Source organism: Salarias fasciatus, chromosome 1, assembly GCF_902148845.1.
Source record: "Salarias fasciatus chromosome 1, fSalaFa1.1, whole genome shotgun sequence".
Classification (NCBI taxonomy): domain Eukaryota; kingdom Metazoa; phylum Chordata; class Actinopteri; order Blenniiformes; family Blenniidae; genus Salarias; species Salarias fasciatus.
Window position 1 is genome coordinate 38,475,902 of NC_043745.1, and position 144,179 is coordinate 38,620,080.

Genomic DNA, 144,179 nt, shown 5'->3' on the forward strand with positions numbered 1-144,179 from the left:
AGGCACCCTTTAAAACCCACACAGACACACACACACGCACACAGGCGCTCATTTTATCTCCCATCGTGAACAGGCGAGACGCGGCGGCGGTCGGGTGGACGGGCTGACGCGGCTGACAGAGGTAAGAAGGTGTTGAACAATCACTTGATCGCCCGCCTCGTCCTCGCAGATGGCGGCGACAGAACAACCGTCGGCGGCAGGTTTGGGAGGGCGGAGCGCCGCAGCTGTCTCTCCGCCGCCGGGTAAACACTTACTTGTGAGGTCTAATTTGTTAGCCGCCGCCACAAAAGGAGAGGTTGTAACTCCACCGGCGGTTGACCCGGTGTGCAGCGCGAGTGAGTGCCCCATTGAGCCAGAGGCATGCCGGGCTCTTCAGCTCCCGCAGTGCTGCTCCTCTTTCCCCGTTTTCTCTCCCGTCTTCACAGATCCAGTTTCTTTCAGCCGCCCATCAGAGGCCATGTAAAGGTGAGGCTGCCTTCAAAGTGCCGCAGAAAAGACGGGAAACTGCCATTTCTGCTCGATTTGGCGGGGAACACTGAGCTAAATCCGTTTTTCCTTTCCTTATTCTGAACATGACTGCGAGGAGGCGACTCCACACACAAGGTTGTATATTCATTCAACCATCATCTACAAGGCCATGTGCTTCTGTTAACTATAACTGGAGATGTGTGTATTGAGGCTCCAATGTCGATTGAGTTTGTACAATAATGTTGAATACTGCGATCGCGAAATGATTCCATTTAAGTAAATAATGGAAATGTGTTTGTGCCTTGAGATTTATTCTTCCACAGTCCTCTTTCTCAGTCAATTGATTTGTTTTTCTGTTTTTTTTTTTGTTTTTTTTTTAGTGAAAGCAATCAAGATAAATCTTTCTTAATTAAAATTCTGTCATTTGGAGTTTGTGGAGCCTGAATTGCACAGCTCACCAAACATCATTTATTGCAGTTCAGTCAGTCTTCTGCCATATGTATATCTAGCTTGTTGATCTAGTGGTAAATTTGTAATATATTGTCACACATAAAGCCCAACATTGGAGGCACAGCAGCGTATATGCGAGCTGATCAGCATTAAGCAGTAACATCGTACTTCTTTAAAGATCTTTAAAGAGCACCAAATCTGACCTCAGAATCAGCACTGGGCTGAAGCTGGACCATCTGGGGGAAACTTTTCTCACGCTGTATAACAGCTGCTGCACATCAGCCATGAAGAGCTGTTCTCCTGCACATGCTCAGTAGACGGACAACAACAACGATACTAACAACATTGATTGTAGTGTTGCAGCTGTTGCCGTGTACACAGACACCGTTTTCAGAATGCTACCATGTAAATTTATTGAACTTTTCAGCCAAAAGTCTAAAAATGATGTTTTCACTTGATAGGTTGTCATGAAAATTGGGTACATTATTGAAACCAAGCATCACAAAACTGGAAATATCTAATGGAAATAAGTAGTTATGGATGCATCAGTGGAAAACACAAAAGAAAAAAAAAAAGAAAAAAAAAACTGGGAAAAAAAATCATCTCAGGCAACCTCAGACTGACTGACAGATAAAATATGACACAGAGGGCTGCCATGGACAGACAGAACAAAAACAACTAAATACACATGATTTTGTGAGAATAAACACATGGATGGATGTATTGATCCCTAAACTAAAAAAAGCTAATGTGTATTGTCAGCCATAGATAAAGACACTACGAACCAAGTTAACACACATTAAATAGACTTAAACTAATCATTACCATAGATAACAATATACCCACAAATTATGTGCTCAACTAAAAACAGAAGTATGGCTGTGCTGATGCCATAAACGTTGGGTAATTACGATGTGAATCAGTGGAAAAACCGCTCCGAGCATAAGGAATAATACACCTTTAAATTAAGCATGTGCAGACGTGAAACTTTCAGCCCTGGAACTGTCTGAGAATAATTACGATAGTTACTTCAGGACAAGAAAAATCAATGCATTCATGTCACCTGCTTTGCTTTCAGTCACAATAAACATTTACGATCGCTCCTCTGGGCCCAGCTTTTGTTTGCTGTGGTTCTTGATACGGTTACGACTGTAAAAAAGAGGAAGAAGAAGCTGACGCTAAGCTGTGATGTTTTCATTTTGTTTCACTGAGGCACAGATTCAGTCGTTACTGCTTCATCTCCTTTCCCATTAAAAACACCAAAAGATGCTTTTCCAAATCCTCTCTCAGGAACCGGGAGCAGCGGCAACAAACACACGACTGAAACTATAAACTTGAGAGCGACAGCAGGCAGATGGTCTGTTACACCTCTGTCCATCTCACACCCTTTAAAATGGAAATGTGCAGGTTTATTGATACGGACCGGGCAAAGTAAGCAGCTCGAGACCGCGGGATCCCGTAACATGTGTTTAAAGTGACTGCCTTTTAAATGACTACACGCCAGTTGGTTATTCTTTCATTAAGAATGTTAGTTTGAGTTCTAACCGAGCCCTGAAAGCTCTGCAGATGTGTTGGTGTCCCGGGGAAAAGCATTTCCCAAACAAGATGAACCTTATTGGGTTTCTGCTCTTGTGAAGCAGCACAAAGACTCCAGCGAATATTAAAAAACATGAAAAAAATGCAAAACGCCTTGAGCCTTATATAACAGCCCATAATCAGCTGCATGACAATAAGATGCATGATAACAAGATCTGGATGTACTTGCCCAAATAAAACACTTAGCGGCGAGTGTATCTGGGAAGGTTTCTGAATACTGATCATCCAGACGTAAAGTGGAAAAGCAAAACCCACGAGAGAAAACAATCTGGAATTGTTTGTGCAAAGTCTTGCAGAGGGCATCTTTTTCTTTACCCCTCCCTCACTCTGCAGGCCATCTAAAGGCAGAGCCCCCATCCACAGTAACCTCCATGTAATTGGATTGTGTGCTTGAGCTGATTACCGAAACAGAAAGGCACCCAGCCAATCCAGGTGATGGGAATCAGGAGTCTGAGGGTCAGAACGCATCTTCATCAGGAAATATGTCAGCGACACAAACTCAAGACAGCTTCCAGCAACAAACGAGAGAGTACAATCATCTTATCCCAACCAGAACCAGCCTATGAATGGCAACAATCCAGAGAGCCTGATGTTCATATAGACAGATGATTTAGATGGTATTAGAGAAGAATCTGAGCTATAAAACTACCAATATAGACTGTAAAAACTAGAATATGGACTTCGAGTCATGACACTTTGGAGGCTCCCTCCGTTATTTTCCACCTACTTGTGAGCGTTTCGAAAAAGTTTCCGTTTCCACCTGTTGACACGTTGAGAGCCGTTTTCACATCGCGTATTCAACGTCTCTGAGCACCACTGTCGTGCAAACGGACAAAACGCAACCAAGGTTTTGCGCTGTCACTTGGAATCACTGTGTGTTTCATAACCACCGGTGGTGGCAGCAATGGGCTGAAACGGCGGTCGGCCACAAAGAGCCCTCCTCCAATGGTCGGTTCTCCTCCTGCAAGTCATTACTCCCCTTTAACATAACCTTGATTTGCCTCGTGCCTGAATGGTTCTCGCCGTATAAATAAACTTGTTTTGCCTTCAAAAGCGACGACTTGGTCCTGGAAAGGAAGGTCGACCAAACCGTAAAGAAGCAGTTTGTCGCCTCTACAGTCCTCTGCTGCTTCGGTTCTGTCTCTGTTTACCTATTTTTGGCACAGTTCTGAACTGTCGTGACCTACACTAGTAGAGATAAAACAGAACCATAAAACACAACCTTTACGCTGCTGATCCAGTAAAACTCACTGCTTTATGCTGAAACTGTCATCAAAAAAAAAAAAAATTAAAATAAAGCAATCCCTTTCCATCGCCATGCTTTTGCTTTTATTGGGTGGTACATTTAGCCTCAGAACGGACTGTCTGCTGGTTCTGAATTAAAATGACTTTACTCGTTTTTCAGATGGTCTTCCAAGTCTTGATAACCTGACAGCTGATACTGATACTTCTAATCCCATTAACAATGAATTAAAATCTTTAAAAATGGAAAATTTCAACCACCGAGTTCTACAAACAGCATTATATCCCAATAAGGGCAAAACAGGTCCAATTAGTACCTCTTCAAACTTAGAAATATCTAGAAAAAAACACAAAGACAAAAGACAAATTGCTTGTTTTCAGCCAATTCTGACACAAATTTCAACTCCCAGAGGAGCATCATTGACAATTAGATTTGGATGCTGTTATTCTGTGTTGTAATTTATTTAAACCAGCCTTAACGATAGTGGAACAAATGTAAAGAAAGGAGGAAACGACCAAACACTTGTCAGTATTTCATTAAGGCTCCTCCTGAAGCCGACGTGACTGCAGCGGGCTTCGCTTTGTCTTCGCCTGGCAGCAGCACGACTCAAAGCAACAGTTTCCAGAGGAGTGTGAAATATGCAGATTGCTCTCCAGCTGATTAGGCCCGAACGCTCAGGCTCTAATGTGATGCAGCAAAAGACAAAGCTCTCAGTCAAACGGCATCATTATGCACGCAGGCTTTCCAGGAATGACAGAGAGTCGGGAGCCATGTTTGTACCGACGCCGTCATCGCGTCAACGCCGGAGCCAGACGAGTCGGAAAATCCAGTTTACAGGTCAGCGGAATTCATGTCTGGGTTGTAAGACGTATTGATCACGGTACAGACATCGACTCACTGCCATCCCCATTTAATACAAAAAAATAACCACATGAGCCATTTTCAGAGCAGTTTATCATGGCAGCTGAATAAACTGGGTATTCTCCAGTGCGACTGCCCATCCTCGATTTCTCTCTTGGCTCTTTCGTCACACAGTGAGAGGGGTTGACAGATATCTGCTAGCTACGCCTCAGTGAGGCTGCCGCTACGCGCCACAGCTGCTAACAACCAATAGAAACGCAGCAGGAAACGACGATCAGAACGCCACTGGCGTTAAGACCGAGTCAAACATCTCCATGGCTCGCCCCATTCAGATAATCTCACACCATGAAGCAGTTCAGCAGCGCTGAGCACTCAGATTTACTGTCATATCTAAGTTTATGAAATCCTTGTGGCACAGTGGCAACTTGTAAACATACCGGTGTGTCAGTTTTACCACAAAATCTTTTTGCATCCTTCATAAACCTTGCAATATTTACTTTTTCTTCACATCCACCAAATCCAATCTTTTTTCTGAACACGTTCACATGTTTTATAACCCCAGCCCCCAACACACACACAACACAGCTGACTCCATGTTCATTCGTCCATCTACTCGGCTTCACCCAATCCCAGCTGACTGATGAAAGACAAGTGAGCAGTCCATCTCAGGACAAACATTCACAACACAGTCAGTATCGATTTCCTCTTTTTGGACGGCTGAATGAAAACAGAAATGGGGAAAAAGCACTCAAACTCATCACAGCTGGACTTGAATCAAATCACTTGTAGTACCAGGAAGATACTGCACAAAAGCAAACATCCAAACGGCAACACCTAAAACTCGCCGGCATATTCCTGTTTGTGCAAGATGTTTCTGTCTGTGCGCAAACTGAAGGTGCCTTCTGTCTCTGTGAGCCTGTAATTTAGCTCTGTGTTTGGGATCTTGGTAAATCGGGCACTCGGTTATCAAACTGCAGTAATTACCGTGCTGCTGCAACGTACTGAATGAATGAGCTCTTATTATGCGATCGCACTCTCGCCGCGTTCGGAGAGTTCGTTCACAGCAAAGGTTGGAGGCAGCCTGAGATCGTCTCCTTCTTCATTTTACTTCCCCTCAGCGTCGACAGTAACCGTGTCTGAGCAGGTATATTACATCGTTTACAAGCTCCAAGACCTGCACTTCCACATTTATGACCAATATAGAGAGAGTGGGAGTCTGAGAAAGCTCGTGTTCTGGAGAGAAAACCAAAAGATCATTACAGACTAACAAAAGATCAGTTTTCAACCTTCGTGGACATTTAAAATCTCCGGTGAACTGAAGCCTGATCCTTGTCTCGTGTTTTCTATTCAATCATTAAACCAAAAATTAAAAGTACAGTCTTGAAAATGTTTCACAGCAGATGTGACCTCTATTTTAATCTTTTTTCTTCCCTATGAGCTCGGTTATGTAGGCGTTCTTTACCACGAGCGCTGGCTCAATGAACATTATGGAATTCACTGAATAATTAGGTAGAATGTACACGCTTACATGCTGCCAGTCTACTTGACATGTTTTCATTAAAGCATTTAATCTAATGCTGAAGGTAGAAACGTCAGGGAAAAGCTGGTCTCGCCAACATGTGGTGGATCTGATTAAACCTTCTCTCTGCAAACACATTTGCCGTCTGCGGTGCTTCACGCTAACGGCACAGCTGCTAATTTACGCAGTGAAGGTGTGTTGAAACGTAGAGTGAAGCTCACAGCGTCAGCAGCTAAACCTACGTACAAGCGATAACTTATGAAATAAACACTGCACAAGTCTTATCTTTATTATCTTTAGTTGTTTTAGCAATTTTCAGACAAGCGCTGTCATTTTTCTATCCAATGCCTCCAAATAGCACGAACAAAACAAGGATCCAGATACAATATTAAAAGCTTATCCTAATCTGGAACATAGTTGTAAAACAGCCCATGAAACTTGGTAATTCATCTTCAGATTGTTTTTTAAGTGTGTAAGTGCCATTTGATCTGCGTTACTGTGATTTACAATAACATGACACATATTTGAAATGTTTTTCATCATATTTTTGTAATATGGGAGTGTTTACCTTGTTTACTGCCACCAATTTTCTTGTGAGCATTAAAACTCCCTTTGCATCAAATTAAATGAGTGAAAATGAGCAAAATGAAAACATAAGACATGTGAAGTATTTACTTCCTCTTCTTAACAGAATGAGAAGGACAAATAAGCCACCAGTATTTGTGCAATCACGCCGTACACTTCAACAACAAAATCCTGAGAGGATCCCTGAGTGACACAAAAGCTTTAAACATTAAAAAACTCCAGTTTATTTGGTCAAACTGTGTTAAGTTTGTGCGAGAGAATATTTTTCTCACCAATTGCCTGCTTTGATGGGGATATCAGCAGATTAAGGAGGAAGAATAAAGACCTGCTGTGGAAGCTTAAGCAGCTGACAGATGAAGCAGCTCTGTGTGAATTGTAATCAAACTGAGATGAACTGATGAGTCGAAGCATCAGAAGAAAACAAACATCTGCTTCACACGACTCAAAGCGAACATCCAGAGCATTCACAGCAGCAAGTGACATTTTTTTCAGCCTGTCAAACACTTTGAGCAGTAACGTCGGTCCTCGGATCGCTCCACCATTATGCGTCGGAAAGAAGAGAAACCCAAATAAAAACGGCACTTCATCACCGTCGATCGAAAATAGATGTCTGAGATGGTAATTAGATGCACCCCAGAGTGCAAAGAAATGATCAAATTGTGGCTTGTCTGTGGGAACAGCTGATGCAGAGGATGAAATGCAAGCCTGGATCTTAAAACACTGACAAGGTGCCAGATTGATTTCTCTCCTCCAGCAGAAACCCAGAGCGGCTCCATTAACGTGCTGAGCCAACGCGCTCTGCCACGACTCCGGCGCCACGGAAGCCAACCGCTAAGATTCAGAAAACACTCCTAATTATCTCAGCTCTCTTCGTCTGGTGATCCAGGCACTGGCGCTTCGCTGGGAGGCGAACCGACTCAGTCCCAAAGGCAGCTCCTGCCCAGAAATGCCGTTACCTCCCTTGAGGAGAGTCCTCTTCATACACTTTCCCATCTGTTTCTAGTACGCGGTAAGCAGGCACATTAGGGTCCTCTGGGGAGCTGATGGGGGTCAAGGGTCATGGTAGTGATCTGTCAGCTGTGGGATTCGAACCTGTGAGCTCTCCTCCAGAGACACGACAGCCCCTAAACCAATAGGGGGCTCAGTGTCTTGGCTCAATTCGACATGTGGAGAGGGGAACTGTGAGACGACCACTCGTCCAACCAAGCCACAGGCACCGTAATGTAACTGTGTACATTCAGGTCCTGTTTACACATCAATAAAAAGGAGTTAAAACTCGGGCTGTCATTTTAATGCATTAATTAGATTAATTAATTACACCGCAAATTAACGCATTAAAAAATAATCTAAGATTAATTATAGCACACTTGACTGGCAATTCAATGTGAATGGAATTGTTGCCTCATTTAGAGGCACGTTATACTTGTAGTATTCATTTTGAATTGCTGTATTGATTTAGCTTTAGTATTCAGTTTGAATTTGGTTTGCTTCAGTGGCTGTTTGAGACTCAGCCTTATTTTAGTTCAGAATTTTTTCTATCAATATTTGTACTGCATTTTTGAATAGTGCACCAGGCCGAATTGGTTTGCTGAGATGTACTTAAACTTTTTCTTCTTTTGAATTTCATTATTAAAACACACTGAAAGTGTTTTTTGAGTTGCCTGATGGGGCTTAGAATTTATTTTGGAGAAGACGTCCTGACTTAGCTTTCATTCTTCATCTAAAATGTGGATTTCAAATCTTCTCTTGGTGTATTCATTTGATGAGTCCTGCACTACAATTCTGTAACGTCCTAGAATTCAAATTCTTCACTTGGGGACCTAAAGCAGATATGAGATTAAAATGTCATTAATTACATTAATTAATCACAAATCCTGTAATTTTTTGGATCGCATGACAGCACTAGTTAAAACAGTGTACTTCAATGTGTTGTGGCTTTATGTGGAAACAAAAAGACAGTCACAGAAAATGACTAGAAAAAAGCACAAAATTGGGAAAAAGCTCTGTCTTTGCATTTGCATGTCAACGCTGAGAGAGGAGGGTTAAAATCTCAGCATGCAACAGAAGCGTCACAGGCACTGTGAAACCCTGGCTAGCTGCTGCAGCTATTCAACCAGCTAAAGCAGGGGTCTCAAACTCAGATCCTGGAGTTTTATGCATTTTCCACGTCTCGCTGCTTCAACACACATGAACCTCATGAAGACTCCATCACTGTTCAGCAGAACGCCTGAGAAGCAGCCACTCATTACAATCAGCTGTTGAACGTCCTGAATCTCTCTGGGATCTGAGTTCGAGAGCCCTGACCTAAAGCTGCCAGCGTGAGCGGCTCTTTGAGTCATGGTCAGGGTGATCAACACGCTAACTTAATGACTACAAAAGACAACTTCAGCTGAACCAAATACAACAACAAGGAAACAAACACAAAACAAAATCTCTCAATAGTCATTAAAATGGAGGTAAATGGATTTCAGATTGGCTCCAGAATACTAAATAACAAGAAAAAGAAATAGAGTGCGCAGAAGTGCAATTTACAAATAATGATGAAATATGACACCAGAAATGTTTCCATAGTCACTTCTGCAGAATAATACAGATTACAATACATGAAAGGGTATTTGTTTTTTTGTTTTTTTGTTTTTCATCAAGTTAGTATTTTAACTTGTCTTGTTCTCTCACTTTTATATGTTTACTGGCAGTTTGTCTATCAGGCCTTTTAACTTTTTTTCAAATTTTACATTTTTATTTGTTTTTTCATCTTATTTCAATATAACAAAAAACACTGTAAATTTGAATAACTTCGACAAAAAGTCCTTTGCTAGTATGTCAGGCACTAATTCAGCTGTTTGACCCCCTAACACTAATTAATATTCCTCAATTAAAAAAATGTTCCAAGATCAGAAATTCAATGTTACAACGTTCCGAAAGTATCACCCAGTTTTTCCTCAACCCATGGATTCAAATGGAAGAAAAACAGACAACCCCAACACCTAGGAGAAGATGTATACTTTCTTAAAACATTGTGTGAAACAAGCAAAATACCAGCAGGAAGGAATATATCGAATGAGTTAAAACAATCTGTGGAAAAAGTCCATCAGCTTTTCAGACAGCTGGGTTTGTGTCTGTCCCTCTTTATCCAACCGAGAGCAGCCTTGCTAACCTGTCCTCTAAGAACAAGGACATACGGAAGCTTCTAACATCTTTACATTCAAGAACATGCCGTCTTGTCTGATATCATTTCTCCAGTATCAATGATCAGATTACAGCATCTGAGATTCATTTGTATTCAGCTACACCCGATTCAGAGACCCGTCTGTATAAGCTGCTGTCATCTGCATAATAATGAAACAATCCATTGACATCCGAGGCCTCCGTGAGACATGGCGGAGGAAAATCCACCGACACCGGCACAGGATGGTCTGCTCTCCATAAGAGGTTCAAGATAATCCAGCGATGAGCACGGTATTCCCGTCCCCACAGCTCCGGTGCTTCTTATCAAGATGAAACTAATGTGGTTGCAGACAGACTGCTGGCAAGCAGCAAGCAGGAAGAATGAAAGACCGAGAGAGGATAGAGCACAAAAAACCTGCTCTGCCATGTTAATAATGGAAGAAAACGCTACATTAAATGTGCAAGCTGTGCAAACTGCAGTGCAATCCATAAAACAGGCTCCAAGGAAGTCCTATTTACTCATTTATGGGGACAGAGCTCATAAATCAACAGAACAAATGAAATCATAAAGAGGACTGAATTTGCTTCAACGTGCAAGTTCGTTTTTTTCAGGTTTCTCTGTACAGGCGCTTAAAAAATGCAACCGACAAACAAAATCTATTCAGATTCAGGCAGTTCGGACAGAAAGCTCATTGGTGAAAACAGATTGATCAAACTGGGCTGAAATGAAGTGTAATGCTCGAGAACGCAGCACGGGAATCCTCCCCGTTAGCCATGAGCGTAAATTATTCAAAGAACCAGTGGAGATGAGGGAGCTCTCCAAGGGCTTTGTGTGGACCTGAGCTTTGACAAGTACGGCCCTCTGCAGCCAGATATTCAGTGCTAGCTTCAATAAAAGCTCAGGAAGGTTGACCGGGACGCACTGCTGTGCTGAATTTAACATCCCCACTCTTTACTGAGGTGAAACGGGATTCGCACATCACGTCTAGAGGTTCTTGCTCTAAAAAAAAAAGCTGGAATAAATATACTCCAGTCATTTAACCAACACGCTGAAGTCGGTGCAAAATCTTAAAGACGAGCGATTTTCCAATTCTATTCACACATGCTCTGATCGAGGCTTTTTCCCTTCTTTCCTGTCTTTTATTTCTATAAAACAGCTCATTCGTAGCTGTCAGAGAGAGGTGAGGTCTCTCTTTAAAGAGACGGTATTTTCAGGAGGTGGTGAATGGCATAGCAGGAAGCTTATTAGTCAGAATTAACTTTACACTCCAGGAGCTCGGTGCAGACACGCATGAATTATGTTGAATACACCACGGTGAAAATATTACAGGAATCTCTCTGCAGGGCTGGTGGGCCAAAAGATAAAAATTCCCCACGGGAAAGAAAAAAAAAAAAAAGCTAAAGCTTGAATACTGTAATTATCAGTCGGTGTACCTCCCTCCAACATTTTCACCAAATAAAAACGTGCTTAAGCCCCAGAACCAAGTTCACACAGCTCATAAATGTCCCCACATAGTTTCAGTTAAATACCACTACCGCAGGTTAGACTACATTTATGGAGCTAAATAAGTACATCAAGAACTGTTGATATTTTATTAGTTTTGGAGGCGTTGCAAAGAATGGAAACGATAGAGCAACGGATGTATAATGATGAGTTAAGAAAAGTTATTAAAATATGTGAAGCAACATTCAGAATATTCTCAAGACGTTTTTAACCTAAAAAGGGTGTCCCACCAAAAAAATAAAAATAAGTTATTTTTTTAGGGTTTGATCTTTATGACTGTAGAAAAGCTGTGAACCCCTTTCAGAAAAGTCCTGTTGCAGACAGAGAAACTGGCTTTAAGGTTGTGAAATTATACGAAACCAACAAGCCACAGCTTTCCGAAACTGTCCAAAATTATTTTCAAAAATGAATTGTGTTTCATTTTGTGCACACTGTGGCGGACGGGCTGGTTAAGGGCTCATATGTGAACAGATAGAGACCGACATGCGGTCAGAAATGTGTGAGATTCCTGTGTAGTCATTCCGAATCATCCCAGATGGTACGCAGTCGTCGGAAAATGAATAATCACAGATGATTACGTGCAACCATCCACCTGGACTTCTATACTGTCGTACTCATGTACACACGGACGGTCATCAGATAAACCCTTTTTTGTAAGATCAGTCTTCCTGCTGTCTGCGACGCTGCAAGATGTAAACAAGATCAGACCAAATCGTATCTATGCAATGATGGACATTGCTCCACCAACTCTGCGCAACTGTGCGACATCGGTTTCCGTGGTTTCATGTCACCATAAGACTCCACACACGTAGTCAGTCCGCCAGCACTGTGAGAACACTCCGCCAGCATCCACCAGTGATGAGACACCAATGAACAAACACAAGCTCTTTTTTCTTTTTTGATGAGTAACTGCAGAAAAATGGCGATCCACGGTGATGCTCAGACCTCGGCGGACTCAGTATGCCAGTATTCGAGGGGAATTCCGAGGACTCTTTATATCCAGCTTGGCCACTGAGTGTCACTCAAATGGTTTAGCTAAAATACCTAAAAACAAATTTTCTTGTTTCTGTCACTGCGTACCAGAAAAAAAAAAAAAAAAAAAAAAAAAAACACCTTTTTTTTTCCTTCACAACTCTTGAAAAGCTGTGATCACTGTCAGTTTTCTGTCGGAAGCCTCTAACTACGCAAATGTACACAGACACGTCTGGGAGGAGGTTCTCTTTTCACCTCTTCACATCTCCAGAAGGCCTGTGATCACCTGGATGAACTGCTCCGTGGGCAAGAAAACAATAGGAGGTCAGAGCCTAAGGTCGTAGTTCACACAACAACACTTGAAGTGAAGACAGGTCGTTGTTAATTTACCGTTTAAAAAAAAGTTTGTGTTTGTGCAACAACGGACGTTCAAAACACAACAAAATATTTATGTTTTTACTTAAAGCTGTCCTGTAAACTGGGCCGGAAGATGGATGTCTTTCCTGTGCCCAAGCCTCTGAAAATGAGACCAACTGTTCTATTAAAAAAAAAAAAACAAAACATACTTTTTTTTTTTTTGTTGCTTGTTTCACACCAACACAGTTGTCATATTTTTGTCCAGCACTCATATCTATGTTGTGAAAGCATGAATGTTGAATGAGAGCCACACTTGTCTGGTGAACCTGTCATTACCTCCCATGTTGCTTTCAAACTGAAAATGACAGGTTGCGCTCGTTTCACTTCACAGCTGATATTTTTCTGTCGGAGCACCAAGACACTTCACCGGACTGCTGGTTGTTTTTCTCGTCTCGTCTTGCAGTTTTCTTTTAAAACATTACTTTGCAACTCCTTGAGTCGGTTCTGAATTAAATGTGATGCCTGAAAACATTTAGTTAAAAAAAAAAAGGCACGTTAATAAAAAACAGGTCAAAAATCAGCGTGTAAGTCAGGTCACGAACATGTGGGATGAATTCCCTTTTTTTCTGGGAGTGGATGTAACATCTGCATGTGGTTCTCCAGCTGTAAACTGCAGATCTGATCCGTCTCTCCCATTTTCACTTGTGCTCAGTCCTTCCGACATGATGAGATACGATCATTCCTCCCTGATGGCCATTTCCTCTTCGCCACCTCATTGGCTCTTTCCTGGGATGGGTTTCAAACTCCAGCCAGTGAGCTGCTTAAAATAAACAAGACCGACTTCGAGTCGGTTTACAAGGATGTTCTGATTTTATCAGACCGGGGGATCAGCGGGGGGGTTCGGGTCTGGCGGTGTTCAGTAGACTCGACGGGCTCGAGCTCTTCCTTATTAGAGAATTAGCGGCGTGACGGCCACGCCTGACTGCCTCCACCAGTTAGCATGACTGAAGCCAGGCTTCAAACGCAGCCTGTGAAAGCTACGGCGACCGGGACTGTTCCTGTCTTTCACTCTTCCAATTCAGCAAAACGGTTCAAAGTGCTGGGAAACTTTGAAAAGGTAAGATATATTTTTTTCATTATTAAAAACTGATAAAATGCTTATTAGCTTGTGGGAGTTTGAGTTCCTTAAAACACAGAAATGAGGAAAAACAGCTCACATTTTCAACTCTGAAGGCACAGTATAACACTTTCCTGTACTTTATCTCTGAAGTGATCCAAACATGCTAAATGATAAGTCCACTGAAATACGATTCTGGGAATCGATCACAGAAGCTCCTGAATGATGCTAACATGCTACTTAGCAGGCAGGATTTAGGTTCTTGAGACTCTACAGCCCCATTCGTTTATAGCGAAAAATTTTGAAAACGAGGTCTGTTTAAATGCAAATGGAAAAAACACTGAAAACCTTTCAATACGTTTGCAGTTTTCCTCTATTTAGATGTAGACGGAGCCAGAGCATTTTCAAAAAGTTCCACCTTGGGCGTCATTTGCAGTGGCTCCGAGCAGCGCTGTCGCGTAAATGGACACCAATTGCAAAACGAAAGTTTTCTGTTTTCTCCTGGAAATGTTGCCGTGTGAACATGGCCGAAGTGCAGAGCTGAGAAGACAAAGAGCAGTCCGCTAATGCCAGACTGAACAGTGTTTAAAAACACTCGGGTAAGTGTGACGCAGAAGTTTTGAAAAGGAATTAAGCTATTTATGTTTTGATTCTTGAGACCATCAAACAAGATGAATTGTGGAAAAAAGATGTGATATTTTTCCAAAACAAACCAGTACAGTACCAGAAATTCTAACAGATCAGAGTCTTATTTTGAGTATGGAGAAACAGTCTCCTGTTCAGTACAGCTTGCTTCAACGCTAACATGCTGAACAGCTTGCAGGGCCTTCAGCGACTTCAAACCAGATGATGATGATGAGAGAATTAGAAAAACACCTTCCACACATGTGACACGTTGATGCAACACGCAAGTAAAATACTTGGAAGTACAATGTTGTACTTGGAAGCTCCGTGCGAAAACGCTCGCTCCACACAATTTACACATGAAAGCCAGAAACGCATTTGAAGCACAGTCGCTTATTACAATATGCTGCTGAAGGATTTGCTTTGTAGTCGGAGCATTTTCAAAGGGGAACCGTGTGTGTGCGAGCAAGAATGCAAATCCTGAAAGAAGCAAAGGCTTAACGTTACATTTTCCCTGATACCGTTGTAGACTTGTACAATAACACACAAGCAGAGGAAACTGCTAAAAGCCACGCCGACGGTGGACTGTTATCTTTCTAAATGGCCGCTGTTGAGTATTTTCAATAATACATGGTGGGGTTTTTTTTTTTCTCCTTAATCCAGAATGTAAACAGAGGAGGACTTAAATAAATGTGTTGGTGAAAACAAGTGTGTTATATTAGCTTCGACACTGACTGACAAACGAGGGGGAAGGAAGAGTTGTGACAGGACAAGGCCCGAGGCAAGAGAGCACACAGTGTCTCCACCAGCACGGCTGTGTGTGTGTGTGTGTGTGTGTTCGTATGCATAACAGAATACGATAAAGACACTGTTTTTTTTTCCCCCTGCAGTCTTTTGTGGGCTGTTTATTGCATGCATTCCTGCACGGGCAGCTCGCCAGGCCGGATTCCAATGAATTCCTCATGAAAACTCAAACAGCCATCTGTGCACGGAGCGTTCAGTCAAGCTAATGGCATCCGCACGGACATGCTCCGGACATTTCAGACTGTTGATTTAACTTCATAGCTGCAGAATTCCTCCATTAATCTACAGCTGATCTGCAGGAATCTGCAACAAAAGCCCGGCGGAAAAACGCCTCCGCTGCAGAGAGTCGGCGGTTTAACTACCAGAAGACAGCAGGTCACGGCTGACCGGCTAATATACTGCACTACTGTTTGCGCCGCGGACAGTTGTCGTGTTGCCGTGTGAATGTCTAACTAGAGGGAGGGCAGGGACAACCATTAACCTCGAATAACTGCCTCCCTCTCTCCTCCAGCAGCTGCACGGCGGCGGCGGCCGAGTCAACGAGCGGGGCTTCAAACGGCTGTGTCACTCTGACACGGCGGCTCTCCAGAATCAATGCGGCAGTGATATGCTGATCTCCTGAGAGGCTCCAGTCACATTCAGAACAGCTGACAAGTGACGGCCAGGAGGAACAGCTGAAAGCCCGTCGGCCGGAGGCGGCAAGGTGGTTTCTGACGACGCAAATCGGCCCGTCGGTCTTTATGTGGCACCGTCACCAAAACACTACAAGTCCAATAATATATAAACATACGCGTATATATGTTTAAGACATTTCAAGAGAAAACACACCGTTTTTGCGTTTTAGTTAGTTTTGCGTTTGCACTGCAGCATTTTGAGAACAATGTCCGTTTATAAGGAAACAGCAGAAAGCAGTGTAGTTAGCATGCCAGGCCACAAACTGGCACTGGTGGTCGTTTCTGTAATGAAATCACACACACGAGCATGCAGAGAACAAAACGATAGTAATATCGAAAACGGGTGTGCGAGGACATCCGTATGGTCAGACAAATGGATGGACTTCGAGGTTCAGCAGGGAATAAAACATAATGGAGTGTTCAGTGATTAAGAAAGGCTGACCGCAGTACAAGGAGTCCACAAACGCCAACTCACTGCAGGTTTATTGCTCAACCTTGGAACGCTCTACTTTAACATCATTTCAACCTTTTTACCTTCTCCTCAACGCCTCCAGCTGTAAGGGACCACAGCTGGCCAAGGTCAGGTTTCTTTCTGCTGTATTTATGGGGCAGTTTTGGCTTCGCCGGGGTGTTTTCCAATCCCGAGGTCACGGCTCCGTCCTCCAGCTTGGCCCGAACTCGCACGTTTACGTGTCCTTGGGGGAAACGCTGGAACCCAAGTTGCTCCCGATGTGGTGCGCGAGCTGCTTGTTTGGCAGTCGAGGCCACCGGCGTGTGAGCGAGTCAATGGTGGTGAGAATGAGTGAGTGTGACTGATCATGCAAAGCAAGTTCAAACTACTGGAAGAAGGAATTTACAAAAAAAAAAACCTGTTATATAACTGATCTTACCATCTCAAAAAGAAGTGGTGCTGAGAGAACTTGACGTTCTTTCATTTGGACTTTTGACACTGATGTTTGCATATCTGCTTCCACCGTGACCCTCGGTCATCCATTGAAGGAGCTCCACCTTTTCAAACAGGTAATCTGTGTACAAGATCAACTGCAGTTTCATCCAGCGAGCAGAAATCAGACGCGTTCTCTCATTTCACCCATCGGGACGCTCAATGCCAGAGGCCGCAGAGGTCGGGTCGTCTCATACAGCTAGTCTAATATTCAGCTCAGAAACGGGAGGAACACGCTGACCGAGTCGATCAAATGTCAAGTCCAGGGGCGGGCGGGGTGAGAAGTCAGCTACAGGTGCTGGACACTGTTGTTAACAAGCTGTTCGGGGGTTCTGAAATGTCGCCGTGGAGATGGCGAGCAGCTGCCAACGCTCAGGGTCCCAGTTCAAAACCTCTCATTTCAAATGTGAGCTCTGGAAAAGGAGCATATAGAATACCCATAAATTAACAGAAAGCGTCCACAATAAGCTACAGAGCTGTAAAAGCTCAATAGATGCACCTGGCACCGCCTCCACCCGCCTCAGCCTCTGATCCGGTGATCCTCCCGTCACTGCAGGGGGTGTTTATTCAATAACATCAACCAGAGACAGTTGCTTTCAAATGCTGAGGAAAATATCCTGAAGAATGCTTAATAATTCATTTCTGTGATGGGAAAAAAAAAACAGGTTTACCTGGAGTTACTATGTGGTGTAAATATAGATTTGTTATGTGAAGAAACGGATACCTTTGGTACCAGAAGGATTGATGTGCTTGTATTGATCGGCACCATGATGAATGCAAACTTTCGTCCTTCGGTTCTGTATCCATCCTCCTCCTCTGCACGTCCATCTGCTTCACTACCCTCCAGCTTAGTCAATCTTCTTTTACAGTCCCGGCCAAATTAAAATGCAAAGCAATCAGGTAGGTTGTCAAACAGCATATTCCCTCTTTTCTGTCAACAATTCATTTCTGTTCTTTTCAGGGAAATGACGGCGTGGGTCGAGGAGAACCTAAAACGACCTATCCCTATACTTAAAGGATATCACACACATGGGAAAATCTCTATATTTCACTCTAAATCTAATAACGGTCAAGCTTAATTTACGCTCCTCCTGCAGGTTGTTTTTTCTGCTCTGGCTGTAGTTGCCCACAGAGCATGAACTGATTTATAGTCCAGCAATGGATTCAACCCCGTAACTCTCAACACACAGCCACATCACTGGAAGGGTGGCGTCAATATTTTCAGGCCTGGTCACATTTTATTTATTTATTTTTTTTTAATATGACTGAAAGCATCTTAGAGCACAAGGAGCAACATGAAATGTAAACAAATTCTAACCCGTAACTGTACCAAAAAAGGTATTAATTTGTTCAAAAACTGTAACAACATTAAAAATGTAAAAACAAATAAGGTTTAGAATGAGGTGACAAACATGGATTACAGTGGATTATAGCTGCCAGGCAAGTTGCTTCACTTTGATTTTGAGCAATTTGTGGTTGACAAAACAAAAGTTCAGAGTAAACTTGTAACAAAACTTAATCACAACGCAGGCCTTCAATCAGCTGCATACTAAGGCAACAAGCACGAATCCTGAATCCTACCCGCTTCTGGGACCAGGGCCTGAATCCCGACCCCCTACCCAGACTGGGGTCTGAATCACTACTCCCTCCGTACCCCCTACCCAGACCAGGGCCTGAATTCCTCCCCAGACCAGGGCCTGAATCCCTGACCCCCTACCTAAACCAGTTCTCTGCGTCTGTCCCTTCACCTAAAAGGGAAAAAAGACAGCCAGCTTGGAGTCTGGCTCTGCAGGTTTCTTCCTGCTAAAAGGGAGTTCTTCCTTCCCACTGATGCTCTTGCTTCCTCATATATAGAACTGTAGTTTTTTGTTTTTTCGTCTTTGCAAAAGTGCCTTGACATGACTGTTGTATTTGGTGCAATAAAAACAAAACTGAATTTAAACATTTTGAAAATCCATTTCCTGAAACGTGTTTTGAATTTCTTGCTGCGATTTTTCCATCAATCAGCAGCCAATTTGGGCGCAGCAGGGACAAACCCACAAGTCACGATGTGACAGCGCAGGGAAACCTGCATGCGAAAGCTGAAACAAACATCACACACCACCATGAGCATGTCAACGGCACAGGCCGCAACAATGACCGCGCTAATTGAATTTACCGTCATTTGTTCTCCACGTTAAGGACCGATTGGATTGTGGTTCTGATAAAGATGACTGTGCAAGATCACAAACTACACACTTGGCCTCGTTGTCTTCACTCTCAAGATAAATACTGCCAACAATAGAAAGATTGCAGCAGAAAACACAATGCAGACCGAGCGGTTGAATTACTACTCTTGTTGTCTGAATGCGGGCCATAAAGCCCCCGTTGCCCCGCGCGGAGATACCACAACATCTCCACACAAAGGCATAAATCTGCCCGAAGCTGCTGAGCGAACGCTACACACCCAAACCAGTCCGGGCAGTCCAAGCCACTCAAGTTAAAGCCGCAAGATTGCTTTTCTGGCTGTTTAGATAAATGCTCTCGCTGCAAACCGTTTTCTTTTCTTTTTTTTTTTGGTTGTGTCACGGCACTGGCAGTGAAGCCACAGGACAACAACACGCAGTGCCTGCAGCGGCGCCGCAGCCTGACCTGTCCACTCTCATTACCCACTTCCAGCTGCAAGCGCCGCTGCACTTGCTCGCCGCTGATCAACGCCATTCGTAGATTTGTATTGGAGCCCCAACTAAACGAGCTAATCCAGCCTTTTTAGTGTGTGTTTGTTTTATCCACTGATTGTTACTGATCAGTTGTGAGATTACATAAAACTGTTTATCGGGCCAAGGCACGAATTTTCCTTCCAAACACAAGGAATATGGCCCATCACTGGATTAATGGGAAAATGAGGCGGGACAGCCGATAATGACTCGCTGCGGCCTGATTAAATCTAGAGTTTGTCATTTGTGTCGGATTTGATCAGTGAGACCTGCAAATTAGCTTGGCCCGGAAAAAAATATGAACATGGCGTTGAACCGGATTGTTTACATGGGTGTTTCAATTATTTGTAAACATCTGCGGCTGCTTCACAGATTTTTCCGACCACGTTAAAATGATGCCGAGACAATTGAAACCGTGTCTGAGTAACATTTAAGTTAAACATACAAATAAGCAGCTTTCTAACTTCTTCATCTTTTACTGTAGCCCATCAGTTCACAGCCTTCCTGTCAAAATGGAATCATGTGCAGCACTGTTTCTACCATGGCCTTGTGAAAGCGGTATCTAAGTGTATTTTTTCTTATTCTTGATTGTAAATTGATGATTCTTATATGTGTATTCATTTCATCAGGTTCACGTTACTTCAGTCATGTAAATATGTGTGTTTGGCCTCCATTCATTTCCAGTGACGATCTCTATCAACAGGAGGTCTGTAATCACAGGTCTGATTGTGATTTCTGTATATTTACCTTCATTTACCTCCTTTCTGGTTCAAAAAGATTCAAAGTAGAGTGGGTTTGTTCCAGATTTCGACGACATTGTTGAATGTTTCAGGACCCACAGCCACTTGAAGCTGTTATCTTAAGACGCGGAACGAGGAAGCGGCCTCAAGCGCACCATGATTCAGACGTATGACACAGGAAGACAAAATGAGGAAATCCGATGTGAATGACTGAAATATTTGGCACCAATCAAGACAAAAGAAGAACAAGCTCATAAAGAAAAGACAAAAACTGGAGGAGAACGCCATCTTCTTTTCATTTCATGAGGTTTTTAATGGTACTGCGCTCATACTGGAACCAAATTATGATTATTTTTACTACCGGCAGTTTGTTGACCATTTAAATGCTAATGAGTACGGATGGAGGGGGTAACCTGGTCGACAGGCGATGGACGCGTTCTTGGGTAACACACTGACTTCGATTTTCCTCCATTAATGGATTAAATCCATTTACAAGATAATCCAGACGTGATGAAACTTGGGGAAAACCAGCAACAAACACGGCTGAAAGCAGCACGGTGATGCGCACAGTCGGCATGTGTTGAGTATTTGATGCGACTCGGTCCAATCAACAAACACATGTGGCTCAACTCAGCTCCAACACGCAGTCAGGGAAAAAATATGTCGTTGACGAAATGAAGAGATCCTTTTGTAGATTGAGAGGAAAAGTCATCAGCACGGAGAAATGTGGCATTCATACGTTTCATTTTCCATCACAGCTCGACTCGTGACAGGGATTATTTTGACTTTTCCCACATAGCTTCTGTCTGCCTGTTGGGGAAAAAAAAAAACAAAAACAAAACAAAACAAAAAAAAAACTGCAGAAAAACATCAAGCTTAAAAAGCTGGAAAGAAACCACTTTTTATCAAACACTTTCACTTCCCTACTTTTCTTCGTGTCATATCTGTCTGCTGTCAGCAACAGTCCAGTTTGGACTCTTGCTGGTTTTAGCGATAATTTAAAGACATTTTACGATTTCCAAGACAACAGATGAACTGTAGTTCCTCCTGCAGAGGTGTGGGAAGGAGGAATCGATGTGCTGGTTACCAAACACAGCAGCCAGACATCACAAAATGGTTGAAAGTGATCCAAATGTGGCCTCTGAGGGCAACCGGCCAATCATTACTACCAGACCCCCCCGGGGACCCGGGTAGCATTTCCTGCAAGCACGTGCCAAAACTGAGCCAGATTGGTGAATCTAATGGGAATTCATCGTAATTCTATACAAGGAAGAATCCCATTTCAAGTCAGTAAGGCTTTAAAAAAAATAAAAAGGGGACGGCACTCACACAGCTGAAATACATAATTCCTGGGAAACAAGCCCTCTGACATGCACAGTGCTGCAGAATCAAACAATTACAGCCTTTAATCCCAGTTAATTCTTTATCCATGCGCGGCTAAAGAGGAGCTGGACACAACCAGCGCCAGCCGGAGGCAGCAACCCTTCGGTGGTCTTCATGCTGGAGCTGCTTTGATGGGAACGCGTTTCAAACTGAAACGATGGAAAACTCCGTCCATCCGTCTGTTTCTGTGCGCGGCCGGGCGGCGAGACGAAACGGGAGCGGCGGGCTGCGTCTCCGCCGGACGGAACGAGAGAAACGCGTTTGAAAGTCGCCGCGGCGCCGACTGATCACCCGGCTGTGGACGGTCGTCAATATCGTCGGCGAGGAGCGGAGTCACGCGAGCGGCGGCGGTTGGTCTTTGATGCGACGGCGGATCCGGCGGCACCATCAGGTCAACGGGGAGGGCGCCTCCCGCTCGCAGAGAGCCCCACACGTTGCTTCAAACAGGCCTCGAAAACACGTCTTCGTAGGCGGGAGCCTGACATTCCTGCAGCGTCGGGGGAGGGGGAGGGAGAAGCCCCCGACGAAAAGCGCTTTCTGTCAGCAAATTGACGAGATGGATTTCACGCAGAAACACAAGAAGAAAAACAACAGAACTAATGACGCTTTCTCCACACTGGCGCATCCAACCACCATCTGCAGATGGAAAATTACCATTTTGTAGACGGGGTGGCGGTGGAAAGATCGCTGGTGTCGAGGACGAGCGAGATTAACGAGGCCCTGCTGCTTATGAGAGGATGAATGAAGACAGTCCTGTAAGCAATAGGGTGTTAAGCACGCTAATGCAAATCGACAGCGCTTCGTAATGACCGCTGCGACACACGCCAAAGGAAAAAAAAAGAAGAAGAAGAAGAAGAAATCACTTGAATTGACCCATAATTGCTTCGGCTTTCCTTTCCAAGAAACGCAGCGAGGACGATACTTCAAACCAAAGCGAACGAGCCAGCGTTTCTGCAGCACTCAAGATTGTGCTGCTGCGCCTACAAAAGCTGACAATATCTTTATAGCTGTGTGTGTGTGTGTGTGTGTGTGCGTGTGTGTGTGTGTGTGTGTGTGTGTGAGAGTGTGTGAGAGAGAGAGGGGGTCGAGTGTAACCTGGGCTCTCATCCCAGGAAAAGATGGATCACCGGTTTCTGGCGAAGCAGCAACCACAAAGTGTGCTTTTCTTCTTCTTCTTTTTTTTCTGCTGTAACTGGCAATTTAAAAACGAGAATCTGTGCTGTAAAAACTAGCAAAAGCCCAACGCGCAGAGGTGGAAGGAGTACTTAAAATACTCAAGTACTGCTGCTGTCACGGTGCTTAAACTGTCCTCGCTGTGAGCGCCGCAGCCTGTCGACTCCCAGACTGGGTGTGAAATCACGGCATTATATTCAGAGGTGGAGAAAGTACTGAAAATCTGCACTTCAGTACAAGAGATATTAGTAACCACCTCATCAGCTGCTCCAAATTCCTTTTTTTTTTTTCTTCTTTTACATGAGTTACAACACAAATGTACTACAACTTGCACTGCAGGCTTGGGTAGTTTTTAAAATGAATACACTTCCTTCTTCAACCGGGACTCAAACGAGTTCTCCACAATCCAGATTAAGACTACAAACATCAGTCAAATTTGCCTGAATTGGAATCAATTAGAAGTAAAAGTACTGGCACACACAAAAAATTAAACATCCCAAAAGATACTCAAAGTATTCTGTCATTTTCTAACCTTTCTACCATATTTAATTACAAGAAATCTGCCAGATTTACCTGTATGGATGATCATTTTACTATAAGGTTCTGTTTACAGAGGCAAAATGATGCTTTTCAAGTGAAAAAAGCATCACTTTGGCATTTTTGTTTCATAAAAGCTTCGCATTTACACTGCAACATTTCGAGAAGGAAGTCAGTTTACACAGAAACAAAACAAAAAAGATGTAGTCACACATTCTGTAAGTGTGTGGTTTCCATGGAGATGAAGTGTTTTCAAAAAGTTCTACCTCGGGAGCGGTTTTCAAAAACTTCCCTGTTCAGTGACTCCGAGCACCACGATGCCAACCAAAACACAAGTTTTGCTTTTTCACACGGAAAACGCTGTCAGGTAAACAGGGCTTGAATGCAGAGATAAATCACACAACTGTCAACAAATAAAAGGTGTTAAGCATTTTTTCAGTTCTGTATAAATGTATTAGCTCGATTAGATCAAAAAGGCTGAATATTAGCTAAACTACTAACCTGCTTGATGACTGTATTCGTATATTATATATCGAGTGAATTGAAAGGTTTTAGAAATGAAAGTAAGTTCTTCACCAATGTTGCAGCTTCCGTGTTAAATGTAAGAAATGTATTGTGGGAACAAACCCCAGGAGCATTTTGTAAACTAAATATTTTGAAGAATCATCACCATGAGATCGGCTGCGTTGACTTAAAAGCTTTGGTCAAACAATTAACGTTCAGATAGACGAACGTTTGCTCGGCCTATCAGTCTGAGATGATCTTGTGTAAACGAATGACAGCGTCTACATTTTAATGGTTGCTCTCCCGAAATCTCAACCGCCAAGAGCTAAAATAAACACTGAAAGGTTCAAATCGATACCACACTGGAAGAACGGCAGTGTTCAGATTTCAGTTGAAGTTAAATATTGGTCGATAAAATCAACCAATATACCTAATTTTCCTTTGTTGACATTGCTGTAGATACAGACAACTTCTCAGATAGCTCTGCTATTCTTGCGTATTGACGTACGTCAATGGGGTCATCGAATGTGGAGCCATGGTAAGTTCAGAAAATCCACCCCAATTAGCAGCTGGTAAACCTCTAAGACTGATTAAAAAAAAGGCAGTTTACAGAGGTCTCAATATTTCCAGGAGTCTGGAAACAGAAATCGTCCTCAGTCAATCTGATTTATTCCTTTCGGACAGCTCTTGTGTTAAATAGCTGTTCACAGACAACCTCCAAACAACTGCAGTTCGAACACAGAGGAACGCACTCGGTTTGCGGACTAATTAGAATAAACAAGATGAAAAGGGGGTCAGTAGTGTGGAGAACCGAGGAGAGGCATCTGGTTCTCATGTGCACAACGAGCAGCGCTTTTAGCTGCAAACGACATCTGAACCTCATCATTTTGGTTCATGTTGAAAAGACGATGACTGCAGTCCACGATAGCTCCAAGTTTTTACCACAACAGCCCCATAAACTGCTTCTCCCCCCTTTTACAGAACACTTATTACAGCAATGTGACGGTTATCAAAAGCAGACGTGCTCAGCTGTTGAAACATACGCGGCATATACCTGAAATGTTCAGCGTTGGGGATCCAGCAGCAGAACGGAGAGCTGAAAACCTGAACGACGCCGAGGCCGATCAGCCACTAATGAGCTTTAACGCAATCAATAATTACCTGGAAATCTCATTTGGTCGGTTAACGACAGAGTCATGAGTGTGTGCTGAAACCAAGACAAGAGGCGAAGACATTTCTACGACGACTAAAAACTACCAAATATTTTTCTCTTTGATCAAGTGATGGACCAAAAAGAGCCGACCAGGTTAAATCAATGCAATCAAGCATCATTTCTTAAATCCAGACATTCTGCCGAACGCATGTGGACAGCCTCCCATATCGGAGTCGGGTCATGTGTTGTTTTTCCGCCGGAGCGCTGGGTGATGGGCGCTCCCACCAGCACTCCAAGCCGCCCATCCCCCACCGCTCAGGACCAATCGCTTCTAATAAATCTCAACCTGTATGACGCTTCAAATTACAGAGAGGCTGCATCTCGTCTCAGCCTGTTTAACGACACCATGAGGCTTCGTGAGAACACAGCGCAGCCAGCGCTCCATTCGGTTTGGTCTGTTCTTCCCAGAACAAACAAAAAACACAGTAACACATTTCAATATGAGGACATAATAGCTAAAACTTGAACAGTCTCTCCGGCTGCCACATTCGAGTCCATCGGCTGGATCTCGTCCGTTTGCCACCAGCTGGTGTGGGGCCACGAGACGGCGACGGCCTTTCAAAGCCAGCGTAATCCCGTTGTCCTGGGCTAATCTGATGCTTTGCACCTCTAAACAAACACACTTCATTCGCTTCATCCGCAGTGTTTCTTTCACACCCACTCAGACAAAGAACCGGTCCCAACATCCTCACAATAAGGTTTATTTTAATCTTAGACCGTACGATTGCTGAAAAACGTGCAGTTAATGAATGTTGCTTTTTTTTTTTTTTTTTTTAGATAGATTATCTGACATTTTGTCAATCTTACTGTGTGTGACGGTTCAGAGAGTTCCTGAGTCCTGAGTCTTACCAGTCACTGACAGTTGTACAGTTGAAGTCCTGTGGGGAAACTGCAATGATCACTGTATGGATATAAAGTTTGATTTGTTTGCTTTCTGGAAGTGTTTGAATATTCACAAACGGTTTTGGAATTAAGCAAGTTCATCCATTAACAGCAGGAATATGAGGGTGAAAAGATGGGAAAAACAGAACGAAACTCAACAGAAAACCAAATGTTGGCTGTTTTTGGTTGGTTAGTGCTCAACTGGTCTACTTAAACTCACATGACTGTTGACTACAGCATGACTTCCAAGAGACTTCACAGGCAAGAAGGTGGCTTTTTCCCAGCATGGGACTTGTTCTTCCAAATAGCAGTGATATTCCTCTATTTCGTTTTCCTTCAGATCCCATAACTATTCACTGAGTGGGAGCAAGAAGGAAGAATGCACGGTGTATGAAAGAATAATTTACTGCAATTCGGTCTTTTGCACATGCATATTGCACATCCTGGCATTCAATAATGTTAAGTGTGTGATATACTGCAGCTCTGAGAACATTTTGAAATAAGTGTGGAACAAAGTAGAACATACAAACAGAAACTAGCACACTGTGTGAGGCAAATGGTGCACAGGACAGAGTTGTCCACGGTTTGAAAACCCCTGCAGTAACTCCGCTATGACACAGATCTTCATTTGACTGAGGATCCGTTTCCACGGCGAAGAAGCGAAAACGCCACACTTGTGTTTTTGGGGTCTGTTTACGCGACAATTATGCTCAGAGCCACTCAAACGGCTCCAGAGGATTTCAGCATTTCTGCTGTTGCCATGGAAACGGATGTCAATTTTAGATTGTTGCTGTATGAACATGAGATTTTCCTGAAACAAAAAAATGCAAAAACAATGTGCTTACACTTCAAATGTCGTGTAAACGAGGCCTGAGAATCTGTGATCGTCTATACATCTTGAAAAATTTGAACTTGAAAAGCTTCGAAAGTGAAGAAACTGTCCTTCAGATGTTCATCGAACCGCGATGTGGTTCAAGAGCAGTTTTTTTTTTTTTTTTTTTTTTTACAAGCATCTGCAGGAAGCCACGTCGACTTTATTTGCCTGGGAGAAAAGCTGACGCTCCGGCGGCTCAGTTATCACACCGGCATCAAACTGCTGTCGAATAAGGAAGTGGGAATTTCCTCAAGTGACATTAGTCTTGTTCAGCGTGGAGTGTAGCATTTCACTTGACGTGCGACGGCGCCGTCAGGTTGTTTAAGACGTGTCAGCTAGGCTACAACAAGACTCCCAACACCCCGACAATGATTAGAACTGATTATGACTATAAAAAAAAGGGAATCGGCTTCAGAGGTGCTGGCACTGAAAAGGTATGCAGCTGGAAAAGGAAGCGGTTTGAACGGCTGGAAGAAGAAAAAAAAAATGAAGATGCTTGCTTTCAAGAAGCAGTGCTGTTATTACCAGAAACACCTGAGCTGGTATGAATTCAATTCTGCCGCAAATCCTCGGGGCTCGACACTGTTCTATTACAATCTGTGGGATTGATTTCAGTGCAGCTGAGAAGAATGAGGAATAAGACTCGGGATCAAACGCTCTCAAAATGCACAGAATCAATTCAAAGGGAGCCATGTAATAATTCTGCACTAATCAAACAACCATTACAGCCAAAGTCAAAGGCTTGAATTATTCAGAAGAGGTTTTCCAGCCTGGGGTCCCAGCAGGGGCTCCAGGCGCAGTCTGTCAAAATATGAATTCCACATGTCAAAGAAAGCCAGAATAACTCATTTCTACTTCAGATTTAAGTAAATATCATTCTCTCTCACAGAGTGTGTGTTTTTATTCTGTGATATTGACAGTCACTGAAACACCGCAGCTTTATTCAGTTATTTAGCTTCTTTTTTACCATTTAATAGCTTTTGTTAATATTGATTTTTCAGTTTAACGGACAGACATAAAGGTTGTTTTGATTTAAAATGTTATGTCTGCACACCATTCCTCAGCCGGAAGATTTCTACAAACACACCAACATCATCACAACAGTTGATAATATCAGCAGCAGATCATCGGCAAACAGTGTGATGTTACAGATTAAGCTGGACGTGAAGGAAAGTATTGCTTTTTCCTGCTATCATTAGCCGCTTTTAAAAAGTGACAATGAACAACTGATGATGTTCAGATCTTTACTGCATTTCCAGTTTTTAGGGGGGAGATTTAGCTTAGCTAACAGTGAATACTCCAGTGACGTGGTACTGCAGCTAAAACCTACACGAACCTTTCAAATTGTAGTTTGTTTTTAAGACTTAAATCAGGAAAACAGCAATAATTTAATGGTTATTTTTACTTCTCTGGCCTCATTTAGATCCCCTCAACTAAAGTTACACTGATTCAGAGTTTTCTGTCTATAAATAGGACGGATCTGTGGAAGGAAACAAGCCCAGGATGCATAGTATTGAGACTTTTAAGCGCAAACAATAAATAGAAACTCGTGTCTTTATTACACAAGCTGCGGTGCAGCCGCGGCTTACACACATACGCGACATATTTGCGATAAGCTAATATTGACAGATGACAGACTGGCCGGGCCAATTTTACGGGTCTGCGTCGAACAGACTCGCAGCTAAATTGAATCTGGTGTCCTCTCGCAATCTCCCAAATATCAGGCGGGCAGATAATGAAGAAAGCTCCGTGCCCTGGCGTTCAGGACCTTGAGAGCTGCGCCGTAAGCACTCCGGCGGCTCCACTTGTAAAAACAGAAACATGCAACACATGACAAATGAGATCAGCCGGTCACATCTGATTAACTGCCAGCGCGCTGTGCAAACCCCGAGCGTGCTCATGTCACGACAGCTCGGGCCAAATCATTCCAAAGTACACACCCTCGTATTTATATACGCTGTGCGTACACACAACGTCACTTTTATATATGGCCGCCGCTTCATTTCAGAGGCAGGAAACAGATTCTTCATGTTCTGTATCAACAGCAGAGGACAAACCCGTAAACCGTGGCGTGGCGAGGCGAGCGGGCCTTTCAGTGAAATGCAGACCTCGACTTTTCTGGACATGCTGAATACTTTAACCTCCAGCTGCGTCCCGAGGTGCAGACGTCCCGGCCGGGCTTTAATGTGGTGCTGACACACTCCGCGGAGCAGCACGGAGCGCCGTGTTAGCCCAGAGTGGTCTTGTAAAGAGAAAATGTTGGGCTTTAATTGAATGACTCACTTCACTGAGGTGGGACAGCCAACAACACGGGCCAACAGACACGGAGCGGACCTTCATTTTCTGTCACATTGGAGGGAATTAACCCTCTTATCCTGTCAGCACTCCCGGGGTTTCACTCCAACGCCGTTTATCGTCATCAAAACACACCAGAAAGCACAAAATTAAAGCTTCACCACTAAATTAGATATTTTCATCCACCTCTTCATCTGGTGCCACAAACCCAAAAAAATTCAGATCACACAACCCAACCTTCAACGTATAGTTTGGTTATATTTACAGGTTTTACTCCTTTAGAGCCATTTTAACACCCAATCACACCGAAACGAAAACATGACAGGATTTTAATCGGATTGCTTTTGGTACATGAACCCACTGCTGCTGATCATTGGTGGCTCCAAATCAAACATAACATTACCGTATTCAAGGTTCTATCATGATATCCACACACGGAGGGCAATGTTGAAGTGCACCAGTTAAAGGATTTACACGTTTCATTTTTCAGTGCTGGATTTGCTGGATGGAAATATGTAACAGAAAATGACAACAGTGTTGGTCATTTCGTTTCCTTTAAGCGCATCACGCTGCAGTGAAAAATCACAAAAAACATTCATATTTCTGTCAACAAAAACTTAAAACTATCATTTACACGTGGTAATCTTCCAATATGGCTGCAGCCCTGGTGTCCACAGGACTCTCGGACAAGTGAAACACACTTAACATCTGAAGACAGAGTCCCTGAAGCTCCAGTATGATGGATACATCTCCAGCTATCATGTGGTCAACCTGGTAAAAAACATTTTTCACTGCCAATGCATTCGTTTTTTTTTCCATCAATCGAGCAATTTTTTGGTGATTTTGACCCATTTTACCAGTTTACTTTTCCATATCGTAATTTTGGATTTGCAGGGTATTACTGACTCAATGCACGGAAGTAAAACTTTTTGCGTGCTTTTCCATTATGCATAGCACACGTTTTTAAAACAATATCTCAGACAGCTAGCTGAACCGATTCCCCATGTAATTTCTGAAAAGACAACTTTAAGAAAGCAGCTTTTATGGTGGAGCTTTTTGAAATGTTCCGTTGCCATGGAAACGTCATTAGTGTTCATAGCAACCAACTCTGCCCTGGCATGCTAACTACATTGGTTATAGAGTTCCTGCCCTTAGTATGGAAACCGACATCGCTATTAATGTGTTGCCATGTAAAGGCGAATTTTTTCTGAAATGAAAATATAAAAATGATGCATTTCCTTTGGATAAGCCATGTAAACAGGGCCTGACATCTCATTCATAGTTCACATGTGACACGAAGAGGCAATCCAGGTGCAGTTTGATCAGTCATACGATCCGGGTGACGGTGTACTGAAGGTCCACTTTACTGGAGAAGCTGATAAATCCAAGAGCGAGCAGCACACGATGCCAAGCGGAGGGGCCAAACATTCCAGTCTACAACGCTTTGCACACCTCCGATAATCTGCAGGGAGCTAGCCTTTAGCTCGCCACCACAGTCTGAAGCTACAACTGGCAGTGGCACTGCCCGTGTCTGTGCAAATCGCTCACTATGGCCGTGAACACCAAAACGTAAAGACGTGGTTTCACCACCAATCGAAGACCGTCCAGGAATGATGGGACTCAGCAGATGCTCTGCACTGCCCAGTGAGTCCTGTGCAGGCAGAAAAACACTGGGTCCTGAAAGATGACCCTCACGGACCCCTAAGGGGTCCGCGGGGCCCAGGTTGAGAAACCACCTGCAGGTTCGAGATGTTTACACTAAACAGCGGGTTTTGACATTCGGAGGGGGGCAGAGCCGGTGTGTGGCTCCAGGAGGGGGCTGTCAGTCCGCTTAACTGCCCCCAGTTAGCCGTTAGCCATTAGCACCGCGGCAGTCCGCCGTGTTTCCCCGTTAAGTTTGAGGCTAGTCGAGGCTAACGGGGGACTAGCCGAGCCGAACCGAGCCGAGCCGAGCCGGGCCAGCCGCGGCGGTGTGCGGGCTGACAGGCAGCAACAATGAGCGTGCGGTGTGGAGCTAGCCCGTCTGCACGCACGGCTAACGAGTCAACAATACCAGGAGAAAACAAGAGAGACAGAGCAAAACGCTCCAACTTACCGACTTAACTACACACTCCTATTCCAAACGGTAGTCCGTCCATGGCGGTGTGCGTCCCGGGGAAACAACAAATCACAGCAGCGGGCTTGAATGAGACGAAAAGCGCTTTAAAAAAAAGAAAAAAAGAAAAAACCTGAAGCGGCAGAAAGCAGAGGCAGCCCCAAGACATCCAGCACAGGAGAGGAGGAGGGAGGCCAGCGATCACTGGACTGCCATCACACCGGGAGACACCGTCCGCGTCCCGAGCGCATTCCGCCGCCACTCCGCTCCTCGGCCGCCGCTACCGTCCGCCAGTTAATCCCACCGCGGAGAGCTCTCCATCCAGGGTAATTCCTCCGTGTTCACCGTGTGAGGATGAGCGCCGCCGCCGCTGCTGCTTCGTGTGGGAACTGATACAATGTAGCTGAGCAGCGGCAGCGGGAGCGGCGTGGAAAGCCCGGACTGGAGTCCTGCTGCCGGATCGAACTGCCGCTCCGCACCGGCGCTCTGAGCGCAAAAACCCGGAGCTGGATTAGGGATCCGGAGCTGGGTACTGCATAAAGAAACATGTTTGTAGAATACATGAAGATAAACTCAAGCTTGTCCATTTATTTTGTACAAATCAGTAAATATTTTTGAGTTATTTTATCATGGTAGTGGCAGTTCATCCTTCAAGTAGTTTTTGATTCATGACTTTCAGGAGTATTTTTGAGCATTCAAACTTTGGCTTATATTCAATTTACATATCATTAAATGTTGTATTATCTTGTGTGCCTCTATCCTATTTCAACTACTTGTGCAATATGGAGCTGCTGTGATGTGTGGAATAAATAAAGTCTGATCTTATTTTATCTTGTCTTTTCTCTTTACCTTTTTTAAATTGCATCCAAGTCTGAACTGTCTGAAACTCTCCAACTCCATCTCCATGGAAACAGGGGAAACACTACTTTTTGAAAACGTTCCAATTTTGTCTGTCTTAAAGCTTGAGTTTTGAAAGAGAGAGGTTTTTTTAATCCAACATCTTACGGTTCCCCCTCCCTCTGCTTTCATGAGCAACCAAGCCACGCCCCTTTAATTGTGCACGGGAGTTATCTGTCGGGTGAAAATGAGAGCCTCTGAGTCCTACAGCATCCTCCATGTTTAGCTGTTTACGGTGGATGTTCAGCAGACAGTGGATATATCCGAGGTAAGCGGGCCGGCTGCTGCGGAGCTAACTCTCCTCTGCCTGGGCGAGTGCGCGTGCACACTTTGATTGACAGCGCAACAAGGCAGAAGCTCGAAATCTATTGGCTGAAGCTGACCGGCACTTCGGATAACATGGCGGTCTATGAGACGAAGGCGGAGCTCATAAATACATTTTTATATTGCTTTATGCTAATATTATAGTAAAGTACTGAACCAGCCTGACACATTTAAGCTCTGTTAAAAAATGATACATACATTGGAAACAAACGGAAACTCCGGACACGAGCTTTAAAGAATATCTTTATTATTTTATAAATATACAGTATATTGTATTGTATTGTACTGTATTGTATTATGTATTATTGTAGAAATATTATATATATTACATATATCATATATAATATTTATATATATATATATATATATATATATATATATATATATATATATATATTATATATTAAGGCTGTGACTTTAACGCGTTAGTTACGATTAATTAATAACAGAAATTTTAACGCGATAAAACAGAAATTTTAACGCGATAAAAAAATTATCGCAAATTGTCGCGGAACGTTTGTCACAGGAGGAGTTTCACCCGGACATATTTCGCTGTGACACAATAACGAAACAGCTCCCGACTTGGTGACTTTCTCGTTAAATCTGGCGACTTTCCAAAGCCTCCTGGCGACTTTTTTTGGTCAAAAGCGACTAGCAACAAATTTAGCGACTTTTTCTGGTGCTCTGGAGACGTGACAGGACGTCTCGCTCTGCAGCTGCTGTCCTCAATGAGCTGCGGGTGCTGCGTGAGCCCCTCCCCCGTCCCAAAGCACTCACAGGCGGCCAGTCTCAGCAGCGCCCCCTGCTGCAGTCAGAGCAGAGAGGAGACCCACACCACTCCTCCACACTTCAAATGGATCGCGTGTGCGCAAATACGCCACTGCTCACTTGCTGACAAACCAAGAATAAACAGAAGAAAATTCATTTGCAGTTCTAAACATATTTAGGGTGTTTTTTTAACTCACATTTTGCTCCTCCCATGACGTTATTCCTCTCTCCTACAGCGTCCATTACAATTACATGCAAATTGCAAATTAGGTAACGACCTCATCTAGCGACTTCTGGCGACTTTTAGGACAGCCAATAGTGACTTTCCTTACTGGGGAGTTGGCAACACTGCTCCCGACGACAGCACACTACTTGGTCTCGTGCAAAGAAAATTTAGATTTAAAAAGCCAGCAGATGGCAGCGTGGATAAAACCAAAGCTGTATGCACATTGTGCAGCAAAGAATTTGTATACCATCGCAGCACATCGAGCCTGCTATATCATCTGAATGCTAAGCATGTCGCAGCAGCGGCCAACACGCAAGCCTGGCATACAGCTACAGTTGAAGAGGACGTCACTCCGACTACTTCAAGGACCCTCGCCCAGCCCAACAAAAGTTGCACTAATCAGTGTGTATTGGTTTATTTGTCTTGGTTAAATTCCTCCTTCCTTGCTGAAAAAATGAACAGTGTTTTGTTGCTTAAGCTTATGTATCACTATATTGATTCACTATACCAAAATCCATTAGAAAAAGAAAGGTTCTCGCTGATCTCGGGTCAAATATCGATATGCGATTAATTGAGATTAATTAATTACAAAGGCCCTAATTAATTAGATTAATTTTTTTAATCGAGTCCCACCCCTAATATATATATATATATATATATATATATATATATATATATATATATATATATATATATATATATATATATGTATGTATATATATATATATATATATATATATATATATATATATATATATATATATGTATGTATATATATATGTATGTATGTGTATATATATATATATATATATATATATATATATATATATATATATATATATATATATATATATATATATGGGGCATAACGCCACCTACTGTACAGGAGTGTGTAGTATCGTATCTCTCAGTTTCCCAAACTACGGCGCGAGACGAGGGCCTTAATAGGAATCTGAATTAACTCATTATTATCGTGCTAATGTTGACAGCCCAAGTAAACAGACATCATTTTCAAAACATTGCTGCTTAAAAATCCAAACATTTCTGACACAAAAACATAAAAACGATGTGTTTTCTCTTGAAAACGTTGTCTAAACACAGCCTTAATTTATGACAAACAGATCTGTTACAAGATTTACTGTCTGTTTATGTCAATCATGAGAATGGTTATGAGGTCACGGCATTATTGCTCTTGAATAAGTTTCTGGGGCTGCAGACACAAACGCAGATCATTTATTTTCCTCTGCTCAGTTTGGATGCATTTTTCATGATTTGGAGCGCTCCACCTGATGAACTAAAGAGCTTATCTGAGGCGATAAAGCAAGTGTCAGGCTGGAGGAGGGTAAACACCAGTTAAAGGGATTTGTCACAACCTGGCAACGTAACTGCTGTTGATATCAGCAGCTTGTAAAGCATCAAAAAAAGCCTCAAGTAGACGATTTATTCCGCATTAATGGAGCTTCTCCAAGTGGGAACACTGGATGTTTAAATCTCCATCATGTGTTCAGACACATCTGCTTTAACAGGACATAAATATCAGGGGCGGAGCTATGATGGGGGCTATGGGGGGGCCACTTCCCTCACGATGTGCCCCCCCTTGATTCCACTAAATTCAACCAACCAATTTCAGTTCCTTTCGTGCAGGGTCTCAAAATTATGGTCAACTTGCCAAAATATAGTTCAGATTTGTTACTTTGTTGAGTTTTTTCCCCCCCGATTAAAACAATGACTTATTTTGCAATTGATAAAATTATTAAAACAAAATCCAACTCTGATGAATTAACGATGCAGCAACAGATGAAAATCTCCACTAGCTTTCATAAAGTGTTTTTTTTTTTTTTTTAATGAAAATATTTGGTTACCGGTAATTTAATTATTCATGAAAATATTTCATTTAAACTGCACCTGCTGTTTCACATCTGGTACACTGATGCCATATTTACAAATGAAAAGTTGAATTTTCAGAATTATACGTACAGTTTTTGTATCGTATGATAAAATTGCATTCCAGCTCATCAAGTTGATGAGCACCATAGAAGAAACAGTTGTGATGATCCACAGAAGCAGTGCTGGTGTTCCATTTGTAGAATGTGTTTAAACAACAACAAACTCTTTAATATTTGCATTTGAAAAAAGCTGAAAAAGGTGTTATTTGGGTGAATTGTGAAAACGCTGCTGCTGCACATGAGCACCGTGACCGCAGCCAACGGTTCTTCTGCACATGCTGATGGACAACAAGAACTCTGCTTCTCTCCAGGTGCTGTCTTTAATGATCCCCATCGACCCTTTATCCCTTCGGTTTCCCAGATCCGCCGCTGCCAAATCAATATGTATTCATATTAACTCCACCCAAAATAAAGTCAGCGTTGAGGTGGAGAGTGAATCTGAAAGGGAAGTGTGCACGTTACCTCTGCACCTCGTTTTAGTGGAGTAGAATTACTAACAAATAACCGGAGGGAAATCTCTCAGGAAGAAAAAAAAAAAAGCGCGGCGCCTGATTCCTCCGATGAGAGGCTTTGAGATCTTCCAGCTCGGATAACCTTTCATGTTTACCAGCTTCAAACGCCACCCAGGCTTTAAGTCGCTGTCTCGCTCGGCGCTGGTTTCCCCGGCAACAGGAATATGATAATGTTGCCTTTGACATGACAGAAGGAATCATCTCGCTAACAAACAGAGACAACAGGCATGGGGAGGGCTCTGGCAGGGGGAGGGGGAGGGGGGTGGGGGTGGGGGGGTGAATTAATGGACTCATTTTCACACAGAGGGAAACACAGCAGCAGCAGCAGCAGCTCCTCGCCATCCTCCATCTTCCTCTCATTGCCTCTGATGCATTCCTCACTCTGCACCCCCCCGGGGAGCAGCCCGCCTCCGCCACACAGATAAACAACAGTCGGTGGCCGGTTTATCGGGTGGGGGGGGGGGGGGGGGGGGGGACTGGAGGGTGCAGATCTGTCAAAAAAACCCAGCATCCCGAACGCCACAGACCTGAAATGAAAGAAGCGGCGCGGACGCCATGTGCTGGGAGAAGGGGCTGATGGGGCGGCCATGTGGAACCACAGAGGGGCTGGCGCCACGCACGCCAGCATCGCTCCACCACGCCATTAAAGACACTGCAAAAAGCCTCGGCGCCCGTTTAGAGGAGCAATGTTATCAAGCGCCCGTGTGTCAGATGGCAGCCCAGAGCAGATCTGTACATGACGGAGGGATGGACCGAGGAGGACGGAGTGCTTGTAAACAACATAATTACTGATAACATTGATCGTCATTGTCGGTAATGATAAGACACACAGTCTGCCCACTGCTCCCACCGCGCCACATCCTCCCCGCCGCTTGGTTCCAAACGGAGAAACTTCAGCTTTATTTCCATTGACGGAACAATGTTCTGCTGGGGAACAAGTTTTTGCAGCAGCTTTAGAGTGCACGAAGAAATGTGTCAAATCATGTAAAAAACGCAAGAAGCACAGATTCACACACCTCAGAACTCATGGAATTGTGCTTTAATCTGTGCTCTCAACAACCGACGGCGGTAGCTGGTAGCCATTCATGCTAACGAGATTGTTTTCAGCGTTTCTACTGTTGCCGTGGAAACAAAGATCATTTTCAAAATGTTGCTGTGGCAATGGAAAACTTTTCTGAAACAGAAATGTGAAACGTAAATTTTCACTTGAAACGTCGCCTTGTGAACGAGGCTGAAAACACAAGGCTCTGGTCGGTCCTGAAGCGGCGTTCGTGGCCGAGCAGAGGAGAAACACTTGTTCCCAGACAGTGAAGCAGAAGGCAGAGTTATGTAGCCTGAAGGAAACGTTCAGCTCTCCATCCATCTCAGAAAACCAATAATATATCAGCTTAAAAATGAATTACATCCAAGGAACCGAGTCAGTTTTTCTTTTTCCCACCAGGCAAAAACTTTGAATTGTTGTGGGAAAAATCTAAAACATTTTTTGTACTTCCATACCAGAAAAAAAAAAGTTAAAACAGCAAACTATTTCAATGTATTTTACAATGAACAGAATTTAATTAGTTAAAGTTAGCTAGGGTTGGCGATCTTGGAAAACTAGCATGTAGCAGGAATGTAGCATCTCCCCAAGGCTCCGCCCAGCTCCCACCCCATTGGAGGAGCTCCGTTGGGAGCGGAGACACGGAGATGTTTGCGGCGCGCACGGCGCTTCCGCATCCAGTGCGTCCCTGGCGTAACCTGTCCTCAACGCTTTGTTTCTTCGTTTTTCTTTATTTGCACTACACCAAGTTATGGCGCACTCAACGGTAAGTAAACCCCAAATCACTCTTCTCCGCCATTCTGCAACGACGCTCCGTCCTTCTACGCGCGCACTGAACCAGGGTCAGTGCACGCCATTGACATGTACGCGCAGGGGGCAGGTCGAACGGCGAAGGGATTCGATTGGTTTAAAAAACGGTGTCCCGGCAAGACTATTGGTTGCTGTTTTCCCCGTTTTACTCCTGCTGTAGATAGCGGGTATTTTCCGCTCTACTTTAAAAACACACTATGAATTGCTTCCCATCGGGTCATAAAGATCATTTTAACCAGTATTTAAAAAAAGTGTATCCCATTCAGATCGCCAACCCTTGCTTTAAATCAACATGAAAATAAACTGCATGGTGTTTGAAAATGTTCTAACAATTCATTATCCCAGATTAAAAAAAAAACAAAACAGAAGCCCTGATAATCACAATTAAAAGTGAATTAAAAACCTGAAACTGTTTGTGTATATGAAAAGAAATATCTGAAAAACCCAAACATTTTTAGTAATAATATTATAGGCTATCCCTTTTAGTCTAAATGGAATATAACAATGCATTAATAAATTCCAAATTACACACAAACATTTCACCCTCAACATTGGGGAACTCCAATTGTAATTAATTGTTTGAGAAACTAATTTATTGTTATCGTCAATGGACCCCCTGAAAGAGCCTTGGCCACCCCAAGAACAAAAGTCTAGCTGCTGCTTTAGATGCGCCTGGATGCCTCACAGTGGTTTGCATTGTGTCCTCACTGCAGGAGGGTTCCTGGTTCGAGCCCGCTGGCAGGATGAAGGTCAGATGGATTCTGTCTGCCTTGGTGTGTCGGTCCTGTCTCGATCTCCTGCTTTGCACCCCGTTGGTTCCACCCCGACCCTCTGACCCCCCCTGGGCTGGAGTGAAGAGCGTAGAGACGACGGATTGATGGATGTTTTGTCTCATCGGAGCTTCTTTCTCTTTCATGTCGTCCACTTGGTGCAGTGTTTTGTCTTGTGGACAAACAGCCCCGTTATCTGCTGACCAGACAGTCATAACAATCACCACCATGTCCGCGGCCAGAGACACTTCTGAGAGTCTCTCATGCAGGTTCCACCTTAGAACCGGGCCATGGTGGCTGAGTAGAGTCCGAGTGTTTAATGCCTGATGACTTCATCTGAAACTCAACTCCGCTTACGATCTTATTTCAGGCTAATTTTCTTTTTATAACTTGTACTTGTGTGCCTATTAAACACTAAAAGACTCATAAAATTACTTTTATGAGTTTCGCTGTGAATGAAATTGAGCAAAATCTATCAAAGACCAAAGTTTCCTGGATTTGTAGATCTACTGGAAAAAGGTCTGACCCAAAGGTGGAGCCAGTCATGTTACCTGTGTAAGATGGATTAGCTGAAAGCCTTATTATCCCTCCATCTTCTGCACCGTATGATCAAATACAGGTTCAGAGAGTTGGAGCTCCTATAGCTGACTCTGGGTGAGGAACACAGGTTCTCCTCGGTACCCTTTGACAGGGAAATGTGTATTGAGCAGGGGTCTGAGATCCCTCAGGGTCTTCCCGGGTTCTTGTATACTCTGGGTTTACAGAATCAGATTAAAGGAATCCAGACACTCTGGAGTTGCACACACCTTTAGTATCACAATGTATCGTATCGCTGCTCCATGAATTGCCATACATGTCATAATACCAAATTCTTGCCGATACTCACCCCTAATGTTAGCTTCCTTTGACTCACTTTCCTCAAGTAGGTACGATTCGTTCAGTTCAGTCCTTCCTGTTCTGTGGCAAACATCAATCCACCAACTTCCTCCAACGCTGTCGGGGCACGGCAACTCGATGACATCTCTGCCAGGTGGTGCTGGTGGAATTCAGGTTGGCCTGAAATGTCCTTCACCAAGTCATGCGCAGTCGTCCACTCTGGACCGTCACCGTCCGGGCTGGACGGGGTTCTGGGAGGAGCAGAAAGTGCCAGACCTCGATCTCTGTAGAATCTGACCTTTCGGACTTTTTGCAGGCACCTTTCATGGAAATCATTGCGCTGCTTATCCGTCTTGGCGGTACATTTGCATGTCTGTGAGGCGTGGATGGCTGTGGGGAGCACGGTGCTCAGGTATGAGCACGGCTTGATATCTGTGCTGACAGCAGAGTTTGACCAAAGTGGACCGAGCCGCTCGATAACCAATCCTGCTGCTTCACTGCTGCTTGATGCAACTTCAACATCAAGTAGTTTTGCGTAGAATTCCTTTGAGGACTATTCTGGCTCCATGAAGGCGTGAAAGGTTTCTTTGTTGACTCTGGGTTTGGTGGAAAGACACATGAAGGTCATCCACCATTGGTGCTCAATGGACGAGCAGACGACAGCATCAATGACATCTGTTTACCGGAACGTGACGCCGACCGAGAGCCAGGAATTAACGGAGAACCTGATGGAGCTCAGCCAGTGAGCTAATATCTGAGGCTACTTCACGGCCTGCTCATTAAACAGATCTGCTCCCTCCCTTCAAATATGGCACGAAGAGGCCGAAACCCAAGAAAGAAAACAAAGACAGAGAGAAAGAAACGGGGGATTTACACATCGTAAAAGCTGTTTGTCCTTGAACACATGATCCGTCGTGCCCGGCTCCGCACGCCCTGCCAACAACCGACACCAAGTATGAGAGGAATGGCTTCTTTTACTGCGCCTTCTAATTCTGCATCCAGCGTTTTGTTGGGGACAAACTTGTGCCTTCATGCCGCAGTCGTGAAATGTCGTGAGACATGTGGAACAAAGGCTTTCCTGTTGGCTTGGCCGGCTCGGTTCTTGCTTTCGTCTGCTGGCGAGAGTGGGCGTGTTCACCACTGCCAGGCTTCACTGTCATGTCTGGGGGAATTAAGAGGGAAGAAAAAGTTGTTGGAACCAATCAGGCGCTTCATTTTTTTTTTTTTTTTTTTTTTTTTTTTTTTTGTAAGGATGTCAACCACAGCATGAAACCACTTCCTGTTCTTCATTTGTCATTTCATTTTCCTGAAAGGCCACATTAACATGAGGAGCCTTGTTGGCTTGACTTCAGTTCCTCTTGATATTAACATTTATCTTAACAGGAATGATTTTAATCATATCAGTCAAACTCTGCATTCATTCTGAATTTTCTTTTGTGAACTGGGTTTAAATCCTACAACATGTTTTCCATCACGAAAACGTGGATGGAGTTGATAAAAAGTTCCACAGTACAACTTTGAGCTTTGCAGCAAGCTGAAAAAAGCAGATGGCAAAAGGAAAACAGCCATATTGTCTCAATCGTGTAATCTAATCTTTATTTTTTTTAATTATTCTTGTTGGTGGTACACAATAAAGTGAAATCAGTGAATGCCATGTCCTCCAAAATTTATGTTGGAACTAGTCTCAAAATCTCAAAAATAGTAATTCTAAGGTTTATTTGGTAAATACACAGATATACTCTTTGAATCTGCTTGTCTGTTGGTGTTAATGTTGGTGAAATTGTGGTCTAATTTAGATGCATGACTTCTGGAGTCCTTCATCTCAGTTCAGACTCACATCATGTCTTTGATGCTAACCCCGCTTCGCTTGTAATGTAGTTTCGTTGCTGCACCACAGAACCTTCCAGTCGCAGGATTTAGTGTTTTGTTATGTATACAACTCTCAGTAAACTATGCTGCCCCCTGTGGACAAATTAGATACAACAGTTACCTGGATTAAAAAATGAAAAAAAATTACAGGCTTGATTGGACCCTTTATGTAGCGGAAATAATCTTTTCTGTAGAAACAAGCAATAAAAAAATAAAAACCCACTCGTGACAGAATCCAGCTGGTTTTGTATTTCTCTAAAGCGACTGACAGTAGCAGCCTCGTCACACATCCACCAGAATGAGAGCAGCTTCGTATTAAAGCCTGTGGCGAAAAACGGGTTTTATTGTCTATCATATAGCAATATGCTAATAGTTAATCCAGGGTAATCATGTTATGTATCTGTTACAGTGCCTGCTCCAGAGAAAACAGCACGCCTGCGAGCGCCTGCTTTACATATCCAAGAGACTGCAGCTTGACAAAACCGCGTGTTTGGAGGCTCGGCCCCGCTGACAGGAGAGGCCTGGAAGACATGGCTGTCTGCGGCGCGGCGGCGCGTGAGTTAAAAAGCTCAGAGACGCTGTAAAGACCTCCTGGTGGGGCCTTTCTTCCCCCTCCGTCAAAAGGCACTCTGCTCCGAATGCGAACACCCAGGAGCCTCTTCAGATTGGCGCTTCAGTCGTTCCACCAAGTGTGTCTTTGTCGTCGTCGTATTCACTTTGGAGAATTGATGCGGCCATAATTTTAAATGCCTCCCTCCCGCACTTGTGTTGTTACAGAAGCCGTTCCATTGAACAAGGTCAGGAGGTCACGAACCGGATTGATCCCTGATCAGTGGATCTTTAAAAATGGAGGCTCACAAAAGCCATTTGTGATGGAAAATCCATTTTGAATTGAATTTATGCATCTGCTGCTTGGGATCCTGAACGTCAGCAGTCCTTCCCGGAGGCGGCTTCTCCTTCTCCCCTCTGCAGTCACACTCATCTGTGGAAATAGATCAACTGCAGCGGAGTAGTGGTTTGCACTCCTGCTGCACTGGTGGGAATCCCCTGATCGAATCAGGCCTTGGACGCCTTTTGTGTGCAGAGTTTGCATGTTCTCCATGAACATGTGCTGGTTTTCTCGGGGCACTTGGCGCGACTGTGGCTCAGCTGGTTTGAGCAAGGCCTTGAACCTCGAGTATTTGGCATGGCAGCCAATGAGCTCCACTTTTAGCCTGGAAGGAAAAATAGTTCTGACTGCCGAAAAAAGGCGGTCACGGCGCACAGCGTGTGCAAGTTGAAGCTCGAGCACAGACCTGTTGAATCACAAGCTTGAGTCTCAGACGCTCTTCCTCCAAGCGGTAAAGTGGCGCTCCAGTCATTCCGGTCCGGGTGAAGTACCTCAGGTTCTGGGTGGAACCTGCCTTCGTCCAATCATCCGGGCTCGGCTCCAGCTGCCCCGGGTGACCCTGAGCTGGATGAAGCAGCGGAGAAGCTGGATGGATGGATGGATGGATTATTTATAGCCCTGTTGCCCCGTCCCTCGAGGGCAAACAGGTTGTAGCTCTGCATGAACCCCGAACACATACAGGCATCCTCAGCTCAGATCTCTCCCTGTGCTTTACTCACTTGGCCTTGAGGGGATATAGGCTTTCAAGAGTTCATGTGTTTCCCCTCCTCTGATGGGGCCCACCCCGGACCTCTGGACTAATAAAAGTCGACTCACACAGCGGACATTTCTGCAGGAATTCTGCTCGGTTCAGCCCGTTTCCAGTTCAGACCAACAGCAGCAGCAGGAAACGGATGATATGAGCAACAACCCAGAACTCAACGGCTCAGAGGAAACTGATGGACTTCATCTATTAACTGCTTTTTTTTTTTTTTTGTTTTTTAATGCTGAAGCAGTCCCAATGTGTTTGACATGATCACACACACACGCACACATACACACACACAGATGCTCGACCTCCACCGGGAGCAGCTCAGTGTTTGCCGTCTTGCCCAAGGACACTTCAGCTCCAGAACAGATGGAGCATCCAACCGTCAGCCTTGGTGTGTGAAGACGTCCGGTAGAAGGACGGGGCGCCGCTTTACGAGGCTCTCTGATGCTGTTCAAGGTCACGCCTGCCATCTTTCTCCTCGACTCTGACTTCCACACGGAGTCCATCTTTCTCTTTGAATATGAAAGCTGCTGACCGGTCCGTCCAGCCGTCTCTTCTAAGCTATCCACGTTTCTCAGATCTTCCGGTATTTAAATAAACATCTTTGTTTTCCCTCTTCCAGAATGAGGAGATCAGCGTTTTCTTGTCTGTGCAGTGAACATGAGCCTCCAGCTGAAGAGCTCAGCCGAGCTGGAAGCCGAAACGCCGACGCCGTCCAACTATAACACCAAGTGCCTATAGCACCGACCGGAAACTCGCGTTAACATGTGTCTCTGTTTATGGGAAGTCCGCAGAGCCAGGCGAGAGCCGCTAAGCTAGGCTAACACGCTCGGGCTCCAGCTTCAAGGCCTGAATGTTTACCGTTGAGCTTCTCCACTGGAAACCCATCGGGTCAAATATGGACTCCGGTTTGAGTCCCGGGCAGCCGGCGTACAAACCACAGTGCCATAAACACGACTGCAGAGGATTCAGCAGCTGCTGAGCAGCACCGCTCTGATGGATTACACTTTCTGAAAACAGCTCCCAAGATGGGACTTTCCTGAAGCGCTCCGTCTCCATGGAAACGGGGGAAAACGTCTGTGAAACGTTGCTTCTGCACATGCACAAAACAGCTGTAGTGATTATCTGCTCTGCACATGCTCAGTAGACGCCAATAAGAACAATGGCGGCTTCCAGCGTGTCATGACTCCCGGTCCAGTGTTGCTCTCCGTTCCAACGCGGCCGGTTTCACGACAAAAACAAGCAACAGCGCTAACTGATGGCAAACGACATTCTGTTTGATGTTTCCGTGGAAACAGAGTGAAATTGAAGTAGCTTTTAACCTCAAAATAGCCTTTTGGCGAGCACCCGTCAACAAAAGTCAATTATTACTGACAAGGCATTTTACTTTAAATTACAGGCAACTGAAAAATTAAACCAAAATGATACACACACACACACACACACATATGTCTATATATATATATATATATATATATATATATATATATATATATATATATATATATATACACATGTCACAATGAAATGTGGGGTTTCAGACCAGAGGCTGCGTTACTCTACTCATGTAGATCTGGGTAGTAGTAGGTTTCTACCTTGATTATGCGGGTCTGCGCCGTCCATCAGGTGACAAACATTTGTGCTCAGGTGCATCTAGATTCCAGATTTTATTCTGGAGGAGCATACAGCAGCGCTCCACAACATGTTCTGCACCACAGACCTTTTCTGAAAAAAACATAATTTGTCTGGAAGGTGTATAAAAAGCCCTGTGTGGTGAAGGGGACCCTCCATCCTCAGATCAATCAGCCTCTCAGCGAAAGCACAAACGTCCTGCTGCTTCTGACCGCTGGAAGCTCGGCCCGGCGGCGATGCGATCTTGCCGCCGGACCCGACTCCATCACGTTTCTATTCAATCAGACAAATTCATCCGGGCGTCTTTCCGAGCCCAAATAAACACATCACCCCTCTTCAGTCTGATTTAATTCCAAACCTGAGCTAACCGGATGAAGCCTGGATGGCGGCGGGGATTTCGCTGCTGCCGCGCTAACAGGTGGCGCTTGGAAATTGGATGGCGCCATGCTTGTTCTATTGCTTCATCTGGGCTGATTAGTTCCTCTCCCCTGTTCTCCGGCGTCATTAGCAGCAGGGCGGCGGCGGGGAGGGCGGCAACAGCTCGCCAAGCCTGTGGCTCAGTGATCAGGCAAGACAAACACAAGTAGGAGGAATTTAAAGGAAAGTCTGTCTTTTTTCAAGGCTTCGCTCAGTGACTTTCTTCTTAACTTTGATGAGATGATCAGTATAGGAAATGATACGTATTGTTGATCAGCAGCTTATTTAATCCGCAACAAACTAAAATGTACAGCAAAGTATCGGGTCCAAAAAGGACAAAACCTCCATTTAACTACAAAAGAACATTTTTTTTTTACAGAGATCTGTTAGAATTCAACACTTACTGGTCGGATGAGATAAAATGATGTGAAGTAATTCCTCCAGATGAAAACTAGTTGTTTCAGCAAGACGCTATTATGTGGCATGAACGAATTGTGTCAAAATCATTCATTGGTGTTACTGTCATTAAATTACAATTTATAAAGGTTAATTCGGTAATTTACCACTTGTGAGGGCTAATAAAAGGTTTAAATAATTTAACAGATTGACCCTGGAATCATCTGACTGAAGCCACGTTTACATGACGTTTTTAAAATTGTTCTGTCAGAGTTTTATTGGAAGTTCAGATGTAAACTTTGGAGAAAAAATTAATACAAAAATAATTGTAATGCTTGGTTTCCAGTTTCCAGTTTCAGGTGAAAATGTAAACTTTTGTGTTTTGGACGTCTGTTTACGCGGCAACACTGCTCAAAGCCACTGAAAACAAAACTTTTTGAAATGGCTCCCAAAGCAGGACTTTTTGGAATTTGCTCCGTCTCCATGCTAACAGGGAAAAACGAAACTTTACCAAACGTATTCAGCGTTTCTGCCGTTTCCGTGTAAACTGAAACCGTTTTCAAAACGTTGCCGTGTGGACGGAGCTGAACAGTCGAGTGTTCCCTCCTCCCTCTACAACACGCCGCGGCGTCTTTTGTTCACGGAAAAACCAACAGCACATGATCTGATGATGTTTATCTAAAGAGGCTGAGAGGAAGCTGCGTGTGCTTGATTGTGGAGGGTTATGTGGACTGTTTATGTGGACTTGACGTCTGTTCTCGTCCCGATCTGGGAGACAGAGGACGAGGCCACCCACGGGGCAGGGAGCTGTCATCGTCCATTCACCGGAGGCCGAACCCAGGCGATTCTTCAGCGAGCTGTCTGAAAAGGTGGAGAAAAAAACCTCCATCTATTGAGGAGCTTCACAAAAGGAGAACTCTCATGTTCTCTGGGCGGGAGATTACCGGGGCAATTATGCGTTCTCATGCTGAATGGAGTGGAGCGGAGTTGTAGCTAATCTGCAAATCAAACAAGAGTAAATCTAAGCTAATCAACAGCGAATCACAAAGACGGGAAAAAAAACAAAAACATGACAACTCAGGGATGTGTTTGTGTGTGTGTGTGTGTGTGTGTGTGTGTGTGTGCTGAAAATACGCCCTGAGGCCAGAGAGCTCTGTCAAAGAGCCATTCAGCACAGTTTGAAAAAGGAAACAAACAAGCGCAAGGGGGAAACACCGAATCATGAAATTGCATGGCGCATGCTAAATATCAATCAGTCTGTCACAACAGAACTTAATAATAAAGACATCGGGGAGCCTGTGAGAACACGAATGTGAGCGCACGAGTGGAGGAAGGAACCGCGGGGGCGGAGTCTGCGGAAGTGGAACGTTTGGAAAGTGAGAACGGATCCGCAGAGGAGGAACCGCGGCGGCAGGTTCCATGGCGGATCCCCTCCAAAGAGCCTCAGCAGGGTCGGGGGGGGAGGTTCTTCACTTCTTAAAATGAAATTAAAAAAATCAAGTGCAGGGTGAAAAGAATTGAGCTTCTCTTCATTGGTTTTATTGAAAGAAATTTTCATTTTCAGCTCTGAGCATGTTTATACAGTCGATGTCAAAGATTGAATTTGAGTATTTTTGTGTGTTTATTCTTATAAGTTAATAATTTTGTCATTTTAATTTGTTGCTTTTAATAAGAAAAACCCAAAGTGGAGCAGTTACAACAGTTACCAGCCTAAATATAAAGACTTTACACAGAGTTAAAAAGATTTAACTAGCAGGAGGAGGGTCAAAAGCTTCTCCGTTACAGAACAAACGGTGGAATCTTTGGCAGCGTGAGGGTTGAAGGCCTTTCAGTTGAGCAGCTACATACAGCCTGATTCCATCTTGACTGGGCTGGACTGGTAAAATAATGAACTTTAGATTTTAATTTGCACATTTTTCTTTGTTGCGGTGCAGAATATGTGAAGAAATAGTCTGTTTTTACAAAAAACAACCCCCCCAAGCTGTTGCATTATGGGTGTTTTTGCAGACAGCGCGGCTTCGAGGCTTATCCTGGATTCTCTGGGTTTGAACTGTGGTTTAGAAATAAACCTGAAACACTGACATCAGGTCATTAACCAAAGCCGGATTCTGTGGGTGCTGATCAATACCACGTCACTGCTCCAGTTCAGGCTAACTCGGGCGGAGCCGTGCGAGCCGGGAGGTGGGAGCGAAGTGGGCGGAGCCGAGCTTCTATCCGGCGGCTTGGAGACGCTCGGCAGTGTGAAACATCTTCAGTAATCCTGCAGGATTTCTCCTTTCAACACATTCAAATTGAATCACCGGCAATTACACCTTTCAAAACAAGTGAGCTTTATTTAGAATGAAATGTGCTCCAGCACGTCTGGACATTTTGTGATGACGGGCAACCATCAGCCATTACATTATGACCACCTGTCGCGTACTGTGGACTGAAGGCGTGCGGCGGTTTGGAGGACGGACGCCTCGGTGGGATTTTTTTTAGGCGATCCCTCCCAGTGAGTGTCAAACAGGTTCAGATCCTCACACTTTCTCTTTTCTCCCCCAGTGTTCGCTTTCTGCCTCAAGGACCAAAGCCACTCCTGGCTGATGGGTCCAATAAAACGCAGCTGCAGTCAAAGTGTGTCAATAGAGGTTGAAGCACTGACAGAGTTGTGAAATCAACCAGCCCGGAGTTGGAAACTTGTTTGGAGTTTTGTGGCGAGCGCATGCCAGATAACCCACGCTGTTTAGACTGGAAATATCCCCGCGCCCGAGGGTTTTCCCTCAGAGAGGGCATGTCGCTGCAGGTAGAGCCGAGCGGGTGAAAATACCAAACCCAGAAGTCCCAGTTCGCCCACAGGACACCGAACTTCACGAGTCTGAAGAGAAAAGAGATCAGCTTCCACTGGAATGACTGAAGTAAACAAAACAATTAGCAGGATTTCCAGATTTTAACACTATGAGGGTGAGCCGACGCTCAGATCTGATCCAACCCCCCCACCCCCACAACGTTCTGATGAAACCGTCTCATTGGAAATAATGAGACGCTTGTATTTCCTCTTAACGCAATGCTATTGTCAAGCCAAATGCAGCCTCGGGTGTGTATGTGTGTGTGTGTGTGTGTGTGTGTGTGTGTGTGTGTGTGGGGGGGGGGGGGGGGGGGGGTGTAATTACAGGCGGGAGTAACATTCGTGCGGTTATTGAGATGCGGTTATTGAGATTTCTTTCCTTCTGCCGCCTCATAAAGCGTGAAAGGTTAATTAAAACCAACCCTGCTCTGGTGTGAGCGTCTCCCAAACATTTCTCAAAGACGGCATCCTCATTTTGGATTTGCGTTTTTTTTTCGACAAATCAGATTTTAATTGCAGTAAGAGACACAGGAGCAGCAGAGACAGAGACAGACTGAGGAACTTCTGTCAAAGCGGTGAGGCAACTTCTCGCTGTGTGCTTCAGTTCTGGATTGCGAGCGATTCCAGACAGGAAGACGGCGGACTGGGCGTCCTGCTGCCAGGTTCCGGTCACCCGGTGGACTGTGCAGTCAGGTGGTGCTTTTGGCCGCGTTCCCGTGTGATCACACCGTTTTCCCTGCCGGACTCGTCCTCCGTCGTCACTCGGCAGCGGACGGGACCAGCCCCTTCTTGGCTCCCTGGTGGTAATGGCTCTCCAGCTTCCCTGAGAAAAAGAGAGGGGTGGGGGAGTGAAGAGGAAAGGATGAATCAAAACACCATCAAAGGGGCGGCGTGACCTTTGCGAGAGCTGGAGGCCAGCTGATTACAGGCGGCCTCGGGCGGAGCGTGAAGTGGACGACCAAAGGGAGCTCTGCTCGCAGTACGGCTCCCGCCGGGTCTTTTAATTCAGCGATTCACTGCTGACGCTCACTCGCTACAATCCACAAGACACAAAGGACGAGGAGCCGGCCGAAAGACCACAACACGACACACAGATGAAAAAAAACGCACCGTCTTATTTTCAATACTGTCATCCACAAATGAAACATGCGAGATTACAAGAGAACAATCCAGTCGACAAAGTCATTAAAACCATCGCGCTGAATGGTCCTTTGGTGAACAGCGTCTTTTATTTCAAGGGCAGCAGCAGAAGCAGCAGCAGCAGCACATAATTTCACTTTAATATCGTGTAGATATGAAAATGACTTGTACAATGATGATAACTCAAAGCTTCTGGGAGTAGTGAAACAAATCAATTGAAATCGGTTGTTTTCACAATGAGAATCTTCCAGATTCATGCCCAGACTTGCTTATTCTTTCTGTGCAAGTTGTTTTTCCCCCACTGTCTGATAAAATGCACTTAATGACGATTGGGGACTGTAGCATCATCATGGACGAATGCATTTTCCTGTTATTACACTAAATGTGGCGATGATTTCCATTGATCATATGGATTTTAGAGGGAACATCAAAACAGTGTGCTAGAGGGCATAAATTTAATTTATCAGAAGTTTCAAGCAAATGATGAGGATCTCCTTGATGTATTCTTTGTGAGTGACGCCTAGTTTTGTGTAGGAATCAATGACATGCAGGGCAGTGTCATCAGCATAAAGCTGCTTCACCTCCACGTGACATATAAAAGTAAAGTGATATATAGATTTGACATCTTTTGGAGTGAGGAAATATCAACGTGATCTTGAGAACAGTAAAAGCAAACAGGAATCTGAAAAAAGTTGGATTTCGGGGAGGAGTTAATGATATAAAAGACTGCATCATTGGCATAAACATGGATATGCTAGCATCCAGACACAATGCAGGAATCAAAACTAAGTCGTCGATGAGTTCTGAAGTTAGTTAAACAAAACGATAATCTAAAAAGGCTCAATGTGAAAAATTTCAACAGAAGATTCTATCATCAGCATGCTAGCATCCAAACACACTGCATAATATCCTGTCAAAGATAAAAACTGAAATATTCATGATTTTTTCTTAGTGTAACTTAATCAGTCTAAATATGTAAAAATAGTGTGAAAAAACTTGATGAAATAAATGATGGTATCATCAGCGTAAAGACAGACAAGCTAGTATACATGAAAAAATAAATTTTAATAATGAGTAAGCGAGCACATGAGTCTTATCTCTTCTTTAATAGATCACTTGGAAATGCCTGACTGTGTGGAAGAGTTAATAGAAATAGAGTATCATTCGCATACAGAGACATGGTGTGATCAGGCTTTACTTGAGATGCGAATTCCTGTAATTTTGTGCTAAAATCACCAAAAATATGGTTAAATAACAATAAATGAATGAATAATGGAAATGACAGTGCCTCCAGTTGTAACAAATAAACAGCATGTTTACGAAAAAACAAGTGAAATTGATCCCATCATCAAAACCAACTTGACTTAATTCCATCTGCAGCTGCAGTGGGACTCAAACAACAAAGTGACTTGTGTAAATGGAGAAGCACCAGAGAACAGCGGGGAACATGAAAGAACAGTCAGTAGTAACTAATAAACACCGCTCTGTTCCCGTATCCAAGGTAAATATGGAAATGTCAGCCTGTTAATCTGCGGGGAATGCCACATCCAAGGATTTTATTATTAATCCTTTTGGATTGTGGGACTGAAGCACCTGCAGAAACTTGTTGAGGAGCTATTTTCACGCAGTAGCTCCCTTTGTAGAGACAATTTCCACGGTTATAATTGGTTGCACACACATTACAAACAGCTGGGAATCCGAAAGAGGCTTCTTTCCTTTTTTTTTTGATGAAGCTGCTATTTATATAAATGCTTGTAGCCATGGCGTGTAAACAAACCCCCTGCAGGCGCTGACCGGAGCTGACCTCCGGATCCAACGCCACTTTCCCCTCTGCCAGAAAAGCCCTTTCCAGTATTGATCACAGTTCAAATTCCTCTACCAGAGCTCATTCTCACAAACTACGGTAGGCCGCTCCGTCCCCGATAACCCGTGTTGACCCCATCCGTAACTGCAGAGCAAACAATGACCGTGTGTGTGTTTGTGTGTGTGTGTGTGTGTGTGTGTGTGTGTGTGAGCATCCCATTTGTCCAAGCTTTCCCTGCATTAGCCGGCTGGTTTCTCCTCGGTTGGGGCCGAGCCGCGAGTGTGACAGACATGAGGCCGGGTGTCACTTGTGCTTTCCTTTCATGTTGTGGCGTCACGGTTGAACTCGGTGTGGAGCAGCAGCATAAACAAGGTGTTTAGGAGGAGCGCCGTTCGCTTCCCGTTCCCGAGCCTGTCGGCGTGTGTCGGCGCTGCCGCTCCAGGCGTGGAAACACCTCTGGAATCTGTGCGATCGCTGCCAAAAGGTTGTTGTAGATTACTCTCGTGAGATGCGTATAGTGAACTGAAAATACTTTTCTTTTTTTAAATAAACATTAGATGATAAGAGCTCTATAACTTATATGATAAAATCCTGAGATGGCAGCGGTGCTCAGGAGAGCTGGAGTCAGAGTTGTGCAGTTCCAGCAGGAAAAGCGAGACGTTTTCTGCTTCTGAAGCGAGTCAACGCTCCGACTCCTACGACCCGTTCAGCCCCGCATCGGCTCCTCGCTTCCTTTTGGGTGTTGTGCGACTGAGAGCTGGAGTCAATATTGTGGAAAATTGACTCTGGCAATTTTCCTCGCCGTGACACAGTGACATTTTGTGAAATGTTGTGTATCAGCATATAAGAAAACAAACTGATTATACCAGTGAAAACAAGCACTCGAGGAGAGAGGGTTTTCACAGCTGTGCTGCCGACTAAACCGCTGAAACCTTCAACTTGAAGCACCGAAGTTAAAGCCCTGCTTAACACGGGGAAAAAAAGGGAATGTTGAAACATTTTTGCTCTACAGAAGTCATCAATGTTACGGTAAAACTGAAAATGTGGTCGTTTTATTACCAGACCACGAGTTATAGTTAATATAGAGATAGAGTTACAGTTAATAGTGTGGCCACATTTATTCCGATCAAATCTTTCACATCCCAGCCAAGTCTCCTCTCTCCTCGGCGTCCCTCAGGGCTCTGTCCTCGGTCCCCTCATCTTCATCGTTTGTCTCCTCCACCATGACCAGATTATTCTGTATACATTCAGCTTTATTGCTATGCAGATGACACTCTGCTTTATGTTTTAACCAAACCGCTCGGCTCTCCCACCTCAACTAAACACCACATTAAAACGTATCTTTCCAAACAAGATTATTCATGCTAAACAATGCTTCTAATATAATTACTAACAACCCTTGATGTCCTGAATCGTGTTTATAAAAAAAAAAAAAAAAAAAAAAAAAAAAGTATAATTTTTCATGTAAAAGAGTGAGCAGCACTAACAGCACTCTGGTCTCCACCGCTCTTGTTTTTTTTTGTTCACTTTACTTCTGTATTTGCAGGAATCCTCCAGACTGCGGCTGCAGTGCATTAACTGTGCACCTCAGAGAACTGCTGCAGGCTTGTGTCAGTCATCCTGAGTTTTATATTTGAATTGTAGCTTTGGAATCAGTTATCTGAAGGTGACCCTTTACGACATGAGGAAATGTCCACTTTGTCCGATCACTGCAGTTTGACAAAATTAGAAGGTCGTGCAGAATTCACAGAGATTGTTGGAATTGAATTTGCATAACGGTGACAGTTATGAGAAGCTTGTCTGGAAACCCTTTTGGCTTAATTCCAAAAACAACTAACAGCGTCAACTCATGGCGCCAACTTTCAGCTCACAGGCTGAGTGAATTCAGTTAAAGGGTTCTGTTTCAATCAAAGCTGTTTTGATCATTTCAGATGAGTCACAGTAATTCTTCACCTGACTTAAACCATATTTTATTACACTTCTGACTCCAGGTTGCTCTTTTAAACGGGAGCAATCAATGGCTTCGCTCACTTTTTCCTGCAGTACTGTGAATAAATATTAAACTGTCTGCTTGGTGACCTTTACTAACTAATTATCCACCAGTAAAATGTCTCATAAACCCCGTGCACTGCCTTAGGTGTTTGTTTTCTGATAACTTTTTTTTTTTTCATCCTCCTTTCGTCTCAGTGTTTCCTCATCACAAAGTCTCTTTGTCTCCTGTCTTTTCTTACAGTCTGTCGAAGCCCGAAGCGGCTGATAAACTCCGTTTAGACTCTGCAAGACCGACGGCTGACTAGTATCTTCAGGGAAAGAGTGGAGGGTGTATCTGACTGGCCTGGAGACAAGGTGGCGACTCGAGTCTCAGCCGGAAGCCGGGACGAGTCGTTTCTTTGGATTCTCTCGTCTCCGGAACGACCGATCAGTCGCGGTGACGCCTCCACCAGTGAGATCTGTTCTTTAAAGATCATGTGAAGCAGCTGAGAGGTGAACGGCCGGCGTCCAGGCAGTCGGCCCGGGGGAGTGCCTTCACGGAGGTGCACTCCGGCCCGCCCCGGGTCGGGTCGAACAGCTTCGGGACCCACCAAGTGGAACAGCCTGCAGCAGACACTGTAAAGCAGTCGCCTGTCGACTGGTGGGTCATGACACAAAAGCGGGTCAGTGCTCCATTTTCAGGGGGTTCTGGGACTTTGTCTGGGGAAATCCAGGTAGCGCCATGGACTGACGCTCCTGAAGATGGTAAGCTTTATCTCCGTCGACATGGTGACAGAGGATTACAAAAGATGATATTGGTGACACTGACCGCCATGCTGGTTTCAGGGTCTCAAACGGCTGCATTGCTTTTCAAACCCGCCGGAACCTCCATGAAAACTATGGGTTTTAGCTCTATCGGTGACTAAAACTGCCCTGCAGGTGTTATTGGGACTGTTTTTCAGATGGATTACTGACATGACGAGGTCGAAGCTCGCCGTCGCCCACGGTCAGCAGCTACAAACCCCCCGCTCCCTCAGTCTGGCTGAAGTGGTGCATGACATGGATGCAAGAAACAACCCGGTGTTTTTACTTCACTTGAACCTTTTTCTTTCCCTGAGTGCTTGTGTGTGAGCACAGCCCACAGAGTATTTAAAGGTCTAACTGCTGGAAACCACTTAGTATAGCTTGTAATGAAGGGTAACAGTTTGAGAAGTGTCCTTTAGGAAACGCTCTGAATGTATTAAAAATGCATCCTGGAGCGAAACCTGGAATAATAATAAGGGTTTTGTGCAAGCAGCCAGTGACAACCAAGGACGACAACAGAAAGTGGAGGAAGAGGGGGCTTTACAAGCAGTCAGGCTCATTATATTCGGCAGGGAAGTGGGTCCGGCAGCGTTACATATTCCATGTGTGAAAGCGACTTTTGTTAATGGCTCTGGAGCTGCTGAGCCGTCGCATTTCAAAATAGGTGCTGCAGACTGGAGGGAGCTGGAGGGAAGGCAAGAAAAAAGAGGGGGGAGGGAGTGAAGGAGTGGGTGGAAAAAACAGGGAGACAGCAAAAAATGAGACAGAAGGGATGAGGGGAGAGGAGGAGGGGGAGGGAGGGGGGCAGCAGGAGAGGGAGAATCAGAAAGGCCGCCCATCGATTGGCTGAGATAATTTCCCATTGATTGCTGCACTGTTTGGAGATTGCTGGAGAAAGGTTTATTGCCCACACGCTGCAGCTGGGGAGGAGGCCATAAAATAAGCACAGGTTGTCTGCAGAGAGTCGGCTCCATCACCGAGACCATAAAACACACTCCCAAACACTCGCTCATACAGACACACACCCAGATACTCTCCGATAGGTTAACCCTTCAGCATCTCCATTCGAAGATCCACCGACTGAGTCAACGTTCTGTTCGGCCACGTTCACACTGCCGGGGTCGCCCGAAACGATTCAGATTTTTATGTGTCACAGATCGGATCTGCGTTTAAACAGTGTAAACGGGAAAAAGACACATTCAGATATTTAAAGTTCTGGATACTGGCCTCATTCTTATGTGGAAATAAATCAGGTCTGTGCTGGATCTGTGCCAATGTGTCACATAAATAGTGAAAACAGGCAGTAAATAAAAGAGAAGCATGGAGGCGAACCGACAGGAGGAAGATCCAACACAGCGGTCGGTTGAAGAGGTCACATGACTTCTCAGCAAATAGTTGCATAATTGAAGAAGACAAAATGATTCTGGTAAAATCTGGTGCAATTCTCACACCGTGACATTACCATCAAAAATGCCATCATGCATGAGTTTCTGTTTTTTAGGCTTTACAGTTCAGGAGACGCCTGATGTTTGTCCTGCCACAGGTCCACACGCGCAATGCTTCCCACACTGCCGGCAAGTGAAACCCCAACAATCGGACCTGGACCGCCTCGTAAAAGACGTGTTTATAGATTCAGGCCAGTGTTAATCTCACTGACGAAGATTATGACGAACAATATTCATCAGACAACCTTCTTCACAGCAGGTAACTGAACAAAAACTCAAAACCAGAAAAGAAGATGGAGACTGAGATGAACTACACCTGGGACTTCAGTCAACGAATGAAAACTACACGAAAACAGGGTGGGACGAATGGAGAAGACAGAAATATTTTCCGTCAATGAAAGGATCACTGATTCAGCAAATCCAATCCGAGCATCAAGACTTGTAAACAAACCTCCCGAATGCTCCGAAAATGTTCTGTTTTCACCTGAAAATGTTGTCGTTCTAAGGAGGGCAGTTCAGGTCTGGTTTAGAGAATCTAGTTTCCTATTTATTTATTTTATTTATTTATTTTTTTATTTCATTTAACCTTGCTTTATACAGGTTATCCCACTGAGACCCAGGGTCTCATTTACAAGAGAGACCTGTGAAGAAGGAAGGAGATGAGGTGTGAAGAGTTCCACTCAGGTGCGGTTCATCTGTGGAAGCGTCTCGGTCCGTTTTCAGGCCTCTGGGAACCCAGAACCAACATTTCGGTTCTTTTTCTTAGAGAAGTTAAAGGGTGAACCAAGATGAGCGCATGCTGACTGCTGGCATTGCACAGGATGGGAGAGCATGGCTCGGAAAATGTTCTCGCATAATCCCCTGGAAATCCGAGGCCGGCAGCGCAGAGAGTATTTATTAGAGTGAGAAAGAGGAACGCCGACATCCGTCCTGACATCAATAACTCGCTGCTCCCTCGCAGTAATAATCACAGGAGTAATTGGCTGGTTGCTGTTTCTCTTTCTGCGAGAGGAGCTGCCGTCGTTCTGGAGAACACAGGGCTGAATTCTGTATTCTTATAGTATCTTTTTATTGCACGCCGTTCCCAGTGCACCTGAATAATAATAAACCTGGCACAGTTACACACACTCACACACAGATGAAACCACATGTTGACACTCCTTCAGAAGACACACTCTGACGAGAGGAAATTACTTCACTCGGTTAAACGGTGACACAGAAAGTGAAAAGTGAAGCCCCGGCGGCGGCGGTGATTGAGTGTCGTACCTTTAACGGGCTCCGTTATTCTGATCCCTACTGGGCTCCAAAACAAACCCATTCAGGAGCCAATCAGACGTCTACTGCCTGGAGAGCAGAGAGACGCCCAAACTAAACAGCAGCTTCAATGGACTCAGTTCACACGGCATCAAGGAATCCTCCGCGTTTTACAGAAACCACTCCAGCTCAAGGCTTTTCTTTAAGAATCCGCTGAGAGAAAGGTCAATGTTACTTTTAAAAAAAGAGTCTTAAAGTCTTAATCGGCAACAAAAAGTGTCGGTGTCTTTGGGTCGATAGTTCAGAACCGAAAGGGGAATCATTAAAAACCTGGCCACAAATGAAGAGTTTCATTTTGACGAAAAGGCCAAAGGGCAAGGCTGAATTGGGAGAGGTGCTCTTCTATTAAACCAAAGGTTTCAGGCCACGCCCACCTAATGAGCGCCGGCGGCGTTCCTCCGCTGCTTCGCGGTTGCATATTTTCCCCCGACGTGCCGCGCTGAGCCTCGTTCCCACAGCCAGCTCTTCATAAATCACCCTCTCTCTTCACATCCCAGCAATACTCCCTTCATTCACCAGCTGATAAAACCATATATCAATAAATGAAAACACTCACTTCTTGACGCTGAGCCAACCATAAACAGGCCGATCCGTCTTCTGTGGCGGTTTATCCACCTGAAGGCTCATTTATACTGAACCAGACTCTGCCGCTCATATTTCCTTACATGTAAAACAATCTAATGAGTGGTCGTCGTTCCAACTGGCATTAGATGATTCAAAGCTCAATTTTGTAGCAGATTTAATTTCTGTTCTGAATTAAAAACTCGTGAACGTCGCTACTGAACATGTGCAGCAGAACTATTTACTGCATTCGGGGACCTTTCTCAAATGAAAATGTGTTTTTCTCATGAAGCTTGTAAATGTAACCGGAGCCCAAGATGAGGTTCGGTCTGTAACGGCCTCATTTTCCCCAGTTTAGCTTTGCTAATTAGCATGCTGACTATTTCTAATCAGAATTCCCCAACAGAGGAAAATAATCACCAAAGGAAACAATCGGTCAGAAAAACCATCATAGCATCATATCCATATTTGAAGGAAACATGATGTAGAAAAAAAACCTAGTTTTTCCCTTTTGACTTTGCCAGTGCCACAAAACATTTGACTAATCGATTTTCTTCGGTATTTCCTGTGGACTTTAATGACAGTAACACCTCCAGACCTCAGGAGTAAATTCAGTACTTTGGATTTGTGGCGATTGGTTAAGTTTAACCCAAGCTTCAACCTCCACTCACAAAACGTGAAGATAATGCAGTGTGAAAAAAGCCGCAATTCCAGGGAAATTCCAGCAGGGGGCGATGATATTGATTTCAAAGAGGGTCTCATTGGAACCCATTCAAAAATGTCGATTTTCAGAGTGTAAATAAACATATAAAGCGCCGGGTTCCAGAACAGGTTCTGGTCTCTGGCTTCACCAGACTCAGATTTTCACATAAATCATCTGTCGATTTTATATTACGAGTTACAGTTTAGCATAAATCGTCCTATCACAGCGCCTCCTCTGTCCACGTGATGCGGTCACGTGACGGGCTGGACCAATCACATTTACATCCGGTTTACAATGTTCAACATGGAGACGTCCTGCTGGACTCGCTGAAGTCTTCAGAACGGGATTTCGGAACGCTGTGGGTGACGAACATCCATTGTATTTACCATCTATGGTTTAACCTGAAATCTACAATACATGTATAATGGAACGCATCCATTTGCTATACATATAAATAAAAGCAAATTCCTGTCATTCATTTGCTTTATTTGCTGCAAAAACTGTGATTTTTACTTAAAAATCATGTTGTTTCATGATCGAAGACACAAAAGCAAAGTCTGAACATCTGAATGACCGTTTCCTTGATCTCTCGGAGGAGAATGAACTTCCCACCCAGGAACCAAACGTGTGTTACACGGAGTAATCTGCTGAATAGCTGTGGAAACTCAGCGCATGCAGAGCCTGGACCATGCCAGCTGCTGAGCCCGTCGCAGAGAGGCTAAAAATACAAGCCAACCCCCCCGCCCCCCCCCCCCCCCCCCCCCCCCGGGCAGGCCATTGTGGTTTTTAACTCCAGCTCCTCCAGCGTCTGCGGCGCTGCCGAGCGTGTTCGCAGCACCGCGCCGGTCTTATGTGGGACGGACTGAAAATAAACCGCGATGCCCGTGTTCACTGATGTACAGTACAGCAGAGCTCTGCGGCTCCCAGCAACCGCCTCTACCCAGCATGCATTTCTCATCCAGCTTTTTATGGAGTTTGTTTGCAATGTAGAAAATAGCCTCAGACATGTGGAAATCACAGCAGAAGGAAAAGAGGCTTGAATAAAACTATGAGTCCTGAAGCTTGTAATTAGTGAATGAAGTGAAGGGTTAGTAGTTACAGATACTGAGGTGAAACGTTTTAAAGCTGCTGTCTCGCCTGGGAAACGCCATCAGAGCCAGACTTCAGAGCATCTTCCTCCCACCAATCAAAGTCAAACACCTGAACTGCTGGATCTCTTTTACCTTTATCTCCACTGCTACGTTCAATATGAGTCTTTTTGTTTTCTCTAAAAGTTCAAATAAATCCGTGAAAATCCAAACGGCAAATAAAATAAGCTAACTCTCTCAACAACATTTTGACTCATCATCTGTTGCAGCCAACATCGCACTCTTCCACTGATTAAACAGGCGGCAGAGCACTTCACCCGTGAGGAGCCGCTTTGAGGTTCAGAGGCGTAAGAACAGTTCGACACGTGGACAGAGGAGCTGGGGAATCAAACCTGCAACCTTCCGAGAGAAAGACGACCACTCTATCACGCTAGCATTAGTGCTTTGCTACCTGTCACCCAGTATTGGTCAAAGACATTGTGTTATGGGTCGACTACAGCGCCCTGACGTTTTGGGAATTGAGGCTGAGTGTTACCGGAGCGGCACCGGTTCAGAGAAGTGACACATGGCGGCGGCATCTCACACATTTCAGACGCTGCGACGCGGTCCGCCGGTCCTGAAGGCGGAGTGAAAGGCTCGCAGGTCAAAACAAATCTGATCGAGTCCGACCTCGACTCCACACCACTGTGTTTATCAGCTGCTGCTAATCGGGCATCAGCTCGGACACCTTCAGCGGGAGTCACCCTGACGGCGAGCTGACCGCCTGCAGGAAGGAGGAACCTCAAACCCTCAGAGGAACAGCATGGCAGGGGGGGGGGCTGCACGGATCATCATCTCGCCGAGCGGCTGGATCTACAGAAGGTGGTGTTTCATGCTGTTCGTGTTCCCCAGGCCGCCGCCGCCGCCTCCCGGTCCGTCCAGCGCCTCCTGCCTGGAGCTGTTTTCACAGGCTGAGTGATTCCTCCGAGCTTCGGTCACACACGACAGTTCGTCACAACCCGCCGGAGGACCGGTGTCTGACAAGTCAGAGAGGGTGAAGGTGGCGCTGGGTGGAGCGCAGAGGACGCCGCCGCTGCTGCTTCATCGCGTCACTGCCTCGGAAACACAAGCTGAAACGGAGATTTTATCCTCCAGCGGTCTTCGGTTGTGAACGCAGGGAGATAATTTAAGAAAATAGGTTGTAGGATCACTCATAATTCCAATTTAAACGGTTACGTTTGTGGAGAATAAATATCTACGCTTCATCTGCACATACACATTTAGAATACAATTAAAGACATTACCGTGTAATTATAATAACGGCTGATTGTTTAAACTACTAATATGTATGTATCTTATGTATCTTTCATATGCAGATAATTTTCTAAATGTTATAAATGCTCTACGGGTGACTGCTAGAAGGATGAACGCTAAATCCATGAAGCAAGACAGAAAAGTGATTTGATAACACAAATGCCAGTTTAACCTCAGTTTTCCTTTTTTAAACACAACTCACAAACTTACGAACCAAATGACCAACATATCAAACCAACCAACCAAAGAAAGAAACAACCAAGATCATACCGACATACCAACCAAGCAAACAGCAAGCAAACATATCAAACCAACCAACTGACCAATAAATCAACCAGCCAACCAGAAGGGAAACATTCACCTCCTGGTGAAGTTCAATGGCGCTCTCACAGTGAAACAGCATAACTTGACATATTCCAGGTTGTGTGTTGCTTCAAGTCAAAGTGTGTGAGAGGAGTCCAGAATCAAAGGCATTGAATTAAAAATAATCCAGGAGGGGTTCTGCTGTTCCTGATCTACGATTCAAAAACCCAGAGAGCAGCTTCAGGGAGAGTCTGTGTGTCTGTGTGGAGTTTGATTCCAATTCCAGCCTCACTTCTCTGGTTTTTTTTTCCCTCCAGAAGCATCGACAACTCAATCACTGCCAGCTCAGAGGAAAGTGGTGCACTTCACCCTTGAACATGAACAGAAGCAAAATCAGAAATGTGAAGAATGTGGAGGAGTTAAAAAAAAAAGGAAGAAGAAGCAGCAGCAGCAGCAGCTTGGAGAGTTGCCCGTTTCCAGTCCGTCGTGCACCTGGCTGAGAAACAGACGCACGGCTGTCAGGTTGTCAGTTTGAGAAGACAGCGATGAAGAGGCCGAGTCTGAAAGGCAGAACGACGTCAGCCACTACATTAAGACCACCAGCAGAAGGCAGACATAAAGCCTACTTTTATTATTCAAGCTGCTCGCAGATGAGAAATACTACAAAGAATCAGAGCGTGTCCAGACCTGCAGCTCCTGAGAACAGCGATGTACTTTATACCCAACACCATTAATGAAAAGTATAATTCTCATTTAATATCATGTAGGAAGGTATTGTTCAAAAAAAGATGGTAGGAGTTTAGGTGCAACACGTTCTTCACATTTAAATGAATTAACTTTTAATTTGGGATGTTTTCTGCTTGTTACCATAATGTTTGAGTGGACTATATTAGAATAACCTCACTATTTTGACTTCTGAAGCTCTGCCACATGACTCAGTGACCAGTCAAACAAAGTCACACAGGCTCCACAGAAACAGGAAGGAAAAGCACCACGACACCAACAACTACTGCTTTAAATCTCCACTCAGATGCATTTCAGTTTCTTGTCCACTAATTTACAGTGTTGCAACCATAAAAGCTCTTTCTTGATTGATTAATCAATTTAAATGCAGCAATCTGTTTACAATGTTTTCGAAATTGCAGGGAAAATATAAGAAAAAAGGATACAAGATTCAGGAGTCATAGGTTAAGTAGGTCCAATTGATTAGTTCAGACTGCTGCAGAGGTTCCTGCTGGTTCTGATAGAAAGCAGTAGAAACCCAGAACCAAACAGAACCCGTCTGTTGTATTTGGAGCAGGCGAGCTGTGAGGAAACTCACGCTGATCACTGTCCACCAACCAAGAAGCCCCGACAATGGGCACGGAGGGGTCAAAACCGAAGCGAGGCGCAAGGGAAGGTGGTCTGGTCTGGTCTGATGGATCAGGTTTTCCTGGTCTGATGGCTAACGGGAAACACATGCCACCAGGATGCATTATGGGAAGAAAACTTCCGTGCCTCAATAGGTCAAACCTGGCAGGCGGTCATAATGTTATGGCTCATTGGTGTACCGAGGCCTCGCAGCACGTGAAACAACTCAAAAAAACGGAGGCAGATCGTCAGCATCTTCAGATCTCTGTTCCACCGTGTTCCGTCGTCGCTCATGTTTTAAAGTACGTCTTCAAACCGCAGCACAATAAATCTCCAGTACCTCTTTCTCAGCGATGCAGAGAGTTTAGCGATGGAGGCGCCGCCGAGTGACTACACCCACCCGATCGTGGTCTCAGTGGAGAGAAGGCCCGTTGGCACTAATCACTCTCACAGTGCGAGCCTGAAGTGGAAGCAGAGCGTTTCAGATTGATCGGCCGCTGGAGGTCACCCCGGAAAAACAAACACTGGCTTCCGGTTCAGAAAGCTTCCGGGGTCAGAGGTCGCTCCTGCCGCTGCTCGCCACGTTCAGAGCTCCCCAACGCAAACCTTTTTGATTAATTACGGTTACAAACGCAATTCTGTTTCATAGTTTCGTGTATCTGTTTTCAATGTTTTTGTCAGTTTATTTTCCCCAGAAGGAAGCAGAGAAAACACAAAACAACCTCATTAGTTTGGTCTCCACTTTAAAAAATAAATAAATAAATAAACTTCTGGATAAAATGCTCACAGCTCAGAGACTTCAATGCAACTTCATATGTCATTTTATTTCTTCACCTTTCCTCAGTAATTATCTGCAGAGCATCTAAAGACAGAGACTTTAATAGGAATTTGGAGCTGTGCAGTGGAGTGTTTCCCAGCTCATAGAAGTATTGTAGTAGCCAAGAGAAACTCAGATAGGGAAACCACATTTTCAAGGTCTTGGTCTTGACTCAGTCCATTAAAGTCTTAGCCTCATCTTTGTCTTTGGTTCTTTGGTTCTAGACTCAATCTCCTAAAGTGTTCGTCTTGTCTTGTTCCTGGGATGCTCTGTGCTCTGGTCTTGATCTGGACTCGGTCTTGGATTAGGTCATCTTGACTGCATCGCTACCTCACAGTAAGGATATCCCTGGTTCAAATCCAGGCTTTGCAGCATTGCTGTTTGTGTCAGAGAGCTGTTTGGCGATGTGAATTCGCAATCTCCCTGAATCAGCGCCATGAAACAAATGAATCATCGTCCCTGAAAGACCACACTTCTGAATCCGAACATCCAGCTTTCCTTCAGTCTGTGCAGCTTCGAGAGCCGGAGTGATGTTTGTGCAATTTAAAGTGTGTGAGCCAAAAAAGTCCTGGACACGAACAGACTGTCAACAGCCAATCAAAAACGTGCAAACCGGACGTTTATTGCATGTACTCAGCCCTCTGGAAACAAGCAATAAATGTTTCAAACACTGCTCACAGCTCCGTTCTGTCAGCTTAAGAAATTATCCTTTCAGTGAATTTCAGGTTGTTGGGTTTTTTTTTTTTTGTTATGGTCTTCATAATATTTCAGTGGAGTTTCTGCCGGAGCTCCCCCAGGCTACAGTGGAGCAGGAAAAATGCATTATCTAAATGCTGCTGTCTGAGACGACTGCACACAGACAGCCAAGCCGCTCGCTGCAGCCCTAATAAAGGGAACGTGGAGCTCGCTGGCAGGACTATGCAGCTTTTAAAATGGCATTTTAATACTCCGGCGAATGAAAGGTCAAACTCACAGAGCAATAAAACACAAGCTTGTTCCTTTCCGCCGGCTCAGGAGTTTGTTGCTACAGACCTAAATTGGTTTGGGAGGACTGGAATATCTGTGGTGACAGCTGATCGAGGAGTGAGTACCAGGATATGGAGTCTGCACTGTTCAGTTTGGTTTATCAACGAAATGAAAGAAAGATAAGCATGTAAATGGTCTCAGCACGGCTTTACAGTTTTAGTTCTATTGAAACAAGACCTGCTAAAGGTATCATACAGCAGTGGCAATGGCTTCCAATGAGTCTCCAAACCTCGACAGCTGGAGACTGAAAGGAACCCTTGATATCTACACATATGTGTGGTATCTATGGCATCTATATCTATCTATAGTATTTATATCTATCTATTGATCTGTCTATGATATCTACAGATATGTGTGGTATCTATCCATCTATGACATCAATATCTATGTTATCTATCCATGACAACTATATTTCATCTATGGTATCTATGGTATGCATTTCTGTCTGTGACATCAATATCTAGATATGGAATCGAGCTCTGATATCTATGACATATATATCTATCTATGGCAGCGTTCCTCAAACCAGTCCAGAATGAGCCGCTGTGGCTGCTGGTTTTTGTTCCAACCAATCAAGAGCGCACTAGACTCCACCTATTTCACCAAGTCTACAGGTGGACTCACTTGAGGAAATTCTATCTATAGCATTCCATCCATTCAAACCTCCTTTGGGATCAATCCCTGGTTTCAATCTATAACCACAGTCTGTGTCGTGACAGCGTCCTGCTCTCTGTGGTTTATTCTATGGTTCCTCTCCATGGCCTCCGTCTATCCACACACACACACTCCTGGGAACACATCTGCTCCTCTTTCCCATCTATTGATCTATATCATATTTCCATACTGCAGAGGTAAGAGGTAATAGACGGGTCCTGGTTCTGGTCCTGGTGGTCTGGCTTCGCGGCTCCTGTCTACCATAGATCCACTGACCCTTCGAGCTGGAGAGCGCTCTGAGTTAAACGCCACCGCTTCAAACCAGACACTGATTCTGCTTTTTCAAGCACCACTACTGGGAGGCCTGCGGCGACTGAGCGACAGGGTTCATCAGTTACTGGGAGGCAGCTCCGAGTCGTTCCCGTGGATTATCAACCACTTCAGCTTCCACCGACCAGTTCGGCATCCAGAGCTGATCAAACTTCAACGGGGACGACTCCTCATGACGTAACACATTTCTGATAGTTATCATTCGATGGTCCAGACACAGCTCTGAGGGGGAGACGCCTGATTATGGAAATGTGAGCATTATAGCTCCAGTCTTTAATAGAGAGTAAATAGTAAGCTACTCTCATTTATCAGCCTCGTCTCGGATCTGCTCACCTCTCCATTCTGATCGCAGAGGGGGATGAACTCTGTCTCCTTCTCACACTGATTAAAGCTTCTTCACCAGCCAACAAAACATATCAGACACATGCATTTTAAAATACAACTGACTCAATGCAAAGAGGCCGGTCCGTCTGCATGATCTGGGTTTTCCAGAAGGAATTTCACACTGAAACACTGTCAGCGTCCAGAGGAAATAAATAAGCTGCTCGTCCAGTTGCCGTTTAAGTAAGTGAAAGTAGATCCTTTTTGCATATTCACGACAGGAAAGTTTTGAGTTTACATATGTTTTGAAAATGATGTTTATTTCCATGGAAACGGCAGAAGCGCTGAAAACAATGAAGCCACACAAGAGTTCGGGCTATTTCGGGAAAATTACGTTGCGCAGAGCGAACTACAAGCATAGATATAAGGCCATAGACATGGCTACTAGCATGAGCCTCATTGTAATAAACGGCAGCTTTTTCACTGGATGCATTTTACTTGTGGCTCGATGCTGCCCGGCAGTGATCTGACAGCGGCTCCGTTTTTCACGCACACAGCAGTCAAAACACCAGGGACTGAACAAAAGCTGAGAGACGACTCGATGCCTCCAAAATAAAAGTTCCACCTTGCACGCCACAATGCATCTTTATGTGGTGGGGATGGTAAACCTCCGGTGCAGAGCCCTGGATCCACTTGGATCCAGTGGAAATATGACCGTTATTGCAAAGGGCACTAATGCGAGTATCCATAATCATATCTATGGCCACACATCTATGCTTGAAGCTCCTGCTGCGCGACGTAATTTTCCGCTGCACATCTGTTCTGGTTCCGTAACGTAACCGGGGTAAAAGAAGCTGCGTTTTCCCCGTTTCGATGGAGACGGAGCGTTTTGAAAAAGTTGTGCTTTATCACCGTTGCCATGTCAACAAACGCCCCCCCAAAAAAAGCAACAGATGTTTTTTTCAGTTTTGGTGTTTATCCTTCCACGGCCGGCTGAGCTGTTTTTATGATCGCTCGGTCGCCGCTGAAGAATTAAATCTTCATCCTGGAAGCTTTAGAGAAACAGAGCGAGAGCCCATTTCAGCAGGAACATGAAAACCCATTAGGCTTCTTATGAGTTCATCTCATCAGTAAATCTCCGGCGTCGCTTCTGAAATCTTGTGTGGTCTGACGGGAAACATCAGAGGTAATGGGAAAAAACAGAGAAATGAAAGAGCTCGGTGGAGTCCGCCTCATTATTCCAGCACTCATTCTGTTTGTGGTTTCGCTGCTCGAGGTGTAATCATGTTCGGATATTCCCTTTAAAGCAAAAACATCTATTACGCCGGTGGATGAGCGCAGCTTTGTGCTCGGGATTTCACGTGTGAAGTGAAGGAGATTTGTCTGCATTACGCTGACTGACAGGCCGAGTCTGGGAAGGACGGAGTCCTGAGTGGATCCGGGGCTTCAGATCTGGATTGAACAGTGGGGCGAATTATAAATTCAATTTGTTTAAGCTGCGTCTTCAAGTCTCTATGTCGTCGGGGATTCTCGACAAGACAAAAGAAAGCATTAATGTGTTGGAACGGTTCTGCGGGAGGCGGCGCAGGTGATGAGGACCTGGAACTCGACTGATCTGACAGTCAGTAGTCATGAATTTAATCGTATTGATCCCCATACTGGCCGATCAGGTTCAGTGAGAATCAGAAGCCTTGTGTTGAGAACGACTTATCTTGTTGTTGAACTGTTATGGTTGAAAATTTTTCTCAAAAGAAAAATCAAAAACGAGGCGTTATCACCTGAAACGCAGTTGTATGAATGAGGCTTTAATTTGGGATAAAAGAAATGAGACTTAAAAGAGGGATGCGTGATATATCGGCGTTCATAAATGTCCGATTAGGAACTGCTGGTTACAGACAGCTGATGTTCATCAATCATGACGATCGATGGTCTTTTTTCTGGATTTCACCGCGTTCGTCTGTCGTTAAGGCTAAACTCAAACCCGAACCGAGACAAACACGGCTGATCAGGACGTTTTCTGGCTGACAGCTGGAGGAAAACAAAGTCGACCGAACTGCAAATGATGTGAAACAAACTGATTCCAGATCAGCCTCGTCGCCACCGAGCAGGGAGCTGACGGAACTGACCGGGTACAGCTCGAAAACTAGAGACTAAATGATTAACAAGTTTGATTTACTGACTTAAAAAATGTAATGTTTGTTGTTAAAAAAACTATTTCTTACCACCAAAAAAACTTTAAATGCTTCATTCTAGATTTATGTTTCGAAGCCAAGTTGAAAAATACTTCAAGTTCCCACTTAGATATCTCAGTTTAACAGTAAGAGATTTAATCCACCTGTGTCTGTGACACACTGGCTCTTATGTTGGAATGTTTTGACAGTTTAAAATATCCCAGTATTTACTGTTTACGAAGACATGAGGATAACATTTCTGGGTTTTAAGAAAACTATATTTTTCTGCTTCATTTTTGTGCCTTTTTGATAAACAGTGAAAGCTTTTGAATAAAACTTCAAAAAAACAAACAAACAAAAAAAAAAAAAAACAGACTGAGATGTGAAGTGCATTTTTGGGGGAATATGGTCCTGATGTGGACTGAAGACGTCATGAACACTTTTTCACATGGTCTGATGTTAAAGTCCACCAAAAAGAAAACACAAAAACCCTTAAAATCAAAGAATCCGCAACTTTTCTTAAACTGAATCGCCGCCCCAAAAAAAATCAAATCGGGAAAAAAGCATATCATCCCACAAACACACACATGTAATCCAATATAATAGCATTCGTATATACACACGGACACACACACACACGTGGACAGTCGCTCACATGTGTTCTTGTTGAGAGACTGGTTTAATGTCAGTGAATGAGTGAATGGAAAAGCTGTGACTGGAGTCATAATGGGAGTGATTAGAAAGTCTAATTACAGCTGAAACAGGCCATTATCAGCATTAACACCGAAACGCCGTGAAATGAAAGTATTGAAATAAATAATATAAACAATCCTGCAGAGGCTGCGATTAAATGTCCTTTATGCCTAATTATGAACGACATGTACAGTTCCCAGCACTTCACTCCTGCTTCCACGCCACATCTCCATTTCTTACAATTCCATTTATAATTCATCCTCCAGAGAGCAGAAAAAGCTCTTGTCAGGCGACACACACTCGGCTGCTGAGGGCTTTAAAAAGCTCCTTAAATCCTCAGTAACCACAATGTCAAAGGGACAAAATATAAAGTGTAGCCTCCTTTCCTACAGCCGCAGAGGGACTGTGAAAAGGTGAACACGGCCACGTTATTAAACCGGCTCCTTCTAAAGCGGCCGCGGCCGCGTCTAATTAGAATGTAAATGCAGGGACGGATCGGCGAGGACACACTCTGGCATTTAGATTATGCTGAGACTAGATTACTGATGACACTGTGCTGGGGAGATAGCCTTTCTGAGAGCCGCTCGCCAACTGGCTGATTCTGTTTCCCCCACTTGCAACATCGGCCGCTGCGTCGCCGCTAATTAACAAAGAGGGGAGGAGAGGGAGGGGGCGGGAACCACCGCACGTTACACGGAAACATTCCGGAAACAACATCCGATGAAGTCGGCATGCAAAAATGGCATATGGTCCGGTCATGTCACTGATCACGCTGCGGCCACTTCAGGCTCTTCCGTCGCTGCTGTTCACTACAGGAAGCACAGGGGGCAGCATCGCTCACTGTTTACATCACTCATGGAAGCAGAGAACAAGAACACGACATAATGGTGGAACCAAGCTTCAACTTCTTAAAACATGAAGATAATGCGGAAGTGCAAAAAAGCTGTGACTCCGGGGAAATTCCAGCAGGGGGCGATGATGCTGGTTTCAAAAAGAGCCCGGGTCTCCTTGGAACCCTTTCAAAAATGCTGATTTTCAGAGTGCAAATAAACATATAAAGCTCCTGCCCATACTGCATCCTGCATACTCAGCCCATCAGACAGTATGCAAAGCGTTTACACTACAGCATACTACATAATAACCCACAATGCATTGCATTCCTCCCCGAGCCGAAATCGACCTGCTAAAGCTGATTTCACTTTAGCTCCAAACTCTTCAAATGTAAAAGTTCAAGATTTTTTTTTTTTTTTTGAATGAGGCGACAAAGTGGTCGTTTAGAGCCAGAGTGTGTCGTCTATTTGTCTGAACACCAACCGTTTATCAATCAATCAATCAATTTATTTTTGTATAGCCCAGTATCACAACAACAGCTGCCTCAGAGGGCTTCAAGATGTTACATTGGTCGGTAAAAGTAAAAACAGTGAATAAGCATAATGGTAATATGTCAATATTTACAGTAACGAGACAAAACGAAGCAACCACCGCCTTAGACCCTCACATCCGGCAAGAAAAATCTCCAAAAACCCAGTGGGAAAAGAAGAAATCTTGGGGAGAACCAAAACCATGATTTTGTTCGGACGAATTCGGAGGTGTCAGAGAAGCAGAGCACACGCGAACCCCGGACCCGCCATGGGGGGCGGAGTTTCTCACACCCTCTGGGGCCGGGCCCAGATCGCGGCCCCGCCCCCTACCCGAGCCGACCCACCCCCCACACCCGCCGGCCACCAGGCGGCGCAAGCTCTGTCTGGCCAAACCGCTGTCCATCGCGTTGCATCTTGGGTAATTTCAGTACGAGTAGTGAACACACGGTGTCTACTCAACATTTCTGGCGAATGCAGTATGCATCCGGGAACTTTTCGCATACTCAAAACCGCATACTGCCAGTGTAAACACACTGCATAACTCAGTAAGTTAGTATGAGTAGTAGGTAAGTATGCGGTTTCGAACACAGTCCAGGAGACAGCTCACAGAGCACAATCTGGTAAAATGTTCTTCTCTGGATTTAATCTGTGCAAAAGAACTCTTCAACTTGGATGGACAGCCAGTAAGAGCTGTTTAAATATCTCCACTGGCTTCAGGGAGAAATGTTTGCATTTGGGAGCGTCTTGGACTTTCCAGCTGCGAACGAGAACTTTAAGTTTAATGTTTTCTTTTCATTAAAATGCTAAGTTTGTCATTTACTAGATTTAAGCAAGAATTAATATTTGTTTGAGATGATGACAACGTTTAAGCTAAGACTATTTTATGCTTTATGATCAAAACATTTTTCATTATTCAAAATCAATCTTCGTAAAAAAACTAAATCCAACTCCTTGGAGTAATTGGGCATGTTTTGTTTCCTTAAGGTTTTTTTACCTAATGGGAAGCCTAATGAGGAGCCCCAAGGAGCTAAGAACCAGCTAAAGGTTTAAAACTTCAAAATAAAGCTAAAATAAAATTGAACAATCCAAAGATTTGTCAACAATAAAAGAATTGGGAAAAGAAACCTCAGACTTCTGCTTTGAGTGGAATCCTGCACAACATCCATACGAGGAGAACGCTCTGTCCAAGTCCGGAGCAGCACAGACACTCAGAGGACTTGACAATTGGGTTTCGACGAAGACGGAATAACTTCAGTGGTGTTCGCCACGATGGCGGACGCAGAGACGAGCGGCTCTGGGAGTGACGCTCAAACGGACGCAGCCCAACCCATCCGAGATGAGGAAGAGGAACTTGTGCCGAAGACGGGCGCTACATCTGGAGCATAGAATTTCTTCGCTTTTAGAAAATCCGACAACGAACAAAAGACCGTACTTTGCAAAGAATGTTGAGTGGCTGTCGTTAATGCAGGTGGAAACTTTTCTTTGATGTTGTGATTTTTTTTTTTTTTTTTTTTGTTCAAGTTATATAAACCGGAGTTTAAAAATAAGAGGAAAATGAGCAAATATGACAGTTTGGTTATTTTTAAGCAATTATTTGAATTTACAGGGGAAAAATGCATACCGTGACGTATACCGTTACCGTGATGTGAAACTTCTGACACCGTGATGTAAGATTTTGTTCATACCGCCCAACCTGAACAGTCGTCATGTACACAGAAACTAAAAATGCAGTTTTCATTTGAAATGGTTGCCGTGCTGGGCTCTGTAATACACGCAAGCACTCTCTCACTCACACACACACACACACACACACACACACACACACACACACACACACACACACACACAGAGGTACTCCAAACACACACACTCTGCCAATCTTGCACCTCTTGTAGCAGATTGAAAGAATGATGCGCTTCTTTTCACTGAGCTCGGCTTGTAGCAGCTCAGAAAGAAATCTTCTCACTCCCCCCTCCACACACACACACACACACCCCAACAATTCCTCATTGAGGGCAGAAGCCACGAACAGGAGACCAAACAGAAAACCAAAGATGGAGCGGAGACGGGGAAGGGGGGGTGGGGGGTGGGGGGCCGAGCGAGAGCAGAATGGAATAAATTGAAGCTGATCTGGCGCTCTGCATTCTGAGGAGGCCGGATTTGCATATCTGTGCAGCGGTGCAGAGGGAGAAATGTGTCGGTGCTGACAGCAAGCTGAATATCTTAAACCTCCGCTGACACCCCTGCAGGCGCTCGCCTCGCTGAGGGAAGAGGAAAATGAAATCACACACAAACAGAGACACACACACACACACACACACAGAGTAGATTTAAGGTCAGGAGACGGGAGGCTTTACTTTGTTGCAGCACGGCGCTGTTACAGTGCTGCGTGTTGTTTAACAGTCAGCTGCGGTTCGAGCCGCCGTCTCCGGGGAGAAGACCTGGCGAGGCGGGCCGTCCGCCGCCGCCACTCACACACGCCGCCGTTCAAACGCGGACACACTCCGGGCTTAGATACGGCTGCACGAAGCATCTTGAAATAACTGTACTCACTGATAAGGACACGCTCATGTGAAGGTTTACTGTTCGGCCAGATCTGACTCCAAACAGCAGAGAGAAAAGAAGAACCCAGGGAGAAAGGCGCATTGATGAAGAACATGAAAAAAAAGGTAATGGAAGAAGAAATACATGCATTTACTCAGTGTGTGTGTGTGAGTGTACATGTTTGTTAAATCTGAGTTATCTGTATTCAGTTCCACAATTTTTTTAATCTCCTTTGCAGTTTCTAATCTTTTATTTTTTCTTATTAGTGTTTTACTATCATATTTATTGAAAAAAAAAAAAAATCAAGGATAAAAAAATCAATCAAAAAAAAAAAAAACCCCACTAACATTGATACTTTCAACAGATTCCCACCCCAAGGCATCAATAAGCCAACTCCTCTGTGCACGGAGTCAAACTTCGGACAATGGGGGGTTAAAACCTGATTATTTCCTATTAAAAAAAAACACTAAAAAGCCATTTTTCACAGGAGGTTTTCAGGAAAACAAGATGTTTTCAGATAAAAAGGCTGCAGCTGGTCACAGCAGGTGGAAATGATTGCTACAGTCGCTGTGAAGACACTGAAGCTGAGGGATGTTGGTGCTCCGCTACGTCGCCAGGACTCAGGTGAGACTCGGCCTTCATGCTTTTACAGGTGATTTCTCTCTGATTCCAGCAGCCTCCTCATGAAGGCCTGCAGGCGAACGGCGAGCGCGGCAGGAGAACGACCTTCAGAGCTCCCTCATTAACACTCGCTCCCAGAGAGGAGGGTTGGTCTTTCTCTTCTTTCGAGAATCTGGAATACTTTTTAAATTTTGACTTGCGCTCTGGGTGAGCTCTCTGCAGGCGGCCGGACACCCTCACGAAGTGTCTGGACCCCCAGAGGACGGGTTCTGAGAGTGACGTGTTAATTAGGAAACCTCGGAGGTGGATTCTGTTCCCCTCAGAACGACGCCGGCTGCCTCATCCCCCCCGTGGCTCTTCATCCTGAGCCAGACTCACTGGCCTCCGGCTGCAGGTTTACATTTCATGCACAGGCGTAAGATTGATATCGATCTTCTAGATCAAACTATTAAATAATGCACGTATTACCAGATATTTACTCAAAAAGCTGCAGTTTGAACTTTTAATGTGTTTTATGTTGGTCACTATGTCCACATCCGGGGTCTTAAGCTAATTTTTGGCCACAGCCCGGTTTCACCTTGAGTGGGTCTGATTGGTAAAACTGCAATAACAACTTTTAATTTTCAATGTTGAAGCTTGAACCAAACAATTATAATGGATAGTGTTTATAACCTCAACATAAAGAGGATTTTATTGAAACCTTCTGGTGCAAAATACAGTAAAATGTCTCAAAAATGTCCAAACTCACTGTGACAGCATGGCCTGGAGGCTAATGCTAAGTAGCTAGCTTTCATGTTAGCATCGCCGATGTCTCAGCTCAGCAGACTCCGTGTCGTGTTTCGTCTGCTCCTCTAAAAAGAAATGTTTTCTTTGAAATTGTTACCATTTGGTTGGTGGTTTGTCTGGCCAGACTGGAGCCTCCTGAGGGTCGGTTTGGGCCCACGGGCCTCATGTTTGACATCCGTGACCAACCGTATTAAACCCAGACACATAACGCAGAAGCCCAGAAACACAAAAACCACAACAACAAACGAGTTAACAATAATTTAAAAACACCAAACCTTGGCGGTGTTTTGCCTGTTGGGAGCTAACTGCATCGTTTCCAGTGTTTTTGCTGTTTCCATGTAAACATGAAACTTTTCTGAAACGAAATGCATCTGACTGGTGTTAAACGGTGTAAATAGCCTGACTTCACGTCCCGGTCGTCACCAGCTTCTAATTTAATTTGAGAGTAACAGAAAGCAGCAGAAAAGCGAGCGAACAGGCGGACGGCGCGAGCGCAGTTCTCCCACAACGCAAATGTTAACGCGTCCCTGAATAATTTAGCTCCATTTATTCTGGAATAGTTAGTTTTCGGTGGTGGAAGTGCAGAGCGCTCCATGAGCTTCTCTGCTAATATTTCACAGTTTTCAGTTTGTCACCGTTTTTATTTGTCTGACATTGTCTCATGGCCACAACCATTCCTGATTAAACTCACGCAGCTCCAGGAGTTATCCATCATTCAGCCGCACAGCTCAAACGCTGCCAGGCTCAGAGGCACTTCACCCTCACTCTGCTCTGGACGAAAGCCTGCGCCAACTGCTGTGTGTGTGTGTGTGTGTGTGTGTGTGTGTGTAAGACTTCTAACAGAAACAACAGCTGGGGCTTTCAAAGTGACCGACCTTGCAAATCAAATCTCCCTTCAAAAGCTTAAACACCAAGTTCTCTCTTCGTTTTTTCAGAGCTTCAAGTCTGTAAAACAGCCAACGTTCCCAGAACAGAATCTTTGGACCAGCAACCAGGAAATGTTCCCAGTGTAAAGCGAACTCCACTCGTCCAAAAATAAACGCTTTAGAGTCGCTTTTTAAACCTTTCATTTTAGGAAATAGTTGAAAAGGCCAAAACACTGCAAGACACAATATTTTTTTTTAAGAAAGAATACTTTAACCACAGTCATGAATCTGCAGCCCAAACGAACAGCCAGGGTGACGCGAGAATCATGGGAGATTCATGACATCATTCAAAATGGCCGCCCGCATCAAGCTCGGATGAATGGCAGTTCACCCTGGTTATTTTCAGTTTTAACTGAGATTTCGACACAACGTAGTGACGGAAGCTTCCAGCTGTTTCAGAGGACGAGTGAAGAGTGAATTCCAGACACGGTTTACAGGGTTACAACGATCTCGAGGGAAACGGCAAAACTTCGGTAGCGTTTTGGGTGTTTATACGATAACGGCGCTCTTGGCTCTGTCCCCAGTTGAGGGCTGAAGCGCTGCCAGCAAGATGCTTTCCTCAAGTCTCACAATCAAGAAGCGAAGTCTTACAGAAAGTATCTCTACTGGGGTCCAACCTTCTGATTTCAGACGATGATTTTAACTTACATGACGTGGAACCTTAGGTCGCGTTTACACGGCGATGTTTCAAGGGAAAACGCATCGATGTGGCATTTTTGGTTCAGCTTTGTGAAAGTTCCACCTTGGAAGCGGGTTTCAAAAAGTTGTGTTTTCACAGAGACACAGAAGACACCAAGAAAGTTTTTGCCCCGTTTCCATGGAAACTAAACATTTTTGAAAACGTCCACATTGGTAAACGTTTTCAAGAAGTGGCGGATCATGCAGCTCTGAGCGCTGTCGTCATTCAAACAGACACAGAACATTACTAAAGCTTCCTGTTTTCACTTGAAAATTTTGTGTTGAACAGAGCCTGAGTCGGGTCTGACGGCGAAGAGTGAGTTCAGTTGAAAATGTGGGTTTTTCTGGTGGCGATACTAAAGAAGAGAAAAGCCACATATCCCTGGTTTTTCCTCAAGTCTACAAGTCATCTTGTCAGTTCCTGAGAGGACACTTTAATCACAGAAGAGTAAAATCATTCATTATTTTTCAAAACACACACTTCTCTAATCAAATTTGAGTATTTGACGTGAAGGAGATAAATTTTAACGAAAACTTCAAATCCAGCTGGAGTGAAAACAGTTTTATTGACCGTTTCCATCATCGGGTCAAAACTGTAACGATATCTCATCAGCTGGTGGCGCTCTGGCAGCTGGAGGTGTGAGACGTGGCTTCAGGTCTGCTGCTGCGTGTGTGTGTGTGTGTGTGTGTGTGTGTGTGTGTGTGTGGGGGGGGGGGGTTAACAGGGGGCGGGCTCCTTGGCAGGATGACATTGATCCGGCAGACCCCCCCCTCCATCACTCTGCCTGACAGCCTCAACCGGATTGTTCATAAAAATGGAAATTGAGCCGTGTTACGTTCGTGCATGCGCACGGCTGACACTCTGTGCACGGATTTTGGGGGGGGGGGGGGGGGGGGGGGGGGGGCAGGAAGTGGAAGCCCCTGATTAGCAGCAGCTCCACGTCACGCGTCCCGTTTGCGTTTCACCGGTGAGGAGGCCCGGAGCAGACGCCCCGCTGTGTGACTGTCGGTGCGTCACCTGTTAGCTTAGCGTCGTTCTCGGTCACACGCTAACCGCGCCGGGTCCCTGCAGAGGGGAGGCGAGCGCTCGGCGAGGAAACGCCGTGTGTGCTGGAGCCTGTGCTTCATTAGAAGCTCCAGAAAATGTTGAAGATAAAGTAATAAAGTGATGAGCAGTAAAGTATAGCCGTACAGTCGGTACGCTAAATGATGGCCTCTGCTGTCCACAGGTCAGACTGAGGGAGAAATATTTCCTCTGGGTGAAACGTGAACTTCAGAAATGCTTTTCGGACCGACTAACAAACTTGTCTGTTCTTGTTGTAAAATCAATGAAAGCGTTATTTGATGGTGAAATCCTGTGAATCCTGACTGGAGGCATGTTATCTAGTTTTCCTCTTTCAGGCTCCGTTTACAGCGTTTTCAGGTGAACATAGAAAACGTGTCTGTTTCCATGACAACGGCGCTCAGAGCCACTGAAAATGAATCTTTCCTGAAAAGCTACAATGTGCACAAGGGCCACGTAGAACCACGTGTGAGAAGTTCTTCTGCACAGATGTAGATGTTTGCCTCCAGAGAGTCGTTAACTTAACTAATCTCTTTTTTTCACGGACAAAAACCTAAACTGACATTTAAGTCATTGAATTAAAACAACATGAGATTCTTTTCTTCATTCCTCCCAATAAAAAAAATGATGAGAACGCACAGGAAGTGAATTTGTTCCTGCGACGAGTGTTTGCTGCCCGGTCGGCTCCATGTCTTCGTCTCCTGGATGCCGGGACGCAGACGTACCGGGTAACCCTGTTATTCCTGCGTAATGACACATGCAGTCAAACTAACTGCTGTATTCAAGTTTATAAAAATCCATACGACACAGTGTGGCGGCCAATAAATATGATCCGCATGCTGAAATGAGGCGGAGAGCCTGGAGCCTCTGCGAGCGAACGCGCTCAATACCCTGCCCCCGTTTTACCGCTTCATCAATGAGGACAAGCTCATCTCTAAAAATAGACGGATACTTAATCAATTTACCTCTCGCACTGTTTGTCTCCTTCAGCAGAGGAGCAGCGCGGCCTATTGATTTTCTTTTTGAAGGGTGGAGGAAGAGGAGGGAGAGGAGGAAGAGCGGCTGATGATGGGTCCTGGGTCTGCGTTAATGGAGGGCATCGGCCTGGTGCAGCTGAGCAGTGAGAGACGAGGCGGCGAGCCGTCAGGCTGCGTCAGAACCACCCGCCGAGTCGGGGCGGGGAGGAGGAAACGCACCGTTTACACCTCCACGCTTCCAGAGAAAGCGCTCCGGTTTGCCGCCGTCGGTACAGAAAAGCTTCACGTTCACATGGCGGCGTTTTGAGAATGATGCGAGTCAGCCTGTCGGGATGGAGTTGTATTGAGGCTTCACTGGCGGAAAGGTACCATCTGCAGCTGTGTGTCGTGAGTTGTGTACTTGTAGTTTTTTTTCTTTCTTCTCAAACACAAAACCCATACGTCGTCACCTCATTAAAGTAATGGCCTAAGTCATGTTTTCAATTTTTGGGAATACACACAAAACTTGTGTTCAAGTCCTCTGATTGGCTGCAGAGTCTGTTGATCCCAGTTAAGCTCCGCCTTTTTCTCCACTGACTGAACATACAAATCGTTTATCGCAGGAAAAAGAATCTGTGACTCTTAGTAAGGAACTTCACATTGATACAGGAGCACAAATGTGTTTTTTTTTCCTTCACTGCAACAATAGTAGAAAAAAAATGTGAGGTTGGAAGTTTTTAATCTGTGATTTGTAAAATCAGACATGCACCCCTGGATTAAGGATTTGTGAATGTGGATGTTTTGTGTTTTCATGTTTTGACCACGATATGTTCCCAGTCCAAAGTGAACTCCCCCCATCTCAATGTAGCTGCTCGAGAGTAGTTTATTTACTTAATAATAAGATACTAAATAAGGTAATAATGTCCTGTTTTATGTTGTTTCACGTCAAAAACTTGAATATTTCTCCCTTGACTTCATTTATTTTTTTAACCACAGTCTTGAATATCCACCATAACATCACAAAACAAACAAGTCGCAGCATTTCAGAAAAGTTGCATTTTCTCCTGTTTCCATGCAGATGGAGCGTTTTCCAAGAGTTCAACCTTGGGAGCCGTTTTCAGAAAACTGGCTCAGATTGTTGTTGTGTAGACGGGGTCTTAATACGAAGCCTCGCCGTCTCCGTTTACGGAGGACAGCAGATCAGTTCCGTTATATCGACGGATGGAGGTGATTCAGAGCCCATCAATAAAACTGTCATTTGTCACATCGGCATTGTGTTTTATTGAAAACGACACATTTGAGACGGCGACGCGGCGTGCCAGGAGGATGGGGGGTTTCCTCCAGGCTCGCCATCAAAGCCAGGAGATTAAATGGAGGACCAAAAACACACGTCAGAGCAGCGCCATGAAACCACAGCTGGCTCTGGACACGTTTATCCCACTCAGAACTATCGACGACGTGCAAGTTGCAAAAACTAATTTCACTGTAAATTAGAAATAGGATTCCCAGAAACCACATTTCACAGGCTTTCATTAAATGCTCCTGTGCCTGAACATAAAGAGAGCAATAAAATAACATGGGAGTGAAATTTATCAAATAAAAAGTTCATCAGAAGTTTGTTCAACCAACGAAAAGGTTTCAAGTTAAAACGCATTGTTTTTGTGTTTCGGTTCCAGAAAAGTTTTGCGTTTACACTAGGAGTGTAACGGTATTTGTATTCGTCCCGTACCGTGACGGTACGGGGGTCACGGTTCGGCACACACAATCACACGACGAATACACCAGTGAGTAAAAAAAAAAAAAAAACTCCAACCTTAGATGGCGGTAATGAGCCTAAAAGCTGCCGGCAACCACCATTATCACAGAAGAAGAAGAAGTAGAACAAGCAGGTCCAAACATGAACAAACAAAGAAGAAAGTACAAGCGGAATGAGAGCTGCAGCGTGTGGCGGAGCGGATTAAACGGGAGAGTATTTGTTCCGCGTGCGTTCCCTCATACGGAGTGACGTGTGACATGCCAGCAAACAGGAAGCAGCACAGTCAAAAAACCAGCAGAGAACACCACGGTGGTGGAAAAACACTTTTTTAATACAAAACCCCGACATAAAAAACATTGGAGAGGCGAGATGGAACCAAATCGCGCAACAGCGAGTTGTATAAAGAGCTCCATAGCAGAATACGAGCGATCGCCGGCTGGTGTTATGGATTAACTGGTTCCCGTGTTAACGAATGACAGCGGAGGTCTGTGTAAACACATGCTGATTACAGCAGTTGTTAAAGTAAGACTCACAAAAGACTTTAAACGTATACACTCACTGTAACTGTCGATAACCGACGTTCGCCAGAACGACTAGATGTTTCACTCATTATTGGTCACAGGTTAACACGGGCACCAGTTAATTCGAAACATCGGCATGCGGCGCAGAGCTCACGCCGAGACGTGCTGCTCCGCACGGCGGTGCTGCGGTCAGGGGAGCAGCCGCTCCTTCAGCAGCGTATCATGGAGATTTTGGGACATTATTTGAGCAGATATCAGCAGATAAAAACTCTCTGCTTGGCGCTGAGGACTGCTGCTGCAGAGAGGAAGACCTGCAAGTTCCTCGTGAGACTTTGTGCGCATGTCACAGGGTCCTTGTAAACGAGGATTCATCGTGGATGCTTTGTATGCTGTACATGAATACACTCGCGTTTAATACTATTGTTTACAATCGGATTGAAAAAACACCATGTAAACTGGGCCAATAATGTGTCGCATGGGAAAGCTTGGGAAAAATGTTCTGGTGCATTTGTGAGTTTTTTTTACTTTTTCCCCACTGTACCGAAAAACGTACCGAACCGTGACCCTTACACCGAGGTACGTACCGTACCGTGGCTTTTGTGTACCGTTACACCCCTAGTTTACACAGAAGCGTTGTGAAAACGATGTCTGTTCACACGGAAACGGTAGAAACGCTGGAGTTAGCGAGTCGGGAAGCGTGACTGAGTTGTTTCACCTGTCACCACGACCCTCTTCTCACTGAAATACTGAAGAAATGCACTCAAGCTACCGCAGTCTAGTTTCATCAGTCGCAGCGTTTCTCGTTTCCATGGAGACGGACTGACGCGTTTTCAAAAAGTTGCATTTTCCTCCATTTAATGTGTCAAAGTGCTGTTTAAATCCCAACAGGCCTGAAAATACAATAATGAACTGAACCCATAAACTGAAGAGCGCTGACTGGTTTGTGGTTGTTTTGTGTTTCCATCACGCCTCCTCACATCCTGCTGTTGTCTCCTATTTCGAGGTACGCTGAAATAAAGTATTCCTCACAAACAGGCGAGCATCAACAGGGGAAGGCAGTGTGTGTTTTCAATGCAGCTGTGAACACACTCAACATCTGTACTGTCCCTCTATTCAAACGTGTTCATAACGCATTAATAACACACTCCAGCGCTCAATCAGGATTCTCACTCACAGGCGGCGTCGCATCATTTCCACCAAACAGCTTCGAAACGTCGCCGTGGAGGACGGAGTTCCTCCATCCGCTGGCGATGTACGATCGCTGAAGACGGAGCCTCTCCGCGGGGAGACGTTCAAACCAAATTACAGGCTAATTAATGGCTCCGGCGTCCTGCAGGAGGCCTGCGGAGACTCCCGCTGCAGCGACGATCCGGCGGCTGAGCAGATGCTGAAATGTTCAACACATGCAAATCAAAGCGTGACGCCAACCTCCTGACTGAGACGAGCGCCGGGCCGCTTTGTTTCGTGGTAATTCATTGAGCAACACGAAAAAAAAAAAAAAACCCTCCAACTAATCACCGAAGCAGTGGGCTGTTCTTGGTACTGGGTATTTTCTTTGGACTGATCAGGCAGATGTTTGCCTCTCTGGGCTGAAACTCAACGGTTTGGTGCAGGAAACTGTTGGCGTATCCGCGCACAGACACCAGAACTCCTTCAAATGACATGCTCAGTACTGCTACCGCTGTTGGCGCGTCCATGGTTTTCACTTAATTCATGAGCTGGACTGTCTCATGCTGCCAGAAAAAAATCCCAGCACCCACAGATCTCCGTTTCACTGCAGCCGTTCTTCGCCTCTCGCTGTGCTTTTTATTTTCCCGTATCTCCGATGCAGGTTAAGTGTCTTAATATATATCCGTGGTGTTGTTGGGCTCACTGAGCAGAGACAAAAAGGAGCCATCAGCAGGGTTTTAGCCTACAGGTCTGCCAGTAAAGTGGGTCAACTGTGCTCCTGGAGAGCTTAACAAGCTGCGAGAGGAATAAGGCAGCGCTCCTGATAATTAGCAGGAGGAGGAAGGCATGTTGGAGGGAGCGGGGGAGCTGGGGGAGCTGGAGAACAGATGAGAGAGCGAGCGAGCGAGAGCGAGTGGGCGTCAGGCTGGACGGGCAAGAAATAACCAGAGGTATCTGAGAAATCAGGCAATTTCTGCCTTCCACTTGTGTTTTTTCCCCCACAGCTCAGATGATGTTTGCCGCGCGCTTCTCTTCCCTTCAGACACGCTGGACTCCATTAATTAAAATCTCTTCTGCACAGAAATATTTCTATTCCAGCGATGTACCGACACAGTAAACACTGTCACATACAAAGGTGCGGTGCTGAATAAAAGAAGGGAGATGAGTCGATGGGTTTGTGTTCCAGACAGTTGGGTTTGACATGTTTCTGTTGGGTTGGATTAAAACGTGAACGCAAGATGGTTCCCGGTGAAATGAGCAATAATACGAACAGCACTGCCTCAAAAACGCAACAGGAAACGATCAAACGCAACAGGAAAAAAAAAAAGTTAAAATGAGAAAAAGAGGATGAAAAGTGAAGAGGAACATAAAGCCAAAGGAGAAAGAACAAGATGGAGACGACACGAAGAAGGCAAAGAATACAGAGACTGGCGGAAGACAGAGAGACGGACAAAGAAGACAAAGACGGAAGAAAAAGACAAATGCGGAGAAGAAAAAGATGCAAAAGATCAAGAGGAAGACCAAGAACAGAGAGATGGATGAGAAGACAAACAGAAATACAAAAGCAGTCACGGACAGGACAAAGAAGAAGACAATGAACAATGAGAAGACAAAGACGAAGGACATGAACAAGATGAAGACAAACAAGAACAAAACCAAGACAAGAAGATGACAAAGAACACAAAGATGAAAAAGACAGAAGAGCAAAGAATGTGTAGAATTCAAGGACGTCTTAAGGACAAGGAAGACGAAGACGAACAGAAAAATGAAAATTAGAAGATGAAAAACATGGAGAAGACAAGAAGTAACAAGATGCACAACGTAAAAACAAAAGAAGGAGAGAAAGGAGACAAGTGCAGGATGTCTCTTCCTGCCTTGGACAGCTCCACGACCATCACATTTCCATCACCGCTCCACGACCATCACATTTCCTTCACCGCTCCACGACCATCCTTTCTCCTCACCTCTTCTCGGAGTGGCGTCTTTCTGGCTTCATGACTCAGATTGAAGCTCAGTGACGCTTCCGTCTGATTTCGACCTCCGAGGCCGGAGACGCTCTGAGGAGAAGCCGTCTTCGCCCTCGTACTGTAATTCCTCGGTTCTCTGAACCGGCGCCGGCTCCTTTGTGAGGTTCCCCTCCTCCGGTTTGTAGCCACACAATGCCAACAGCAGAAGGCTTCACGGCTCGGTGGAGGAGAGAGCAGCGCCATTCAGGTTTAGATTTAACAAATAGACTCATTTAACTTCTGCGGTGAAGGAAAAGGAAGTAAATTCTAATTAGGCTGCATCTAATTTGAAGGTGGAAGTCAAGTAGGAGGGGCGATCTGATCTATTACAGCGTTTCCCCTACAGCTCATTTTCTTGTTTTTATTCATCATAATCAGTTTTAGATTACATTCAAATCTAAAAATGTGTGGGTCTTTTTGTAATTTATTCCATTTTTAACAATGATTTTCTGTGAAACATGAAGAGATGGGATGTTTTTCCAGACAGCCTGGGGTTTCTTCACAAATCGCACTGAGCTTACATTCTTCTCACAATCAACTGAAACGTTGATGCACTTGTAAATAAAAAGGTAATACAATCTCTAAATGAAATTTCAGTGTTTCACCTGCACCTCTTCCCATGTCCGTTTCTTCCTGTTAACACACCATTTAAATATTTCCGGTGAAAACGGTTTGGTTCAGCAAAGTTTTGAGTTTCAACGGCAACATTTTGAAAATTTGCCTTTTTCATAGTTTAACATCACCTTATCGTCTTCAATGCTAGCGGCTGATTTTTCTACATTTAGTGAGAAAACAACCACTACCAACCAGTTCAAAGAAACGACGCTGCAGGACAGACGCAGCACTGTCACATCAGCTTCTATCCAAGTTTTCATCACGATAAATTGAAGCTCCAGTTAAATAATATTCCAAGTGAAAACGCATCGTTTTCACAATGTCTGTTTCATAAAAGCTTCACGGTTTTAAATCAATGTCTGCTAACATGGCGACGATAGAAACGTGAAAAATGGTGTAGTTAGCATGCTGGGCCACTAGTGGGAGCTACGAGCACAGAGAACAATCTGCTTTAGCTAATGCTCATGGGACATTTGGATTACGACAATTCACTACGGCCTTGGTGCACACGCACAGTGACGTTTCCGCCAGTTTCCACGGAAACAGAGTCAGAGTTTTTCAAAAAGCTTGACTTTGGGAGCATTTTCTAAAAGGTTGCGTTGTCAGTCGTGTCGAGCATCGTCGTCATGTAAACAGAGAACTGAAACACTGCCACAGTTTTCCGTTTTCACTTGAGATCATGGTCGTGTGAACGGGGCTCGAATCAAAAACAACCAAACTGCCTTCGACCAATCACGTCCCAGCTGAAGTCAGACATGTTTTCCTTGGAAGTTACAAATGCGACGCTTTCTTTGGCTCATTTTTCGTCACTGACAGAGGAGAGAGCGACACAAAACAGTCTGTTTTACAAACATTACATGAGCTGATTTCCTTCTGTTGCAGATCTCCGGCTGTCGGGATAAATCCTCTCCAGCCGTCAGTAATCAGTCTATTTCCACAGCTGAGGGAGCGAGTGAGAGCAGGCGGCTCAGCTGGGTGTGTGTGTGTGTGTGTGTGTGTGTACACAGATATATGTGTCGTTTCCTGAAAGCTCAGGTGCTTCCAGGCGAAGTGTGAAGAGGGTTATGTGAGGCGGAGGGAGAGAAAAGGGCGAGATAAAGACTTAAGAGCTCACAGGGAGAAAAGCTGCGGAGCCGGTTGAAGCGAGGGGGAAAGTCGGCGGCGCTTCATCCTCGCCGCTCTCGGCTTACGAGACCTCAGCGCCGTGGTTTGCTTCTGAGAGTCGATTCCAGTGTCACATCATCCATCTCTCCTGCCCTTCTTCTTTTTTTCCTCCCCACCAGCCTGAAATTCCTCCTGAAATCCACCGCTTCTCCGTTTCTGACTGAGAATGAAAAATGATTTCCGACGCACAGCTTGGTTCAGAAGCTCGTTCGATAGCAGCCTGGCAGACCGCCTTCATGGCAGCGTCTCCAATATCTCAGCTCCTGCATATAATTTAGTTTTTACAAAAAGTAATATTTCATTTGAATTCTTTACAGTGTTCTTGTTGGTTTGGTGCACAGCCCACCTCAGTACGGATAGCGCCCATTTGCACTTGTGAAACACTTTTCCAAACGGACCTAAAAACTCAGTTTTCACTCAAAAGCGTCACATAAACAGGACCTAATAATAAAAATTCAGGCTCAACCGGCCTCAGATTGCTCCAGTCAGCGCATCACTTCAAGGGACGCTTCCATTCTAATTCTGATTTGAAGTGATTGCCCACACTTTGGGGGCTCACATGGGTCCTTTTACACTCACTCACTTAAACTGATGCTGAAGAAAATAAAGAAACCTCGTCCATAAAAGCGGTAACGTAGCTGTCGGTGTGTATGATGACGTAGAGGGTAACCAGGAAGCCCCCAGACGGCCGCTGAATCTGGATTTACTGTCGGTTTTATCATGTTGGAAACATGGCTCTGAGGACCGAGATGGATGTGTGTAATGTGCCTTTTCATTTTCTGCTTTCAGAGTGTGTGTGTGTGTGTGTGTGTGTGTGTGTGTGTGTGTGTGAGGAGGCGTTGCTGCTCAGCCCCGTGGGGAGCAGCTCATCTCATGTGAAAAGGCTTTTTAAGTGATGTGCTACTCAAACGGATTTCACAATGAAGTCACTGCTGAGAATAGAAAAAAAAAAAAGAGTCAACAGTAGTAAACGGACGACGAGTGCCGCAGAGGAGCCGCATCATCCAGCGAGGTTACGCAGCCGTTTGACGGCAGGTCGGACTCCACCTGCAGGTCGTGTAAAGTTTCAGAGTCTGATCAGCTGTTCTGCTCTGGTTATGGGTCACGTGATGCTGAGTACTCCAAGTATATGTGTATTTCTTTCCTAAAAGCATGATAAGAAAATATATAAAATGTCATTAAAAGAAGGACAACTAAAAGCTCTCAACTGAAAATGGCTAGACTCCCACCCAAAGGACAATAGAGACATTACGTGATTATTACATACTGCACCTTCAAACTCAGGCTACCAGGTGATGTAAAACTCTCATGGTGTGTCGAGCAATAAACACCTCAATGTCACTGTTTAAATGTCTCCATTGCAGCAAGTTGTTTGTCTTACATATCTGGCTTTAACGGTGGTTACCATGTGTTAATCTTAATTTGTTTAAAAGTCAAGCTATCTAACAACCCCAAGTCATGTTAATGCCACGTTCTGCCGTAATGTGATATAACTTCGATAAATATGCGATCTGTGATGATGACGACACACAAAGAAGCTGAGAATATTTAGCGGAGAATTAAAAAAAACTTCCTACTGAAGTAATATGGAAATTCTGTTGCATTATTTACAAACTGAAGTGGGCGTGCGAGCAAGCCAGCCCCAGATGTGTAATCCCACTCTCTGCCACAAGATGGTACAGTGAGCTACACTGTGATTTATTAGTTTACGCTCATCTTAACAAGAACACACAGTATAATGTATAACTAATGTATGATGTGTAAGTTGGTATAACTACCAACTGTATCAGTAGATAGGATGATGGCTGAATCTTTGAGCAACTACCAAGAAAAAAAAGGTACCAAATGTGTCAAAACAACAATTTTACAAACATACCATTTACGTCAAGTGAAGATAACCAAGAACTGAAGATCCAGGCTCATAACATGACTGCCATCCAATGGATAAAATTACGTTGATGTTAATAACACATACTTAATACACACTGAATACACAATTTCGGCTAAACAAAGAAGAAAGAAGAAGACGTCATATTACTTACAATAAAGAAGCGACTGGCTGCCAGACGCGATGAAACACTGACATGTGGACGAAACGCTGAATTCACTGGAGAGGAAGACGAGCTGAAGCTTGTGCTTTTTTAAAAACCACCTGGAGCATCAGCCGGCAAACAATCAGGTGTTGTAGCGTGAAAACTAAAGATTTTCTGCACAAATTGCTCCATGTCAGCGATCGAGCCGGTAAAGTGCAGACTCGTAATCTACATTTCACACGTGATGCGAGTGCAGTGAAAACAGCCACAGCGTCCTCCACGCCTTCCGCTCACCTTTAAACTGACAGCACGGGTGATGCTTTTAAAATGGAAAAAGGTGAATTTCAACCGGCTTTCCCTGTTTTCATGGAGCTTCTTTCAACTGAAAGCATTATGAAGCTGCTTTAGCTCATCTGACAGGTTCTGAAAGCTTTAAATGCTCTTTATCTAGCACAGAAAAACTCCAAGAAACATTCAGCAGTATTCTTATGAAAACAAAATAATGCTTTCCTGGAAATGTGGTGCAAACATCAGCGATTATTAACATTAGCGTTTAGCACTACACATTCAGCATTCAGATCATATTCAAAGCTTGAACTGCTTCTGAGATCAAAGCACACATCCATGAGTCTAAAGCCTTAAGAGCTCGTCTCTCCTGCTTCATGATTGCGTTCGTTAGCGTGTTAGCTCGGTTAGCGCCGTTAGCTGCTCTCTGGATGGCGTTCCGTCTTCACACCTGCTGCATCTCGATGCTGTGAACTGAAAGTGTAAAAATATACCACAATCACAAACACAGGTTTTTTTCTCACTTTCTATTTCTATAATTATTTAATTGACAGTGATTAACAGAATAGATTTGCGGCTTTAGTGTCGATAATAAATGTGCAGTTCTGTAACTGTGGCGCGTTCACAAGAGCAACAGCTTCAGGCTGTATTAAAACTTTCTTTTTTATGGACTGTTGAGTAGGAAGAGATGGAAATAGAGCTGCTGGGGAGCTGAAACTCACTGACAGACTGTTCGTGTAATGATCAATCAACAGCTGTCGTGATAATGTAATTAATAACCGAAGTGAAAGAAGGTAATAGAACCAAGGAGCTAAGAAAACAATTTTTTTTGGCAGATAAAGTATCTGAAGGCCAGGTTTGAAAAGCCGGTGTTTCGTCTCATGGATAAAACAACACAGCAAACTGGAGTCAGAATTTGATCCACATTCCAGCAAAAACAGGAATCTCAAGCCGAGTGTCCAAAAGAAGGCTTAAAGGCAAACACAACCACATGCCAGCCGAGCTTATTATTTTGAATGTTTTCTATTCGTCAACAAAAGGGGAAACTTAATCCCCTGCATGCACGCAATTCACATACATACACATGGTAATCCACCGGCTGCTGGATATAAAAACACACACACACACACACACACACACACACACACACACACACACACACACACACACACAGATTCAAATGCATAACGTCCCCCAGGCTTTCCTCTTCTGTCTGAATCCCGTCGATCCAGAACAGTGAAATACAGGAAAGCATCTCCAGCTCAATCAGAGTGGAGGGAAATTTCACCGCCACTCGGAATCCACTGAAACGACTGAAGATTCTAAATAGATGCTCGTAGACACGTTGGATGCCACCGGATCGATTTAAAGAAGTAGTAAAAGACCGGAGAAAGTCTCACAGCTGGGTGAGATAATATCTTCACACTCGATCTGACACTGGTGCTCTCTTCCTGTAATTAGACGCTGGAGAAAATGTAAAGCTGAAAGGTGATAATTATAGTTTTTACAAACAAAAGACTGGTATTGTATTTCAAAATAATCATGTTTGTGAAGCTACATTGCACCGCAACGGTCTGAGCAGGCGGGAATCCACGGAACGGAAAGAAGGTGATTTTCAATAAACTCAAAAATAGGAATAAAATACAATTGTACTAGTTAGGACTCATATTCTAAAAGGTAATTTTGTGAATTTAGAACGTATTTAGTTGGATTTCATGACCTGAAACAGATTTTCTAAAAGCTCAATTCAATTAAGTCTTTAATGCAGTGGAGAAATCAAAATGATAATTCATGAAGAGCAGATGCTCAGTGATGCTTTTTATCACCAAACGTCTGTGACTGAAGAGAAAACGCAGGAAGTAAAGAATTACACAATGTCATACAATATGCACATGATGCGTTATCATACAGACGGAATTAAGTGTTTGTATTATATTACAAAAGTATTCCTGAAAGTACTTTACTCTTGTAAGCGTAACTTCTAAAGAAGAAAAATAAAGTATGAGTGCATCTGCTCAGGGCCTCATCTGGACTTTTTAAAGCTGAATTCAATCCCCCGAATACAGGGCATTGATAAAAATATGATGAGGATTGAAGAGGAGCTTGTCTGTTTTTGTCATAAAACATCTGTCATTTTTGGGAAAATGCAGTAAATCATAGAGAATTAAAGCAATTCTTCAACATTTTGGCAAATTGGCCTATTTACTGCAATTCCTTAGTCATTTCGATCAGCATACTTACTTTTTTTGTGAGGACGAGCTGTTGTTTATTCAGAGATGAGTCGGGGAAGGATTTCGGGACGGACACAATGGAGGTGAATAGTATTTTTGCTTCCCCTTTGTCAAACTCATCAAATACACAATCCAACAACCTCAAAACACTTTGGTGGACACGTTATAATCCGCACATTCACTACGCTGTGGAACACCAACAAATAATACTGTAGCGTTACGACACTGAAGCAAATACTGGGAACTACTTTTTCTTTTGAAATCACTACGCCCAGACGCCATGTTTAGTAAGTAGTTCCGTCTTAGCAATCTTCACAAAAACAACTCAATCTCGTAATTTTGCATTAATATTTCACAGCGTAGTGAATGTGCGGATTATAACGTGTCCACCAGAGAGTTTTGGGGTTGTTGGATTGTGTATTTGATGAGTTTGACGAGGGGAAGCAAAAATACCATCCACTTCCATTGTGTCTGTCCCGAAAACCTTCCCGACTCATCTCTGAATAAACAACAGCTCGCCCTCACAAAAAAAGTAAGTATGTTGTTAGAAATGATTCGGGATTTGCGCTAAATGGGCCAATTTACCAAAATGTTGAAGTATCCCTTTAAACACATACGAACTGACAATATGCTGATGATGTACTGTAATACAGTTTCAATAAAAACCCCACCTGATCTCAAATGATTTACTGAAAAAAATATATTTCAAACACCAACATTAGAAATAAGTAGGTTCCCTTGTGGACTGACTGGAAAAAGGCTGAAAAGGGAAGTTTCACTATATTTTGGGAACTATTTCCCAAAAAAATCCCAGTGGAACTTTTTGATGAAGCGAGGAAGTTCAACCAAAATAAATCGCTCACTGGGGCTGCGTGTGTGTGTGTGTGTGTGTGTGTGTGTGTGTGTGTGTGTGCGTGTGTGTGTTTAAATAAATAGAAATACTGAGCATTAAAAAGCAGTTTTAGCATCACGGCCACGACTGAACATTTTACAAGCAGAGCATGAGCTGCTTCACTGATCCATTAAGTGCTTTTTCATTTCGCCTCTAGTTTTTTGCTGCGAGCAGCCATTTGTGACTTTACAGCTGCAGCAGGAGGGACATCGCAGGGAGATTACCGAGCAATCAATACGCAGACATGTGGAACCCATCCATACATATGCTGATCGTGGGGGGAAAAAAGGCCGCTGACAAATTGGCGTGAAAACCTTTTCCTGTAAATATACGAAAGTAGATTTTTAAAAACACAATCCCCCCTTTATGTGACCGTCGGAACAGACCGTACGTTCCTATTGTTCCATACTTCCGTGCGTCTCGGCGGAGAGAAAGGCTCACTGGAGAGCCAACCACTTACAGTTGCTCAATAATCCATTTACTTGCATTTGCTATTGGCGTGACTGTAATTTCAATCAGAGAGACAGTGGCGAGATAAGTGGAGCGCCGTCGACTGAAAGCTGCCTGATGGCTGGAATCGAGTAATGCTTTCTTGCTCGCTGCCTTCAGTCAACAGCCATCTGGCCCACTGCAATCATGGGTAAAAGGGAAAGGCGGCGGCTGAAAGTACAATTCGTACTTTGGCAGATTATTCGCAGAAATTTGTCAGTCGGCCAGAACATTATGACCACAAGTCGAATATTCTGTCCTCCATCTTCTGATGGAGAAGCGGCTCAATTCAGGTCTGTCCGTGCTTCCAGGAGGTCAGCCTCGGCGGACAGTGACGCCGCTGTTCATTCGTTTTGTGATGAGATGCTGACCGATGCGTCCCACGCGCTGAGACAACCTGATTCATCGGCTCAGACCATCTGTTTCCAGCCTCACGCTCACTGACCACTGCTGGTGATTCCATCGGTGGACGGTGATCAGAATGGGCGTTCTGACTGCTCTCACACACACACAAACACACACACACACACACACACACACACACACACACACACACACACACACACACACACACACACACACACGCACACTCAGAAAAGCCGGTTATTTACAGCAGGAAGTGGCAAATGCACAGCCAGAAAAGACGCTTCCAGGAAGTCAGCTGGTTTTCACCCACTGTCATCTGGAACGACTTTAAACTGGTATCAAATACAGATGGACGGATTCCCACAATGACTTATTTTTACATTTTGATCAAATCAGACATTGAAGAGAACATTTGTCTCAAAAAGCTTCTTTATGCTTCAGGAAAAAAAAAAAAAATCTAATTTCACTGAAAGGGTTTATGTGAATGAAGACATCTCATTTAAAAATAGTGAGTGTTGTAAGAGCTTCGGCTTTGATAATCTCTTTTCTCTTCATTTGATTGTGCTTCTGAGATCGAGTTAAATTTACATAATGACAGTGTGTGAGTGCGATAATGTCTCTGAGAGAATTGACTGCGTGCCACGGCGAGCCGTATCGCCACAGCACCATCTTTCCAGCCAGCTTCTTCTCCCCGACAAGCCGCTTCTCGCTGCCTCGCCTCATTAGCATTGCAAATAACACCTAGAGCAAGAAGAGTGATGGCGGCAGCGCAGGAAATAGGACAGAATTAACAAATTATGTAAGGAGCGCGGAGAGGACGGAGGGAACAGAGTGTAGCGGCGAGGAGGAGGAGGATGAAGAGGAGGTGGGAGATGATGAGGAGGAGGACGAGGAGGTGGCAACAGCATATTACAAACGTGATTACTCCCCAAACCCTGCCTGCCTCAGATGGCTTCCACGTCACTCTGCTCTCCAGAAACACTTCCTCAGATTTACAGATAAATGACGCCGAGCGTCAGGAAATTATTTCCCATCAGGCTGGGAAACGATCAGCGACCATCACCGTGTGGCTGGAGGACTTCATCGGCTGCGGCGCCGCGGACGCCGACACACGGCGGCAGTTTGAGGGAGATTCAAACGTTGGGGGGCGTTCACAACACAACGTTTCAGAAAGGTTCCTGTTTACACCACAGAGTTCTGAAAAACCACGTCTGTTAGTGGAACAGAACCAAGAAACTAACAAGAACCAGGACCAGGACCAGGACCAGGACCAGGACCACAAGAATCTGGCCTGGAACCAGGAGACTATCGACCAGGACCAGGTGAATCCGGACTGGGAGTCTTGACCCTCCGCAGGAAAACATTCTTCTGACTGTCTGTCTACTGAGCATGTGCAGAACAGCTGTTGACGACTGCCGTGGTGCTCATGAGCAGTGGCATTTTAGAAAAGTGGCAATTTCTCGTTTCCAAAGTCAGAGCATTTTCAAAAAGTTGAATTTTCAGTGGCTCTATTGTGATTTAAAGGTGCTGTAGGCAGGATTCTGCATCTCCGCCATCTTGCTTAGGGTTACCTAAGCAAGATGGCGATTTGACCCATCTAAGATTGTGATTTGAAACCCAGCACAGCCAATCCTGTCCTGTTTTCTATGACATCACGCCCTTGCGCAAATTAAGCCCCTCCCACAAGAACGTGTGACGTGTGCCCCTCGACCAATCACGGTTAGAGCCTCATGGGCTCTTCTGATTGGTCAAAGATACCTGGAGCTGTCGAGATTCCTTTTTAGCTCAGAACAGAGACAGATGGAAATGCTGCGGCCTCGCGGTAGAGCAATTATGCTACACTCCTAAAGGATTATCAGTGGATATTCTAACATTTAATCCAAAGAAAACACAGAAAAATTAGCATTGACTAGCAAAATCCTGCCTACAGCACCTTTAAGCAGAATCCTAAAAGGCCACTGAAGTTTTCGGCTCCGACTTGAGAGAACAGACCTTCTAATACTGAAAGTTTTATTGTATTTAATCCAACATGTCCTGTAATATTGATCAACGCCCAACAATCTGAGCTTCCAATGAAATCCGGATTAAAAAAACACTTTCTTTCTCTCTCTCTTGTTTTCTCTTTGTTGTGTATTTTTTAAGAAGGGTCGAATGGAGTTTGAAACAAAGGTTGATTTTATTAAAATCAACACGAGAACTGAATGCACTGAAGGCAAATCCCTCCTTATGTCTGGGTTGATCTCTTCTGGGGTTCACCCCAGTGGACCGCCGCAAGCCCAAGCTTCCAAACAAACCTCGGATTTCTTGTCTCATTTTACATTATTCAACTGTAAATAGAGCGTCTTCAGGACAGAAACAATACTGCAGGCTGAGAAATCCCAACATGATATAATTTAGCAAATTCCACAACCAGACGGTGGGATATTTTTCTCATCCCTCCTAGTAAATTTATACTCGTATATAAAACGGATGTCAGCATTTATTTATAATATTAAGGGTTTTTTTTCTTCGAAACTGGTCATTGGCCGAGCGAAGGCAGCCAAACTGCTTTTATTAGCAACAAAAAACACTAATTCCAAAATGAAAATGAATTATGAGCATTACTCATGTGAGGCTGCTGCTTTTATGTGAGCTGTTCTGTTTTTACGCCTCTCACTGAAAAACATTCATTAAACTGGAGAACCGTCATGATTCATGCCGCTCCGGATTTTTCACTGCGACTTCCAACAAACATTCCGACGTCTAGAAAACCTCAAATAGACTGATTGTGCTTGTAGGGAAAAAGGAAATCCTTACTCGTTTAAAGAATGTAAATGAACAGCAGTTTTCTTGTGACACAAAAAAACAATATGTGTGCTAATTTCATCTTTGAAACATATCCAGTACGTGCATCCTCATACTGGTATCAGGGGATCCCTCCAAAAACTATTGAAAAAGACTCACTCACTCACTCAGTTCATCCATTTCAAGCAGTCAAACTTTTCTTTTAGTTTGTAACAGCTGAACTGCTTCACAGATTACTGGCTCATCTTTAGCATTACTCATCTCAGGATGCTGCTTTAAGGTGATGTTTGTCTGTTTTTCACACTCCTCCATGAAAGCCAGAGATTCGCCGCCTGACTCCATGTTTTGCAGCTCAGACCTCAGTTCAGTCCTTCTCGGCTTCGTCACTCAGAGCGACGTTTTGCTGCACAGCGAAGTCCGTTTGGCCGCGGCGAACGGCTGCTTCCAGGCTCACAGCTGTGGGGTATTTTTAGACGGGCTGCAGAAAGTGGTTTGTATCAAACACACGACACTGAGATTAAACTGCTCGGCCTGTTCCAGACAGGAGAGCCAGAGAGCCGCCAGATCCACAGGATCCGCTTCAGCGCCTCTCAAAAAGTGTTGCACAAGCAAATAAATCACGCCTGTGTTTTTTTCTGAATATGGTTTTTAACTTTCACCTTGTTTAACATGCAGAGGAAGAGTCCAGCCTCAGGTCCTTAAGCTTCAGAGTCAAGCTAGCTTAGCGTAATATTTGCGAGCAGCTAGCTTACTTTGCTACATTTAGCATCGTGCACAAAACGAGTTCAAGATAAGACAGAAAACCTTTTTGTTTTTGGTGTCTGTTGTCATGACAACGGTGCTCGGAGCCACTGAAAACAACTTCATGAAAACGACTCAAAAGGTGGAACTTTTGAAAAATGCTGCGACTCCACTCGTGTGCATCACGGTCAAAGTGAATAGTTCAAGTTTTCATTTGAAATGTTGTGCAAAACGGCATCTAAAACAGTCGAAACTAAACTAATCAATAATCAAAACTCCCCAAAAAGAATCACATCAACACAGTAATCTTAATGAAACAGAGTCAATAAAATCTGTTCCATCAGCTTTTTGCTATTTTTCAAGAAAAATGGTCTTACTATAGCCTTACCACTTTTTTCGTCAGCTTGGATGTTGCGTCTTTTTCATGACAACACTGCTGTGTAAACACAACATTTTCCTGAAACGAAACGCTGTATTACAGACTCATGAAAGGAGGTCATGTGACTCAGCTGGTGAAAGCTTATCGTCGCTCAGTTGGAAAGTTGCTGGTTCGATCCCTCATCTCCTGACATTGATCCCCAAATTTCTCCAAATGAAGGGTTTTCAAAAAGTTGTGTTTTCAGTGGCTCCAAGTACTTTTGTCGTGTTCGTAAAGTTTTCCATTTTCACTTGAAAATGTGTAAAAAGGGATTCAATCCTGAACCTTAGCCCGCTTCAAAATCACAGGTTAATATCTTCAACCAAACCATGAGACATGATTGTTTTTAGGTTTTTTTTGTCACTGTTTTTAAGAGATGAAATCAGAAATCCTCTCCTCCAGACGATGAAACCAGGCAGCAGGGAGAAGCAGGTATCAGTGAGTAATGAACTCTGAGCAGTGCTGTAATGAGAGCGAGTGGAGGAGGAGGAGGAGAAGAAAAGGCCAGCGCCACTACTCATCATCTGCTGCAGTCAGGGTCGCGACCTTGTGTGGGCTCGTGGTATTTCTGTTCGGCTTTCAGAGAAATGCTCGCCGGGCGCATTGAGTTGCCAAAGCGGGGCTGTAACTGAGTGGCCTTTCATTCATTGACCTCGCTCGGAGAGCTTCCAGACATGAGAGAAATTCAATATTTTAAAATTAAACCATTTACAAACAATCGCAGGCCATTGAATGCGAAGTGAAAACAACCCTCGTTCGCTCGGTGACTGGAAATCCTTTCATAAAAGCAGACTCTAGACTCTAAATGGAGTTCTTCAGGAATGTAAGGCCAAACAAAGACAGTAAATAATGCATTCAATGTTATGTCGATCAATAGAGTCTATTTCTATGCACTTAAAAGTTCAGGGTGTAGAAGTGAAGCGATGCTGCAGTCTGGTGGCAGTCGACACTCGGTGGACTGTTTCTACTGATCAGGTCTGCAGGACTCGGTGTTTACAGCTTTCAGAAAATGATCTGGGATCAAACATTTTCGTCCGTCTCCACTGAAACTTTGCTACAACTGAAACAGTGATCAGTCTTGATTTGAAACGCTGTGTAAGAGAGAACAACTCAGGCTTAGTGCATCCTGATTTTCTTTAAGTGGTTTATTTTTTGAAAGATTGATGGCAGGAAATCTCAATACTACACCTTGAAAGCTTATTAGTAATAAAAAATGAACAGATGCTGTTGTCATGGCAACAATACTTTAGTTGTTGCGATACAGTCAGTTTGGCAACAAGTTGCACACTGATTTTTCAGTTATTGAGCGAGTCTGATCTCATAGCAAGTCCTTATTGACGGACAGTGTGAAATAATTTGCTTGATGGTGTTTGAATATGTAAATTCTACACCAAGTTTTGTCAAATGGGTTAATCACAAAGGTTCAAATTTGCTGCATCAGTACCGTATTTTTAAAACTGCTATGTTGGACCTTGAAACAACTGAAATGTATCTGCTGTCATGGCTACAGTACTTCAATCGACCATCGGGGAAAAGCCATAGAACACATTTGTCACCACAACTGTTAAGTTTGGTGCAAAGGAAAACTTTACAGCAACTCTTCGGCGATGGATGCTGAATACACGGCGGACAAGATTTGGCTTCATGCTTGTATGAATCAATACATGTCATTGCAATGTTTTATAATACATGAGGCAGGAACAAAGGCTCCAACACCCTGAGTCGATAAGCAGCGTAAAGACATCATAAGTGTGTTTTTTAATTGACTTTCACTTATGTAAGAAATCTTCTCCACGTATGCAGATGATGGTGTCATAAACTAACAAACTCACACCTTGCTGTTAAACAGCTGTGATTGAGCAAGCGTGAGTAAACAAACACTCCGTAGTCTTCCTTTGTTGTTGCTGTTCATATCTAGAAAACCGACAGGCCGTGACCACAGTGCTCATGTGCAGTACTCCGTATTTACACACAGAGATGGAGACCGGAGTGTTTCCCTCTGGCAGAGGTCCACTTTAGTGACCCTGGAAAATTGTGTGTACCAATCAATAATGCCATAATTTTTGCCATTTTAAATGTAATAACGCCAATAATGCAATGACTTATTTGTGCCATTACCGTAACAACATTTTGCCAATAACCCAGAAGGTTATTAGATTAGGGCAGGTTTATGTATAAAGGACATTAAGACACAAGGCGCCGTGGTTTACAAGAGAAGAACAGAATCAGAAAGGCACCACTAAAAGGAAGATAAACCAAATAATTTCAGTCAAACAAAGGTACATTAAGTAAGGAGTAACGTCTCAAAAAGATCTACTGACAATCTATGAACAAAAGTCACTAATGTAACACTACATAGATAGAAATTCAACATTTTGCAGGTTTTGTGCAGTTTGCTGATCAGAAATGGGTGTAAGCGCCTTCAGAAAGGCTGAAATGACTACGTGATCTTTCGCTACATCTTGTAATCAAGCAACCAAAATGCAGTGGGAGTTCGCTGTTTTCATCTGCAAAGTCCTCTTTGAGCGAGTCTGGAGAAGATGTGGCGTGAAAAGTGGTCGCCGTGCCTCACAGTGGGGGACCGGACTCCACCTGGACTCCACCGCTACACCGCGGGTGGAGCGCTCGGCGAGGGGCAACACGAGCGGCGGCGTGGTGCAGAGATGCAATATTCATGGTGGGGTATGAGGCGGGCGAGGGCCTTCCTGGAAGCCCTCTGTCGGGGAGCAGCTGGAGCTCCTCGTGCTCCGCCATTGTCTCGCTCTCCCCCCGTGCCCTCCTCTGTTCGCTCTCTGCTGCCTCTCACTCAACCATTAATTTTTAATCGCGACTTAAATGGCTGCCTCGGCTGCGGCTGTGGGGGCAGCGAGTCAAGGGCTCTTGCCTCTGGTTACAAAGTGGGATATAAATTTGAAGAGATCAGGCTAAACATACAGGCAGGCAGAGGTCGACTCTGGAGAAACGTACAGGAGGAAGGATATCAACTTGCTGCTGCCATTACAGCTGAATTACAATTTCAACTCTTTAATGTCGGCCTTTCTGTTGCGAATGCGACAGGAAATTGAGATCGCATTAAGATAGAGGATCGGATTTTTTTTTTCTTTTTTTTAAATGCTAAGAGAAATTATGGAGCGAAGGAATTCTTAAGTTCAGATTTCATGAGATTGAAGATTGCATTCCTCAAATGACTGAAGAAATCTATTAACAAACCAACCAAACAGCCAGCCAACCAACTTACCCAGCCAGCTAACCAACCAAACAGCCAACCAACCAACCAACCAACCAACCAACCAATCAGCCAACCAGTCAAACAACCAGCCAACCAACCAGGCAAGCAAACAACAGACCAGTCAACCAATCAAACAACTAGTCGGGCAAAAAAACAATAATCCAGTCAACCAACCAACCAACCAACCAAGTGATCAACCAACCACCCAGGAAATAAATTACAAAACCCCAGTGACCTCCTCAGAACCATAAGGTTATGTTGTTATCTAGACCAGGGGTGCTCAACCAGTCGATCGCGATTGACCGGTCGATGGCGGAGCGTCACCAGGTAGACTGCGAGGTGCAGGGGAAAAAATGGACGAGGTAGATCCCAAGGGCTTTGCAATCTGAAAAGTAGATCTTGGGCCCAAAAAGGTCGGACACCCCTGATCTAGACTGTAATTCGCAAATGAAGTTGCGTCTTTTAAAAAACTGTGTCCTGAAAGGGAGAAAAGGTAAATCAGGACATTTGCTTCTGTGTCCAGATGCAGCTGCAGAGTTTTTTTTTTCTATCCAGGTCTTTTGAAAACCTTCTGTTAATTTCTTCCTCAGCTTTTAGCCAAGTTTAGCCTTTTGGTTTTCTTCATCACAGTAACAGGTTCTCTGCTCTCCTCCAGTCAGTCTGAACTTCCTCACACAATCTGAACTCTCGCTGAAGCTTTCCTTCTGTTTTCTGATGCACTTCTTTTTGAAAGCACTGAATTTACACACAAACACAAGCAGTCGCTTGATTAAGTGAAGACGGTTCAACACTGAAGACATGTTTCAAGAATTTTTAATGTTGGCTCTCATGCTTCGAAAATCAAGCTAATTGAATAATTGTTCCACATCTCTAACATTAATAATGTTGCAGCACTCTGCCTGTGCGGCGGGACATAAACAGACTCCCCTCTGGAAGGCAGCAGGAGGAGGAGGTGGCAGCACTCAGGTTCACCGCTGCATTATTTATTTTGCGTCTTGGGGTGGTCTGACCCGCTGCTGTAACCAGAGCTGGAGTCACGCTCTGTCTGGAGTCCCGGATCAGGTCTCCACGCGGCCCCCGTTTGCTCAGACGTCCCCCGGACTGCGAGGAGACGAGCCCTATTGACACACCAGCGCCGCTGACCCATCCTCCCCCCCCCCCCCCGAGGCTAACGGCTCTGACATGTGTCTGCGGGAGAAGCTGCGATGTTCAGAAAAAAACGCTGACAGCTGATGGGAAGCTGGCGGGCTGCGCCGAGGGGGAATTACCGCTGTTGATCTTTCTCACGAGTGCCGTGAGGTGATTGGATGTATTCTGGAGGAAACAGTGACGGCTTGATGGCAGCAGGCTGCCGGTGTTTGTGCCGACGCTGCGCTGCTGCTCGCAGGTCAACCTTTACATGAGAGTTCTCTCAAGTGTGACAATTATCAAAGATGCTGGCAAAGTAGTGCAGCAGATGTTTGATATCTTGTGTTTTCCTTCCCTCCTCCTGGTTCCAGTTCCTGGACGGTTAATAAATGAAGCCTTCGTCAAGCTAATTTAAGAGCTCAGCTTTTTCTGTGACATTCCAGACCGGAGTGCGAGGCTCGGTTCACAGCTGAGTGCAGAAGCCCCTCAGCGACACCATCAAAACAAACCCCGTGTCCGCTCGACGTGTTCGCCAAGGTCTGCAAATAACCCGCCTATTGATCCGCAGCTCCGAACCCGACAAATAAACTAAATCTAAGCAGCAGAGTAACAGCTTCGCCCCTAACGAGCTGATCTCTCCCAATCAGCCACACACACACACACACACACACACACGCCTCTCACTAATCAAGGCCATTGATCACATTGAAAAGCGCATCTGTCTGCACCCCCTCCCCCTCAGATTGATTACCACACCAGGCTTCTGTCGGCGACGAAGACAGAGGGGGAGAAAATGTGTCGAAACACACACACAAAAAAAAAAAACAAAAAACCAGAAGAACAGAAGAAATACTGTCTCAGTAATGAACACGTAGCATTAGCAGCTGTTAGCATTAGCGTCAGTGTTGGTCTCTTTGCTCGATGACACTTGCGAGCTATTAATCTTAAGCGTGTCTCTTAATTTGCAGATGACTCGTTTTATTTTAGGAGCTCACAGCGCTCCTTTACATCACCATAGAAACAATGCAGATTAGGAGAACAGCCTATTTGATGCAACAGATAATTTTTCAAGTATGTAATTAAATGGTATGTTGAGTAAATATCTTGTAACTTCATGACCTGATGGTTGATTTCATTGTCAGTACTTTCATCTACTTTAATCAGATGTTACTTTAAGGCTGTTTTCACATATATTTGGGTCGAGCCAAAGGAGCCGCACCAGTAAAAAAGATACGTTTCAATTTTCAACTAATACAGTCCCTTTTCACATGCTTTTCATGACCGCGCAGAGCGGCCGCTCTAAACAAGGGAAGTGTGGGGTATCCATGACAACCAGGCGGAAGTTGGTGTAAAACCAAAACAGCAGCCTTGCTCAGGGCTCTCAAGTCTCACGTGACAGTCACGCATTTCGGTCTTTTGTTACACACTCACGCCACACACTGTATTTCTCACGCTGAAAAAAAAAAAAAAAAAAAACACTGGTAAATTAGTCTGGTGCGCCGCTGCTATGGAACCGCAAAGAATCAAACACGTGTGCGAGCCTGTCACTTACCTGTCGATCAAAAAAGGAAAGGGGCGGGGCTAAAATTGCGCAACAACCAGTGAAAAAAAAAATCATCGTTATCATGCGAGTCTGCTCGAGAGTGAGCGGCAGAGACTTTCCTCTTTCTGCCATTATGACATGTGATCACTTCTCCCGGGACTGAGCTGACTACGGGAGCCTGTGTGGTTCATAAAGGGGCAATAGCGAGACTTTGGGTCAAGCTAAAGCCGGTGTGCTTTCACACATCTGACGCGCCGCATCCCAGGTCGACCCCCGCCGCTCCGAGACCCCCCCATTCAGCCGCTCTCGGAGCGGGCGAGTTAGCGCGACAACTAGAGCGAGTGGCGCTTTCACACCAACCCAGTCGCGCCGTGCTCGTTCCAAAAACTGTTAGTTCGAGCTGAAGTGGGTAAGTGTGAAAACACCCTCAGTTACATCAATTAGGAGGAAGATGCTCTATAATCTGGATGTTAGAGGAGGAAGATGCTCTATAATCTGGATGTTAGAGGAGGAAGATGCTCTATAATCTGGATGTTAGAGGAGGAAGATGCTCTATAATGTGGATGTAAGGAGAGGAAGATGCTCTATAGCCTGGATGTTCCTGCTTCATGGACAGCAGCAGTGACAATAGTTCCAGCAGTAATATGTTTGTAGCAGATAACTGATAAAAATAGCTGCATCCCAGAACGGGTTACGACTCCCGGCTCCAGACTGAAGAGCGTCTGTGCATCTGGAGCGTCTCCACTGACGCACACTGACCCGCATGAATAAAGGATGTGAGGCCGCAGAGGAAGCTGTGGCGAGGAGGAGACGGCGGCGAGCTGAACGTTTGAACCACGGACCGGTCTGCAGCGGCATAAATGATCAGCTGTGAACTCAGAGAGCCTCAGGTAGGAAACACACACTGCCGCTGACCCCGGTCTGGAAGGGAAACAGCGCTTTCTGTCAAACACTTTATTCTCTTCCTCTCAGGGAAAAACACTGCGCCTGAACAACGTCCCACTATAAAACCTGTGTCTGCAAAGAAAACACACACACACACACACACACGAACGAAATGAGCCAGTGGAGGAGCTGCTGGATGAACATCCTCATAGTGAAATACAAACAATAATTATGAAGACATAAGCGCGTGCCGCAGGAGACTCCAGAGAGCAGCCGGCACGTCACTTCCTGACTGACCGGGATTTTTAATGGTGACTGATAAAAGGCGACAGAGGCGGTGGAGATAAGGGAAGACGGATCTGTTGCAACAACAAACAGCAATTTCTTTACACGGACTTCTCACCCGTTCGGAGCTAGGTTTCATTACCGGGAACAGCTGTTAAAAAAATAAAACAAAACACCCGCAGCTCAAGAGGAATCAAACACGACAGAAGACAGCCGACGGCAAACTGAAGCGCCGTGATCGGTGGGAGTCTTTACAGTCCAGGTCCACATCAGACCGCACAACTACTGGAACGTTTTGAACATTCTGGACACACAACAAAGTTTAAAATGGTGCCAGAAGTCATGTCTTAACTAACTAATAGAGGTGTCAAACATCTGGCCCGTGGGCCAAAAGGGGATCCAATGTGGCTCACTACCACCACAAAGCTAAAGCAAAGAAAGCAAGGATTTTTTTTTTCAACTAATTGGCTTTATGTTGATATAGTAGTGACATTTCTTCCATGACTGTTTTGTGTTGTGAAAATAAAGACATTTCCATCAGATATATTCTTCACCACAACAAAGACAAAAGTCACATTTGAACTGAATTTCCTGCATGTGGCCCCTGAATTAAAATGTGTTTGACATAAACCATCTCAATCTTAAACAAAAAAAAAACATTCTGACCCCATTAACTTCCATTATTTATTTATAACTCCAGTTCTCCTCATGTCAATATGTTCAATAAATCAATTTTTTTGATACGCGTGTTGACCTTTAGATGTATTAACAGTCAAACTCTCCCACACAGCAATTTCTGTTGACAGAGCAATTTCACAAAGAGAGATCAGAATGAAAAGTCATAAAAATAATAGATGGTAAAACAGGGGCTTCATTTTAAATACAACATATACTTAAAGATATAAATCCTCCTGATGTACTTTTAGCTGATATATAAATTTGTCTTCAATAGCTTTTACTATGTAATCAGATCTTACAACAAAAAGCATTGAATGGTGAATTAAAACAACTTTTTTCAAGCTGACCTATTGAACAGTTGCTAATTAATATCAATGGGAGTTGTTTTTCTAAAGATAAATGTGATAAGTCTGCTTAATTTGCTTCTGCAGGATTACCCAGCCATATCTTCTACTTTGCTTTATTGTCATCAGCTACGTGTTCGAGATATTCCGATAAGGCCTTCATGGGAAACGTATCAATTCCTGGCAGCAGGAAGCGAAGCGACCGGCAGTCAGGCCGCGAGCTGAAGGTCTGAGGACGATCCAGGAGCCCGACACAGAATAAATTCAGAGGTAAATGCAGGTTTTTGAAAAGGGCTCTTGACGAGCTGAGCCGAGCGCTGCGCTTCGTTCAGCTGCTGCCAGGAGGCTGAGTCAACGTTTCACCAGTCGACTGGAAAAGAAGATCGTGTCTCAGACCTTATCCTGAAAAGAAACTGCTCTCGGTTGATTTTATTCCTGCTGGAAGAGCGAAGCCTTACTGCTGCCGCTGGGTTCCACTCCATGCATGCAAAGCTTTTTACTGGTGGTGTACCTCAGGGTTCAGTTCTGGGCCCTGTTTTCTTTCTAATTGCATGCTCCTTCTTCAATACAGTATCATTATCCAGACTTTTTTTATTTCTTTTTAGATGAGATAACCAAGAAGTGGAGCTGATGATAAATTAAATCAACCAATCTAAAGACTGGATCTTAATGCATGTCAGAAGAGATCAGGTTGTAGAACCAGTGAGGTCGTTTACATGCACCTCTGGATATTCAATCACCAAACAACTTCTGGATTATCAGATCATTCAAGTGTTCACAAACACAACGGAATTCAACATGCTGCTCTCACACACCTAGAGTCTCTGACGTGGAAGAACATCTCAGAAACGTCTCAAATGTGTTCTGTCAAAAACCGTTTCGGCTGAAAAGATGCAGTAAAAGAGCTACAATAAATAAATTCAGAAAAAAAAAACGAAAAAAAAAAAACTGTAGGTTTAATGCAACACTACAACAAAATATACTGTCTGTTGTTTTAGCCGGTCCTGATTTAGCATGCAGGAGTGCTGTGGCTGAACCTGTAAGGACAAGCGGATCCAGTGTGGCCCAGTTTATTGCTCGGGGCTCTTTCTGGCTCCCATGCCTGTTCGCTCTGGTCTCCGCTCAACAGCTCGCCTCTTCTCCTCTCCCCATTAACCGGCTGACAGATCAGTAATAAACACAGCCTGTCACCTTCAAGGCCTGCCTCTCATTTACTAGAGAACACATGAAACCGTTCTCTCTCTCTCTCTCTCTCTCGCTCTCTCTCCTTCATCCGCTGGGCTCATTGGAGCTGAAACCTGATTTTTTGGCCCCTGCTGCCTCCGAGGCAGCGAATTCTCCTCTGCGCCCAGATAGTCCTGAGAAAGGCATGAATATTAAATGGGAAATCCATGAATAAATAAACCAAAAAAGGACTTCCGTCGCTCCAGCCTCTTTCTGTCTTGCAGCAGAGGATGACAGAAGGAGAATACAGGGTAGATGTAGAAATGAAGGCAGAAAAAGAAAAGCACCTCAGGAGGGAAGCCAGACAGTTGTCGGGTAATTGGCTGTATTTTCAGTCCCACATTAAGTCTCCCTTTACCCGACGTGTCAAGTGAAAACATCATTTTTGTTTCAGAAAATTTGCACCTTCACAATGTTTTGAAAACGATCTCTGTTCACATGGCAACGAGAGAAAAACTGAAAAAGATGTAGTTAGCATGCCGGACCACGAGATGGCGCTGTTAGAAGCACATTGGTACAGAGGAAAAATCTACAATAAATGTTAACAGAGAGAGACCACGACAGAACACCAAGTTGGATTGTCGTTACGGTGACTATTAAAGGTGCTGTAGGCAGGATTTTGCTAGTCAATGCTAATTTTTCAGTGTTTTCTTTGGATTAAATGTCAGAGTATCCATTGATAATCCTTTAGGAGTGTAGCATAATTGTACTACCGCGAGGGCGCAGCGTTTCCATCTGTCTCTGTTCTGAGCTGAAAAGGAATCTCGACAGCTCCAGGTATCTTTGACCAATCAGAAGAGCCCATGAGGCTCTAACCGTGATTGGTCGAGGGGCATTCGTCACATGTTGTTGTGGGAGGGGCTTAACTTGCGTAAGGGCGTGATGTCAGAGAAAACAGGACAAGATTGGCTGTGCTGGGTTTCAAATTGCCATCTTAGATGGGTCAAATCGCTATCTTGCTTAGGTAAACCTAAGCAAGATGGCGGAGATGCTGAATCCTGCCTACAGCACCTTTAACTCTAAAACTAGCAAGTCCAGGAGGATCTGGACTGGAATCAGAACCGGGTCGATCTGGACCAGGAGAATCTGGACAGTGAGTCCTGACACTCCAGAGGAAAACACTGTTTTCTGTCCTTCCACTGAGCATGTGCAGAACATGGTGCATTTTCAAACAATTCTGTTATATTCTGTTTCCGATGCATTTTCAAAAGGTTGCGTGATCCCCGTTTAAATGGAGATGGAGTCAGACCATTTTTAAAAGTTGCATTATCCCCGTTTCTACACAGACTAAGCATTTTCAAAAAGTTCCACTCTGGGTAGCATTTTTAAACGTCTGTGTTTTCAAAGTTTTGCGTTTTCACTTGAAATGGTTGCCTTGTGGCGGTCATTTCACATGAAGCACAAACGGAGGTGATCACAAGTTAACACTGCTGCTGATAGTGAGTGAAGAAAAACAACAACAACAACAAACCCTGCTGCAATATTCTCCCTCTGTTATTTCCATATGCTGCGATACTGGAGGGCTTAAATCCATACATATTGCAATAACTCAATAATCTATGCACACAAAATGCAAATGACTTTGCAAATAGAGCTGGAAGTGCTCTGTGTGTGTGTGTGTGTGTGTGTGTGTGTACATGGTGTACGATGCTGACTGCATAGCAAACAAATAAAGGGAATCATCTATTTGTGATGTACACTCGCTGGTCCCTGGGCTCAGGGCTGCTGCTGCACAGGAACGAGTAAATATAGATTTCTTTGCTGGGAGCAATTCCCATAAGTGTGCTTAATATGTATTGTACGGCTCTGTATCCTCACCACAGCACATTGGAGACAAATCATTAGACAAGCATGCAGTAACTACGGCTGGATATGTTACTCTGTGAGCGGCTGATCCAGTATTTATTGTGTTTGTGCCTGACAGTGTTTCACTGTCAATAAAATAACAAGCGGCGCAGTGGAGTAGTGGTTAAAAGCAATTAGTGTTAATTTTAGCTACACCAAGCTGCAGTTTATGGCAGAAAAGGGAATGTATTGAATGTAAAACAAATTTTAGATGATATTTTTCCTTGTGAGGGATGAAGCGCTGTCACGATATCGAGATGATTCCAGCTCAGTGTTCTGTAATCGCTCCTCATCAAAAAGCCTCTCATGTTATGTAGAAAAATCACTGCTGATAAAAGTATCTTTGAACATTTATTGTTAGGAGACAAAAAGATTGCTTAAAGGTGCAGTATGCAGAATTTGAGTGATAAGCCACTTATGTACATTAGGTGGCAGTATTGAGTCTGTGTGGTATCCAGCTTAGTTTTAGTTTTAGCTTTTTATTTTCAATCAAATAAAAACTCCGGCTATCTGTCTGACCAATAACTGTGGAGCTAGCTGAAACTAGCTAAGGTGAGCTCGCTAACTTCAGGACTCTTTTAAAAGCTTATTTTAATTTTGCAAGCTTATTTTTTTCTGAGTTTTATATTAAACAACATTTTGTTAAAATTTTGAGAAGACTTCAGTACAGACACTATTCTAAAACTCAAGGAGTTGAGCATCCTGAGTGTGTTTCGGGTAACTTCCACACTGAACTGTGCAGGAATGACGTCTCTGTTTCCAAAACGCCGTTATAAAATAAGCTGCTTGTCGTTTGGCTGCTCTCAAAAACATACGTTTTCTGGTGTGTCTCTCACTAAATATCTGCTTGTGGACATTTTTTAATCAGCAGTCAGTGAATCGTCTGGGATGAAAATCTTTATGAGATTACAATTTAAAGAATCCATGAGATGTCCAGATGTGCACGCTCATCTCACAGGAGCAAACATGTAATCAGAGAAGACAAACACAGAGGAGGCTGCTCACACACGAGAGAATTCATTCTGTCCAAATCAAACAGAGAATTCAGTCTGCAGTGATGGCAGAAAACTCGAGATCACGATCAATAATCCTCAGTTCTGCACAATAAGCTACTGAAAATGTGCATGTTGAAGCAAAGTGAGCAAAAAAAAGAGTTCATGTGGTTTTAAGAAAACAAGCAAAGTGAAGATGGAGGTTCAGACATGGAAGACGAAAAGAAAGACAAAGCAAGAGAATGACAGGAAAAACAAAGATGAAAAAGACAAAGACGAGAGAAGATGATGAGGAAAAGAACACAAAAAACAAAGAAGACAAACACCAAAAGAACAACAAGGAAAGAACAATGAAGACAACAACAACAACAAGAAAAAACAGAACCAGAACGACAACAAAAACAACAGACGACAACAAGAACATGGAGGACAGGCACACAGCTGGCAACAGCCAGAAGAGGAAGAAGAATTAAAACTACAAAATTCCAGAGGAAATGTTACTTTGAGGCTGCCAGCTGAGCTGCTGCTGACAGTAATCTGTATGTGTTTGTATAACTCCTCCACACTCAGTGAGCTCTGAGTCGAGATCAGCCATGACAGTCAGCAGGTGTGTCTGTCGCCATGGAGACCAGTTGGAGTCAGCAGGTGTGTCTGTCGCCATGGAGACCAGTTGGAGTCAGCAGGTGTGTCTGTTGCCATGGAGACCAGCTGCACCCAGTAGCCATGAGCGCGAATCAGCACTTTTTCACCCGGTTTGTATGGTTGAAGAAATGCAATTTCTTGAGAACCGAGAGGTTAAATTGAAAAGAAAACCAAAAACACTTTTCACTGTGAGCGTCAGAAGCCTTTCATGGATTTATCCTGAAATGTTCATGTCTGGAGGATCATCCATAGAGCAGGAATCAGTCTGTAAATATGTGTGAACTTCTGCGTTTGACGGAGAAAATTCTGCACTCTCCTCAAACAAATGCACCTGGAGGGACAACCGTTTGAGATAGAGACAAAATGAAAGCATTGTGAAAATCACAAGGACTTCACCCACGTTTTGATGCATAATTTCTTAAGATTGAGCCAGAAATGCAGCTGTGGGGATGAGAGTAAAACCTTTATTTTTGGTTTAAATAAAGCCTCTCGCACTCTCCAATACACTCCCATTATAAACCCCCGAAACAGCTGAAATTCTTATCAAACTTTAAAGCTCACAGTTTAAATTTGTTGGAAGATATTGAAACGAGGTTTTCACATCTAGATAGAGGACAAAAATGGAAATATTTTGATATTTTAATGACGCCTCAACGTGAAAGTATAGCAAGGCACGATGGACTTGGTCAGGAATTCACTTCCGTCCAGTCGGCTCTCATCTGCTTACGTGGGCAAAAAATGTGAAGTTTTCGGGAATTTTGTCAGATTTCTTTTTCTGGAATGTTGAGAAAAGTCAGAGAAAACAACAAGAACAATAGAAAATGTCGACAAAAATGACGAGAACAACAATTACAAGAAGCAGAAAAAAATATGACAAGAGCCAGGATGAAAGGAACATAGATGACGAGAACCAAGAACCAAGACCAGAACAGGAAGGACAAGAAAACAAAACTAGAACAAAAACCAGAGCAACAAGAAAACTAAAGAGGAGCAAGACCAGGAACAAGAACCTGAAAAAGACAGAACAAAAAAGAATACTGAAAACAACATGAGAAATGAAGACTGAGTGAGGCAGAAGAAGAAGCTAAATATTATCTAAGAAAATACAAGAAGAGAACATCTTTCCACTAATGATCTTTAAGAGCCCAGTGTTTAATTGATGAGATTCTGAAGAGTTGCATTTCTTCCCATAATCCCTCGTCATTATATAGATATTGAAAACGGCGTGTGAAGGGTCTTTTCCAGCAGAGCTAATCCTTTCTATTAATAGCTGTGTGAAGAGGAAGTGAGGGGAGCGGTGTTGACGCTTCAGGCTCCGGGCAGCACGTCGACCTTGAGGTCCTTTGAAATGACTCCAGTCTCCAGCGATTCTCAGATTATATATGTCAATGACTTACAGGACTCCAGATGAAAAGATCCCATCATGACCTGCTGCTCAAGCTGAATTTCTCATCGTGGTAATTATATCCATGACTTCCTCTTTCTTGCACTTGGAAAAGTGGGCAGACGAGAGCTTCTTTGTATCCGCCGCCAAGCCATCAGTGTGACTGATCTTCACAGGAAAAGATAAACCGGGCTTCACAAAGCGCTGGCAGACTTGGTGTGTTGTATCACAAGAGTTACACAATCATCCCAGAGCTGAATGAAGAGCTCTGAACGACCCCCCCCACACCTCCCAAACCTCATGTTCGGAGCAGCCTTTATGTTTCTGCTTTGTTAATGAGAAACAGTTTTCCTCCAGGACTCTTCGTGACAAGTACGGCATGTAATTACTGGGAATAATTTACATTTTGATCTCGTGTGCGAGAGCACTTGTTGGTGTGGTGTGTTGGATGGAAAATACACAACCCCCCCCCCCCCCCCCCACCCCCACCAAGAAGAAACTCACACCGTCGAAGTGAATGTTTATATCGCAGAATAACTCTGAGCCAGCTCCGCTTTGAAGCCGGCCAACGATTTCAAGATGAAACAACGAGCAGTGGAGGTCTTAAACTAATGAACCGCGCTCTGAAATCTGTTGCGCTGGTGCCGCTCCTCTCCTGCCAGAACGTTTTACTTGAGAATTTGTAGTGTTTATTTAATCCCTTTCTTGGCTTGTTGGGCGATTTCAAAACGGCGTTCAATCAACACATTATGACGCGGCTGCCACACACCCGCCCAGCGCTCTGCGTCCATACATTTAAAGACTGGAAAATGGACTGCAGCTCAAACATCCCATTCAGAGGGAACATGCAGTTTTCCTTTAAGGAAAGTTGCTCTTTACCCTGTTTCCATGGAGACGGAGTCAGAACGTTTTCGAAAAGATGCGCTGTCAATGGCTCTGCACGACGACGACGACGACGACGTCTGAACGGAAACATCAACAGGGCTGCAGAGAGGTGTGTAGACGGCTGACAGATCGGCCCTCATCTCTGCACATTTTGGGAAGATTCAGCAAACAGCCCTGATCTCCACCGGCCCGCAGGATCCTGCTCCAATTTATCAAGGTGCTCGTCATAAACTCAAACGCCTTTGGTGGCTAATTGTGATGCACCCGGCTGGTTGGAGGACCGGCGGGGGGCCGGAGATTTCAGTCACGCAGCCCCGCATGCCGCCAGATAATGAACTGGCCACTGTGACCCGTCCCGTTTTCCCATCGCAGTCAAACGCGGCCGTTTGTTAGGACCTGCTGAGGATTGTAATTGGCTTTTATATAATTTACTGTGTTTACACCTCGAGAGCTCGCCGGTTTTATGGAAGCGTATTTGACAGGGAGGTGTCTGTTTGCATTACAGCCAACGAGCGGGGGCATGTCTGACTGCATGAAGCATGACGGCGGATGGTTTATGTTTGACTGTTTGAGCGCAGAAACCACTTCATACAGAGGATGTCAGGCTACTAAAAACAGAGGGGAGTGAGGCACGGCCATAAGCAACACAGAGGAAATGTGGTTTTATGTCGGAGTGCCAAATACCTTTCAACACCCGGGCTGACCTTCAGCTTACACTGAAGACACTCAAACACACACAAACGCGAGCACACACACACACACACAGATACAATTGCTCACAGGACCATAAACCATAACGCACATCCCTTTTTACAGCGGCCAGCCCGGGCTGTACGTCACTTTAAATGTCACACACTCCTCCGCGGGGTAATGACTGATCAACCCCCGTTTGCTCTGCTGAGCGGATTATCTATAAAGTTATCCGGATGCAGACAGAAGCAGGTTCCGGTTATCCGACAGCGATCAGATCCGTCCTATATTATGCTGTAATTCTGAATGTTACCGTCATATGTTAAAGTCATGCAGATCTTTTCCCAGAAGCCTTCCTCCTGCTCCCAGACTGACCGAGACACCTGGGTCTACTTCTGGAGCCTCATCCTGCTGGTGGTTCTCCACCTGCTGGGAGACCGTTACAAGCCACTGAATCTCTGGAGCTATTTCCGCGACAGTTTCAAGTGAAAACGCCGCATTTTTGCGTTTTTGTTCCAGAAAGTTCTCATGTTTGTCCAAAAACTATGTATGAGCATTTTTATAGAATCCAGCGTCTGATTCTTGGTGAAGTAATAATCAGTGACCACCGAAAGGTTCAAGGTTAGAACGGATCCGTCAAGACTTCGTCAAAACGTGTTCACGTTTCCACGCTTGTCCACTTTGAGATGTGTGAGATGGTCGGCGACGGCGGTGACAGGCGGATCTCGTCAACGCGAGCCGCTGAGGAGCAAGAAATACTGGCGCTAAGCCGTGGTGGGTAAGATGAGCGGCGCTGCCTTGACCCGTGAGGAGCAGAGGGAGAGAGGAGAGAGAGAGAGAGAGAGAGAGAGAGAGAGAGAGAGAGAGACAAAAGCTGGACAGACGGCACCGTGCGGGTCAGCGCCGGGCGGGATAGCCGGTCGGAAATCCACGCTCACGTGCGCAGATGGGGCCACGCTGTGATCAATACGCTGAACACAACCACTGGCGAGAAGGATCGCTCACCACACTGACAGTTTTACAATCTCTGGAGTTTACAATAAAGACACGAACGAAAAGGAAATGTGAGTCTGGAAGATTTCTTTGTTGCTACGATGCTTGGAAAAACAAAAACTGACCCTGAGGAACTCTTCACAGTTTTTTTCCACATGGAAACACGCATTTTGGTTTCAGGAAAGTTTTGCGTTTACACGGCAACGTTTTGAAGAATCTGGACATGGAGTCATGACACTTTAGAGCCAAACGTTGCCCTGACTGTCCGTCTTCTGATCATGTGCGGATCAGTTATTGACTCAGCGCTCAGACGCAGTAGCTGCACTTCAAAAACATTGTGTTTTTACATTTTTGCAGGAATGCTTTCAAAAAGTTTCACCTTCAAATAGGTGCATTTTCAGAGGCTCGGAGCACCGTTGTCATGTAAACGAACACTAAAAATCATCCTAAAGTTTCGTGTTCTCACTTGAATTGGTTGTTTTGTAAACGGGACCTTCTGTCTGGTGAGTATGCTGCGTTTGGCTAACGTATGCTAATGCTACCTGCGCTCGATAAGTGCGATAGTGCTAAAATCTCAACTCGACACTGATTCAGCCAAATATGGAAATGCTGCCCGCTGTGCTTTGCTGTGATTGGCTGATGGAGGGGAAAAGGGGGCGTGGCCAAAGCCAGAGAAGCTGGCTTCAGTGAAACACAGAGACGAGACTCAGGGATCGAACTGTGAACATGGAAACAGGAACACAATCCACTGTACACCTGCTATTTTTTAAGACCTGATAACGACCGAAGTGGGTCACAGCCGGCTGCAGGTAGCGTCAAACAACTGAAAATCTGAATAATGCTGAATAATTCAGAGCGGGAATCGAACCGGAGTGTGTTTAACCAGCAGTATAAAGCGCTGATTCATAAACCACTGCAGGAGGAGCGAGGTGGAGCCAGTCAGCAGCTTTCATCCGCATCAGCTGCTAATTTAAGGCCATCAATTAAAGGCCATTTAAGAGGAGTCTTAAATTCGTAGCGAAGCAGGAAGTGAGAGAGAGAGGCTGAATTTACAGACTTCCAGAGGAGCGAGCGGGCCGATAAGACGACTATTAAAACCAAGGGACTGAAACGTGGGGCTGCGGCGAAGCCTCCAACGGCGCCAGAGTTATTCTGTTAAAGGAGGTGAAGCCTGTATGAAAGTTACTCAACAGAGGAGGAAGCAACAAAATACAAATACTCCAAAAATAACTGCAGAGGACAAATTCTGGAGTACTTTTTCCTTTCTTTTTGTGAAAGGTTTCTTTTGAGAAATGACAATAAAGACTACTGTGATTCTAATAACTCAAGGAATCAAATTATTTACTTTAAAATTTACATCATGTAATATCTTTAAAGGGGCTGTATCATGCTTTTTTAGCCAGTCCAAACCCTAGAAATGGCTCTAACATGGTTATAGTTTAATTTTGGCGCTAAGGAAAAGTAATTTTGTGTGAAATAAAAGATTTTCTGGGGCTAATTCTGAAACCCGGAAGAGCAAACGCTCCGTTTCACTGAAAATCCCGCCTCTCCCCCTGTGGACTTTGACTGACAGCGAACTTCAGCCAATCAGCGCTTCAAAACAAATACGCTAGCAAGCTTTAGCTCTTTAGCTCTAGCTTCTCTACAAACAAATACATGTGAAAACGTCTTTTCCTGTGAGAAACTCACCAAGCGCAGACCCTTCAGACCCTTCAGACCCTTCAGACTCTTGCTCTTGCTTGACTGTTGCTTTCAGACGATGGTCAAAGTTTATCCTCGAAATCGGAGTTACAAAAAGCAGCAATGCTGATTGCCGAGGGCCTGTGGGAGGGGGGCTCAGGGGAGCCATCTTCACAGTGTGACGTGAACGTGGGAAAACAGAGCGTTTTCACGGGTGCCGGAGGGGCTGCCTCTCTGAGCAGCACAAACACTGGGAAAGCTTAAACACGCGAGCACAAAGGAAAAAAAACGCTTTGGGGGTGTTTTCGGTGAGTACATAACTATATAACAAGGTTAAAACATACAAAAAGTGAATTTTGCATGATACAGCCCCTTTAAAGCTATAGTGCGTAACTTTTAAATGTCTATGAACGTCCGTTTTAGCCAAGCCACTACTAGTGGAGATGACAAAATGCAGATTAAGCCGATCGGCTCCTCTAACATGTCGCGGGATTTTTCAGTATATATAATTATTGCTTTGCGTGTCGACCGGCGACATTCCCGCGCTGGCGCGCAGGAAATTACGCATTTTACTTCACAGCAAGAAGGGAGGGGGAGGACGCGTGGAGGGTCTCATAGCAACAGGCTCAGCTCACAGTCTCAGGCAGACCGAGGAAGCGACATGCGACTTCAGGGTTCAGTCCGGGCGCCCCGCCCGCGCTAAGTTGTGCAGCACCCGGTCAACGGAGGAAAAAAAAAAAAAAAAACCTCTCAGACGGCGAACACCGGCAGCATTAGCGGCGTTAGCAGCCAGCAGCGTTAGCAGTAACACCGCACGCTACCCCCCACCCCACCCCGCCGCCAAACTCTTTTCCTGTAGGAAACACTGTACTTTGTGTGTAACACTTCGTTTTTCATCAAGAAGCAGCTACTGGAGACCAACGGACAACAAATGATTTCTGCTGACCACCACTGGGTCTTTTCATCCACTAACCTGTCAGTTACAAACTAGCAGGCACCTTGTCTCCCGTATTAATAAGCTATTTACATTTCTGTGGCAAAAAAAAGAAAACAATAATTACCTCTTAGAAAGAATCCATCTTTTTTTTCACCAGCTGTCCTTATTCACGCAGAATAAAAACCGTTTCCAACTGTGATTCGCGCTGTGGAAACGCGAATCACCGTGGCAGATTGGGGGAGGGGGGAGGGGGGAGGGGGGCACTGGGGACACCCGAGCGTAAGTCATATGGAAGCGCCGGCTTTATTGTTGTAATAACGCAGAATTCCGCTAGAGGGCGACCGAAGTTACGCACTATAGCTTTAAATCAACAATGGAAGTAATAAAATACACAGATACAATTTGCTGCAGTTAGGTCTTATTTTGTGGCTAACCGTTCCATATATGTAATTTTATTCACATTTAGATACAAGTTACACCATTTTTCTCTATTTAGAAGTAAGAAAAATTAACAAATGAGTTACTGTTAATACTATTTCAAGGAACATTTAGTAAGTCACGAGGTGTAAATGGAAAAACATGTAGAACTGCACTCATGGACATTTTTTCTGGTTTCACAATTTTGAAAGATTCCATGACGTGAGCATTCTTCACGTATTTATTTCCATTCATAATTGCTATTTCTTTTGTGTGATCTTGTAAAATGGTCACAGGAACTAATTACAATCATCCTCAGTGATTAAACGGTTCAATTTTAGTGATCGTACTTCACTAGTAGTTTTTTTTTGGGTAACTTAACCCAAACTAACAGGTTAACCCATACTTATGAAAACTACTGAATTATAACTGTTATTGTAAACAAACACCAGTTTGGGATACTTGAGCATCTTCCAGTAATATAATATCACACATACATAACTGTAATTGTTCTTCACATGTAACCTTACTCAAAATAAACACCATGGAAATGAACTAGCTCCATCAGCACGGTCATTTCAGCTAATGTGTATTTTTATGCCGACTCTTCCGATGTAACCTTTAAAATGAGAAAATGAAACACTTTATTTATGCAGCACAGATGAGTTTAAGTGTTGATGACATTCAACAGGGAAATGAGGCTGGAGGTGGGAGGAAGGGCACGGCTCTCGCTCCACTTCACCTTCAGCCTCTCAACAAAAAAAAGAGAGAAGAAGAAAACCTCCTCCATCGATCTGAAAAGATCTGAAAGAGGCACAGCTGCATAAACAATCCTCTCCAGTCTTTGGAGGGTTTTGAAACATTAACAAAAGAGCTTGCAGGTACATCATTCTGCAGGAGCGGCGACGGCGGCGCAGGGAAAATGTGTTTGAGTCCCATTATAAATCACACAATACAGCAACAGCGCTGCACATCCAGGCCGGCTCGTCCCCCAGGCAACCCGGCAGGCAGCGAAACCCGGCCTTTACAGATGGCTCAAGCGTGTGTGTGTGTGCGCGTGTGAGACTGTATTTCTGTTTTATTAATGGAAATCCAGCAATCAGGACATTATCACACTGCCACATGTCTGCTCCTGCATGTGTGCAGCAGAGAAATGTGGAGCCGATAAGAGGAATTCTTGGTCGGCCGAGGCTAATTTCATACACTCCACTTCACTTCACCGCCCCCCACCACACACACACACACACACACACACACACACACACACACACACACACACACACACACACACACACACACACACACACACACACACACCCTCCACCCCCCTCGACATGAAAGAGGCAGGACTCACAGATCTTGTGCTTCCCTTTCATGGGGAATTGACCAGCAGCTCCTGGGGGTTGGTGCAGATGAAGACGAACGGCGAGGCCGACTCCTCACAGGTAGAGGGGAACTGCAGGGGGGAGACGGGGGGGGGGGGGGGGGGGGGGGGTGAAGAGCACAGTTTAGCTTGGCGTCACGCGGGAGGAGCGTGTCCATATTGAGGACATGACGGCGATGAATCCCTGAGAGGGGCTGCTTGCTGCCCCCCCCGCCCCGGGTTAAACTACACGCCTGACAGAAAGCGATAGTTATGAGTCTCGCTGGGTCTCCGGCGCTATAATTGCACGACTAATGAGGCAGTTTCTAATGAGAGCAGCTGCAGCAGTAAAGAGCACACCGAACGTACTACAAGTGCGAATCAGGAGTCGTTTCCTCCCTCCGTCGTCTGTGTGTGTGTGTGTGGCGACACAACAGCAAACACAAACACATTCACACTGTTTGAGTGTGATTTATAGATAATTGATATCACTCAGACACCTGTTTTAGTGGGCTTTATGTACGCACACAATCCACACACAAACATTATATATATGTATATATACACACACAGTATATAATTCTACAAAATAATCAAGCTTATTGATTCCACACATTAAAAAAAAAAAAAACATTTTACGTATCAGATTTTACTTAAAACTGCAGGATATTATCTGTACATAAGATAAAGAAGCTCAGCATCATTTTGGCGAAACAGTTTAAAATAATCACAAACAGTTTAATGAATGTTAATTCCTCAGTTTCCGTTTTAAAAAATTACATTTTTGGGATCAGATTCATTCCACTTTTCTTTCATATTTTAAATGTTGTGTGGAGCAGGAATGGAAGCATCCTTCATCTGGAGGTCATGAAGTTGCAGTATGCTGGCCACTTCCAGAGGAAGGGACTTGACCACGACACGTGCGTGCAGCGTGCAGCGTGACGGACGCCAGCAGCCTCGGGCGTGCGGGGGCCTAAAGACAAGCGAAGGAGCTCTCTCTCTCTCTCTCCCCTGGCGGGTATCGATCGCTCTCTCAGGTGAGAGTGGGGAATTGACTGACACGGTGACAAAGGAGTCATCTTTCCCATCACTGGCGGCCAGCGGCTCTCAGCTCATCCAATTTCCTCCAGCGCCATCAGATAGCGCCCATGATTGCATCGAGCCAGGCAGGAAGCCCCCCCCCTCGCCCCCCTCACAGATACACCCTCTGTTTCACAGCCTCTCGCAGCAGCTCTGACGGTTGTGACAAATTTGGGGTTCTTAAAGTAAATCAACGGTCGGCACGGCGGCGGGGGGACGATGGAGACGCTGCTGGTGGAGATTAAGGCGGACCTGAGCGCAACGATCAAACATGTAAACACTCGGAGTGCCTCGCGGCTGACGGGGATCCTGGAAGAGTCCCTCGATGGCTGCTTTCGGCGGCAAATGGCAGAGTGATTTTAATTAAATTAGGTTAGAAAATTCCCCCGATCATCCTTGAGGGGAGTAACGAGTGATTTATTGGAGGTTAAACACGGCGAAGGTCGCCAGTACAGAAATGTCACAGCAATAAATAAGGTTAATGATATTCTACATTCCAATTAAATTAAAAAAAAAAATAAAAAATCAACAGCGACTTTTAAAGTATAACCTGAAGTTCATTCATCTGTGCAAAAATATCTGCATTAGCTTCTAATAATGAAGGGTTTTTCATATGATTTGTCTCACAATCAGTGCTATTTTTTTGGTTGAATATCAGATTTCGGAATCAGAATCAGAAACAGGTTTATTGCCACGTGTAGTAAATCGGACCAGGAATTTGTTTTGGTGGTGGTGCAAACATAGAAATAGAAAAAAACAGATTTAAAAGGCACAGATATTGTTTTTTTATTTATTTTAATTTGCATCTTTTACACTATAAGCACAATTTATGCCTTAATCATACAAGCGGCCATTTCACCCTCTGATTGTTAATATGTGGATTGAAGGGATGTCGCTCTCTGGCGCCCCCGATGGAGGATTCTAGTCCCACACTCATGTTTCTCGACTCCGTCCCTCGTGTTTTATATCATTTGCTTCACACTCATCCTGGCACCATTAAAAGTTACAGACAACAGAAGCACCTTTGTCTCACTCAGCACTAATTCCTGAGAGGTGCAGAGTTATCAACCGCTTTTACAGGGTAAATGGATTTGACTTAAATAGCAACAGTGGGAATGGGGGAAGTGTAAAGTGCTCGCTCACCAAGGACACTTCCACACCGGGAAGGTGAAGACGGGCGTTGAAGCATCGACTCTGGGACTGGAAGACAGTTTACCGTCACCTTCCCTCCTACTGAACCAGCTTTCCCGAGATCACCGATTTTCTTCACTGTTAATGTGCAAAAAACCACTTTAAACCTAACAATGAGCTAACTAAAACAAATCCTTCCGCGTGTTTTTGCTTACTCAGTCATTTAGACGTCACCTGTCAAACGGAAAGCTAAACGTTGGTCAAGTGTCTCAGAGAGCGCTCACCATCTGTAATGGAGAGCAGATGTTTGTGGGAAACGGAACACGCTGCAGCCTCAGTGCACTTCATCCCTTCAGCCTTCTGACAAGTGTGATCTCCATCGACTCCCGGAGAGGACAAATCCACCCGATGCGCCCATTCACTTGGGATTTTCTATGCGAGGTGTGTGTTCCCGTTGGAACAGGAACGGGTTCCAACATGACGTTCCCTCAAATCAGTGAGAAGCATCAAGTGTTTTCCACTTGGCTGAGGAACGGGCTCAGTGTCTGGCTCAGAGACCACCGGAGACACGGGTAGGCTCAAGATGGGGATCAAACCAACAATATTTACATCAGAAGATTCACTGTTTTTGAGAACTGAGCCACATTTAAACTGTGGACTGATACTTATAATAAAATATCATCGCACTCAAAATACAAGTACAAGAAAATATGTGAAGTATATGCTAGTACATGTAAATAAAAAGGATGGATGAATGGATGGATGGATGGATTGTATGGATGGTTTAATGATAGATGGATGCAAGAAGGATTGAGAGATGGAGGGATGGATGGTTAAATGCAGGATGGCTGGATGGATGATGGTTCACTGATGGCTGGATGGATGAATTGTGGATGGATGGATGGTTGCTTCAGTGGTTTAATGATGGATGTTTTAATGATGGATGGATGTATATGGATGGATGGATGACATATGGATGGACAGATGGATGGATTGTATGGCTGGTTAATGATAGATGGATGCAAGAAGGATTGAGAGATGGAGGGATGGATGGTTAAATGCAGGATGGCTGGATGGATGATGGTTCACTGATGGCTGGATGGATGAATTGTGGCTGGATGGATGGTTGGTTCAATGGTTTAATGATGGATGCTTTAATGATGGATGGATGGATGGATGATATGGATGGATGGATGGATGGATAGCTGGATGGATGATGTTCAATGATGCCTGGATAGATGGATGTTTTAATAATGGATGGATGGATGGTTAATGAAGGATGGTGGAGGTTTTGGAAGCAGTTTCAACAAACTGGCTGAAATCAGGTTTTTAATTCGATCTTCTGCTTCTTTTCCAACCAACTTTCGACATCTGCCAGCTTTTCTGAAAATCCATGTTTTGACGGCACCGAGAAGCTCGTCTTACAAATCTGTGACACAGAGCTGGACGATCGCGGGGCAGGTGTAAGGGCTAGCATAAACCGCTACAGCCACGTGCTTTCTGCCACTTCCTGGATCTTCCAGATATTGTCAGCAGTGTCGGTTCTGAATGATCACATGATCATTCAGATGATGGCGATATGAAGCATTAATCAGCTTTGATTGTTCTGAAGAGGATCAAACCTTTTCAAAGACGGATGGATAATTCATTTGTAGTTTTATGTTGTTTGTTAACTTGACTTCTGAGTGAGCTCTCTCTCTCTTTCCTGCATCTCTAATTCTCCTGTGACGCTTCATTTCCGTGAGGAAACTGAATGAAGTGCCGTCTGTTCTGCGAGACTCCCGTGTTTCTGTCAACATTAAAGAGGGAATGTGTTTACAAGTGGGGAAACCGAGCAAAAAAAAAAAAAAAAAAAAAAAAAAAAAAAAAAGGGAACAAAAGCAAGACCGGGACCCTAATACCATGACAACATTTCTCTGGTTGAAGAGGAGGAGAAAAACGTTCCTGGCCGTGGAGGGAGAGAGCGAAGCGGAGATTAAACCTGCATGAGGTACTTCCTGAAAAAGATGAGTTCAGCCTCATTTCAGGTCATTACAACAATTTCTCCGGTTACACAAGATGGCTGTTTAGTCAGCGGCACTCAAGGAGACAAATGGTGGTGGTCCTGCCGAAATCGGATGAAAAGGAGCGTCGCTGCCGCCGGAGCTGGAGTGTGCTCGTGTGTGAGACCCCGCCAGTTCGCCTGCTCTTTCATCCTCCATTAGCTAATTAGATTTTAAAGCTGTTGAATGCGCTACTTTGCCCCCCCCCCCCTCCCTGCACCACCACCTAATTGTTTCCATTCCGCCTTAATCAAAAGGGCACGAAGCGCCGAGGTCGTGACAGAGAGGGTTTCCAAAGCGCTGCAGATCGGACGTGGCGCGAGCCGACCTGCTGACAGACGCCGTCCAAGTCCAGCTGGTTGTGGAACACAGGTGCTGGATGGAGAATGAATTGAGTGCATTTCCTTAAAACACACTCCGGGTGACAGAGTGCGCCACGTCCACACCATGTTGGCCCACTCGGTGCTCGGCGTGCCAGCTCACAGCCCGGGGCATTCTGGGTAGAGCCGTGGACAGGAGACCGCCTCGCCTCGCACAACGTTCAGGACCGAGCTGATTAATGTAACCTTGTACAGACACACACGTGACAGGACGGATCTTTTAAGGATTTCTTGTCTTGAGTGCACTGTAAAAAAAACGTCACAATGGAATCGTAGCTTCAGGTGCGTCGCTTCCGTCCACCTTCTGCACTGTTTAAGTGACCGACCCGATAGCAATGACATATCATGGATCCCTATACATTAATGTTTTGGTCCATTTTTGGACCGCTTTCATGGTTTACTTTGTATAGGAATGCTGCTTTTTTTGGGGTTTTTTTGGTTTTATTTTGTCAATAGTTGGTGTTATGTTATAAACAGGTGACATATAGACCGTCTTGTTCATGCTTATTATTTCTGTATACTTAAGAAAAAGAGCAAACTGCCCTGTTTTCCTCACAGCTTTCTTGTCATTTAACATTTAAAGAGCAGGAACAGGAAATGTTTCTGCCATAAGCAAGGACCTGAGAGCGCGTTGCAGACCGCTGACATTGATCCATGTCGTTTCACTCGCCGATTGCTTCCAGTGTTCTGCAGTTAAAAGCAGGACAATGAGGAGACGAAGAGCTCCCCCGGTTTCAGAAACATCGGGAGCCGTTTGGCTGCTGTCAAAATGGAAATGTCCGTCCAACTCGTGGCTGCCGTCCAAAGAGCCTTCAGGAAACGGAAACAAATACACCTCCACCTCGCCGGCGCTTCAGAATATGGTCGTCAATCACGCTTTCTCCATTTATCAGGACTGCAGTGACAAACCTGTTAAAGGGTTCAACAACGGAGGAAAATGGATTTCAGCTCCGCTCAAGATACAGTCTGACCTCAACTCATGTCGCCGCGTTCCGCGAGCAAAACGTCTGCTACCAGGAGACGCGACATGGAAGCGGCGTGTGGCGTGAGCCGCCACTTGGTTGTTTGAAAGCATGTGGATCGGGTAAAAACGACCACGTCTCTCTCCCTGGTGTCAGTGCGGCGTTTCCACAGATCTCTTATGGACAGATCGACTCAGTGTCTTCCTCCATTATTCCAACAGGAGGAAAGCATTTCAGTATTTAAAAAACGACTAAGACACCCCCAATCACTGAGGTGCAGATTTGTACGTGACGTCGGTGTTCGAAATTAAAACTCAAACTTAGGTAAAACGGAAATTACCGTCCATGTTTTTCCGAAGTTACAGCCTTGGCCCTTCAACAGGGGATTAAGATCACAGACATCCTCCACAGGTAGAACAATCACACCGACAGGTAGGAGCTTCATCTATCAAGATGTGCACTGAACTCACATGGAGAATCAGCCGTCAGCCGAACAATGACTGAACATCAACTGCAATACCCACAATGCCTTGTGTCCGTCTGCAGTTCTAAATACACACCGTTAACTCAGTGGCTGCACTGAAAGCCATCTCAGAGGATTCTGACTGATCTTTTTCTGATCTTTTTCTGTTCTAGGAGTATGTAACACTGGAACTACCAAATAAAGGAGTAACACTCTCTCTTTCATCAGGAATAAAAGCTTGTTTCTACCTTTTACCGTTACTCAGTAATCAGCAGTAGAACGTTGAGTGGTTCCACCACCCAACACTTCTCTGACCAAAAGACAGAAAACAGTTTTCCGAAAAACACATTTCAAGTGTGGTAATGTTTTTTTTACTTCCAGGAAACATCTGAACACTGGTTTCCATCTAGAAAATCAGAAAAACAACACTGAAAAAGGGATTTTGACAGTAAAATAATCATTTATTGACAGATACACACGACAAAAATGTCTGAACTTTTCACAGCTGTGCATGTTTTCTGTGGAATAACAGTGGCGTTTTTGTCTGAGTGCAGATGTGAAGGAAAACTGAACTCTGTGCTAAATTAAGAACCTTTTAACACAGCAACGCTTTTAAGTTAAAATGGAAAACCTTAATTGTGTTTCCAGTGCCCGTTTATATGACGACGGCGCTCAGAGCCATTGAAAACGCATCTCTGTCGATAGCTCTGCACATGCTCAATAAGACAACACAACCAAAATGTCCACAAATTTCAAACTGGGAAAGTCTTGTTATTGGAAGTCTGGATGTAAAGCTGCAGATGGAGGATTCATTCTGAAGCAGGACAACTGGGAGTGGAGCGGTCAACACGCCGTGAACAGAAGATTCCAAACCTCGGCCGGAAGCTGTTCTGAATGAAGTCTGACACGAAACCGCCAAACGGAAGAGGTGAAAAATTCATAGAGCTCCACGACCTCCGGCTGATGACGCCGATTCAATAAAACTGCCCACTATTTAATTTGCTGCGATCGAGCCGGAGGGGATTCAACAATAACCAACTGCAATAATATGAAAGTCACGAGTTTCATCTGAAACAGGAGAAGAAAAGGAGGGTTTTAAAAAGGGGGCGGCGGGGCACCTGACGCTGTGAGCAGCCCTTGGGCCACGAAGAATAACCGAGGTCTGGAGGACAGGAAGTGACTGGATGAGAGGGGCATGACCCCTGAGGTCGAACCTGTTCGTCCATCAGAGGGAAAAACCCGATCAAAGCTACTTCCACCAGGGAGGACTCACCGAGGAGCGCGTTCTGCTTAGATGACCAGCTTCCTACTTTTACAAACAAGCAATCTAAAAGCAAAAAAAAAACAAAAAAAAAAAACAGGATGTCCGTTCCATGGAACGGCTGAAATGCACAAAGTGATGTAGGTAGCATGTTGGGCTTCGCGCTGAGGGTTGTTTATCTAATGAAACCGCACAAACACGCCGCGGAGAGCAATTAGCTTTACGCATTAACGTGAACAGAATTGCATAATCATTGTAATTGAATTATTCCGAGTGAATTCATCACTCGTATGTTCCTTTCCTCGACTGATGCTTTTTATTCACCTGGAACCTGTATTTGACTTTATAGGGCCCATCGAAATCATCTTACTTGCTTAAGGGATTCCCCTCACGCTGACTGTTTGTTTTTGGCCTTATGCTGGCTGACATACTGCAGTATTCATTTGTACTTTTTGTTTTAACTATGTGTATGTGTATGTGTATGTGTATGTGTATCCCCCTTTTGTGTTCTGAGTAACTGTTGTGTATTCGAAATTGAATAAAAAAAAAAAAAAAAAAAAGGCAAAAAAAAAAAAAAAACCATTAACGTGAACAGACGTCCGTTTGGACACGACCAAGCTGAGCTGCTATGACGAGAACTAACTTGGTGAAAACGATGCCACCGTGCACATGCACGTGCACCACGTCTCTGCAGTAAATAGTTCCTCTGCGATTGTGCGAGTGGACGAACAGCGCTTTCCTCCCGTGTCATGGCTCCGGCTGTTCTCTATGTGGTTTCATGGCAAAAACGAACAAACAGTAGCAACTCGTAGCCGAGCATGCTAACTGCAACGTTTCCGGTGTCTCTGCCGTTTCCGTGGAAACGGGCTTCGTTTTCAAGCGTTGCCGTAAACGTGAAACTTTCCTGAAATGAAAACTTGAAAACACTTGAAACGCTTTGTAAACGGGGTCTTGACCTTGAGTGTGGAGCGCGTGTTCGAATCCCAACGCACCGCAAAAACGTAGAATCTAGTTAAATTCTCTATTTCCTGTCCTGCTAACCGGCACCAGTCACAGACTTGAAACCTGCAGTAATCAGCAGCGTCTGCAGCCCTGTTTCCATGTGCCCACCCCCTTCCCTTTCATCACCAGTCCCACCCTGCACACATCCTCACAATGAGGGAACCCGGCTCTAATACCTCATATGCATTATCGGACCGCTTGACCTTTTCCAAACACATTTCTCCTTTCTACAACCCGCCTCATTCTCGGCGCCATGAGTTATGATCAGCATTCAGTGAAAGCAACATACATCTTAATGGAAAAAAAACAAGACAACAACTAAAACAAGGCCAGGGTTTGACAGCAGGAACACAAACCTTTGAATCCAAGCTTGTCAAGTAACAGCTCAACAAGCCAACAGTGTTCCCTCCACCCTCCCTCTCTCTCCTCCACCCTCCCTCTCTCCTCTCTCTCTCTCTCGCTGCTCTTTTCAGCTGCTGTCGGCAATTAAGGGCAGCAGAGACAAGTAATCTCCTTCTGGGCGACAGGGCCAGAGCGGAGCAGGCATGTGGAGTAGGGGGAGGCAGGGAGAGCGATGGAGGGGGGTTTTGGGGGGGGGGGGGGGAGCTCCAGCCTCAGCCCTCGCCAGGCCCTGCTTGGCTGCACTCAATCTCAGCCCAATAAAAGCCCTTCACTGGCAGGGAGCAACTGAGCCAGACGGGCTGGGAGCATGTGGCTTTTAAAGATGAGGAGGGTGGAATAAAGGGGGTGGGGGGGTGGGGGGGGTGGGGGGCTCGAGAGTCGAAATAAGATTCAGAGAGAAAGACGGATAATAAGAGTCTAAGGTGAGGAAGAGGCTCAGAGGCAGAGCTTCTGATAGATAGGGAACAACACAAAACCAACTGGTCGCCCCCCCCCCCCCTTCTGAAATACTGCTTAACCAGTTCTGTCAAGGCTGGTTTCACCCCGGGAATGGAGAAACAGATGGGTTGTCTGAGCTGTGGGCTATACATGTGGGAGGTGAAAGGGTGTTGTTGGAACTGAACGCTACAGAAATCGTTGGCCGATCGTTCTTAATCCACGGCGCTCCCCAAACAGCACCGGGCCCGGTTCTGGACTCATTAACCCTCCAACAAGACGCAGCTGCCCTCAGGAAACTTGCACTGTAACCTGCTTTTCAGCTTTTCTGCACGCACCCAGTGTATTATTTGTTTTTCCACTGCCGACAGCAGATACGTCCAGAGCATGCACGGCAGGCAACACGCAGGGAACGGCCACATCGTCACGACCAACTGCCCGACAGCGTGGAGGCTCTGCGTTTGGAGCGATGGTTCATTCGGCTGCTCCCCGCCTCCATCAGTGGGACCCGGCCATCCGTGACCGCCTCACGGCTTCACCTCTTCGTTCTGCCGTGGAGGACGGTGATGGATGACCACTGAAGACCAGGAATGGACCTCAGGAGCTGCTCCGGCAGCCACAGCTGTCAGACAGGCACAGATACGTCACATTATCGTAGCTGCTTCTTGCTTCAGTGACTGACTTTACTGCTCAGCGCCATTAGAAGGTGATCCCCGTGTTTTCTACGGACTCTGGTCCAGTTGAAGACAAACACACACTTGGGTTCATATGACACAATTTCTAGACTCAAAAGCCATGGTTACATGGGGTTTTTAATTCAGAATTGGTTTATTCCAAATTAAGTAATTCTGAATTAACATTTTTTTTAGCTTTGTGGGAAAAAAAAGAAGGAATTGAAGACGTTAACAAACCTGACGCCGGAAAGTTCTCTCTCTTTCTTTCCCCTGTAACTTTGAAGCTACAGCTTGTTGTGCTTCGTCCATCCACTCGTTTCATGATATTCATTTATTCAAAGGCTCTCGTTAAATAAATCTTCTCCATATGAGGTGAACACTTGCTGAGAGCTGCCATCTTTGAATACTGCATCAGCGCGATGGACGAGCACGAGCAGAACAACCGGAACGAAGTCCGTTCATCTACATTTAATTCCACTCCTGAAGGAGAATAGAACCGGCCCGTTTATCTGGAATTAAACTTAATTCTGAATAAAGATTCACTGCTTACATGTCATTTTAAAGTGGAATGAGCTTTTATTCAGAATTAAAGAGGAATTAAAAGCTGCACGTCATGTCCAAGAAGCAAGGCACCATGTTTATCTTCTGGAAAGAAAAGAAGAAGGAAGACACCAACAACTGTGGCCAAAAATGAGCCAACATTGCGCCGTACAAACTCAGTAAAACACAATGTAGAAACGCAGCACCACTGAGAATGCAGTATTTCATCTCTCACCAGTTCTCTGCAGAGTTTTCAAGTCAGCACAAAGCAGTGTCGTCTTCAGTCACCACATTCAGACCCACGGAAACTGTGATGGTCTGCCAGCGAGCTTGCATCTCTTGGACCGAAGTGGAAAAAGTAGTTGAACACATCGCGAACTCACTGGAGCAGTGGTTCCTCACTGGTCTGGCTTCATGATCCAGGTGTGAAGGAACCAGAGTGAGTGGGAACCACAATAAGCTCACACTCAGAAACAAAACACAAGTTTACTGATGAACCAAACCAAAAAATCCAAAGGAAAAAAAAAACTAAAGGACAAAATGGGCGCTGAGTGCCAGGGTGAAATTTTTACCAATTTATCCTCGGACAGTTTAGTCCTCCTAGTTGCTATTGGTAATTTGTTCATAAGACTGCTTGACTTATCTTATTGAAGTTTAAAAAAATGCATATTATTAAAGAAAACTAAACCAGAAGGACATTAAAGAATATGGTTAAAGTACTGGCTCAATGAGAAGTATTGATATAAGTAGTAGTATTGATAAATTGTCAGCGACAGCCATCCCGAGTCACAAAATACATGTCAACATGTCTACTGACCAAAGATTCCTCAAAATGAGGATCACTTCATCCTCATGATCGATTCTGACAGAGTTCTGCGCTGGAACGTCTGTCATGACTCGACCTGAGGCGTTCTGGCTGAGCCTCCTGCACCGGTGAGCCATCGGCAGTCACACTGGAACCTCTCCACCTGCCACAAAACACCCTCTGAGAAATAATGTGTGTGATTCTTTTCACTGATGAAACCTGCGAGAGACTGAAGCCTGTGAATGACCCGTTTAACTCACTGGGTCTGGCTCCAGTCCTCGATCCGCAGCAGCAGCCTGAACAGACATTAATTGACAGTGATCGCCTCTGTCACATCAACGCTGTGCACACCGGTCTATAATTATACCCTCACAGACTTAAATGATTGTAAATTTTTTTAAAGCTAACACAGGGCTTATGCAAATGTTTCATGAGGCTGTTGAAGGGAAAATATTCCTGTCACTTTTTTTTTTTTCTTTTCTCAATGAGTCAAGTTGAAACAAACTAAAACTGGCATGTAATTCTTACAAATCATTTAAGGAGCGACACATGAAGAGTAACGGTCTTTTCCTCAGCGGTCGGTCAATATGCCACATTTGTCACTGCGAGGGTCGGATATTTTCTAGTGTGGCGTTAATCCTCCATCTGCAAAGGATGGATTGTGTTAAAATGCATGTTCTTCCATTGATAATGTTTACAGTGTATTACTGTCAGAACTTCTTCAGTTCTCATTTTGCAATCACCGATACGATAAGAATTAAGTTGAAAGGTGTTTAGTTTCATAATCACGTGGGAGAAGCGCCTGGCCCGGACCCCAGGAGAGGCTGCTGGGATCTTTTAAAGCAGGATTTAAAGGTCTGCGATTCCAGATCAACGAACTGAGCACAGCTCACATCGTCTGCTTGAATCAGTTCTTCTGAGCCAATCACCCAGGGTTTATTTCATTTAAAATGCAGCCTGTTTGAAATATTTGAAACAATAAAAAAAGAAAACTGTTGTCACGCTTTCACAGGAATCTTTTCTTTCCGTTTTTTTTTTCTGGTTTCGTTGCATCTGCGAGCTTTTCCTGGGAATGCCAAGTCACTCCTCCATCTGCTTCGCGTTAAAAGCCTTCCAGCGAGTCGGGGAGAAATGATCCGTTCACGTCACATTTACTGTGAAACATCTGCAGGAAGTGCTGAGTTTCATTAAGAGCGACTTCAAATGATGAAAGTGCCGCAAAAGCCGCGTTGAAGTGCAACAGTGGGCGAAGCCAGCCTCTGCTTGAAGAGTGTTTCTCCGCTGATGGCAGTCGTGTTGTAAAACCGTGAAGCATTCATCCTGACGGCGACCGTATTCTGCTTTCATTGAGCATTTTACTTCTCCCGTTTCAGCACCGATTTGTATGAAAACACATTCAGGCAGTTAATTTCACCACAAGTCTCACTGGGAAAAAAGGTCTGTAATTCTTCACATCTCTGAGCAAACCAGATAAATCTGTGAAGTATTTAGTGAAGAACTTTACTCATAAAGACAGTAGTTTGACAGAACAGAAAAAAAAAAACAGAGAAAAACAAAACCAGACTAGACCAGAGCAAGACGAGACAAAAACCAACCAATCAGATCAGATCAGACGAGATCAGACTGAAGCAGAATAAATCGAACCGGACCAGAACAGACCTGAACTAAAAAGACCTGATTAGACCAGACAAGACCAGATCATACAAAACCAAACTAGACCAGAAGTAAACTAAACCAGAACAGATCAGAACCGATAACACCAGACCAGACTCGTCCAGAGCAGAACAGAACAGAACTGAACAGACCAGGTCATATCACATGGAACCAGACTGGACCAGAACCTGACAGAAACAAAACAGATCGCAACAGCAGCGAGCAGACCAGATCAGAGCAGAACCGGGTTTGACCCAAGATCAGGTCAGGTCAGAACAGAACTGAGCAGACCAGAATAGAACAGAACAGAAGAGATCAGAAGAGAACGGACCCAGCTGAAGTGAAAAGGACAGGGCTGAACTACAGAACCAGAGAACAATGGAATAAATCAAACCACAACAAAACAGAAGTGAACTGATCAGACCAGTCCAGACCAGACCAAATGAGAACGGACCAAAATCAGACCAAAGTAATGGAAAACCTCAAACCAGAATGAAACAAAAAACAGAACTGATCAGATCAGACAGGCCCAAGACCAGAACACACCAGACCAGAAAGACCAAACAGAACTGAACTGAAAAGACCAAACTAAACTAAACCAGACCACCCGAGATCGGAACCGGCTAAAATAGAACTCAATAGAATGAAGTAGAGGTTAGCAGTCCAGAATGCCTTAGTTATCTGTGTGTGCAACATGGAGAGAAACTGAGTTTTGACAGTATCACGAAATATAAAAGTATCAGACACACACGGTACATTCATGCACCAAAGTTAAAAAAAAAAAGGGTTCAGCAGACTTAAAGCTGCATTAAAATTCTAAAGTTGAAACTGGAACATGACAAATACACAACAGATTAATGCTCTGGCTCACAGCTGAGATTGAAATCTGTGTCAACCATTTATCTGTGGACTGAATCCTGGAGGCGACGTCGCCGTTCGCTGGTTTATTCACGCCAACAAAGACTGTCAGCTGTGAGGCGTCACGGGTTCGTGTAGAAAGCTTAACCAGAACACGACCTGAACTTGTGCGTGGCAAACAGCCAAATCAGCCCGACGCATTCAAACGAGTCCCGTGGCCTGGAGTGAGGCACAAGCGACGCTCTGTTGTCACTCGGCGTGTCGCCGCAGACAGTACAGGCCTCTGTCAGCAGTCAAGCTGCAATCTACAGTCCCCGCTTCCAGCACTTCTCCTCCATGAGAATAAAAAGCTATTTTTTTAAAGCACAACAGAGTAATTACAGCCTAACACTGATTAAAAAAGGAGAGAAAAGTCTCTCTCTTCAAACTCTGAAAGCCGTAGGTACTGACCAGACGGGCTGAAACTGCCGGCTAAAGCAGAACCAATTAATTGATTACTGAACGGTCAGCACACTTGTTCTGAAAACCAATTCACTGGCGGTGAGTTTTTCAGTAACAATGACGCACGGCTTCTCATGTGAGAGGACGTTCTGCCTTAATGGGGAGCTGGAGTGGAATTCACACTGCAGATCAGACCATTGATTCTGTGATACGTGGCACATTTTCAGAAACGCATTTATGTTTAGAAACATACTCACACTCCCTGGCGGCGCATCATGTCAACACTTTTAAAGCGAAAACAGAACTCCTGTTGTGTTCCTGGGTGTCTGTTCACACGACAACTCGGAGCTTCTGTACACGCTCAGGAGACGGACAATAAGAACGATGTTTCCTCCAGAGTGTCATGACACCCAGTCCAGATCCTCCTGGTCCTGGTCCTGGTCCAGATCCTCCTGGACTTGACAGCATGTACCAATAGCGTTTTGTTTGTGGCTTCATTAGAAAAACAACCAACACCGCCAGCTGGTGGCCCGGCATGCTAACTGCATCGTTTTCAGTGTTTCTGGCGTTTCCGTGTAAATGGACATCGTTTTCAAAACGTTAACATGTAAACGTGAAACTTCACTGAAATGAAAACATAAGAATGTCGCACTGTAAACGGAGCCTCGGCAACCGTCAGAAACTTTGCCTTTTTTTTTTTTTCCAAAACAAACTGTGGGAATTAAAGAAAAGAAAATAACACCAAACAATTAGACAGAAGTTACTTTCTCTATTCCTTACAAAACTAACATTTAACACTTTAAGTTAAACGTAGCATCTTCAATTCTGCTCGTTCACCTGATGTGTTCATCTTAAATACTGAATATGCTTAAATATAAAGCTGAAGCACAAAAAAAAAAAACTCTGTAACACTCAAAGGTACACCAGATCTGTCCAGTGATGCAGATTCATTATGCTTTCTTGCATAACACAATGTCTTGCAGTAATGCTATGTTTAAAAGCCCAATAGGAGAATGTTTTAAAGATAAATCATAAAATACAGCAGAGAGTACTTGATGTAGATTTAGTGTGTCATGGTAAATCGGCATGCTGACTTTTCTAAATGTTCTGCAAGAACAAATCTTTAATTTATCCGCAGGTTCAGTGTCCACGGCCTGTAAAGGGCTGAGTCTTAACCTTGAATGCGGGGAAATCTGACTATATGGAGCAAGTTGAAATGACTGGTTGAGATGTCTCTTAAAAAAATGGAGCAGCATATTGGACACTGGGCAATTCAGGAAAGACTAAGTTTCTAGCAGCTTTTCAGCTGACTGATTAAAAGGGAAACAAAACTGGGAGGATGTGCTGTAAAATCACAGAGGTAACCTTTAACACTGCCACAAGCATTCTGGAGCAGAAACCATTCAAAAGACTCAGTCTCACAAGATGTGCCTGCTCCAGTTGTTATGTCCTCTGTCTGGGAAATAAATAAAGAATATGGAAAGCAGGCTCGAGCCACATGTGGTCAGTCAGCCAATTTCCAGAAAGAGGTCATGGGAGGAAGAGGAAGGTCGTTTAATCACATCTGAACCAGAAACGAGCTTCTACGAGTCGTAACATGAGCAAAGGAAATGCATTTTGAGGAGGAGAAAACAAAAACAAAAGGTTGCTTTTTTATGCCACACACTGACTTTTACAGGTTGGGCTTTAAATCAAAATATATAACAGTGGGAGTTTCAGGAGTCGGGTTCGGTCTCGGTCTCGGTCTGGTTAATCGGTCGGTTGCTTCGCCCCTGTTGATCAGTCGGTTCTAATCTGGTCCGTCCAGCGGTCCACTTCAGTCAGGGTTTGGTCAGATTGTGTCATTTGATTGTTCAGTCGGTTGGAATTTGGTCAGCTGGCCGGTCAGTATCAGTCAGACTGTTTTGGTCAGTCGGTTCCAGCTTGGCGCCCTGATCAGGTGGTCTCTGCAGGGTTCAGACGGTTGGATTAGGTCAGTCGGTTAATCAATCACACTTTGTATTTTAATACCAGTAAAAACAAGTAAAGCCACGAGAACCAATAAAGCAGATGGCATGAATGAAAGTGGAAGGAAACATTTTGAAGGTATATTCATGATGGAAAAATTGATTAAAAAAAAAAAAAAAGCTGTAAAGATCAAACTGGTGCAGAAAACAAGACAAACTAAAGAAATTTGACAGTGAAATACAAACAGAACAAAGGCACGGTGAAGCTAATGTCTGAAATCTGACACGACTGAATTTAAATAAGAGATGTTTGCTGCCCTCAGAATGATCAAAGTCTGCCGTCGCCGCTTTGAACCGCGAGCCTGAATCAACCTTTTCCATCCAAACAAGCAGCCACTGCGTCTCACTTCGTCCCTTCCAACGAAGTTGGGGCTCCGGGTTGCACGGCGATGATTAAAAATTGAACAGGCTCCTTCACCTCCAGAATCAACTGGTGTCAAGTTGGAGAGTGAACATTAATTATCCAGGAGTGTCCAACACCGGCTCCTGAATTTTTTACATTATTAATATCCTCAACACAACAAGAGACATGACTCATTATTAGAAGCTCGGCGGCGGAGCCACGGTTTTCCAATTACCGGCTGTTCGGCGGGCGGCTCCGCGGCAGGAACACGTCGGATTCAGCCTCAGAAACGCTCCGGCTCCACAGAAGGAAAGGTCAAAAGAGGAAAGCTGCGCAAAGTCGTGGCGGTTAATACGTGATTATAGTTACTCTTTCAGAAGTACTCCGGAGAAGCAAGGCATCGTTTTTATTCAGGATGTATTGATAATGGTCGTACAGTCGGCCCACATTTCTGCCAAGCGGCTGATTCACTCATTTAGCCAGATTATCAGTCAGTTATTCATTATTTTTCACTGCAACAAGAAGAAGCAGCAGCATCAAAACAAATGAGGGAGCTGCAGACGCCTGAGCGACTCGTGAAAACAGAAACTCCGTTTCCACGACGACAACACTCAAAGTCATACAGCCTGGCTTTATAGTGTTTTTACTTGGAATTGGTTTATTCTGAATTAAGCCATTCAGAATTATATTCCTGAGCTTGTTGTTTACATGGGAAAAACGAAGGATTAAATCCTTTTTAACTCTCGGGGCTGTGGAGCGTTCTGATTGGACGGGACGACTATGACGCTGGGACGTCTCCGGGAAGCAAAGCGTGTTGCAGACGATGTTTCTCTCTTTCTTTCTGGATTAGCTTTGATGCTGCAGCTTTGAAAATGTCCTCAATGTTCTGCTTTGTCCATCTGCTCTTCTCATTACATCAATTTCTTCTTAAGCTCCTGTTAAACAAACCGTCGCCGTGCGAGTCGAACCGCGGGCCGCCATCTTGGAACATTGCGTCATCATGACAGACGAGCAGAATGACCAGAATGAAGTCGCATCATTTACATGCGAGTCCGCTCCTGAAGGAGAATAAACTGGACAGTCCAGTCAGATTTAAACTTAATTCTGAACAAAGTTTTCAGGAGTTTACGTGGTCACTTTAGATTAGAATTACCGTAATCTTTATTGGGATTTACACAAGAATTTAAAAAGTCTCACGAAAAAACACAGACAGAAAAAAAACCCTTTTTCTAAAACACTCAAAAACAAACGAGTGACTAGTAGCCTGTCGTGCGAACTACATAGTTTTCAACGTTTCAGCCGTTTCCGTGGAAACCAGGGTTTTTCCGCGTCTCCCTGCTTCAGCACACCTGAACCTCATGACGGTTCATCACCACGGTCAGCAGGAGCCTGAACAGGAGCCTCATTACAGCCAGCTGCGTTGACTCAGGGAGAACATGGAGAACATGGAGGGACCGGAGTTCTGCAGCCCCTGAAATCAACGGACATCGTTTTCAAAACAGAGTGATGGTGAAACGTTACCGCAGCAGTGGCTCAAACATCCTGTTACCTATGAGCAAGCTTTACGCTACTGGCTTTTATCACAGCATTACACCGTTAGCTGAAACACGAGTCGGACATGATGTTTGGAAATATTGCTTCAGCGTGTGAAAAGACAGGAGTGAGTTTGTATTTGGTGTTCTGATTTTTTTTTCTTCTCGGCTCTGCTGTTTTGAATTTTGGTCAATCTGTGTTCCAGAGAGCATTATTCTCTTGTGTTTATTTATCGTTGTACAGGACAGAGCAGATGCTGTTTTTTTTATCAGACTGGACACGATGCTAGCTGATGCTAGCAGGTCAGCTGGCTGAACTCAGCCGCGATACCTTCACTCACGACACACAGACATCGATGGAAACGGATCCTGATGGGATCCATTTAAATTAAAGACACACACTGTACTTTCCAGCTGTAATGAGCCCACAATTCCCCACACCGCTGAAAAGCAGGACGCCGAGCGCGCCAGCCGTGCGTCGGCCTCGGTCCCGGTCCCGGTCCCGGTCCGGGCCCGGCGCTGACAGGTGGAGTGAAGTCATGTGTTTGTGCAGCGAGATTCACACAGACTTCCCCACTTAGCTCGGTTCCACTTTCCCAGCCATGTTTATGACTCCACCTCCTGCGGTGGCCCTCGGGCGAGAAGAAAACAAGACCGCCTCACAACAGCCGCGGCTTCTTAGTCAACGAGCCAACGGCTGGAACTTTCCAAGGAAAGGAAACCAAAAAAAAAGAGCTTTTCTCGTGCGTTCACAGTGCGGCTTCTGTTTGACCAGTGCAGAAATTGTGAAAATAAACCGAAAATAGCATTTTGAAATACGTCCAATTTGTCGGACTGGGTAGGAGTGAGGACGAGCGAGTAGGAAAACACGATTCGGAGGAGAGCGCCGACATGAGGAGAGTATTTACAGACAAGCAGCACGAAGAAACTCTTTCATGAGTGGTTTCCTCCACACACAGCGACACGCCGAGCACAAGACCCCTGGAGACAATTACTGCGTCTGCCTGCAAAACCCCGACTTCAAAGGGAAATTCCGGGGTATCGAAGGCATTAAAACTTCTTATTTCCCACCACAATCTCTCTTTTAGCCGCGCCACAAATCACACTCCCCTGAACGCAGGTGCTGTCAGCGGAGAGGCTTGAGCTTTAGAGGACGGGAAGAACCACTTCACAGCGGCCGCTCGACTCCATGAGGTGGAAACCGAGAAGGAGCGGGGAGTTCACCAACACGGCTGTCCCTCAAGGTGAACGCCGGCGTCGGGGTTGTTGTGGCTCTCCCATCTGTGTTCACTCAGCCTCTGTGGGAAGCAGCGCCGAGGGAGACGCCGTCCTCTTGATGCTTATCAGAGGCGAGTCGGAGCTTTGGCTAAGCTCCTGGGTTAGCGCTGCAGCTTACAACGAGGTACCGCGGAACGATAAGGGAACACGACGGATCTCTCCTGAGGGGGAGCAGTTAAATAAGGTGCTGAACAAGAAGCATTTTGCGTTTGTTTTGGGGGTTTTTTTTTTCTTGTCTGAACATACCGACAGGAAGAATTCCACACAAGCAGATCTAGACGTTTGCTCGAAACCGCCTCAACAGCCAAAAAATCACTACGTATTGAAGATCATTTCTACCACTGTCGGGGTGCTTTAAGGTTCTCTTGGCAGAGCGGATCGCTGCTCAATCTCCATCTGTCCACATTTCAAGGTGTCCTTGAGGAAGACGCTGCACCCCAAAGTGCTCCCGATGGATGGAGCGAGCGCCTTGCATGGCGGCCGCCTCCGCTGGAGTGTGAATGGGTGAATATAACCGACACTGGAAAACATGAAACGGCTCAAACAACAACAACAACGGGTAAACAGAAAAAAAGACACAAAACAATCAAAATGGCTAAATCCTTTTAAAAAAAATCTGAAAAAAGTTAAAAACCAAAAAATAGCTACAAAACTTAAAAAAAAAAAAAAAAAAAAAATTGTCCACTCTTCTAAATTGTGGTTCTGAAATTTAACAAATGTGACTTTAAATCTAGTTCTATGAGTTGTTCAGGGCCAACATGTTTTATGGAATGTTTTGCTCAAAGGGTTACAGACACATACACACCCGAGAGGGTTTCTGTTGCGTACCAGCTACTGAGGTCATGTAAATCTGCGTCCAGCCCGGCGAACGCGCTGCACTCACGGCTTTATGTAAACACTGGAGTTCCTGACACGCTTTATTAAACTAGACACATGCAGAAGGTCAGAGGAGAAGATGACTCAGCTGCTTTTGGGGAATTCCAGTATTATTACCGACTCATCCGGACACGAAATGACAGAGGAAACTCAGAAACGGCTCTTAATTCCAATGGAAAAAAGATGTGCTGCTCAATCGCGATAGCATGCCTCTGTTTCTCAAACGCACAATTTAAAAAAAAAAACTGCCACGACTATTCATGTAGTTGTGTTGAATCTCATTCCAGGAACAGTGGAACAGCAGAAATTGGAGGGGGAAAATGATGTAGCATGTAAATCAATACTCGACTTCACAAACTGTGCCTGCAAAAGCAATTTATGTCATATTTACCCGGTGAACCGTGGCAGAAGGGCTCGTGCACCATGTGCTCCAAGAAATTTCTCAAAATGTGGCCCAGGAATGGCGAGGGGGGGGGGGGGGTAAAAAAAAAAAACAAAACGCTGGCGCTCGCAGCAATGGGAGTGCAGTGAGACTGCACATCCGTCACTGGCTCCGACAGAACCGATATCCTGAAAGACTCAATAACATGATCAGCGATCAATATGTAATTTAGGTTAACATCCGTCTTTGGAGGTGGTCTCTCAGACTGATGGAAATCATGCAAGCCAAGAAATACACCTCTCAGGGTACATGTGTGAAACCCAGACATGCTTTCTCACACGCCATGGAGTATATCTTGGTTCAGTGCCAGATTTCCTCATGGTTTTCCCATTAAAAGGTACAATAACAGAAGACTGGACGAGGAAAAAACGGCTCTTTATGTTCAGAATTCAACTGCACCACTTCAGAGTTTGCATATCTTCCGAACAGGGCTGCACAACATCTTACAAATGACTGTTATTACTGGAGATTCACCGATAAGAGTGCCGGGTATCAGGACGGCTCGCTCCGTTCGGACCGGTGTCAAAACTCCTCTGGACTCTGGTCCAGACCCAAGAGGTGAAGTCTGGTCCACGTGAAGACCGGGCTCTGGGTTCACTTGTCAGTGAACTGTGGCTGGTCAGTGTGAAACCACAGTGGCCCGAGAGAGAGGACGTGACGGAGAGCACAGTCATTTTGGGTAGTATATAAACCAAGCTAAGAAGAAACAGATTCTAAATAGTAAGACAAAAGTTGGGAAAAGTCTCGTGGGCAGACGGAGTACTGAGGAACAGCAGGCGCTCACTGATAAATGGCCAGAAGAATACATATATACATATCGAGGTTGTTTGTGGCTACCTGCTCGCTGCTAGCTGGCTAAAGGGGAGGTATTTCCGCTTCGGGACCAAACAGTGAGATGAGTTTCTCTTCTCTGTTCGGTGTTTGTTTTGGGCGAGATCACCCCAAATGAGCAGCTGCTCTAACTGAGTGACGTGATCCCGGGTGAAAGAAAACCAAACCAGGGCAAAGAAACACTCCTTCTCTTGGGACCAAGAGAGAAAAAAACACTGATATTTGGAAGAACAAATCTCAAACAAAAACACACACTTCTTCTGCTTCAGTATTTCTATTTAGCACAAGATGGAAAAAGATTATTGCATTTTTAACTGATATCATGCAACCTTTTTCACTGAACTCTTGCATCAGATATTACAATATATTGAACGCCTGTTACCCTTCAATATACTGTAATATCCATTATTCAATTTACATTTAAATGTCAATTCAGCTAAGCTGAATTTATCCTTTTAATTACATTGACAATAATTTCAGATTAATAGTTCTGTTTCAGTAAAATCATTCAGTAATTTCATTTAAATCATGATTTCCTTTTAGAAAATTGAATATTTGCTGTGATTAATGATATTTCACCTAAAATGGACCAAATTATTAGGTGACCGTCTGCTACACAGGTCCACTGCCAACTGGTGGCCTGACATGGAAACTGCAACAGCAGCTAAATGCTGCTTGTTACTTTTCTAAAAACAGCAAAAACAAAGACTGTTTGCAGCGGACGGCTCTCTATAAACAGCCTCAGTTCATCCAATTGAAATCCTTCCCCTCACAACCCTCCCCTGTCACTTCAGGTATACCTCAGGGCTCCATCCTGGGGCCCCTCCTCTTCCTCACCTATCTTCTTCCACTTGGTAATATTTTCTCTAAATTTGGGATCCACCTGCACTTCTTCACCAATGACACCCAGACCAACCTCTACACTAAACTCCACCTCCACCACAAGATATAATATATTATTTTGTATCAATGTTGTTTTTCCCTGTCGGAGCATTTTTGAAAAGTTCCATCTCTGGAGTTGTTTTCAAAAAGTTTTCAGTGACTCAGAGCAAAACCGTCTCGAAGCTGCCACAGAAAACATAATTTAAACAGGGCCTGAGAGTCGACTGGTGCAGGAAAACCAAAGAAGAAATACTGAATCTTTTATGATCTATCATGAATGTTACAATCTTCTTGAATCGTGAAACAGAAAATCTTCCTCAATTTCCCTCGCTTGTCACTGTGTGATAATTCGACCATTTACTACGAAGAACCTGAAATCCACCACAAACAAAAGCCTCGGACACATGTGGCAGCTGAACCGAACAGTTCAGACCAATAAGGAAATCAGTTTTCCATTAGCAGCCTCGCGCTGGAAGGAACCTGTGGAACATCTGGTGAGGATTTTACAGGCTGCGATGTGTGAAGTGGCTCCAATCAGGAACCAAATGGTGAACAGGAGTGGATGGATCCCATAGAGCGACACACCGGGGAGGGAACAGAACCAGGCTGGACCCTTCATACCGACTGTGACCAGCAACTGGAACGTCACACCAAGGAGATGTGCTTGAAATGTACTGATTTTTACAATCAGTTTGTTTCTTGTGATCTCCAGCTGGTAACAAGTGACACTTGATGCTTCGAACAGCAAATAGAAGCCACATTTCTTCACACAAAGTTAAAGAAAGAAAAAGATCAAGGCTGCTGGAAGCACAGAGACCTCCGTCACCTCCGCCTGCCTCCCTCCCGCTGGATGCGGCTGGCAGGAAGTTGCTGAGCCGACATGTCACCCAGCAGGGGACAGTTGGGTTTGTAATCCGTGACCCTGCAGCGACAGAGAGAGTCCAGTTCTCCGGACCGAAGAGGAAGTCAGAGGGAAGCCTCCGTCCTCGAATGACATTCCATCCTTTTAACGCTCCAGTAGGAATCACAATGAAAAATAAACAAGTGAAACCAGTTGTAGATTCTTATAAGACAAATAAAAGTCCTCGGTGCTCATGAGCAGGGCCAGCGGTTCTGAGAACCACTGCGGTGAGGACGGGTTCTAAGATGCAAACAAGCTTCCCGTCGAGGTCTGTCCAGTCTAACGTCCGTCCTCTCCCACTGTTCATGTTTATGGCGTCTTGATCTCCGCAGCATGTGTGTGTGGTTTCACTGAAAACAACTTTTGTGAAATGAAATGCATAAAGCATAAATGATGTTTTTCACTTGACTCGTCATGCAAAGAGGGTATTGGTCAGTATTCACCTGAAATGTTGTGGAGTCGGGTCCGCAAAAAAAAAACCAATGAAATGAAGCTGTATGGCGGGCAGCATTGTTAGCATGTTGCATGCTGGGCAGCTACAAAAAGTAAATAGAAAAAAATCACCTAAAAACAAAGAACACTACGAGTGTCAAAATGTCAAACTATCTTTAATCAGTGTATAAAGTATGAGTGCATTCTTAAAAAAAAAAAAAAAAAAAGCAAGCTTCCTGGATATTCATGGGATATCAGTCATATGTTATGACAATTCATGATTATCCGTCAATCACGGGAAAAAAAATATGTCAACAAGCAATCTCATTATACATTCACATCATTAAATGACAGTAAATCTGCAGGCTACAAATGTCTACTACAAAATAAATATTAAAGTGTTGGGGTGTGTGTGTGTGAGTTAATTTGCAGGTATTCTCAAAAATATTCGTAAAGTGCAAGAAACAAGGAATATGATCCTATTATTACCACTGAATATCAATTCTCAGGTATTAGGGAAATGACTGCGAACAAATATCAGTGATTAATAACCTAAAACTCACATAAGCAATGAAAAAATTATTCATATGTCAAATATAAATGTCAAATATGAAGGCCTGTCCACATCAAATCAGTCAATTAAAAAAAAAAAAAACTAACTTCACCCGAAAAAATACAATAAACTGTACAAGTTAGGATTAAACGCTATGTGTAAAATAATTTATGTGACACTGCCTGATTGACGCTAACATTAAGCCTTGTTGCCATGACAACAAAGAAGTGTTGTTGTTGAAGCGTCAGAACGTGGTCGTTCGGTCGACGAATGTTGCTGTGGGAGCCGGCGCTAATTAGCTTATTGTTTAGTCACTTCATTAATTCATGACATTGGACCGAAAACAAGAGCGAGGTAATTTATGAAAGCTGTTCCACTGCTGCCGCCATTAATGTTACATGCAGTGATTTTCCACCCGTGTGTGTGTGTGTGTGTGTGTGTGTGTGTGTGTGTGTGTGTGTCGTGGGGATGAGTCCTGATATTAGCATGCTAACCGGCTAGCCTTTCCAGCTCTGTGAATCCAGCCTGCAGCTCATGGTGATTTATGTTTGTACAGCTGAAGAAACACTGGACACGATAACGACTCACTACTGACACCTAACGCGTAAAAATGGCATTATTAATATTTAGCGGACTGCATCTTTACTGGTTTAATGGCAAAAAGTAGCTGTTGATCCTCAGAAGTTGTCTGTAAAACCAGAGTGCATAAAGTCTACATTATGGGAGAAAAGGACCTGGAAACATGATGCAAAGCTTTCAACAACCTCGGCAGAGCCTCCACATCGGCCTTCCAGCAGTTTCAATTGATCCGCTCTACTACATGACTGCGCATGTCAAGAACCTCTCTAAAAACTGTGGTTTTGTTTCTGTCCGTGACGCTCTGCATGGATCCCACCGTGCAGCAACGAGCCTGTAGCCTGTAGCTGCAGGCTGTTAGCTAGCACCGCAGGCTAAAACCAAAGGAATCTTTGAGCCAAACTGCGAATTACGAGTGAAACGTAAGTACTATCCACTACTTTGACGCACTTCAGACCAGCTCTTCTCCATCCTCAGGATATGGGGTTAAACTGCTTCCTGACAGACGACAACATCCGTATTGTAATGATCAGCAATGCAGCGGAGAAAAACTAGCCACCGTTTTGCTAACAGACTGGACCGGGGATCTCTCCTCCTATCTAAAAAAATATTAACATCATGCACATTATTATCACTGCTTTAAGTGCATTAAGACTCTCATATCAGGAGCATCCTGCAGGCGTCTTCAGGAGTACCTAAAGGAGTAACGGCTACGTAACGTTAAAAAGCTCCACGGCAGTTTTCCACTGGAGGAACGTTCGGTGCAGAAAAGTCCTGAAAAGAGGAACCGGCACTCCGTGTTATTTTTACAGGCAAAAGAGAAGGAGTGGAGCCTGTTTGGTATTCAGCGCCACACTCGGTGCATATTGGTATTCTGTTACCTCCCTTTGATTCTGACTTATTTTCACCAACAGCTCGTCTCTCGGACCATCAAAGGAAGCTGTCTGGGACGTCTCTCCTGCCTTTATCGCGGCTCCGAGTTCCTGTGATCAGCATACCGAGAGAAGAACCAGCCCTATTAAACCGCCAGAACAAAACCGGGGAGAAGTCCAGATAATAAAAAAAGAGGCTCAACTGTCAGCTTCCAACACACACACACACACATACACACACACACACACCTCCCCCCTCCGACAGCAGAAACCGTGTGACATTTAATGAAGTGGTCTGAGGACAGCAGTGAAACTCTAAACGGTGTAGCAGGCCATTTCCAGTCTGGCAGATGGTCGTATGTATTTTTCATGCTGTGGAAAACCTGTGACTGAGGTTTGCTTGGTTGTCATCCAGCGCCTGGGGACGCAGGGCTGAATGCATTCTACACACCACTGCAGAATCACATGATGTCTGACCTCTCCGCCATGGCAAAGTGCCCAGCAAGGGGAAAAAAAAGGGAAAAAGAGCGGAGGAAGGGGAGGAATGTCAGCGTGTTAGTGTGTGACTGAGGCCTGGGCAGGAGGAAGAAAAAAAAAAAGATGCACGGCCGAGCGTGAACTGAATTCCCCGCGACCGAATACAACTTTACAGCACTGACCTGTAAAACATACTGTTAAGAGAAAGAGGGGGGAGGAGGAGGAGGAGAGGGGGTGGAGATGAATGAGGAAGAGAGGGAGGAGGAGGAGGAGAGTGGAACAGCCACTGCTGAGGAGTCGCACTCTGTTACTGGGAGAAAACGGAGGGGGAGAGGAGGAAAAATAGCATTGCCTGACTTCCCTTCCTTTGGAATGCATCCAATATATCCTGTGAGAGAGAGAGAGAGTGTGTGTGTGTGTGTGTGTGTGTGTGTGTGTGTGTGTGTGTGTGTCACGCTGGCAGGAAGGCTTTCAGCATATAAATATCACATTACCACACAAGGAAACGCAGGCATCAGTGGGAGCTTCCAGCCGGCCTAACAAGCTGCACGGTGGAGGTCAGAGGGAGCGCTTACACAAATGGAATTCCACACAAACCAGCGCTTCTTCTGACAGATAAGTGGTCGGGCTGGGAGCCATGGGAGGTGGCGTAAGCCGTGGTTTCATGTGCCGGTGCGCGTACATCACCAGAGCTGTACCTTTCCTGCATTAAATCCCATTTTAGCTCCTCATATACACACACACACACACACGAATGGATGCAGCGATAGGTCGGCGAGGCCGCCGTGCGGAGGACCGCCACGAGTCGGGGCGACGGCGCCAACGGGAGGCGAGACTGAAACAAGGTGGCACGGTGGCTGTGTCCGAAAAAACTGCCATGTGTAAGGAGAGCGGAGAGACGTTCAAGTCAGTCACTGAGAGATTCACCTCAGCTGATGGACAGCTACTGCAGCTAGCTGCGCTCAGGCTAGCTGGACATCATTTATCCTGTAACCCTAGAAAGAACCCTCTCACACCAGCCCTGTGAAATCCAGATTTTAGACCAAATCAGGGCGTTCGAGGAAAATCCTCATCATTTAGGAAATGTTTGAACGCTCCCCCGATCTCAGATCCGGATCTTTCCGGTGAACCCGGACAGCGACAAGTTGGTTGTTTTTGGAATGAAGCCTACTCAGCCACACCCACGCTGAGAATAATTCACTATGAGCATCAACAATGGCGAGAAGACGGACGAGGCCCACAGACCTGCATGGAGCAAAGAGCCCCAAACTTCAAAAACTGACAAATATTGACATTTTTCCCCAAAAATGAGACGCAAGCTACAACAGAGAATGACTGAAATGACCGTTCCTCCAATATATTCATCCATCCAGGACGATAAAGAAGAGGAAACAATAAGGAGGCGTGAGGCACAGATGGTCAGACCCCCGCAGAGGCCTGATCTCACCGCCGGATTACCACCGAGACAGAAGACGCTGAGGAGGCTTAAATCTGCAGGAGAACCCAGAGGCTTGAAGCAACCTGCCCACCGAAGAGAAGCCATAACAAATCCTCATTTCCTCCAGTTTTATTCCTGTTAAACACACTTCATATAAAGCTTAAACTCGCTCACTAAAAGACTTTTAATGCCTCGGGTGTCCCTCTGGGATCATGATCAGGCCCACTTTTAAAATTTGCATTCAGACACGTTGTTACAAACGGTTCATTAATGCAAATTACACCAGCGTACAATCAAATAGAAGAGTCTTTTCTCTGCTATCTTTCTTGCTGGACTGACACCAGACCACTCCAGATAGCCGGTTAGCATGCTAACGTCAGTCCCAGCGACTCCACCTCAACACAGACGGATCTTAATACGACAGCTTGACTGCTGCCTTCTTTTACTGGCTCGTCTTTTAAATTAAAAGATGACATCCTGTACCAGTGAATGACAGGAGGGGAAGCATAAAACCCTGACTTTACACCAGTCGGGAAGCACGGCCGTAAACCACGGCGTGTAAGTCATGGCTCAAATATGCATGTGTTTGATACCCGTGGGCCAGGGGACCCGTTACCCGTCAGCCTTCAACAGACTGGAGGTTAATAAAACACGCTTATCTGCGAAGCCTCGGATACGCCAGACTGTATCGCTCCTCAACGATTTCCATGAAAGACGCGCCTCGACAATGTCAACATTTCGCCGTGAGGAAATTCCTCGGATTAGATAACACGCGTGAAGTTGAAGACCGCCCAGGGGAGTTCTTCTCATACGAACCGACACGACGCAGGATTTCACTTCTCTCTGGACTCGTTTATAGAGACGTGAAGCTGCAGGAGGTGTGGCGCTCACTGAGAGGAAGGAAGAAATCAGAACCTTATTAAGAGTCTGGATCGATCCGATCGATCTCTGCACCGCAGGGGCGAGCTGATGGTGCGATTTAAGCTCTGTACGGGGGTGTGACGTACTTCTGATGGTTCTGCTGAAACATTATGATGGATTTAGAAC

The 144,179-nt window shown here is 44.6% G+C and overlaps 1 protein-coding gene and 1 long non-coding RNA gene across 3 annotated transcripts in view; both read right to left on the reverse strand.

Moving 5' to 3' along the window:
• The window catches only part of znf609b (zinc finger protein 609b), a 109,230-nt gene extending 77,552 nt beyond the window's left edge, over positions 1-31,678 (reverse strand). The window contains exon 1 of one of the 2 annotated variants that reach the window (XM_030106938.1): positions 31,278-31,678. The gene's annotated coding sequence lies outside the window, so the exon portion shown is untranslated. The remainder of the gene's footprint in view (positions 1-31,277) is intronic. The other variant, XM_030106856.1, reaches the window with a different exon arrangement.
• Positions 31,679-47,712: 16,034 nt separating this feature from the next.
• On the reverse strand, positions 47,713-115,661 carry LOC115405934 (uncharacterized). The gene is made up of 2 exons (XR_003933482.1): positions 115,556-115,661; positions 47,713-49,049 (listed from the first exon to the last, which is right to left on the reverse strand). It is a non-coding gene; the product is annotated as an uncharacterized LOC115405934 (long non-coding RNA).
• Positions 115,662-144,179: the final 28,518 nt, after the last annotated feature.